This window comes from Epinephelus fuscoguttatus, linkage group LG12, assembly GCF_011397635.1.
Source record: "Epinephelus fuscoguttatus linkage group LG12, E.fuscoguttatus.final_Chr_v1".
NCBI classification, from domain to species: Eukaryota; Metazoa; Chordata; class Actinopteri; order Perciformes; family Serranidae; genus Epinephelus; species Epinephelus fuscoguttatus.
Window position 1 is genome coordinate 38,699,337 of NC_064763.1, and position 144,179 is coordinate 38,843,515.

Genomic DNA, 144,179 nt, shown 5'->3' on the forward strand with positions numbered 1-144,179 from the left:
AGTTGCAAATAGTTTAGTGTGTTTGAAGTAATCGATAAAAAGATGAACTCATATTAGTCCTACTTTACTTCCCCAGTTACTGAGCTCGACTTTTTGACTGTACCTACCTAACTACACATCGCAACTACTGAGGGGAAAGATGTTGTAGTCATCATCAATTTCATTTTACGACTGGATGGAAGAGAAGATCTTCTCACTGAGAGAGTGTGTAATACACTTCTTAAATAACTCCTAATTCATACTCTTGAGATCTGAATATTTTAAGTGTTTTGGCCTGGCTTACATTTCTAGGATTTCTAGAAGTGATTCTCACAGCCCTGACAAACACTGGCACAGATATGAGGTTTGAGAATACATTTAAGAAACAGCTACGCTTTGATTTGCATACTGACAATGAATAATGTCGTGGGGTTAGTGGCTCACTTGAACGGCACACACATCGACTGAATCAGGTTACAGTAATGATCTCTCACCGGGCCACTGAGTCCCTCTCCTCACTAAACATGCTGACAGTTTTTGGAGAAGCAACACTGATGTGAGAATCCATCTTAAATTCATGAGGACTACTGCTAATATTTAATATTTCAGAGTGTAAAAACAGAAGACAGCTTGTGCTGCGAGCTGTTTGTATATTTGTAAACACTTACAGTTTATGGAAAGAAAAGCCAGGATGTGACAGATTATTAAAAAGCTGTCAGACTGTCATGGAATACATCTACTAGCACCTATTTGGGCATCTATTTTTCATGCCAGAAAGCAGAGGTAGAGCAGGATGGGGGATGTGGATGGGAGGGTGGCATCTGGGGCTCCAGTCCTGAATCTTTTCTCAAAAGCCCCAAAACTTTTAAGTTGTAAGGACCTTAAACTTTGTGTCATGCAGATAAGCCTACACTGTTAATCCTACTATGCTGTTTCTTAAAGAATTCTAATAATTGAGTAAATGGTAGAAATCTCAGGAAAAGCAACTGAGGCAGGCTTCAGGCAGGACCACAACAGCAGTGTAACCAGGACCCACGATCCAGGCGTAGCTGCAATTTGAGGGAACCTGTGAGACAGTGGAGCATTAAAGGCTCCAGAGAAGAAGTCAGTGACATACATTACTAGGATATAAATGTTATCAAATTAAGTAGAACCAACTCAGGGGCTCAGTGTATCATGGAGCCTATGTCAGCCCAACTAGAGGCTGGTACAAGACAAGCCTGAGCCAGCCCTAACTATAAGCTTTATCAAAAAGGAAAGTCTTAAGTCTAGTCTTAAATGTGGAGACGGTATCTGCCTCCTGGACCGAAACAGGAAGATGATTCCACGGGAGAGGAGCCTGATAGCTGAAGGCTCTGGCTACTGATCTATTTTTGAGGACTTAAAGGGATAGTGCACCCAAAAATGAAAATTCAGCCATTATCTACTCACCCATATGCCGAGGGAGGCTCAGGTGAAGTTTTAGAGTCCTCACATCACTTGCGGAGATCCAAGGGGAGAGGAGGTAGCAACACAACTCCACCTAATGGAGGCTGACGGCGCCCCAGATTCAAACGTCCAAAAACATATAATTGAAACCAGGTGTTTTTGGACGTTTGAATCTGGGGCATTGGCCTTGGATCTCCGCAAGTGATGTGAGGACTCTAAAACTTCACCTGAGCTTTCCTCGACATATGGGTGAGTAGATAATGGCTGAATTTTCATTTTTAGGTGCACTATCCCTTTAAAGAATCATGAGTAACCCTGCGTTCTCAAAGCGCAGTGTTCTGGTGGGATAATGTGGCACTATGAGCTCTCTAAAGATATGAGGGAGCCTGACCATTTAGAGCTTTGTAAGTTAGGAGAAGGATTTTAAATTCAGTTCTGGATTTTACAGGAGCCAGTGTGTGCCGCTGCATTCTGGATCAGCTGGAGATTTTTTAAAGGATTGTTAGAACAACGTGATAATAAAGAAATGCAGTAATCCAGCCTAGAGGTAACAAATGCGTGGAGCAGTGTTTCTGCATCTCTCTGAGACAGGATATGCCTAATTTTTGCAGCATAACGTAGATGAAAGAACATAGTCTGTGAAGTTATTTTCAGGTATTTTATCATCTCAAATGGCTTGAAAATAGTTCATAAAGATTCCATAATTAGGTAAAAAGTCTCCCCCGGACCCCCCTAGGTTTGGGCTGACCCCTGAATGATTACAAAATCTGGCTCCGCCACTGCCATAGAGAATCACTAAACACTCTAAAATTCACTCTTTTGCCCACAACAGTGCATTAGATGCATCCCAATACAAGTCCATGTGTTGCAGTGGTTTCTCCTGGGAAATTTAACTTTCATCAGTCACAGTTTCTCTCCTTCCTGAAATAGATTTCCAGCCATTACTGGAGCAGCTGGAACAGGGGAAATTGCACCAAGTTTTTTGCAGAGAGTCATTTGGCGGAAATGTAGTTATTGACTTCATAGGACCCCAATGAGTATCTTCAAGTGGAGCAAACTCGTTGTCCTTCAGAGCGCTCCTTCAGCCAAATTGAACTGATGTCAATGTGTGGAGACAAATGGTCAAATTCCATTCCTAGCTCGAGTTATGTCGCGTTAATGAACAGAACCAATTTCCACCAAATTAAAATTCATTTGCATGAGGCTTAAGTGCATCTGGCGGATACATTTCCATAAGCCAGACAGGGCTTAGGGGCAGCACTTGAGGCGTTACTGTGCTTGTAATAACTGAATTAAAATTTTATTAGAAGCAGCTAATTTCAAGTGAAGAAAATTACTCTGACAAGTCGGAGGGTTTTTGGGACACTGAATGGAGGCGAGGCAGGCACATTAGAGAGGCTCTTCACTCTTCACGCTTCTTTATGTGACAGATTCATGCTGCCGAACATGGAGCAAGTTTCTGAAGGTTATTCTGTGTGTGTGTGTGTGTGTGTGTGTGTGTGTGTGTGTGCGTGTGCGTGTGCATGCAGTTTTTAGTGTTTGATTTAATGTCTGCAATGAAAATTGCTCCATGAAGGATTAATGAATTTTATGGGCTGGATGAAACTGAACCAAGTAGGTCATGTTTACAGTATGAAGTCTGAAGATTAACACACAGCCAACATTTCCAAGAGGGGCTCCGCCTGCATTGGTGATGAGAAAGAAACTGGCTCAGGGAAACTTAAACCTGCTTTTTTGATATTAATATTGAATCAAATGAATCTGTAATATGATGAAAAGCCACTGGGCTGAAATCATAGAGATAATTTTCACCCACTTCTCCCAGATTAATGAATTTTTCAGCCTCTTTTGACCCATAGTTTTAGTTTTACAACATTAACTGTTTGGTTCAGGCTCAGTGTTCTCATCAGCCTCATTTCCACCCATAGCAGGCAGTCGCGTTTAACAAACAAGCTCTCGTTAACTTGCTGTACGCTACGCTACCAGCCCAGCACCAAGTGGCGACAAAGTTAGCAACTAGTATGTAAAGAAAGTGGAACATAAACTATATAAAAGGCGAGATGTTGTTCTCAGGGATAGTGGTGAGCAAAACAGAGCGAAAAGGAGAGTAAATGTTTGAATTCATGAGGGGTCACAAACTAAATACCAAATTAATGCTAATGTTGTGTTGTGTTTGATGGCTGTCCAAAAGTGGAATTCTATACAAAGTGTTGGGATATATGTGAGAAGAAGTAGCTTGTACAACATGTTGCCCAATGCATGTGTATATCAGATCCAAAAGGCCCCATTTGACAGTGGGGCGAAAAGCTGTTCAGAGACCAAGACTTCACAGCATGAAGCTGTGCGGAATGAGAGTGTCCATTTCATAAAGTTGTAGGAATTTTTGAAATCTAATGTCAGTCAGATGTGGGGGGATGGAGTTTCTCAAGCCATCTGGCCATTCAAAAAGCACCTTTGAAAAAGCATACTGGTGCCTTAACACATTACTGATTACTCAGAATAACTTTATATGGCCAGGGCTGTGATAGTTCCACAACAACAACCACTCCCATGGCAAACAGAATAAAGACTTCCCCAAACACTGCAGCTGTCCAATGTTATGGTAGCTTCATTGGTAATGTATTGAATGTCTTGTGGGTGTAGTTAAGGCAGGTGGTAGGAGGCAGGGTCAGCACTTGGGGGTTGGTAGTAATGACACATTAGCTGCTATCAGCCGCACCTGGAGGGAGAGCTGGGGAGCCCTTTGAGCTGAGTGCCCGCACCATGAGGGAGACGCCAGAGGCAAGACATTCTGAAGACAAAAGAGACTGACAAAGTGTTTGACACGCCACCACGAATTATCCATGTAAATGCACACTCACTCTGAACAACCACGAAGAAGAGTGAGCTGGCCGGCCAACTGGTGTGATGGAACAGCACCCAAAGGGTGTCCAGCGGAGTCATCTGGTCCAAGCTAGCTGGTCTTGAGGAGCAAGAGTGGTGGCCTGGGGGTGAGTCAACCACTAGCCCCATGGATAGCTGAGGTCACACCCATCCAGGGAAGTCCAGGCACATTTCTCGTATTTGATGCAACACATAGGGAGCGGCACTAAGCTACACGCTTGCTAGCCTCAGTTGATGAGGTTTCACTAGCCAGGTTTAGCAAAGCAGCATAATACCAAGACCAAATCAAGCATGGGTGCAACACTTTAAACATTCTAATTTGAGAGAATTGTTCTTTTAAACATCAAGCCTATTTTACACATATTGAAAGAGTTCGTAGAGGTCCGGTGGAATTCTGTGAAGAAACGAATGACTTAATTGGTCACAGCTGCGGGTCTAGGATTTCTAGTAATTTACCCAGTTTTTGGGGCGTCGGTGGCTTAGTGGTAGAGCAGGCGCCCCATGTACAAGGCTGTTGCCGCAGCGGCCCGGGTTCGACTCCACCCTGTGGCCCTTTGCTGCATGTCTCTCCCTCTCTCTCTTTCTCCCCCCTTCACACTTCACTATCCTGTCAATTAAAGGCAAAAATGCCCTAAAAAATATATTTAAAATAAAAAAATTTACCTAGTGTTAAAAAGAGTACTCCAGTGGTTTAGCATTGTACTTCTACAACACATCTTTTTTTTTATTCCATACAAGGCTTTATACACCTTTTTCCACATCTTAAGTATTACCCCAAGACCTGTAAACTCTTTCTGTAAACTCTTGTAATTTTTTCCTTTAGAGACAAAGGTTGGACATCATTTGATCATCATCATTATTCCTAATTGTTTGATCTTGGTAAGACACATCCAGGTTAGGCATTCAGATTGAAGGATGTGTGTTTGAGGGTAGCTTACAGACACTGGTTCTCCCTTGGAGATTTCCCTGATTTTCCTTAAGGATAAAAAAAAAAACTACAGCAGAGCCATAATGGCAGATAAAACTCTCAGTTCATCCTTGCCAAAATTTGAAATTGCAGGGTTGGATTTGTTTTTCTCAATCCATCTTGATCTGCATTAACTGGTGCTATGAGGCATTCATCTACAATCCACTCTGCACAAGGATAATGTCATTGTGTGCACTTGACTGGTTTTTGCATCAGGTGTTGTTATTGGCTTTCAAAGTGTATCTGGATGTGTCTGGAGATTCAGATTCAGGTAAGTGTCAGCATAATTAAACTACTTTGTTTTTCCAGCTATTCTACTCCAATATGAAGATTTGCATTTAGAGTTACTGGGTAAGTGCTCTTCTTCTTTCGGAGCTGCCATGGTGGAAATCATCTGTTTCCACATCTTCCTGTTCTCTAGATCCTCCTCTGTCACGCTAACCATCTATATGTCCGACCTCACCGCATATACTGTAGATGCCTCCTATTTGGCCTCCCTCTTTTCCTCTTGCCTGGCAGCTCTATAGTCAGCATCCCCACCGTCAGCTTAATGTAAAATGCATTCCTCTGACTACTTAAGCATTTGGCTTCCAGTGCCCTGTCCAGTGTTCTGATTTAAATTAACTTATTCAGCAAATGTCCTTTATTGTTTCAACTTACTTACCATGTACCAAAGCATATAGTGAATGCAAATGAGGACAATATGCTTTTTATTCTGCTGTGTGGCCTGTAAGGGATTTCTCTGATCCTTCCTGCAATGGCCTTTTATGAAAGAATGAATTGCCATTTTTTTTCCTCCCTGTGTTTGATTCTTTTGTTGGGGGAATGAACACCTCTGTGAATGGATGAGAGGATGAGGATGTGGGCCAAACATGAGAGTCAGTGTTTGTAGAAAGGCAGAGAGGAGCTTAAGGTCGACAGTGGGTTAAGAAAATCAACGTGTGGATTGATCAGAGGCAGGTCAGGGTTGCCTGGGTTACAGGACATGAAAATGTCACCCAGTGGATTCAGGAGATCAATGAAATACATCAAATACATCATCTAAAAATGAATTCCAAAATAGACTGGGAGGAAATGTAGGGAGATTAAATCAGGAGATAAAGTTATTATTACTGAGTCCTTCCTTCTAGAGCTTCCATTTTGCACTGATGTTCAACAATCATTCTACATCTTTTGTAGAAAAAGTACATAGATTTAATGATAATAATTTTTACTTTCACAGTGGTGGAGAAATGATCTGAATTATCTCCTTCTCTCCTGACAATACTGATTTCTGTGCCCATGTTTGTTGCTGAAAGCATTGTCATGGAAATTTTATGGGATCTGTTGAAAAGCACTCTGGGAAATGTAGGAAACTGACAACTGAAGAAGGTGAGGCAAGGCTTGAGGATAAATGGATACAGAGATTAAATTACACCACTTGATCAAAAAAAAAAAAACCTCCTGGTGTGCAGTAAACTTCACAGAGCAGTGATATATACCGCGGTGAGAAGGTGGATTTTTCTTTAGTTGTCATCATCCTAGCTTAAAAAAACCCTTGAGCATTCAAATAAATGCACTGAATGTAGGTTTGAGCACGCCGCATGCCATGAGATGTGGCTTAAAACAAGATGAAATGGAATTAAAATGATAGGCCATCTCAGGGGTGCTGAACGAAAAGTGTTTCCTTTTCAGCTTTCTGGCTTTCAAGTGAGCACTTCTGTGTGATCTTAGAAACCCAGGCTTCACATCCATCTCAGCTCCGCCCTCCCTGTACAAATCTGTCAGTTAGGTGAAGAATGGTGCTGCATTTTTTTTTTTTCCTCGCTGTGGATTGGCCTGATTTTGCAGATGTCGTTCCACAATGTGCTTAGAGGATCCAGAGCCTGCAATCAAATACAAGGGTCTCAATCTTCCACTCATGTATACAATTTATCCTCTTCAAGGGTTTAATGTCTCCTGTGTGATATTTAAAGGAAGAACCCAAGATCATACGAACTGAAATACTAGACAGAAACTAGATTAAAAGTCTTAAACCGCAGTAGCAGTCCCAGGAGCTGCAGAAAAGGTTATTTGGGCATTCAAATAAAGAATGTTCACCCTCTATGCAAGCATGGATTTGCTCTGCAAAGATAATGACAAACTGCCTTGCTGGTAATGGTGTACTCATGTGCAGAGCGTGACATATGTGGTCCTAGAGGTAGGCCCCTGCTGTGCTGGGAATGTTATGGGTTCATCCTCTGGGGATCAGAAATATGCTTTGTAATTTCATGCTGCTGGTCCCTTCTTTAAACAACTTGTTAGACATTATCACGCCAAGCAAGACAGTGGCAATTCATGTCACCGAAATGCCCATCAGATTAGTATTGCCTTGGCAGGAGGTGTGGTGTGATAGGTGTGCTTCCAAGTAACATCCCTCTAACCTTTCTGGTGCAAACCCTCTAACCCCGTAGCCTGAGGAACAGTGACAGAACATAGCTGGTTTGGTCCAGCTCCCATGATAAAAAACATGCCATAGGGTCTGGGAAATGTAGGCCTTGCCAAGGTCTATATGTTAGCCTGAAGGATCAGACAGGCAGAATCATTTCAGCGAACATATGTTTCAAAATTCTTCAAGTAAATGATCACATTTTAACTTAAATAAATGTTGGACTTAAGAACAGTGGGGGATCATTTCAGTGTCACTGCATGTTTTACCCCATTTAACACAAATCCTGTACGACTGACATCAGTGCTGACAAACTGAAGCATAGTTGTTTTCCATCCTTCTATGCAGTCTGTGGTGTTTATGTTAATTTCTGTACACTAAGGAAATGAACTTGCAGAGACTTCGAACTTGCTTGAGATAGGTAATCCATCACAGTAGGCATCATGTCAGCTTTTATTTTTGTCAAATTACATGGCTATGCAGTGCAGTTGCTTTGCTATTTGCTGTCCTGATCATGTCAGGAAATAAACTGAAATGAGATAGCGAAGACTAAAAGCAAAGACTAATTTTCAGCATTACAAAACTGACAAATTTTTGTCCATTATAGCACTTTTTGGCATTATTAATGGTACATCCCACAAAAGGGAATATTACCATACAAATATGATCGTTATTGTTCATCTTGCAATGCTGGTGTGGACAGTTTTAAAGCCTGCATGACTGAGTAGTGACCTAAAGTATATGTAATCTCCCTGAAGAGTCTGCTTCTGTGCCCTGAGTCCTGGTTGTTGCTCTTGCAGACACGCAAGAGCATTAACCATTGCTGTTAATGATACTAAACTCAAGCAAGTTTCATGTCTTTGTGAGGTGATTTTCACAATGTCGCTAAATAAACAGAAAAGACTGGCTGCCTAGACTGTGGGGAAAAAACACTTAAAAACTAAACAACAGCAGTAAATAGTTGATTTGTTGTAAATGGACTGAAAAAACAGAAACACCAGTATAGACCTTGTTATGCAATGTGAACTCTAAACTCTAATTTCCAACTGACATTCTTTACGGCTTTCTCTCAGCTGAAGAGTCAGTGAAGAGCAGTTTGGCTCCTGTACGCGAGCTGCTTTTGGCTGTGTGCCTGGTGCAGCCAACCTGAACAGAATATATAGCATGCTGTATAAATCTGCTCAAAGACGGAGGTGACAGCAGCATGTGTGCGTCGCCAACAGCAGCGAGTAACTGACTGCAGTACAATGAGCTGCAGTTTCTGCTCGTGGCTGTCACAACGCTGTTGTTATTCTGCAGTTTCAGTCTGTGATTTACTCACGCAGGTTGGTTGGGTTTATGTAAATATAACAACAGGTATTTAACTACTCTCTGAGCCTCATACAGAATTTGGAGTGGAAAAATATGATTTGCTTAACAGCCAGGGGGATGATGAGAATATGCAGAGTAAGGGACAAGCTGTTGTGTTGAAGGGGAGGAAGGCTGCTGTGAAAACTTAAAACACTTTACAGTTTTGACAGTATCATGGCCAGTGTTGGGCTCCTTGCTCTAAAAATCTAATATATTACCCATTACTCATTACTCTTTTCAAAAGTAATAACAATACGTTACATATTACTCCCTGTCAACAGTAATTGGTTACGCTACTGGTTATATTACTTTTCCGTTACACCCCATAAAGTTTGTATTTGCGTATCTTCCCTAAATTCAGATGTGTGCCTCTGTGTGAATGTCAGGGTTATTGCTGTTAAGTGCAGCTAATGCTAGATAGCATCCATTTACCTGTGTCTTCAGTTGCCTGTAGCTCAAGCAACAGCCAAGAGCCTGTGAAATTCTGCCAGATGATGTAAATGACGTCATCCAGTGGAGTTTGGCCAGGGGGCGAGAAGTTACATCTTGGCACTGGTAAGACGGAGTAAAGTTTATCACTGATCATTTACACATACTACCCACATTGTTTTCATACAATACTGGTTGGAAATCAGCAAAGTACTGTTTTAGGCACCAATGAGTGGGTGGGCTGGTGCTGCTGCTCAGCTCTTAACCTCGTGTGGCCTGCTCCAATCAGACACAGAACTCTTAATGGGACCCTGCCTCAGATTCCTGGTTAGTGGACACAAAGTCTGTCAGCTAACTTAGCAACAAAGCAAACAAAGTAAGTTAGTTGCAAATTTGCAGGAAAGCCCAATCAGTCTTTTTTCAGCATTGGCAGTATAAAAACAAAATCAGGGAGTGCAGCAAAATGCCGCCTACCTACTTTTGTTTATATAGAATGCGCCTTTTTCGGGGCAATGGGGGGCGTGAGCAAGTAACAAAACATGTAGCTCAGCGTGTGACGTAAACAGTGACGTGGGAGGGAAGCCGCAGGTGGTCAGTCCTTGATGATTCTCTCATAAGTCGTCCCGTTCTTCACCGTCCCCGTCATCTGACGGTTAATGGCCTCTTCGTTTGCGAGGACAAGGAGGGCGCGAAAGTCTCCCCAGTTGCTCATCTTTACAGTGTCTGTCAGGTTTGTGTTTCCCTCTTGCTACTAGCTGCTCGCTAATTCCTGCTATCAGCTGTTTCCTGTTTATCCACCGCCAGTGGGTCGCACGTGCGGCGTCATCAACAGCCCCTCCCACAAGTCATCAACAGCCCCTCCTGTGGCGGAAGGCCGCCTCGTTCACTTTAAACCAAAAAGGTTCTTCCAATACGTCAACGCCATATGCATCGGAAAATTGGGCACCTCGGATCAACTCGCCAATCCAGCTCTGTGTGTCTAAACGCTCGCAGCTTGCCGGCAAAATGGCCCAACATTCGCTGAAAATCAGGCAGTGTAAAAGGGGCTATAGAGACAGGACTTGGGATGCATAACCACCCCCTTTAATAACCCAATACCTTTATCCCACACAGATCACACACATGCACTCGAATTTGGATTTTAAAGATAGTCTGACACACCAAGAGGAAACTCAAAGCTCCCGCTCCACGTGCTCTATTGTTCCTCTAACCAAAAACGTGTTTAGAAAAAGCAAAGACCTCTCTCAGTCACCATTCTTGATTTGGCCATCTTTGTGGTTTTCTTTTGTCCAGCATATGTTTTTAGGCCATGCAGCCTCCATTCTGAACACAGACAGTCAATTTGTCTTTGTCTGTTCATGGTCATACACAAACACACACACACACACACACACACACACACACACACACTCTTTTGGTGTCCATTCAGTGTATAACAGTGAATCTTGCCAACCGCTTCTATTTAAGGCTCCAAATCCTTTAACCATTACTACTGTAATGAAAATTTTGGTTAGATCATTATCTTACTATATAATAATGAAAACTCTGTGTGTGTCTGTTCCATGTTTTTCTCCTCACTGACTTGGTCAATCCATGTGAAATTTGGCACAGTGGTAGAGGGTCATGGGAGGATGTGAATGAAGCAATATTACATCAATTGGCCAAAGGGGGGCGCTATAGCAACCAATTGAATTCAAACTTTGAATGGGCATATCTCATGCCCCGTATGTCATAGAGACGTGAAACTTTGCACAGAGATGCCTCTCCTCATGAGGAACACATTTGCCTCAAGAACCCATAACTTCCGCTTATATAGATTTTCTGCCATTTTGAATTTTTTGAAAAACACTTCAAATGGATCTCTTCCTAGGAAGTTTGAGCGATCTGCATGAAACTGGGTGAACATAATCTAGGGACCAATATCTAAAGTTCCCTCTTGGCAAAAGTTGGAAAACTTACTAAAACTGAGCTTCTATAAGGCAATGAATATTGCGGAGGGCGTGGCTCATCACATAAAGGTGTATAACATCTCAAGGGTTTCACCCATCACCACGCAACTTTGTAGGCATATGACCACACATAATCTGAGGGGACCCCTCCATTATTGACCCCATCAAACAAAATGGGGGCGCTAGAGAGCTCATTTCTTATCTAGGCCTAACCGGCATATGGATTTTTACTAAACTTGGTAGATATGTAGAACAGGACGCCTCAAGGTGACTGGAGAAATTTAACTCTAATTGGCAACTGGGTGGCGCTATAACAACAGAAAAATGCTTACAAATGGTTAAAATGCGACCGATCGCTGTGGCTCCCCCTGTGGACCAATGTTGTTGTTTTCTAATTTTTGGTATGACTAAGTCATGGTATGGTATGCTGTACATAATCACAGAAACTGTCAGTGTGTCATTCTGTCAGTCAGTCATTCTGTCTGTCCCACATTTTTCTACTCACTGACGTGGTCAATCTATGTGAAACTGCACATAGGCATTGAGGACTGGCATAGGTAGAAGGTGACAAAGCTACCAATGGACTAGTTTTGATTATTAATCAGAGTTCCAAATTGATAGTTTAGTATATTTTATGAGACTTAGAAGCTAATTAATATCCCTTTATCGTAGGGTGGTGACCCTTTATGATTTAATGTTAATTAAATCATATTGTTTAACATAATTAATATTCATTTTTTATACTTATTAATTATTTCTGATAGCTAGTTTAGAGCTTGCAAGTCCCCACATTGTAAATTTGGAGTGTGGACAGAAAATCAATAGTATCCAGACTGGAATATGCACAAACAAGCAGCAACGTCATGAAAACGTCCTTGTAGAACAGCTCCAAACTGCCTTTTTAAACAGCGAGGCGTGTTAAAGGATATGACCCGAATACGTCCACCCATGTCCCTGGTGACTTGAGCCTGCCACTGCAACACTGCCACGGCCGTGATTTTCCATTAGTGTGTGACAGCGGGACCATTTATAGCAGTGAAGCCCTGTGGAGAAGCAGGTTAGCTGTAATTATTCAGCTGATAGGTTATGAGCAGCCTGTCACACCTCTCATGGCTCCCTGGACTGAAGGAATCAGAAGCCAGGAGCATTTGGTTATTAGTTAGACTAGCAGCACGCATCTCACCAGAAGGAGAAAATGCACTCTTGGGTAAATCCTGGACAGGTCATCAGGCAATCACAGGGCTGACACATTGTGACAGAGAACTATTCACACTCACATTCAAACCTGCAGGAAAATTAGAGTTCACCTAACCTCCATGTCTTTGGACTGCCCAAGCATCTGGAAAAACCCCAAGCAAACCTCAGAGAAGGGCTGCCAGCCAGCAGGTTCAAACCCTCAACCCTCTTGTTCTGAGGCGATATATGAGCGTATATATTGTATTTGTTTGTTTCAGTTTTTGTATTTGGCTTGCATCTATCTTTCTGTTTAATGCTAATATTCATATTGCACATCATCAGAAGGAGTGGATGCAGTTTGCAGGGTCATAATATGATGGAGGCAAATGTGGAACTGGAAATGGAATTCAAGTGACAGTGGGTCTCTCCCCCTTTGTGAAATTGACTCGACACAGCGCATTACACATAAAGCACCAGAGTCAGTAATTGTGAAGATTACTCGCCATTCACTTCTGATTGTCTCTGCATTTGTTTGGAGCTCAAGATGTCAAAGTTTCAATCGCACATCTCCTCAAACAGCACTCCCAGCGACAAGCAGAAAGTGAAAATATTCTGTTTAATCAGACGACGAGCCGGTCTGCCACTTCAAACTCATTCCACTTCAGAGCGGCACAGCCAATGAGCTTGTCTACCAACGTTTCTTTAAGCACGAATTGATTGTGTGAGAAGTGAGAAGTCATCTCAGTTTTTGATATTTATTTTACTTGTAGAGCTGCAAATTCTGAAAGCAGAAGAAGCTCTGATGGGATTCAGTTCCAAGGCAGGCAGAGGGCATGTTGATTAAAGCAGTTAAACTTGTACTGACTTGTGCTGAAGCAAAAAAAAAAAAAAAAGGGCTTTTTATCTTTGTTTCTTTAATTGGACGTTTTTAGTGTGGAATGCATCATCACTGACCTCTGTGGTGAGAAAACATGGATGCTTTCTGCACGGTGTAATTTCACATCACACACTTTTGTCTGTTCAGAGTGTTTTAATGTTAATGAATATTGCCCCATAATGCTATACACAAAGGAAATGGAAGAGCAAACCACAGCTGCAGCTCTTGGACAGTAAAATATTACATTTTTGGAAAAAATATGTATTTCTAGCATAATTGCCAAAACAGCATGCTATGAAATGAGAATACGTCCTACACAGAGTGAAGTGTTTTTGAAAGGTCTCACAGTAATGAATGTTTACTCTTGACCTCAGCAGCCATATCCATTCATGTTCAAGTTTACAGAAGTGGTGTGTGGGAAAACATACTTTTAATATTCAAGAGAGCTTTATTGTCATTGTTGCAGACGAGCAAACTGCAGTTGCATCTCTGATCAAGATATGAGAATCAATAGAAGTACAATATATGTACCAGTTATAAATTATTAAATGTAAAAAAAGGAAGAAAGTTATTGAAATACAGAGGGACACTGTTAAGATACAACTGTCAGTATGCAAATAGCAAAATATAAATACCAAAAATACTGTAGCAGATAGAGTTTTGAAAAACAAACGAACCAAAAAGTAAAAATGTGAAGAAAATGTAAACGTATTGCACCTTGTCTTTATGCGAAATAGACGTCTTACCTAACTCCACCCATGCTATATCAACGTTGCTCGACTCTCACCTATGACCGAAGTCTGTAGTCATTAATTGAGTCGGATACTCTAAACACACACACATCACAAACTTAAAATATAATTTTTCAAGGAAAAAAAGAGTCTTCATATTATCATTATTATCAAGTCAGCACTGGGTGAATAGCAGTGAGTGTATGTCTCACAAATTATGACTAACAAGTTGGAAAAAAAAGCTGCACAGAGAGAACTGTGTGACGGAGAAGCGTGGGTCATGTTACATTCCCTCCTGCATTAAACTCTGGTGGTTTCCTGTAGATGGTTTCTCTGCAATGAACGAAACAGCTCTGTTCTTCTTCCTCATTTCTTTCTCCCTCAGGTGTCTCTTAGGCCTTAAAATAACGTCTTACAGGTGTATGTTATAGCTTAAAGGACTCATATATGTCGTGACAGCCTCTTTTATCTGTACTGTATGTACCATATAGGGGCTATGAAGTGGATTTCCATTACACCTAATGCTGGGATGTCATTTTGTGCCACTATGACTAATGTAAGTTGTCCAGTGTGGGCTATGGAAAAGCTTTTCTGTTGGATTGTTAGCATTTGTACTATGTATTGAGTCTGAAGCTGCATACATGTGTATCCATAAATGGATGTATGAAAGCTCAAAGGTTGTTTTTTAACGTCCATGTTAAGGTAAGACATTTGGTGAAATAGATTTCTGACTGCCAAGGACTAATATTGAAAGCCTGGTCTTTAGAGAGCAATAGTGTGCAAAAAGATCATGTTTAGAGCATATTTTGCAGTTGATTCCACTTGTTTGACCACAGTGGCATTCGATAGGCATTAATATCAGATTCATGCTCACAGTATATTGGCATTGCCCCTCAGCTTGATGACTAAAGCCTAGCTCACGTTACATGATTTTCACTGCGATTTTGACATCGCAGAGGATCTTGAGAGCCACCTTGGGTCGGACGTGCGGCAGATAGTCTGCCACGACAAGTCCTCATGTGTAAACAAGCCTACGAGCAAGTCGCCCCCTCGTCTGTGACTGGGACTGGATATCTGGCATGCTAGAAAACTGGAGAAGTCTGACATGACTGACAAAGAGCATCAGCCAATGAGAGGCGGGATATGTCCCATGTCAGCACGCAGGAGGATGGAAGAAATGTGAGGAGGACAAGCCGCAGGGTTGCCAGGTCCGCTTATTAGCCACAACTTTGAGCTTGTTTTTTTGTAAAGTCGCTTGCAAATATTGGTAGTCGCGGGTTACGTTTTTTTTGGGCTTGTTTCTAAAGTGGAGTTGCTTATTTGGGCTTGCTCTCTAAACGTCGTCTTTCTCTATATCCTCCTGGGTCCTGACAATTCATTTTTGTCCTCTGTGGAGGACATTAGTCTAACTAGTGTAACTCAAGTATTCTTTATGCTATCCATTTGGGTCAAATTGTGTTCTGAAGAGGACATCCAGGGCTTTCTAATGATGTAGACATTATGTGGGTGGGGTTAACAGGGCAAACACACACCCTTTTCAAAATGGCTGCCATTACGTTTTTCTCATTTTTTGCTGCCAGAGTGGTAATTGATCATTTTCTGGCAAAAGTTATGATCATTTTGTTAATATTTAATTAGTTTCCTGAATATAAGGGTCTTAACTTTAATTCAGAGAGATTTCAGAAATCCAGAGTAATTTCAACCTTTTCAAAATACACCTTTTATTTAATGTCCTCTGTAGAGGACATCAGGACTTAGAACCCCCTGTCTTTTAACCAGTTTCCATGATTCAGCAGGCAGAAGGCCATTAAGGGGAATGACGGTTTTTTTCTCTGAAGTAATGTGTATGCAAGAATTTGGAGGTTTATTGGAAAAAAAGAACACCTTAGGTGAACGTACATTCCCATGCATCTATGGTAGGATACGACCTAAAAGGAGGATTTCGAGAAACTTCTTGCTCTATTTCCCTTAAACAATGACAGTTCTTGCTGAGAGTGTATTCACACATACAATAGTATCTATAAAGCTTCACTCCACTGTTCTTTACCCTTCCTAGGCCACCACACACAATAAAGTTTACCTGGTCTTTGGGGTCTGTCACATAGGGGTCATGGGTCAAACTATGGGGCTCCCCATCACTTCTTATTGCCTGGGTGAGTGTTAAATGACTACATAGCAAGCATTACACCTCATCACATCATAGATAGTGAGGGGTGACTGCAGCTGGACCACTAGGCCCTTAAACCCAGTGGATACCAATCCTGCACCCTGACTGCAACGTCATTGGTATAGCTATTAAGAATACACTCTACCTTGCTACAGCTATCCATCATAGTGTTAAGCATTGAAGACAGCCACATAATAATTCCAGGGGAGTAAAAGTCCTTTGTAGCTCATTTATTTAGAGATAAAGCATAAAATACCCCATAGTCCCATTGTAATTCAACTGAAACTCGTTGACTAACTCTGGAAATTTAAGACCCGACTAAGTCCTGATGTCCTCTACAGAGGACATGTGATAAAAAATAAATAAATAATATTTTTGAATTTTTTTTGATGCAAAATGTTTCTTTCAAGTCTAATACTTAAATTACATAAAACAAATCTTGATATCAAAACTTTTTTCTTCTGGGTCCCAAATATCCATCGCTTCTTTTGGGCCTGTTTCCATAGCTCTGGTTGCTTGTTTCTCTCCCAAGATCTGGCAACACTGACAAGCCAGCAAGCAACAACAACAACGGTGTCCACAGGATCACGGGGAGCGTGTTGTGTTTGGACCCAGGCCCTGGAGGCAGATCTGATTCAACACTGGAAAGAATATCCATGCCTTTACGATGTGTCCTCTCCAAGTTAAAAAACATAGTTTGGTGACATCACTGCGTTATCTGGGGCTCTGTTGGCGAGGGCTCGGTGGAGAAATCTTGTGGTGTGCACACACAGGTCTTAACGCAGTTGGCAGGACTCCCAATGACAGAAACACATGTAGCCAGGTGTGAACACTCAAAAGATTACGATAGTCTCCGCGATGCAAAATCAGGATGAAAATCATGTAATGTGAAATAGCCTTTAGTCTACCTGTAAGAAAGTGAAATTGGTAAATGATCTTTGAGCCTCTGCAGCTGCTGTCCCTTGTAGCGAAACGTTAGCTTGCTGTGCAGGTGTCCTCAACAAACTGAGCAGAGATGAGGAGCTTGTGTGACCTCGGTTTTACAGGTGCTGAGTCAAGGACCTGAGTGGTCAAATACATGGTGCTTGAGTTGGCTGTGGGTGTAGTGTGTATGGTAATTTAGAAAATAAAATCTTTTTTCGTCATTATCATGTAAATATTTCTGCTGGGGATGACATTTGCCTCCAGCTCTGATTGTTTCGCAAGCATTTATATAAATGACCCTGGACTTCTTTAGCATTGCAAGCAGAAGTAAAACAGCTGGAAAGAGGTGAAGCTTACTGCCTCATGTGCTGAAAAGGTGCCGCACCATTTGGTTTGAATGTCTCATTCTCTTGTACCGTAGATGGGATTGAAGAGGACCCATCTTACTCACTGCAGGTTATCTTATGTGTATCATCTTAGTTATAAAGCACATGTTTAGTATGCCTCATTCTGGGAAGTCATTGTTTAATATTTTGCATACTATGACTGAGTCATGTGGAAATAACAACATCAGCTACTGCATGGTGTTTACAGTGTAGGTTGCCTGCATCTCTTAGACGGTATTTGATAAGATATGGGATTAGGTTGGTGTATAAAATGAACTGTACTCATATGTGTTTTTTCTTTACTTGCAAAGGCTATGGGGAGTAGTGCCCCACACATTTTGCTAACCAAACAATCATTAGAAGGTCGGAGAATGTGTGTTTGCCATTACTGCTTGAAGGAGAAGGAGAAGTCAAGTTACCTGTAAATCATCAGACAGCAAAATATTGTACGTATTTTAATAAAAAAATCATCTCACAATAGAAACTGACATAAAATAACTGTGTTGCTTTATTGCTCAGTAGGAAAAAATTGCACTTTCAAGATGAGTCTTTATAGATATATATAGTCTTGCGATGCGTCTGCACACTGTGCAGGAGTGATTGTTTTATGTTTTGCTTTTTTTTCATATCTTGCAAAAAGTCCCACGTTTGCTTTTTGGTACCTTGGATGAAAACATCTGGAGCAAGTATTTCCCATTGTTGGAATTGTTAAGGCAACAACTGAAAAAGACAAGGTGACAAGACAATCCATTAAATACAGCAGAGTTCGTGTTTGTGTTTCCCACTCTTGGAAATTCTTGAGGTCTGTAAGAGCTCTGTTGTTTTATTGGATTTCCACAAGACAACCAGGTTTCGATGTGGTTCTCCCACCCTGTGGAAGGACAGAATGCAGACAGTGAATTAAACTTTTTTGTTTTAAATCAGTTTTTCATCACAAATGTGGTGGCGCTGGTGCTCAGGTAAGCATGTCTCTTGTTTACCTTCTTCCTCATCACAAGCTCATGATGTATGACTGTATTCTGGTTGTTGGGTGTGGTCCGACCAGCTCTTCTGCTCTCAGCCAGCACGCTGCCTTGCTGCTGTACCACTGGGAATGTTTCTGAAGCGGCACGTCATTCACTTGTAGCTTCCAGTCTTATCTGGGAACATTGACAGACAGCTTACAGCTCCTCAGACAATGTGTCGTTTAATTAGACAGGCTGATATTTAACAGTTCAAAGAATCAAACTGCTGCTTTTCTTATTAACAGTTCCCATGAAAAGTTGATTAAAGTCAACTGAAAGCATCATTTTGCTTCTGACAAAACAGTAAAATACAAGTTACTGTTGTATTACTCACCTGATCAAAGGTGATCATTGTTTCATGGCCTTTTTCTTTGGAAGACGTCTTATCTCATTGTCCAGTGGCCTCAATTAGCGCCCCGGTTGAAGTGCTCCAGGACGGTGGCGTTGGTTCTCTCAAACAGCCACTGCTGGCTAAGAGAGGAGGGGTCGCACGTGTTCATGAAGACTCGCCGTTCACTTGGGCTGCTGTCGATACAGCTGTTACTGACGGGGTGATACAGACTTTTATCCTGGAGGAGAGAGTAGTGAAAAGAACAAACAGGTAGAACATGGCATTTATTTCCTTCTTGATTAATTAATGAAGCAGTATCACATGGGAGGGAGTGCGGTTGTACTGTATATCAGCACAGCTGTGATTCGGTCATAGGTAACAGCATGACCTTGAGTTGTGATAATGCTTTTATACAACATTTCTACAAGCGCCATTTATTTATTCGTAACAATAAAAAGCAGCAACAGGTTATGATTTGTTTGTTTATTTCATGATTTATTTGGCCCAAATGGTTCCGCATCTTGACTCAGACTGGACTGCTGCCAAACAACACATAAACATTAGTGCACACTAGCTTGCTGCTCTGTGTAGTTCGACACTTAACACAGACCAGCTACTCTGCATCGTGTAGGCTCCATCTGTGTGTTTCCATTTATTTTGCAACCAGTGAAATAAGTCTGTAAACAGTCACTTTTGTGGCATATGTGTAATGCCAATCAGCACGTTGCGTTGTCTCCTGAAGTCATATGAGCATACCTGGAGGTTTGCACTTAAGTATCAGGCTTCTTTCCGTCTCGTCATCCTTTTCTGACGACTATTAATCATTTAACTCAAATGTTATCTCTGGAATATGTTTCTCTTTGTTGTATTAAGTTTGTTATGACGACCCTTAATGTAGGCTAAATAACGGTAAACGTGATTAATAGCTCAGAACACCTGTAAAGCAGAGTGAAACATGGAGATTCACAAGTCCCAGTGCTGTTATACTGTACATTAGCACTCATAGAGTACTTCCATTTTATACAAGAAACGGACTCCAAAGTCTCCACTTTCCTCTGCTGTACCTCTCTGTAGCGCCACAGCTGGTTCCCCTTCATGCCATGACAGTCGTACAGGGTGACGAGACTGTTGTGGGAGACGGCATCAAAGCAGACTTTCCTTGTGTGCATGGGGTCACCCACCCGGATATCCTCCCTCCAACCAAATGTTAACACCTGCAGAGAACACGTGACAAACATCAGACCATGTCTCTCCTCTGTTGATCTTCCTGAGGTTTGAATCGTTGTTTCCCTATAGGTTCGAAAATTGAAACCTCATGTGCCGTTTTATGAAAGGAAGTGTTAAGAATGACCCTCACCTGTCCATGACTCCAGGCCACCTCGCCCCGTCCTTTCACACAGCTCTCCAGGCGGATGGGACTCCCTGACACAAAGTGTTTGATCTCCATACACATCCCACTACCCACATTCCGGATCTAAAAAACACACACATGAACATGAGTCACAACAACAGGGAGTGCTCTTTAGTCATGGACAATCATGGAACAGGTCCCATCAGATGCTGTTTGTAATCCAGCCAAATCGGAATGAAGCCTTCATGAGTCCCTGTGTTTTTAATTGAAACTGTACCAACGTGAAACACTGATTTATTAAAGATCGTGTGTGTGTGTGTGTGTGTGTGTGTGTGTGTGTGTGTGTGTGTGTGTTAGCTTGAGGCCCTGCTTGGAGAACCTTCCCCACTGTATTTCACCAACATTTCTTCTCACTTCAGTATCTATAAAATGACATCTGGGTAAAAACTGGCTTTAGAGCTGCTTAAAATGATCCTATTTCAGTATATCCACTTTTACTTGTGCCCTTCTTTAACAATTACTTGATTTCACCTCTTTTTTGAAAATCCCAACTGAAAATGTACCTGCATTCTAGAGGACTCTGTGATGTGAGTTTGCCGTTTGTACCCACAGAAATTTAATGTTTTTGTTTTTTTTCCACATTCTTGGAAGGGCCCAAAGGCATGTTTGGCCCCTGGGTGTGCACCCAAAATTCTCTGATGATAGTTGCAACATGCAGGAGGAGAAGGCAGAAAAATGCTGTGTTATTGCAAACATGTTTCATCACTGTTTCTTGTCTGTTGTTTCCACTGAGAATTTTGCTATCGCTATCTCCAGCTTGATTCACACCCCTTTTGCAACGTGGAAAACTCCTTCTAGTCCTCCATTTTTGTTAAGTCAAAATCCTGTGTTGAATTGAACATGATATGTGCCTTGCAATGTTCACCTCTGTATGCAGCACACTTGCATCATGTAGTGTTTGTGCTACATACAGACTGCTTCGCAACCCGATCAAATCCTCACACCAATAAATGTAACTCTGCTACAGCATCACTAGTAGAGAAATTGTTTTCCTTCCCATGTCCAGCTTTAGATACATGTCTCCATCTACCTTAGTTGGATGAGATTTGCACAGTCCATTTCTTGTATGAACCACACAATACTTTTAACAACCTACAGTACATACATAAAGTCCATCTCTGAATTCACCGACAAAGGTAGACTGAAGGAAGCAGTTCATAGATTTGTCAATACTGTGCTACTCTGAATAATAATGATAAGCTCACCAAGTATGGTCATGGTGAATGCACTCATTTTAATCTGTTAGTGTGTTCTGAGTTCCAGAGATGGAAAAGAAGCCTTTAGGTATTCAAAAGTTCTCCAGATGATTTAAGGGGAGGTAGAAACCACTGACATTTTCAAAAATCACTGCTTTAACTTTGCTTTTAGCAAAAGGAGCACTTGATGCTCATTTCCTCCTACCTCTGTTATTGTTATTCTTACTTTTTTCCCTGCAGATTTTCTTAAAATTTCTGAAAATCATAGGGAGGTAGAGAAACTTCATCAGTTATGAACAGATTTGTTAATAATAATAATAGGTGGGAGTTCATGCCTTATTACCTGAGTCAGTCAGGTACAGTACAGGCCAAAAGTTTGGACACACCTTCTCATTCAATGCGTTTTCTTTATTTTCATGACTATTTACATTGTAGATTCTCACTGAAGGCATCAAAACTATGAATGAACACATGTGGAGTTATGTACTTAACAAAAAAAGGTGAAATAACTGAAAACATGTTTTATATTCTAGTTTCTTCAAAATAGCCACCCTTTGCTCTGATTACTGCTTTGCACACTCTTGGCATTCTCTCCATGAGCTTCAAGAGGTAGTCACCTGAAATGGTTTCCACTTCACAGGTGTGCCTTATCAGGGTTAATTAGTGGAATTTCTTGCTTTATCAATGGGGTTGGGACCATCAGTTGTGTTGTGCAGAAGTCAGGTTAATACACAGCCGACAGCCCTATTGGACAACTGTTAAAATTCATATTATGGCAAGAACCAATCAGCTAACTAAAGAAAAACGAGTGGCCATCATTACTTTAAGAAATGAAGGTCAGTCAGTCCGGAAAATTGCAAAAACTTTAAATGTGTCCCCAAGTGGAGTCGCAAAAACCATTAAGCGCTACCAACGAAACTGGCACACATGAGGACCGAGCCAGGAAAGGAAGACCAAGAGTCACCTCTGCTTCTGAGGATAAGTTCATCCGAGTCACCAGCCTCAGAAATCGCAAGTTAACAGCAGCTCAGATCAGAGACCAGATGAATGCCACACAGAGTTCTAGCAGCAGACCCATCTCTAGAACAACTGTTAAGAGGAGACTGCGCCAATCAGGCCTTCATGGTCAAATAGCTGCTAGGAAACCACTGCTAAGGAGAGGCAACAAGCAGAAGAGATTTGTTTGGGCCAAGAAACACAAGGAATGGACATTAGACCAGTGGAAATCTGTGCTTTGGTCTGATGAGTCCAAATTTGAGATCTTTGGTTCCAACCGCCGTGTCTTTGTGAGACGCAGAAAAGGTGAACGGATGGATTCCACATGCCTGGTTCCCACTGTGAAGCATGGAGGAGGAGGTGTGATGGTGTGGGGGTGTTTTGCTGGTGACACTGTTGGGAATTTATTCAAAATTGAAGGCACACTGAACCAGCATGGCTACCACAGCATCCTGCAGCGACATGCCATCCCATCCGGTTTGCGTTTAGTTGGACGATCATGTATTTTTCAACAGGACAATGACCCCAAACACACCTCCAGGCTGTGTAAGGGCTATTTGACCAAGAAGGAGAGTGATGGAGTGCTGCGGCAGATGACCTGGCCTCCACAGTCACCGGACCTGAACCCAGTCGAGATGGTTTGGGGTGAGCTGGACCGCAGAGTGAAGGCAAAGGGGCCAACAAGTGCTAAACACCTCTGGGAACTCCTTCAAGACTGTTGGAAAACCATTTCAGGTGACTACCTCTTGAAGCTCATGGAGAGAATGCCAAGAGTGTGCAAAGCAGTAATCAGAGCAAAGGGTGGCTATTTTGAAGAAACTAGAATATAAAACATGTTTTCAGTTATTTCACCTTTTTTTGTTAAGTACATAACTCCACATGTGTTCATTCATAGTTGTGATGCCTTCAGTGAGAATCTACAATGTAAATAGTCATGAAAATAAAGAAAACGCATTGAATGAGAAGGTGTGTCCAAACTTTTGGCCTGTACTGTATGTATTTGAGCATATACAGTACATCTCTGAATGAAATGTGCAAATAAATGGCTATAACGTTTGATGTAATGATGAGTTCAAGAACTAGAGATGTGCTACTTTCTAAGGTCTTATCCATCCCAGCAGCTTTTTATTGATACTTGTTAAGAATAATGCTGTGACTCAAATCACACACTTCAGTTAGTACACTTCCATGTAGCATACTGTGTGCACTATGTACTTATTGGCGTAGTGCGCGAATTTCGACAGGGTAGTGTTGTCTCAAACCAAACACAGCCGTTGTGCACTCACCGGAAATGACTACCGCAAATTAGCTTGTTAGCAAACTAGCATTAGCATTCGCATTATCGTTTGCGGTACCAAATCATTACAGACTGCTAAATTAACCCAATAAACATACTGCTGGCCTATACCCGACAACAGTATAGTGGTGCTTAGTGCAAAAAACACATGTATTTGTACAATGCAGCGACATTCACGGTCGCGCAGTCCTCGGCCGCCATTTCCAGTTTTAAAAGTGGTCCCTCCCCTTCCACTACGTAGCCAAGATGGCGACCATTGAGGGCGAGAAGTGTCCATAGTTCCACACTCAACTTCTTGACCGTTTTTAGTGCACCATCCAGGTACTCATAGTGCACTGCATTTTCCCATGCTTCTCAGTGTGAACGCACTTATGCACTCAAAATATTAAGTGCAAGTACAGAAGTACGCGATTTGAGACACAGTGTAAGTTAAGTTAATTAAGGTAAAACCCAGCTCTCACCAGATGTCAGTATCACTTCAGAAAGACACTGGACTCTTACGTCAGACACATTAAATTTTGGTTGAAAGGAAAATCAAGTTGAGAATTTTTAAAATGTCAACATTGGAATTTTTTGTTATGTGGACTTTAACATCATGATGATTTGCGGAAATTGGGTTTTGTTGTCCATACCCTACGATGAAATGTTGTTTGGAAGGTGTCAGATTAATTACCAACACAACAATAAAGCCAACAAACTCAACGTCATCTGTTGTGAGTATTCTACGTAAAACTGACGGTAGCGTCAGGCATTGTCCTGACATTAGATTTTGGTCACTTAACATCACAATCTATATTCAACCAAATTATAACACTGAATGGTGTTGGTGGCCAGCTGGGATTGATGAATCCAAATTTGTGTATATTCCTTAGTACATTTTCCTCTCACTGCAGTCATTGAATCTAACATCTCGCTTGGACATTGTTTCCCCACACTAGTTTCCTAAACTATTCCTTACTTCTCCCCATGCAGCAGCAGGAGGTTCCACCATTGGGTAGTGTTTGGGCAGATCCCAGGCCACCTCGCTCATGAACCACTTGAAGCTCTTGCAGTTGAGGCGGTTCCTCAGCTCCTTCTGGGCCGTCATGTCACCCGCTGACAGGTGTCTGTACTCGGGCCGACGCTGGTAGACGTATTCGGCATATTCATCCATCCATACCTCTGCCACACGCTTTAGGTTCTGAAATCAAAGAGCGAGTCAGCCGCATATATGCATTCACTAAACAGCCCACTTTTCTCAGCAGGGATCTGAAGTCTGACAGAATGTCTTTGAGCCTCCCACAAATAAACACAAAATCCCACCATCCTTGGCAGTGAGGTTGATCTTGTGGAACCACATTGGACTGTTTTGTGAACATAAATGTTTACATAGTCTGCTGTTAGTACTGTAGATTGGCCTCAGGGAGTCTGCTCCGACAATGGAATCCATTTATTGACTGTGCCTCAGAATAACCCAACTTAACAGCAACATTTTTCTACTTTGCTGCAGCTGTTAAAACTCTTTACCACTGAAATTCATGTTGAGCCAACTGAATTCAAGCTGACCTTATCTGTTTAGCTGGAGTACTGCAGCACTTCAATCAAATGGAAAAGTTTGAAGAATAAAGTAAAAAAAAAAAAAAAGCGCATCCCTGATAATGAAACGGCTATTTCACTTTTTGCAGAGAATTTATTTTTAGTACCTTTCTATAAATGTTCTCCTTCATCTGAGGCTGATTCAAGACCATCCCCATTCCACTGAGGTCCGGTTTAAAGACTGTTGGTCAGAATAGAAAGTCAAAACAAAGGCCAGTGCCTTTCCGTTGCATACTGAGCAATGCTCCAGGCTGCGGCAGAGGCATACATAATGAATGGTGCTCGGCTACACCCCAGATGATTTACCGCTTTTAGACAATTTCTCATTCTGTGTAAGTACTTTGAAGTGTACAAGGAACAAAGAAACTTAAGCTCATTCTTCACAGCAACACCTGCAAGGGCCATAAGTTGTAGATAGTGGATACACTGCATACCACTGTCTCTCGTCTGGTGGTCTTTTGTTAGTAGTTGCTGAGCCGACTGTAAAATTCTCTCGAGCATGGAGGAGAAAGAGGAGAGTACTTAGTAGAGGACGTACAAAGGAAAAACGCTGTCATTTGTTAAAGCGCACCACTTAAAGACTCGCTGGGATGATGCTTGTAACTGTATATAACTGTCTGTTTATTTGTGTGCTTAAGCTTGATTAGACAAAAGTTCACTCACTCGTTCTTGTTAAGTCATATATCCAGCGACATCTAATTTTGGTTCAGTTTCACTGTTTAAGGATACATAAGTTACTTTTTCAGTTTTTGTTTGTTTGTGTTTGCATAAAAAATGACTTCCCCAAATCTCTTTTACTCCAATACCAAAGTATTTCCTGAGATAAATTTGGTTTAACACCAAGTCATATTTCAGCACAAATCCAAATATGCTGTTTTTGCTGTTGCGTGAACTTAATTTAACTGTAATTTAAATGCTGAAGAGCCCCGTGTGTGATGCAGCAGAATACTAATAAAGTTCAAATCAGTTTTGCTGATAAGATGGCACTTTTAATATAGCACAAGCATAATTGGATTTTGCCTCATTTATTGTTTGTTTAATCAATAAACCTTACTGATAACAGCTTTTTAAAGAGACACATGAACAAATAAAGAGCCATGAAATAAAGAGGAACTGCGACTATAATGGGACTGTTATAAACATGTGAGATAATGTATTGTTGCTGTGAATGAGCTTTGCAGTCTGTGCCTTTCAAAGGCAAAGATTACCTAACAATGGAATTGTAACATTCAGAGCTGATGAATGGGCGGTATTAAAATGAACCAGTCCTCCATCTCAGGATAAAAAAATGGTATTATTACTACTTCAAACCACTCAGCCTGTAAAACGGCTGCGCAATGTCTTCAGTGGCTCTAAAAGGAGCATTATCAACTATGAAGAAAAATAACCCCTGATGATGTCTTCATGATGTCTTCAGGGTCAAGCTTGGGCTTAGAGACTATAATTTCTTAACAGACCTGCTCTACAAACCGGGGGCATTTAGACTGAACAATGTTAATTTTTGTAAGGCACGTACTGTCTAACAAAAAGACTGAATTGCTTTATTGGAGTGTAAGATCCAGGGTTTTGGGAGCTTGGCCAATACACGGCACTAAAAGTTTCTCAACCTCAACATTAATTTGGACCAATATTTTTATACTTTTAAGACCTTCACCTTTATGAAAGTGCAATATAAAATTGCAGGAATTGTCTGAAATTAGTAAAACTAAAGACATGGAATTTATGTATCACAATATAGCCTGCATTACAGCTGTTTTATATGGTTTCCTGTTACATTTTGTATTTGTCCTATACTCTCAGTGTAAGGACCTTTGATTAGTTAGGTTTGACCTATATTCATCCCCTGATGATCCACATAATTCAGTTCAAATATGGAGTTTTGTAGTGTGGGGCACCTCAGAAATCAGAGACACAAACATTACACATACTATAGGTTCCACTTCTCTTAATGGAGCTCAGTGGAGTGTCAGACATCAGATGTACCCTTTGTTTTATGCCACCAGTGCTAACATGATTATACAAACGTAGGATCTCAAATGTTTAACCTTTAAACCTCTTACAAGTCCTCTAAAATGTACCTAAATACAACGAAAATACCAATCAATGGCATACCTTAAGTAAATTGAAGGCTCTTCTTGTTCCATTTTTAGAATAGGCATGTGCATGGCCTCATCTGAAAGTTCACATTTGAACGTTTTCTCCCACTGTATGTGTTTCTGTTATTGAGTCAATTAAGTTTCAATAAAAGGTTTTAATTCAACTTAATTTTATTTATTGCCTATTTATTTTTGCCTGAAATAATAGGTTGAATAAACACAATATAAATATGAATATTTAAAAAACCTTTTCCCCTTAACAGAGTAGCCATTTATTTATCATTTTCAACAATCAGATGCAAGAAGTTCAAACCTCCTGCATAAGTTTATGGCTGTTGATTGGCTATGAGACCAGGAAGTGTGAGGGATGCGTTCTGCCTTCAACACAGATCCTCTTTGGCTATCTAGCCATAGCAACAGCACTGAAAGCTCCTATTGGCTTGAGTGAGGTGTCAATGAAAAGGTCAGGAGTTCACCTCCATGTTAACAGCAAGTAACAGGCACATTTCCATGTGAATGGAAGAAATTATGGATAATATATAGAGAAATATGAACATCTGAAATGATGCAATGGCAGTTCATGGATGTCTATGAATGTAATAATATTTTTGGACTTAATAGTTCACTGGATTTATATTGTTTGGACCTTTGGGAGTGTATGAGAACTGCACAAGGACCATTTCTGTTGGGATAATATTGGTCTATGGATTAACCTAACGCTTATAAATGAATTTATGACTGTTAATTTGTTGTTGTTGTTTATTTGTCTGACAGAAGCGATTATTAAACCATTTGTTGTGGTTGTAAATCATCAGTATCAATGGAACTGCAAGGAACTATAAGTTGAATGAGTAAACCACTTCAACACAGTAAATACAGCAGTTGCTTGCATATAATAATAATCATCAAATAAAACCTTCTGAGGACCCATAGACAAGCTTTTGGATTTCTAAGAGGAACAGCCAATACAGATCCATTGTGCTTCGATTTGCCCTGCTGTCTTACAGATTAATACGACTACAGAAAAAATTAAAAAAAAAACAAAAACACATCCATTGTTGTGAAATAGATGTAACAAAGGTGATGTGACAGCATTGTACTAACACTGCGCCCCCGTATCAGAATGTTATAGTACATGGAAAATCTGTGACTGATCTGCTGTATTGTATTTGTATGAACCACGGAGGCATACAGTACAGCGTGAAGAATTACCTTCGCCAAGCTGATCCCACCAGGGACCTTGTAGGGGACGTATTTTCTATAGATGTGTCCTACCCTGGAGCAAGGGATGTCCTCCATCCGACCACCACACATCCACACCTACAGAGACACACAGAGAGCGAGACAGCTCTTTCATCAGATTGATCTCTGTTGTATATAGAACCTTTGTCCAGCTCAGCATACAAAGACAGAAAGTTGTGGCAAGGTAAAGGAAGGTGAAGGAAGGAGACAATCTAGGAGATGAGCAGGAGACTGATGGCTATGAAGAAAGATGCATATAGTACAGTGGATTTAACAGGCTTATAAATCCTGGGAGAATAGGAGGAGAGAGGAGTGAATTTGGAAGAAGAGGCAATAAAGATGAAATGGCAGGATAGTGGAGGAAGAAGAGAAGACACCAAAAGCAAATTATGATATGATAGTGACCTGACTTCACCTGAGCAGCAGGGTCAGATAAGAGAAAGACTGGGGTATAAGTCTTTGGTACAGTATCTTATGACAGTGTTTAAATTTAGCTGACTATGAAGAAACAATAGAAACTGCAAACTGGCTCCTCGGGCAAATCAGTGCATGCTGCCGGTTTGAAATATTAAAATTATACAATTAGATTTAAGTTTTAAGAACTCTAATGTGCTTGTTGCAAGTAAAAACAAACCTTTATTTCCAGCAATTGTATCTTGTTTATTTTCATTTCCCTTGTCTACCGCACAGACCAGAGACATCCTCATTTTAATCCTTCAAATATAATGGAGACAACAGTGAGGATTCTTTTTCTTGGCTCGCGATGTTGAAAATAAACCTTGAGAAAGAAAGGGAGGCAATGAAGAGGATGACGATGAAAGAAGGACTTAGAGACAGCCGGCGAGATGGGAGAAGGGTTTTGTTTTAAAGACAATAGCAATATGAAAAGTGGGGAAATGAAAAGCTGGATTTAAACATGAAAACAAACAAGTTAAATTTGGGAAGACAGAGGGGTAACACTTCCAAATTGTTTCTGCACAGCGGTCTTTTAATATGCTATTCGAAGGTTAGAGGCAGGCTGAAGCTGCTGAGAACATGGGCAGGAATGATATAACGGCATCCTCTGGCCTAATAGGACAGCAGCCTTGGAACTTTACAGACATAACATCATTGGTGACATAAGGCAGACGTAACTGCAATGGCTGGGCCATGTGTTTCAAATGGGCCCAAAGGTTTTGACTCATCCAGGAATAAGAAAACTTAGAAGACCAAAAATGGCCAAAAATTTTGCATCTCTTTGTGGTCATTGTAAGTGCTGTTTCATAGATTCTGAGTTCATGATGCAGTGATAAGTGACGTCATAATTCCGTGCAATGAATACCCAAATAAATAAATAATTAATTTGATGTCAGGTTAAAATGGATGTGTTAAATCTGATGTGAAACAGGTAAAAGCTGATGTGAATTACTACAAATGTTGTAACAACATATGCATTAGTTCATTGTTTAAATTATATGGTAACGCAAGGTGTACGTTGACTCATCAGCCTTTGCTATTTCATTCATTCAAGTTATGTTCACGTCTGAAGCTCTAGCAGATGGTTATAGGGACTTTAAGAAACCTCCAAGAAACTTTCGAAGGACTTTTCAAGGACTTTAAACCTCTTGAGCATCATTTTGTGTTTACTTTCGTTTTCATGTCATGTGCCTCGTAATTTATTGAGATATTTGTACTGTGTTTATTCACGAATGTAGTTCTCACAACATAAGGCGTGATGGTGTGACAAAGGCGAGGATGCAGCAGAGAAACAAGACATGCCCAAGCAATAAACGCCCGTTTCAAAGAACCGACCTGTGTTGTGAAGAGAGCTACAGTCATTATGCATCTTTTTGTGATTTTGTGTCTCTTTGAGGTCATTTTGTGTCTTTGTTGGTTATTCTCTGTCTCTTTGCAGCCCCTTTGCATCTCTTTCTGGTCAATTCGAGTCTCTTACTGGTCTGTACGTATACAGTAATTTGAGTGAGATTTTACAGCAGATGAAGGCCAAGGAGGGCAATGGATACTTTGGGCCCTTGGGTCTGTGCCCGGTAGGCCCAGTCATTAATCCATTCATGATTAAAGCCGATAATATTAAAGACTTAAAAACAACAACTTGTTGCGTTTTTCCCCCCCTTTGTTTCTGGGCATATCACAATTGACCGGACAGTGGGTAAAACCATATGACGTTGGGCACTTTTCATTCAGGGCACTCCTGCAGAAATGAGAGGCATATAAAGCAGTAAAATGCAATGCCATCAGAAACACAAAAGCAGCCAGCTAACTCTCACTGATGACAGCTGCAAAAATGAATAAGTATTCATGGTGCCCAGAGAATTAACCTTGGGACCTTTCTACTGAAAAATGCACATTTGCTCTTCAGCTAAAACTAGAGCCGCTGTTTAAGGCTACTGTGGCCTTTTAATTCAGCCTATGTTCAAAATTCCTCGTTTCCCTTTTATTTGAAACATTCTCACTTACTCAGAGCCAGTCTGTACTGTTACAAAACAACTCGCTACATGGGAATAATTTCAAGCACCCATTAGCATTAAACATGTTACCAGAATCGCTGAAATATATACTGAACTATATGTGTTAATGTTTTATTGATTTAAAGACGCCAATACAGACAATTTGAATTTTAGTTGCACTTTTAGTCAGTGCTGGATTTTGTCTTACAGCATTATGTTTTATTCATACAGTCGGAGTGAAGTGTGTTGTTCTGTTTCTATCAGCTGAGCCTGTGTACACTCTTGTGATCTGAGTTGGTTCACTGGTGGTGGAACTTCATCTGCAACAAACCATACTGAGAGTGGCTGTGCTGCAGTGGCAATGATGTCAACAAAGGGCAGTGAAAACTTGTTGGTTATGTCTGGGTGGTTTGAAAGCTTCCACTACATGAATAATAATGACGCAACCAAGGCTGGCAGCAATAAATGTAAAATCAGGATATGGGCCATGAGGCACTGGACTACTTCACTTTACCCACTGCACAGAATATACCGCTCGCCCCGTTATCACTTCCAGCTCTGTCCAACACAGCAGTGCTGATTAGACCGAGCTAGTAATGAGCCTGACCCAAGGCTTTAATCTCAAATAATTTTAGGAAGCAGACAGCCATTAAGAAAACTAGAAATTCAGATTTAGATGTTTGCAAAGCATATTTATTATTATGACAATAAATGCGCCATGATGTCAAATCAATGCCATTTGCATCTTGTAAAAATGTCAAGCAATTATTATTATTATTAGTAGTAGTAGTAGTAGTAGTAGTATTTATTTATTTATTTATTTATTTATTTATTTATGTTCTAATAGGTTTCTAAATGGAATATGGTTCATATGAGTAATAGGACTGAAGTCATGTATTTTTTTTTTTTAATATATGCTTTTAGAAAGTTTTTCTGCCATCCTTATGCCACTTAATTTTTACTCTGAATAACTTCTTCTTTGTTTTGGCTCCATCCACAGAGGTTTAATTATTTCCTCCTCGAGAGCAGCTCTGTCTCTGAGAAATGTTTGCACAACTGAAACTACAATCTGCCGGGGCGATTAAAAAAAAAAAAAAATCCATCAGTTTTATGCCGCGCACTATCCTCTGGCTCAGCATGTGAGGTCATATTATCACTGTGCTCTGTGTGCCTCCATGTGCTGACATTATTTCACTGTGTGAGTTGAAAATGCTCAACGTTCCCACATAGCAGTGTGACCAGGATGGAGCTTTAGATTAGCTGTACCCGTGAATGAAGTGATTGTGTTTCACATGCGAGCAGGGCCAGGCTGTCTGTGGGAGCAGCAGTTTGGATGTAAGGATTAGTATGAGAGCCTGTTAATCTTTTCACCTCAGGAGACTGGCTGTCTGCTCCGTATCAGCTAATGGGGATCTTAATAAAAAGGATACCAAATTGAATATCTGAGGGCATAACGTAGACTTAAGACGCACAGCTAGGCATGTGCTGATAGCAAAGTTTAATAGTATGATAAGCTTGGCCAAACTAATAACCTTGGTATTGGATATTATCTCAGTAATTACTTAAACAAGATGAAACACTTCAAAACAGCACTAAAACAGAAGAGTTTTCGCGTCAGGCTCATCTCTGGGTCACGGCCTATGTTGGCGAAGGCCTACTGTTTTATAGTCACAGCTTTAAATGTACAAATTCCTCATTTTTTGTTCACGGTTTCAAAATAAAGAGATCAATTGCAGGGTTAGCTTTACATTTTTGGTTTAAGGTGGAATTATACTTCTGCATCACAGTGTAGAGGAACAGTTGTAAGTGCCTCAGGTTTCGGAATCGATTTTCTTTGATTATATACCCCCAGGAAATTGTGTTGGAAATGGGTTTGAGATTACTGAGCCCCCTTTAACTCTTGATATCTGTAGGATTAACACTGCCATTGGAACAGTTGTTAAAGTGCATCGACAAAATATGTTGTTGCCTTCCAAAACAACCCATATGAGCATTTTCTAATGCAACACTGCTTTCACAAGGATGTCACTGACTTCCAACAGCTGTTACAAATGACTGTTCAAAGAAACCTCACATGAATTTCCTCCACCACTGCACTGGCTAAGGTTTGGATATGTTTAGTCACAAAAACGACTTGGTTGAAATCAGGGAAAGATTGTAATCACGATTAAAAGAACCAGTAGGAAAGAGGAAACAAAACAGAAAGCAGCACCCTCTTGTAAAAACTATATATATTAGAATAAAATAATAATAATTCTAAAACAAGTAGAAAAGCAAGTCATTTTGATGGACGTCAGAGAATATTCTTCTCTGGTAAAACCCAAAACATGACGGTCAGACGTCAGCTACACAACAAGCTCCAAGGAGATGGTTTCAAGTTGTTGTGGGATGGGATGGGACCACTGCCAATTTCATAACTGTTTCTAAAGCTGGCTGAGTTTTTTTTTTTTCTTTAAATCCTCATTAGCAAAACCAAAAGGGGATATTCAGACTGTCTTCTTCTGTAAGCTCTGTCACTGATTTTGGCTGATGGAGAGAACATGATCACAAAAAGGTTTGCTTAATTAGAAGTGAGGAGAAAAGAACGGTCCCATGAACATTCTTCCTCCATTTTCTTAAACTTTCCCTGATGCTGAATCTGGTCTTTAAAGGGTACACCTGCTGATTTTGTAACCAACTTTGTATTAAAACATTTTGGGTAGTATATGTAAATCAACTGTTGTAAACGTCCTTCCATCTAACCAGTACCCAGATATCCCTCCTCGCCCCCGTCATCCGAGTTTTGCAAGCTCTAGGACTGTTGCTCAAACAAAAAGCTGTACTTCCACATTTTTTTATTACCTCACCCATGTCGCCATTACAGAAACAAACAGTATAGAAGCACTTTCTCTTTCTCAAACTCGGACCGAATCAAATTAAATGTTCAAACTAAGCAGTGCTGATTGAATATGTATCATGATTATGTTACTGTATTGCCTATTTCTCGCCTACAGTGTTTTTAGAAACATATTTTAGTGTCGTGTTAAGCAGGCACCATAGTGTTTCCTGCGCAGTGAAAATGGAGGCTGAAAAAACTGAGATCAAATGGTAAAACTAGACAGTGCTGATCAAATATAAACAAATATACAAATGTTTCCAGAAACATGTTTTAGCTTACTATTTAACTGTAATATGAGATCGTTTCTTGCCGATCTGCCGCCATTGTGTCAAACAGACGTGCTTGCATTTCGTCACCCACCAGCAGGAGCATTAATTGGTCTGGTGCGGCGCTGTGCATTCTGGTAGTTTTGGGTTTTCTCCCTCTTTTGCAAAACCACCTTTTTTTTGTGTTACGATTATGTAGCACCACTCTCAAAAGTGTTTGCGTCATTCCACTGCATAGACATCCTAGTTTTATTAAAAATGAAAATACTTTTTTAGACGTGAATAACCATTGCCTGGGTTTTTAATACTGCTGAGCTACTGAAAATGTGGATGAAGAGTAACCAGAGGGAAATTCTAATGGATTTGAAAGGGAACATTAAAAATAGAGCAGGACTCTTAAAAGCAAAATAAAGAGGGTGTCCTTGAAAGAGAAGAAAAGACAATGATAGGATTATTTGGGAACTAAATTAATATCTAAGAGGATATATATTATCATTATTATTATTATGTGATTGACCGTAATGCAATGACGCAGTCAGAAGGAGTCAGAATGGTTGGCTATAGAGTCTTGAGTAAAAAACAGTAAATTCAAAACATCCTATCTGCAGCATAAATTGAAATTTAAATAACAATAAAAGAGCATTAAATTCACCAGTGGTTAATGAACAAAGAGGAAAATTACTGTATTTTTTTGTCCACAAAATATAGAAAAGTGTGTGTCTACAATTTAACTGTTGTTGTGATCATTTGTACCTTGAAGGAGATCTCGTACTGTTCTCCTCCCCAGATCTCCAGACCCGTGTCATAGCCTCCCAACTCCCAGAACCACTTCCTGTCCACAGCAAACAGCCCACCTGCCATCACTGGTGACCTGCAGGACACACAAAATACAACACACACTCACTATTTGCAGTGCATTTTGTACAACAGAAGCCATTCCATTTGTGCAGAGCGGCAGAGCATCACTTTCCACTTCTCACCTACTAAAGAAAACATCTGAATAGATGCAAGATTTACTCACAAACATCTGCAAGTACTAACAAGATCCCTGAACTCATCACTTCAACAGAGTCAAATGAACAAAGATGGAGAGAGAGACAGCGAGGAGACAATCAGAAATCATCACTTCGAACATCTGAAATGTCAAAAAATGTCTACAGCAGGGACTTCTCAGGAGAGAAATAGAGGTAGACATAAGCAGATGACAGACACTGAATCATGAGGCACTTTGAAAACTTCATCCTTGTAACTTCTTATGGGTGGTGCAAGGTGTATCAGTGTTTCACAAGGTTATATGACATTCAAATGAGGTTTGAAGTAAACCAAAGCTGCTGTACAGAAAAGTCCCTTGTGTTGGAAATGTTGTGATTTTTTTAAATATAAAATGATGGAGATATAAATGTTCACCAGTAACCAAGAAATTTGGTTCGGAACTAATCGTATCTATCCAATTAAACGTACCAAACCAGGGTCTGTATGCCACATCCCTAATTCAACCTGAACGCATACAGCAAACAAAACCATTGAAGCAACATCAGCCATACAACTGTTTAGTTTGCTTGAAACAAACTAAACTTATGAATCGTAGGCTGAATAGTGGATTGTGCTGCAGGAGTGGTTTGAAAGTTTTTTATGTTCTTTGCTGTGCTTCTGGGTCTCGGTTGGAATCCACTGCAACTGCTCTAAATCCAAGCTGACTGCGGCTGCTGTCCACTGCTGCTGTGAGGGAGAATCAAACTTTTCTGAGCCACCTTTGTAAGCCTACGGGATTGGAAACTCATATAACAAAAACAAGAACAAAAAAGGTCTGAATAGGAGCAAGAAAACAACACAGAGATGCAGACAGTGAGCCAAAGTTCATGTATTTATGGTGGCACTATTTCTCACCAGATAATGAAGATGCACTTAGCAGTGCAGAACCAATTAACCCACTATAGAGCACTGTGGCTTCTGTCTGCTGTGACAAGCTCTGTGCTGCTGAGTGCAGTGCTTGTTAGCCGTTGTGTTGCTGCTGTACGTGATTGTAACTGCAGCACACCTGAGGCAGAAAAACTGGGGCAAGAGGTGCAGACACACAAACGTATACTTAATTTCTTGTGAGACTCTCCCTACACGTGTGTGTCTGTAACCCGATTACTGTGACACTGATCTTAACAATCACTCAAAACGCAATTGTATTTTTCTCTTGTTCTTCTCCTACAGTGCAGAAATATCACCATACACGCTTGTAGGTGCACCAGGTTGTCATAGTTACGAGCTTTTCATCAGGTAGACATTGGAGGCGAGCAGCCAGCAGGTAGTCTGCTCTCGCCAAAGTCGTCCCTGAGGAGGATCAATTAAAGGCAAACAGGGCAGCTACTGTACTGTCAGCAGTGAGAAACACTCCGGGGCTTCCCACGCCTCATGAGCAGTGAGCACAGATATGAGTCCCGTGGTGATAACAGCCAGGTTTCTGAAGTTTTCTTTCTCCAAGGGTGAAAAGGATGAAATGAATGTAGCTGTGATTACAGTACTGTACTGTACTACTCTCCGGCATTCTAACTTATATATTTATATATTTTAACGCATCTGACAAACAGTGTTGTCTTTAACACTCAAGCAGCTTGTTCACAGTACTTGTTCTTTTTCTGTAATGTAAGTACAACATTGTTTGCTGTACCTGCTGTGGTTGTGCTATCCTGATGGGTCTCTAAATTACTGCTACAGCTAAACGATGTGCATGTGTGAGTGGCTCTGTTTGGCTCTGTGCACAGGGGCTTTGTCATGTTGAGAAAAAGGTCTTGAAAGCACACTGATGACTGACCGCATGTCCACATACTTTTGGTCAGTATAGTGTATAACCACTATACCAACTTTTATTGTGCAACAAAGCAGCATTCCAGACAAGGCTTTTTTTGCATGGTTTTTGCCTTTCATGGTGCAGACAGCTGTATAAATAAAGAATTAGGTGGATGTGTCTGATCAGACAGGCACGTCTGGTTTGGATGGTGTTCTAAATTCCCATTTGCTGAAATGGTTTTACTGTAAAGCAGCTGCAATCAGATCACACACAAATGTTTGACTTTGCTTGGAATAATGACCCGCTGCTAAAAAAAAAAAAAAAAAAAAAAAAAAGGTCTAAATCTATATTAGTATAATTTTGAGCACAAAGCATTAGCTTGAAACATTACAAGGGAATGGACTTAATTACCACTGAGACAAAGTGAAGCAAAGGAGTAGATGGAGCTACCAGCTGTAGAAACTTCAGCCTTCGTGTGTTGTATTAATTAATCAAGAAAGCTAATATTGCATTAAAAAACAACACATTGAGCAGCCCTAATTATCCTCAGAGATGATATTGTGCATGGAGGAAATCAAATTTCACACTCAAACTAGTGAGACTTTGTTTTCCACACATACATAAACATGCACTCCTTCCTTCCTCCCTTCCCCCACTGCCACATGGGACAGGAGGCAAGGAGGAACAGGCGAAGGCCATTTGCGGCATTTAATTAGCTGTCTGCAACACAGAAAAGGTCTGCTGTAGCTGATAAAGTGACTCCAGTCCACAGTATATAGGTTATACATATTAATAAGGGGGAAAAGAATCACAAATAGGCATTTGGCACCTGTTCATAGGTGTCTCACATGTAGAGTGCTGTGGTACAACTGTGTGGCTGTAAGTCTGAGAACCACTGAGCACAATGTTTAATTCATGTGTTGACACAGTGTCTAGCTATAGTTAGAAGAGTGCACCAGTGAAGTGGCTTTTTGGCTTCCACTGTACTGACTGGTGTACAAGCACATGCGCTTCCTCCATGCTGGGCTCGCAGTTATAGTTCAGTAATGAAACACTGACTTTTAGCCTGTTCCCACCTCCTACACACTTTTTCTGTCTCTACAGCACATCCAGTGAGTGCTCAGGATGTCAACTGACATGTGGTAAATGATGCAATGCCATCACCTCCACTAAAAGTCACCCTGGCCAGATGGAGGGGTGTATTTTTCTCTTAGTGTGATTAAGGGAAACAGCAAGGAGATAGCAGACAGACACTTTTAACAAATCAACCCGTTAGAAGGAGAGATGATGAGTGAAACCTGTTGGAAGAGTATGAAACAAAGTTACCATCAATGATAAAATACAATTTAATCTAAGTAAAGTGTGTTGCCACTCACTCAAAGGGTTCGCTGGCGTCATCCCTCTGCAGCTCTGGAGGGATGGGTATCCGTTTGTAGTACATTTCCCAGTCGAACGCTCCTCGCATGGCGTCCCCCGCCTGCGTGTCATAGCCAAAGTTGTCATGGTCGATGACGTCAATCATTGGACACACGATGGTCTTCCTGTTCTGGGCGATTCGGTCTGAGAGACACAGAGGGAGGCAGATGCTAGATGTTTGGTTCAGTTTATGAAAAGCTTTTCAATGAAGAGCCACAGCAAACAAACAAGGCTTTAATGTTACAGGACTTGGAGTTGTGTTTGTTTGTGTAAAAATGTGTCTTTCATCTACAGTGGTGAAGGAAGAAGTAAGTGGGTGCCCAGGAAGAAAGACAGTTATTACGCATGTTTGCGTATGTCTGTTCACTGAGCTCTAAACCCATGTCGGACGCAGATCTACCGTCCTTTAAAAGGGTTGCCAGTGTATTAACTCAGTGACAAAAGGTCTGGAGAGGGATGAAGAACGGAAACAGCCCCTGCTGTCCTCTTTACTGCTCACAGCCAAAACCATTTCCACTGCTGAGGTTTTATAATTTGATTTTTAATAAATAATCTGATGTTTTGACCACATAGTGGTCCTTCACTTCAGCTCCTACAAAGTGGCTTTTCCAGATCAGACTGCATCCTGTGCCCCCTCACCGGATATTCATTTTGAAGAGTACAGCTTAATGTCTATTTGAATTCTTTTTTCTTTTTTTTGCAGCAAGTCTAGTCTGGTTTTCAAGCTCACCTTGAACACAAAGTATAAATATTTTCAAGCTAACTTATGAGTGAAGATGCAGACTTGCAGTCCCTTTGATTAGATGACATTCAGCACAGTTCTGTAGCTATGTGGTCCTTTTTAAAAGTGATATTTCTCCTTCCTCCTTTAAATCGGAAATATAAATATTTAGGGCTGCCCCTGTAGTAGTCGGCCAAACATTAGTCGACCAGAAAGGTCATTAGTCGGCAAGATTATATTGGTCACTTAGTTGCAGAAAAATGACTGGACCATGTGGGAATTTACTTTGAAAGGACAGACACAGGAAGTGGCCAGAGCTCGTTAAGTTGCTTAGCAACCTGAGGCGCAACCTGATACCGCGTACTTGAAAAATAGGCAAAAAAGGCACAAGAATAGCTCCCAGCGCCGGACCTCATGTTCTCCAGACATGGCATGTGTACGGCCTCTAATTTCCAGGGCTGGTACCTGCGGTTATTCCACAGGCTAGTTAATAACATGTCGGGCAGGAAATCCAAAGTGTGGGATCATTGTGAGAAGGTGAAGGACGAACCCAAGGTGATATGTAAACTCATCTTCATTGGTCGACTACAAACATGACGTATCATCTGAAACATGGAAGTAGCTACATGCCCATTAGCCCACAGCGTCATTAACAGGTGGCTCGCTCAGTGTGTGACGTGCACTTGGAGATAAAATATAGGCCTATATTAATGAAGGTTCATTAGTACGGTTTTGTATTTCTCTGTAATGTAGCACAGTGTTAACAATGTTACTGATACTATTCTTTCTCACACCTTCAACTCAAACCACCAAAATATATCATTTAATAATTACATTATTATCGTAAACATGCGGGCAACTAGGAAAATTCTTAGTCGGGGGCAGCCCTACAAATATTACATTTTATTACATGGTTGTTATTTGAATGCCACACATGATCTGAGCCTGCATGTAATATGAAGCTGTACTGATCATTTTGTCACAGCCTCCTTACCCTCTCTCCATTATCAAAATTTTGAGTGTCAAAACATGTAACAAACACAATGACCGCCTGTTTGTGTTACACAGTGGCAGACACACACTCCATTCCCAAGAATTGTGTGTACAGCTTGACATAGAGGCAACATGGGTCATAAAGTTTGTTGTTAAAAGGGTTCCACATGGGACGGCGCCGTGCTGGGAAACGGAGCTGAACACGGGTCCTTAATGGAAAAAGGGTAATTGAGAAAGTGAGACTGTTGGTGAGCAACTCCATCAGCCAGGAGAGGAAGCGCTTAGTCTCACAGCAGGGGTGGTGTATGAGTGTGTGTTTGTTTGTGTGTGTTCTCTTACTTCAATCTGTCAGTGGACCTTGACATTGAGGACATTTTTAAAGAGAGGACATAGTGGAAGATTTGAACTTTTCGGAAAGGCATGGATATTTTTGAAAATGAGATATTTTCAAGAAAGAGGACATTTTAATATGAAAATTTGCTGGAAAAGGGGGACATTTTAAGAAAGACCTAGCAGCAGAAAACATGGCGGATGGCAACCATGATCTGAATCTTATCTGTATTCAGGAAATTCTGCTGTGACAACAGGTGGAAGTGGTTCTTCCCCACTGTTTGCATTAGTCAATGTACGTGTAGGAGGCAGATTAAAAAGAAGACATTGCTGATGTTCATGAGTGCATCCTGTGTCTGCTTTCTTCACAGCTGAAAGTGGACTGATTTTCAAAGTTCAACTTTTGTTGACTGAAACTAGGTATACTTTTAGTTATAGGTTATATTTGAGCTGAGTTTAAGAAAGGCTAAAGCCTTAAGGCCCGAACATATTCGGGCGGAACATACGCAGAAGTCCACGCGGACTCAAAGCGGACGTCCGCAAGCCCTGTGCGCGCAAAGCTCAGATTTTACGACCACGCGGACTCCGCTCTGTGCACCAGTTACTGTTCGGCATGTATTTTTCACATCGCGGGGATTTTTCGCGGGGATTTTTACAGGAAACTACAACGTGGAAGTGCGCTCGACTATGAAAGCCCGAATAACTGCGGACATTCCTCGCAGAGTCCGCTCCGCTTATACTACGCCTGAGTATGTTCGGGCCTTTAGCATCAATTTGTTGGCTACAGCTAATGGATCTACCGCTAATGTAACTACAGCTAACTGTAAGGTTGTGGGTAAAGACTTCGAGTCATTCTTTTATCTGCTGGTTTGAAACTGAAAAAGCCTCGCTGAAGGGAGTCAGGCTGTTTAAGGAATAAAACATATCAAATAATTTTCAGTCCACTATGAATGAAGAGAACTTCTTATCACTGTTCAGCTGTGATGAGCTTTACATTGTATCTTGAAAGGACGTTTGATGTAACTGATCATTCACATCACTGTGCATGTGTTTGATCCTCACCCAGCAGTGGAGGCAGCCAGTTGACGTTGGCCTCACAGTGGGAGTCCAGGAAGGTGATGACTTCTCCTTTAGCTGCAGCGGCTCCAAGCAGGCGAGTCCTAATCAGCCCCTCCCTCTTCTTGGTCCTCAGGATGCGAACCTTTGGCATCCGCATCATGTACTCCTCCAGCGCTACCTTTAGGTGCTCTGCAGGATGGAAGAGATACAGAGGAGGGTGAGAACATTAGTCTCATTTTCATTGCTATCAAGTGCTATCAATTTTTTCCCCCTCTCAGTCCAACACACAGACACATCTGCCTCAGAAATTTCCTTGGTTCCCATGATTTATGAACAATGTATCTGGTGTGCATTTTTTGACTCTGTTCATGGAGAAATCTGTCTCTACATGATGGACTTCAGTTTGTATGATTGCTTAAGAGTACAAAGTGGTGGCTGTAGAAAGAAGAGTGTGATTCCAAAAACAGACAGTAAAACCAGCGGCAAATAACAAAACTAAATCTGGAATAATGGTTTGTCACCATGTTGTTTATGTGTTGGGTTTTTTGGTCTTTTTTTGGACATTTTTACATAAAAAGAAAAAACCCACAACTTTTTGTAGTTTTTAATTTGTGAGATGAGCAGCATGTGCAACCATTGTAACTCACAAGAGCCTTGACTGATGCCATTGAAAATACACTTGGAGTAAGAGCATACAAATACTTTCCTTTTTTTGAGATATTTTTTGGGTGTTTTAGCCTTTAATTGATAGGACAGCTTAAGTGTGAAGGGGGGAGAGAGAAAGGGAAGGACATGCAGCAAAGGGCCACAGGCTGGAGTCGAACCCGGGCCGCTGCGGCAACAGCCTTGTCCCACTAAGCCACCGACGCCCCATACAAATATTTTCCTGTCGGAGGACCAACAGCAAATTTTCAGTGCACCCGAAAACTGATTAAATACATTTTAAAATGATAAAACTTGTTTTGTGCTACACCAGTGTATTTTACATATAGCAGTGTGGACATACATAATCAGGAATGAAGGAAAGGACACAGTGTCTATCCAGAATCCAAGGGACACAACCAATATCTTCAAGAACTTCACTGTATTTACAGCATATAGATTGCAACGCTACAGTACCCTGTGATAGACTGGCAACCTGTCCAGGGCCTCTTGCCCAGTGCATGCTGGCAGTTGGGATTGGCTCCAGCCCTCTGCAACCCTGCACCAGATAAGAGGTTTAGAAAATGGATGGATGCTGACTGCAGAAGCAGTGAAGGACAGAATCAGGATGGGTAACTTTTCAAACTACAAAAGTTGTACAGGCCCCCCAATGCCTTTACATAACAAACGTTACTCATAACTTTTCTTCTGTTTTCTCACTGTGGGATTGTCACATTTTTAACACAGACATAACAGACAGAACGTTAAGCCACACAGGCAATGAATCAGACTGACAAGTTACACGGAAGTGTTGCTTTATTGATGCAGGACAAATGTCTTTAAATAAAAGAATGAATGATAGTTACATTGCATCAGTGAACAGTCTAAACAGCCCACAACTCTATGCTGCTGACCTAGACGTGTATTGATTAATGACTAAGAGCCAAAACTGTACAAAATTTGCTTTAAGGAGAAAAGAGACAGGAACAAATGGATATAGACAAACTTGAATCTCCTTTTTGAAGACTAAAATCCAGCTGATTATCCATTATGTTGCTACATCAATGAACTTTCTTCCTGAATTGTGTTTTCTTGTACTTGCAACAATAACTGCCCTTGCAGAAAGATGCCAAAGGCAATATCAGCAATCAGCAACGTTACTTTGAAAGACATTTAATGTTATAGGACAACCATGGGCCTTTGACTACCACTGTGATCAGATCACAGTGATCACTGAGATCAAGTCTCTTTGCAAAGTTTAGCCATTAGTCATAGAACCAGGTTAGTTTAATGGGTTCCCTGAAGAGAAAAGAGTCTCTTTGTTACATGAGTTAGATTAAATCCATTCATGTTTTATTGCTCTTTATTCGATGATTTAAAGGGTATAATTCCTAGTAAAATGTCCTTCATCTCCATCTTTTGATGGATGATCATTAAAAACTTGGGCCATGTTTTTGGAGGGTAGTTTTTGTGCCAGATTTAGGCAGACCTTGGTAGAAGAGACATATTTCTTTGTGTGCAAATGAAAAGCTTTATATAAGAAGTTATTATCTGACAAGAGTCGTCTTCTGATGACAGTATATTGGGTATGTTTGTCGTGACAGCTGTAGGGTTGAGCGTCTAACTTGATATTCTAATGAAAATGGCACAAAGTCACACTTTGACAATTAAAAAGGATTTTGCCGCCCATTCGGAGGACATGATTTTATTTATTTTTTTACACTAAAATTCAAATTTTTAGTATAACAGCGTGAGCCCTGAGCGCTCTCAGTGGTTTGAATAGAAATCATCCCTGAAACTGTCAAAACATGAAACATTACTTTGACAGATTCTTTACAAAAAGCCACAATACTGTCTGTTGACAAGAGTGCAGAGACAATGAGAAGTTGAAAAGTGGACCTTTTAAGTTCATCCACTGGAAATTTTATTTACTTTCATGCCAATTGCAGATCTAACTGAGCTGAAGTTGACAGAGTTAGAGAAACACAAAGCGCTCGGAAAGGCTACCCTACGAATATAAAGACAGACGATCTTCAGCGGGAGGAAAAAGAGCAGTTAATTGTTTTCTTTTATGATATTCTAAGGGAGGGAGAGGAGGAAAAAACTTACAGGGTGAAGTGCAATGAAAAGGGGGAGGCTTAAAAATTGATATTCTCCAAACTTCACATAGCCATGCCTTTCTGTTTCCATTCTTCCATCCACCCCAGTATCCTCACTCCCCCGTTTTTTTCTTTCTCTTTTCTTTTTGGTTTCTTCTTTTTATACTGATCCATTATGAATAAAACTATATTTTTGTCACAGAGAAACATGAAGCACCTTTAGGGACGAGGAAGGATCCTCTCTACAAGGGCAACAGGGAGGATGTGACAGGAATCATTCAGTCTGACCTAAATATTTCTCTCTGTTCTAACTACTGCTTCGAAGTGCTGGTATGCAAGGCTTTTTTCCTCATCTATGGACACTGTGCTTTTCTCTCAGTTGTTGATTTGTCTTCTTCTCCTCTCTGGATGAGCTGTGCCCCAGCGCCCTCTATTAGACTCTACTCTTTTGGGGGTACTTGGCCTGTGATGTGGCACTGGATATATGTACAACACCTATTTTCCTTTCCCACCAATCTTTGCATCCGTCCTCAGTATACCCACTTATTATGTGAAGGATGACTGGCGGTTAGAGCCTGTTATCACAGGGCTGAGACAGACTCCCATTCACACTCGTATCAACACCGAAAGACAATTTTGAGTCCTCAGTTAACCTAACCTCCATATTTTTGGATGTGGACGTAAAATGACACTGCTACAGTGGCCTCAGATGAGTCCAATTCCATTACTAGGTATCATCACGCATGTGAGTGGTGTTACATATGTATATGATGATGATGAAAAACATTTCATGCAATTTAAATTGTTTGGTTTCTCATCAAGCTTTGGGGGGTAAAAACGAGAAAGTGAATTACCTGTGAGCTACACCGGGGTCCTTTATTTTTTTTTTCAATCTATCCTCCTGAGACCCTGTGTCCTCATATGAGGACATCTTATTTTACTTGACCTTATACTTCATTCTACTTAACTTAGACATGTTGTTCTTGTTCCTGAACACTTTTTTGTCCCATCTAGTACCCCTGGTAGAGCGCCGAGAAGGCGATCAAACTTGACTATCTAGAGGAAGTAAAAGTTGTAACGAGGTTTCTGTCGGTGAACATGTAGAAGGATAATTTGCACAGTACACTAATCCATGAAAAAACAAGATGGCGGCCATCTCTGCCAAGTCAGTCTGCAGCTGATCCAAATACAAAAGGCGACAAGGTCCAAAACCTGATCAAATTAAATGGTTGTAACTTGTTTATTTATGATTAATAATGTTTGTAGTTTTATATGGAATACAAATGTAACTAATTTTGGTAACAGTAACAAGCTGAGACAAAGCTTATTAGGGCGTACACATTTAAGGACATTGGGACAATGTTTCTTTTTTATGCTTCTTGGGTTTTACTGATTTCAAATAGCCTGGAGAAATTAAAAATGCATGTAAAACAAAGGTTTGGGTCTCAGGAGGAATCGAAAGAATTGTGCACTCGTTGACAAGTTTTTGAAATTTGGCATAGTGTCAAGTAAAAACCAAGCTGGGAGATCCACAAATTTCAATATGGCCCTCACCGGAGATTTGGATCTGCTCCAAATTGTAATGGGTTCCATGTTGGACCATGTTATACCTCTCCACCAAGTTTAACACCATGCCCAATTTCAAAAACTTGTCACCAAGTGCACAATTTTTTCAATTTCCCTCTCAGCTAGCAATGAAACTCCATGTATATAATGTAAATACTATTGTTAAGGAAAGTATATTTTCATGTACTCGCAAAACCATACTTTTGTCAACCCTGTTACGCTAGAATGGTAACAGGGTTGACGGTAACATAGTTGATGGTAACAGGGTTGACGAAAAATGTTCTTGGCAGCCATGACTAGCCATGTGGTGAAGGTCATAAGACCACATGGTGTGCATTCATTAGAGGCTTAAATCATGTTATTTATGTACATAAAAATTTCTAACAAATATCTTTTTAATGTGTCGTCTTTTGGAAACAGGGCTGACACAATGAGCCTGTCCCCCTCTGTCAAACATTATATAACTCTAAGAAAAATCATGAAAAGAAGAGGACACTTATTTGTCTTTTCACCAGCATGTTCACAAAAGGAAGCTGATTTCACTCCCAGGAAATGATGCAACTTTCGGAGCAGTCCATTATCTCAGAAGGGGTGTTTTCATTAAAAGTAACAGGGTTGACGACTACCTGGGGACCCGACTACATTTTTTAAGCATTTTACATATATTAAGAATAAAACCCATTCATGAGTAATGAAAGGACACTTGAGGCTATATATAAAAGCTTATGTTTTTAATCCAATCATATTGAGGGACAGGCCATTTTTACAGCTTTTCAATGATGTTTCATACAAAAAGGTGTTTAAACTCTTTGAAAACAAAAGAAATAAACTTTTACTTTGTTTTAATGTTACAAGTGATATCATGGGAAATAAATTCTAAAATGATTATAGTGTATTTGTTTATTGACATTTACAGCACAGTTTTGTTCGAGGGACACAAAATGGCACATTTTCGTATAATGACCCTATTAATTGATTAAAAAGCAATATCTAGAGGAGTACATTATTAAGTGATATCTAAAGAGATGTGTGGATGTTTATCACCACTGACTTTAAAGATACGCCACAAGCTCTACAAAAAGTGAGTAGCACCCATTCCAGCATTATTTGTATGATTATCTGTGTGTTCTAGTTCGACTGAGTTATGACTCTAAGAAGGAGAGCATGGAGTGGACACCAAAATGACAAATAGATGTGAAGGAAGTGCAAAGACACAAAATAAGTACATAAAGGGGCAAATTAACCAAAGGAAAACACAAAACGACCAAAAAATACACACAGTTGCCTCAAAGTGACACAAAACAACTGGGAAGAGATACAAAACCACAAAAAGACCCATTACGACCACAAAGACACGGGCGCTAACATCTAATGCATGATTCTTTATATCTGCTGCATTTCTCTCTCAATCAGTCTGAATGCTTTAATGCAGTTTATAATCAAACTGTTCATCGTGCTGCATGAGGATGCAGGTTTAGTGTAGGACGCTGAAACACAGCCTCAATACAGCAATCAGTTCTGCAAATAACTAACTCCACCTTCAACCTTCAAGCTTAGTGTTTGTGATGCTATTTAAAGCCATCACTCACTTTTTTTAAATCTCATACGCCTTCCTCAATATCACCTCATCAAAAAACGAATCCCAAATCTAATCCCTCCATAGTTCCATCCCTGATTTTCAAACTCATGTGCCGTCTTTGTCTTTCCTTTCCAGATTCTCTCCTCTCTCCAGCGAAGGTCAGCCAACTTTATTTTCCATTGCTGTGTTTATTGTGTTGCACAGCAGCTGACCAACGTGCTGTAAAGTGTGACATTGCAACAAGGACGGAAGGGCTCCAAGAGGTCAGCGCCAAACTGTGTGGAAAAGGCGAGCTGTCCTCCCTGAATGCTCCTGCAATAAATCAACCCATTAAAAACTGACCATTACGAGCCTGACTTCAGCTCTTTATAAACGCTCACCCTACACAAAGTGACACTTACATCATCCTGCTAATGACAGGAAGCGAGGCAAAATTAATCAACGAACATTCGCCCTGTGTGTGAAGAGAGCTTGTATGGGGAGAGGTGAGGGAGAAAGATCAGAGCATTTAATTATGATTGGTTAATTTTCACTGAATAAATTGGAATACTGCTCATGCTGTTTACCGAAAGCAAGGAGGCAATTAATCACGCTAATGAGAGCGAGCTGATGTCGGCAAACACATTAGTCTTTATTAAAACGTGAAGCGGAGGAGATTGGAGGGCTGAGGCGTCGTGGATGTCGGGGTCAATTCACAGAATGCAGCAGAGGGATGAATCGCTCACCACACACCAGGTTGGTGATAAAAACCCAGACCATTTTTTCAGCACGTACTAGACTCCTCCTGAACTCCCAGTATGCCATCCATCCCTTTCTGTTTTTTTGTACCTCCCTGTAGTCAATCACTCACTCTTTTCTCTTGTGGATGGCGTTTGAGCTGCACGGCCTTCTTTCATCTGCTCACATGGGGCCGTACTCAAACACGAATTAGCAGTTAGCAGATGAAAAGCGTGGCAGTTGGCCTCGGGCTCTTGTCGAAGTGCCTATGTGCATTTAAAATGTCACTGATAAAATGTACGTGTGTTTTTAGCTTATGCTTTTCTCACTTTGATGCATGTCCTGTGAACTGACATCACACCCGCTGACTGGAGTGTTTAAAGGAGTGGTTAGTCAATTAAGGTCTTTCACTACATAACAAGCACCTTAATAGCTAAATTTATCTCTTAGCATGTTATACTTGTGTGGAAATAAGTCCTCATACCTAAATTACTCTAACAAGTATTTTCTGATCTGCTGCCTTAATATATACTTCAATAAAAATCCTTCCTGGATGGTTTTGCAGTGGTGGAATGTTGGAATGTCAAGGCACTTCTTTTCCTTTAGTAGCTAAGTCCCCTTGTCCTTCCTATACGGAAGAGGAAAAAATAGCTCCCCTTTTGTCTGCATGAGGAAACATAAACGCAGGTCATTGCATTATTTTTTTTTCTTTAGTCTCTTAAAAAAAATCTATTTAATGTGTTGCATATATAAAGTCAGTGTCAGCCCGTGGCATAGGAGATACAGGCGAATGCTAAGGGCGCTGTCATCCACAGGGGGCACTATATACAGGGGGAAAAATTTATCTTTTAATTTTTTAATTATTTTTTTCAACTAATACTATTTTATTATTACTATTACTCACATGACGTTATCCGAAGTCACATGAACTCTGAAATACGCTGTACCGCATGCTTTCTGGTGCCTACTCAACCATCACTACACCACTGAGAGGAGTGTGAAAAAAAAAGAATAAATAAATAAATAAAAATTTAAAAAAAAAAAAAAAAAATTGAGATGCGTTGAAGCTCTATTCAGTAAAAATTAGTATTGGGTGAGGGTAAATTATATATTGCCCAGGGTACCAAATGTGCCAGGACCGCCACTGCATAAATTGACATATCTTTGAAAACAAGGATGAACAGGTGATAACAAAAGTCACTTCCTAGCGTTGAAGCAGTCAAGAGATCTTAAACATTCATAAGTAGTGTATCTTTCAATTTAAATTACAGTGATCAACCACTTATATGGATCAAAAAGCTTGGGACCGTATCATTCAAATGCTGTTTAATAATTTGCTTAGTAATCAAGTAGCCTGCATACAGTTTAACATGTAGAAAAATTATTTGAAACTACAGTAATTCTATTTTCTTTAAAGTCTTTATTCCCATGATACTTTGCCTCGTGGTAACCGGCCTATTTCCAGCTGGCTACCTGAGGCTGGTGCTACGTGCACATTGACATCATGGCGGAAAACAGAAAGTCATTTTTCCTCAAAGACAAACATAGTCTCCTCGAAGCTTATGGCTGCTAGTAATGCCCTCTTGAGCGGGCCCTTGGTGAGGGAAAATGCAGAAGAATTGGCAGTGAGCCTGGGAGACAAAGTTTTTTTAAATCCAGAGTGAATTAAAAAGAGAGAGAACATGTGTCTTTGGGAAACTGCACAGGGAGGCTGCTGAGGCTGACATTGTATATAGCAAATGGTGGTGAAGTTGTCATTTCATTATTTTATATTTATAAAATAAATATACAAATGTCAGTAAGAGTATAATATGCATAGAAATAAAGAAACTGGAAAAAATAAGGGGCTATAAAAATCATTTGCTTAAAGTTATCGATACTAACAGGAGAGATGTGATCACTAAGTGATTTCCATTACATTTTGTTACATAACCTGTTCCAAGAGTTCACAAATGAACCACTGGTGTAAAACAGGCCTGTGTTTTTGTATTATAATGTATATATGTAAATATATTTAAAAACGATGGCCAAAAATGACAGATTAGGCATTTCAATATATGAAATGCTTCACACCTTATCAACAGTCGGAAGAGGTACGAGCTCTTTGGGATTACAAGTGGGCTTCCTGCATGACTCACAAACTCGTATACAATCATATAGGTGCCCACACACACATTTGCACCACAGATACCACCAGCAACATCCTCCCTAATGCTTTTTTTTTTCCTCTTAAATTTAATTAGCATTGAGACACAGTGGATCCAACATAGCACGCTGAGCTCTGTTTCCAGGGTGGTGGATTAATCCCAAGATGCTCTGGCACACCACCAAGCACTGGAGCTGCTCGTTTATTCCCTCCGCAAAATATTCCAATGCCCTTGTGAACTCCATCACACTCTGTCAATTTTCTCTCTGCAGCAGCTCAAATTTTCACTTGTATCGTTCAAAAAGGGGTTTTTGAAGGAGTGACTGAAGTTTATGTTTGTGTTTGATGCATTGTTTGGGACAGGACATACAAGGAAGTGAGGGAGGTACGTGACAAACCGTCAAGCTTCAGCATACTTGCATATAAATCTCAGTTTTGATACTGTTCATTCCTTTACCACAGCAATCCAGTGACATTGCAGTACAGCTGATGTTGCATTAATGAGCCTGTCAGTCTCACGCTCTGTTTTAACCACAAACAAGAACCCAAGATATGTAAGCTCCCTCAGTTGAGGCAGCAACTCATTCCCAATCTTAAGTGGACAATTAATTGTGTACTCTGGCAGTTCTATATTGCAATTATGGCATATATGAAGGGACTGCCTTTAGCTCCTTGTGTCAGATATAAATCCAGCTTTATATTTGGCTGCAATGTGCAAAAGTTTGTGCTGAAGGTAATGGGTTTATAAAGCCATATAACCACATCATCTGCAAAAGCAGAGATGCAACCCTGAGGCACCTGAATCTGACACCCTTCAATTCTTGCCTGCTACTGTACAACAGATTCTGTTCATGAAAATCACAAACTGACAATTGTGACAAGGGCCAGTGGTGTAGTCTGAATGATACAAAGGTATATGCCATATTACCCACTAAGAAAGCTCCATGGTCTCTGTATACCTACCTAAAATGTGCAAGGATAAGTTTTCTGAAATAATTTTCTCAATATTTATTTTCACAAATACAGAGTAAAGAGATGTAACAGCGAACTGAAGCTCTGTCCTTGCCCCTGCCCTGCTGAGCTCCGTGCATAGTGTGTTTGGTTGAGCAAAGGAGCATGAAAGATGCTGTTAGCGATCAAAGCAGAAAGATAGCAGCAAAGATGTCAAGTGGTTAATGTACAGTGTAGGTTTTACATCATCCATGAATAAACAATCACTTTATAAACTCCACTACACCACTGACAAGGACCAGCCTTGGCAGAGTCCAGTGTGTCAAACCAACATTTTTTTCTGATAAAATTTACAAGAAAAAGCAACCAGCTGAAATGACAGCTCAGAAATACGGTCTCTCTAAGCAACATCACTGTCACAAAATGATCAGGGCAGTAACAGATTTAATTTAAGAAAGAATCAGAATACCCAGACAGTACTTGGACATCTAAATTTAGTGAGCTTAAACTCATCTGACACTGTGAGATAATAAAAACCAGAATCACAACAGAATTTTAAAAGCAGGCTTACAAGCAGGTAAATTTAAGAATACTGTCCTTCAAGGCCTCAACAAATTATTTGCAGCTCTTTGTAAGACAAGGTCACAAAGGGAAAACAAAGGCGACAAAAGCTGTGTAAAAAAAAAAAAAGCACTGTACTGTACGATATTCTTTAGAAAATTTGAGACTTCCATATTTGGTACCTCACATAAAAACTTGGACCTATTCTTTGATATGATAATGGAGCCTACGATGGGACTGGAAAAGACTCCTTAAAGGTCTATAGGATTCAGTGGCGTCTAGCAGGGAGGTTGCAGAACGGAAACCTCTCTCGTTTGTCAAGCATATGGTGTCAATTTTAGGACGTCCTCAGGTGTCAGAGTGTGGTGTCAGACCCTTAGATGACAAAATTCGGGAACTCGGGAAACCTCTGTTAGACTTCAGATGAAACGACCTCAGACAAAATGGCCTCAGATAAAAAGGTCTCAGACGAAACAGCTTCAGAAAAAGCAGTCTTAGATGGAAAGTTCTCAAAAAACTCAGTCTCATAGAAAACGGAAATCTATTTATTGATTATTGATATTGATTTATTGATCAATCAGCAGGGAATACATGAAACATCATCAAGACACAACAGTACCAGAAGGGAAAATAATTACGTTATCAAGTTGCGACCTCAACAATCCTGGCAGGCACTGGGTGTGCAAGATTAACTGGTGGCTGAATCAACTGGTGATAGAGACAGATGTGTGGTAGGCGTGGCCTTTGAGAACCCATTGTCAACAAACCAGGAAGTAAAAATTTTGATCGCGTCGCACCTCGATTACATTCATTTAACACTGTCGTTTGAAACATGATGATAGGAACCGTTTGCTGGGCATTGATTTTATGAATGAATCAACATTTCCACTGATGCTGTCCAAAGTATGTTGAGCCACGGAGATATCAAGTCAAGAAGAGAATAAGGAGAGCACGATTACCTGTGACTTTCAGTAAATGCTTCACAATAATAAAATCTTAATGCATCAAAAATGTGAGTGAGTTGATACGTTGTAGTCTGACATTACAAAGGTTGAGGTTGTTTCATCTGAAGTCTGACAGAGGTTTTTCTGAGACCTGGGGTCCGTTTCACAAAGCAGGTTCAACAAACTCTGAGTCTAATCCTGAACTCTGAGTTGATCTACTCTGAGATAGGAAACTCTGAGTTTCCGGTTCCAGAACAGCTGATTTGAATCAGTTTAATCAACTCGGAGTAGTTTCACCTGGAGTTAAGCGCCTGCACCACAACTATAAAAAGCCAGCATCAATGGAGCCCCGATTCGACGAGTCACCATGGCAACGGGGAAGAGTAGGGCTGCGTTTTTCACCCCACTAGAATTAGAAATCTTAATGCGCTCATACCGCGAGTTTGCACACGTTTTCAAAAAGAAGTGCAACACCGCTGCAGCTGCAAAAGAGAAACGAACGAAGAAAAAAGAAAAGAACATCTGTATCATGTTCTGTTAAATAATTAAGCCTGTTTAAACTAACACAGACTTCTACTCAGCCAACAGAAAGAAGGCAGATGCCCGTAAAACGAGCACACTTTTCTGACCGCCCTGCATACATTTGCCTTACTCAAGTGCTAAGCATCTCCGACATTGTACAAAAAACTTCCATTTGCAAAGAAACGCAGCACAACACACAATATCTGCTGGGATGTGAGAGCATGACTACGATTGGTAATGTTGCAAATGTAAGGACGGATTAGGTTGTGTATGTAGATGATGGACTGTGACGTGAAACAGTACAGCTCAAAAAGATAATTGTCTGGAAATGCTAGAACATCTACGCGCAGTCTGATAACCATCTCCTGACGGATATTTAATTCTCTGTGCAGTAATGCTACACTTTCATCCACGGGATCGTTATCAAAAGGACATCATGATTTTTTTAAATGACAGACGGCAGAACCAGGCTACGCCAAATATCGCCTGCTGACTGAATGAATGAGGAAATCAAATGGAGTGTGTGGCTCTGAAAGAGGGCAGAGACAGAGAGAAACTCGAGGTTCATTGAGAAAAACCTGGTCCAAGACGGCTTTCTTCCAAATAAGCCAAATGTGTTGAAAGAACTGAAGGCTAGTCTTAGTGGGATGAAAAAGGGTCTCACTCAGGATGATTCTTATATTTTAAGGGAGAGAAACAGGGAGCCTAGAGGACAGGCAAGAAGGGAAATCAAAATAATAGGATGTCTTGATGCATGTCCAAATTAATGTGTGATGGTCTAAGCAGCTGGTGTTGATGGCGAAACAGAAAAAGTAGAATGGAACAATTTATCCTTTGAATGGGTGGTTTCTGAAGCATTCATTCGAGCTTTGTTTGAAAGAACCTCTGCAGCACACCCCTACATATTCCCCATTACACCAACTACTGTACAGAAGAAGGTTGTGGTCAGCCCTGCATGTTTTAAGCTCTGTAAAGCTCCAGGCCCTGATGCTCTGTAGTGGCAAGAAGTCAGATTGTGTTCTTAACCTAAAAAAGGTTCCTACTGAGCTCTTCTGATGTGCGCTGAACACATGGGGTGTGCCGCCTTCCTGGAAAAGGTCAAACATCTAAAAACCAAATAATGCTGCCCCACGGATATCTCCAAATGTAGCTCCATTACAGTGTTTTACTGATAGATTTTAGCTACGCTACGTTTGAGCACACATCGCACTCCAGAGTTCAGATGAGTAGAGATAATGAAATCCCCATTGTTTGCTGATTTTCTAAATATAAGCTCTTCCTAAAACTGCACATCAAATAAATATGCATGAGCAAAAATTTGAACAAAGAACAAAAACAAAACAATGAGCTGTAACAGAAGAAATACTTTTTTAAGTTGACTCACTACTGTCCAGGGGGGTGACTTTCACGCCTTTGTATGACTTTGTCCACTGTACATGTAGAAGTAATCAGAGTTCACTTAAAGGGAAAAATGGCTTCACTGTACCCATTAACGTACTGTACTGTGTATGCAGTTAAAATACATCAAGTCCAGATCACAGATGAAAAGAGGTGAACTTGCTCAGTAGCTTTTCAGTGAAGCCCAAGAACATATTCTAGGTTTTAGCTTAATGCAGAGGCCAATAAATACATCGGCAAAGCTACAGAAGACAACGTCCTTACACAGCTAACGTGACTCTTCAGAAAGACGTTTGAATCGATCAGCTCCCACTGATGGCTCAACATCTCTAAATGGGAACACTTAATTAGCTCCTTTTGTCCTCTGTCGTTTTTCTCCCTCTCATGCTCCCTCTTCATATCACTCTCTCCCTCTTCTCTCCGTCACACTTCACTGAGCACCATTACCTCATTATCTCCCTACACCCGCAGTCACATACGCAAACAGATACACACACACACACACACACACACACACACACACACTGACATGAATGAATAAACATGCTGAACTTTGTTCAGTCTTTCTGCATTGCTGCCTCTCTCTCCCGCCGCACTCGCCTCTGTCGCTGCCTGTCTCACAAATCGTCTCTCCTATCTCCCCATCACCGCTGCATCCTCTCCCCACCTCTCCATCATGCAGATGGTTAGGCTGCTGGTGTTGATAAGACTGTTCAAAGTAGCTCTACACTGCTGACAGCAGTTTTCTCAGGCAGCCAGTGCAACTTAATCATTAATAAAACTGTCCTGAAATGACATCAGTCCATTAAGCACCCATCAGAAACTGTGTTTACAGTGTGTATGTTTATTTATACACTAGCTCCGAGCTGATGCCACAGTGTTTGCCTGCTAATGGGCATGGCCAAGGGATATTGTTTAACAGGTCTCTCGGTCAGTTACATCTGCTGTGAATATTCATGGTCCACAGAGGATAACTTTCATCAACCACCACCTCCAGAGGCCTGCAGTACAAGGCAGGATTTGAAGTTAGCGAGTTAACTTAAGGGTTTACCCAGAGTTTTCAGTACTACAAAGCTGGTGACTGGCATGAATCACCGTGGTAACTTATGCTTAACCTGTTAACACCCCAACCACTGACCAATCAGATTACTGGAAAAAAGTATCCCCACATGGGCAAAAGTCCAGAGTGACAGGTATAAAGGAGCAGCTTATATATTGTTCCAGGGCTCTATTTCCACTCTAGTTTTAAAACAGAGCTTCTAACAAACAGAGGGATCTTTTAAAAAACTAAACACTTGATAATGATTTTAGCTGCATTTTAACATAAGCAAAGTTTATTGTATCCCTGGAGTGATAGCTGACAGTGTGGCTAAATTTATACTCTGATTCCAACACTGCAGCTCAAAATAACACCTGTGTAATGAGAACTGGAAATAGAAATAAGAGAATATTTTTAATGAGGAAAATATTCCACTCACTGTTAATTGGCTCCTGTTATTATAAATGCAACATTTCTCTGAGATAAACCTCATCAGTCATTAGGCTAATTACTTCTACACTCTTTACTTCAGTAGCATTAACAGTTTGGTGTTCGTGGTTTATGTGACATATTCAGAGTATTCATTTTCCGGCTAAATCGCAAAAAAATTCACTCCTACTTATTTTAATTAGCCTAAAATTATACCTACACTTATATAAACTCTTGGTGTACTTTTAATATTTGTGAATAATTTCAAGTGTTTTTACATTTGCCTGTTCTGTTGCAAGACAGAAGGCAATCGATTATATTACATTCCAATGAGTATGACTTATTGCTGTTCCACAAACAGAATATCCACACAAGATATCACTATCACCATTTCATCTCATATAATATGAAGTAAGCTACTTCACTCATGGTTCTGAGGATGTTGCTCGTAATTAACCACTCTGCCTTCTTCACATGAACATGCCCACGGCTGAATGTTTAAACCCAGAGCTGACTGAACAAGCTGATAATCAGCTTCATGATACTGGTTCTTCAGACAATCAATGTTGGGGTTAGTGAAGCCAGATAATGAAAAAAGATATCTTGAACCAGCTTCACAGTAAAGGCCTCAGGTTGATATTTTTCCTCCCTCAAAATAATAATTAAAATAAAAATAATTCTGTTTTTCCTTGAGGAAATATTATGAGAAATGTACATGGAACCTGTCATGGATATTCTCGGTCTCCAGAGGATGCATCCTAATGGTTTTGGTGCTTTCAGTAGCTTTCCTCCAGGGCCACCATTGAGCCAAATTTCAAATTATACGATTTTTCAAAATGTAATGGTCATCACCAAAGGATGACACATATTAGAATTTCCATGAGTTTATCTAATGTACTAAAAGTGATTCTACACATTAGATGAAACATTCCATCTATTGCCAGGCCAGCATAAGATCAAATCATGACTGAAAAAATATTAATCAAATATTGATCAAATTGGAAGGAACCCCAATGTGCAGAAATAATTTTGAAATGTGGAAATGTTTCTTTTTCCCTCACCAAAATTCTGCGTAACTTTTAAGCATTATTTGGCCCCTTTTTTGACAAGATAGCATAGCATTGTTACCAATGGATGCCTTAGGTCCTCTAGTTTAATATTATATCCGTATTTTCAGTGTAGCTTTAAAATTGAGCACACTCATTTTCTTGTTTTCTCTGTACCCTGGCTTTTCCTTTAGGAGCCCCTGATTATTGATGAGGCATTCGGACTTAGGTAATCACGCTGCTAACGTTAGCAGTGCCTCTTAGTTCTCTACATCGCATATCATCAGATGGATCGCATCATTCACGATACAAGTAGAGGGGGGTGGGAGCATCAGATGGCACATTGAAATATGTTTTAATGATAGAAAGACATTTATTAATCATGTCTATACATATAACTTGTATTTTCAGTGATGTAAGTCAGCAAGTAAGTTATTGTACTTGATCCAATTTAAAGGTCAACCATAGTCCTTTTCATGGGCCTTGGCCTTGGGCTGGGGTCATCTGTACTCTTTGACCCCCCCCCCCCCCCCCCGACGGTGGGCCTGTCTATTGCCACTCTCAGAAATATTAATTCAGCAGGTTTTAGAAAATGATCTGACAGTGTTGTTTGACTTGAAAGTTGTTACGTGTAGTGCTCAGTAGTTTGGAATCCAGATAAAGAAAAGAACAAAGTAGGGCCTTAACAAATGCAATAAATACAAAAACATGGAGAGAATCAATACCTAAAAGAACGCACTTATAAAGGAGGATTTTTTTTAAAACTAAACCCACCTGGTCTCAACACAAGGAACCACATTTTGAAGCCTCTAAAAACTAAGATAAATACAGGCACTCACAGGAAAATTGTCTGACAAACACATCCCAGCATTCAGACTCCATTAGTGCAATCTTGTTCTATGCTGTAGTCACACTGTGCTGTAAAAGTAACTGCATGGCAGTAAAAAGCAAAATTACTGTCATGGCCATTCTGACAGAGAAACAGTATCGCTCTTTGATTTTCATTTTCAGTATTTCATTTTGAAAATGGCTCCTGCTTTTTCACTACTTTATGCTCCACATAAGAAATGAATAAGAGCAGTCGCAAAAATGTCTCTGGATTTAATTCACAAGTAGCTGTGGTTGGCGACACTGTGCATTAGCACTGGCAGAGGTTACAGTTATTTTCCTTCTGAACACAATGAAAATCTGTTTGCCACCAAAATGTGAGACATATTTCTGCACAATTAGCAGTGGACCTTGTGGTCAGCTCTGTGGTGGCTCCAGGTTGGAGGCTGTGCTGGTGCCTGCTGGGAGCCATGCTGTCTGACCGCCAAACTGCCTCTATATCCGACTGGAAATACATCAAAAGTCACTCTGCATAAGAGTGGTGTATAGGCCACTCCTTATTTGAAATGAAGTATCGCAGCCATTTGCTCAAGTGATCCCATCAGGGAGCAGAAAATAGGAAAGTAATTGGGCGATCAATCTGCCAATGGCAGCTTTCCATCACAAAGTAGCTGATAGCACAGTGTGCCACCACGGTCCCACTGAGTAAATCCAGGCTTTGTTCCTGGCTGTGATTACATGACACAAGTCTTTTTCATTCTGAATAAAAAAAAATCGATGTTATTAACAAATGTAACAAAATAATAGAAGAAAGTGTCCTGTTTACATGGTTTGCAGTGGCCAAACATAAAGAGGAGTTTTCATCTAAATCCAACACTCCACCATGGTCAAAGAGGAACCTGGATTCAACATTTGGCACAGTCATTGATTTTTTTCTGCAGTGCTTTCCGCTGAAGCAACTGTTTGATCAATGTACATCACTGCTGCAGTCAAGGTTAACCAAAAAATGGATGCCATGTTATATGAGAAAGAGCAGTAGAGCACCATACAAAGTTTGTGTTCACGTGGCAGTGCTGGGCAATATGGAGACAATATTTTTGACTAACTACCTCAATATGAGGTTGATAAACAATCATCGGTAATATGGATATAATGACTAAGAGGGTAAAGGCAAATAAAAGAACAGCTGGAACAGTCTGATAAGTTCAGAACATTACATCACTTTACAACACATTCCCACCCCAAATTCATTGCATATTGAGGTTTTGGTCATGGACTTTCCTAGCCTGGAAATCCAGACCCAAATCTAGAAAGATTTAGGGTCTGGCCATGAGTAATGAAAATGGCCCAACTCAAGGGGCGGCACCAAGCATGTACTTGTAAATATCACTGTACGCAATTGGATAACACTACGACCAATCAGAACAATACACGGGGTGACGTATCCAGAGCTTAGCTACCAGCGGAGCTAACTGGTAGAATAGACTCTTGCCGTATCCAGTCGGCAAAACAGCAAAAACGTCCTTCTTGCAAAGTAAAGACTGGAGCGCCGTCTTCTGTTCCTCTTTTAGAGAAAAAGCCAAGTCTAACTCGTTCATTGTAGCGGCCAAAGCCGTTTCAAACACCTGGTGTTCATCCGTAGCCATCTTGCAATGTTTACTGACTGATTCCAGACTTTGTCGTCGCAGCGCTGTTGTCATCTGTTTAGCTCGCCTCTGGTCCGCCTATATCAGATACACCCATGTGATTGGTGCAGCTCGGTTTCTTGGGCATGGGTAATGAGCATCATTACTGATTGCCAGAGTGACTCGCTGAGCAAATTCAAATTGTGCTCTCGCGAGAACTCTAAATTTCTAGGGTAGGACTTTCCATGTCCACCTACAACATGCAAGGTACCCTGGGTGCGTTGGTTGTTGACGTTCTGGGACACCATGTCAAGTTCTCTTCTTTCAAGATACACTTCTGTTTTCACAGGATATTTAACATTTATATGCACTACATCGGTACAACACTGCAAATTGGCTTTTTTCTTACTTCAACAACAAACGCACATGGTTGACTTTAGGCAACAAAAACACGTGGTTAGGTTTAGGAAAAGAGAACAGGGTTTGGCTTTAGAATCTTATGGGATGCGAACACTGCTCTCCGTTAAACTATAACGGCAACCGGCCGGGTAGCATGCTGACGTTAAGGTCTTTTTTTTGTTGGCTTTTGATGCTGCAACTCACTGCCCAAGCGCCAGATTTCGAGAACTATGGAGTGAGACCATGCTCCACTTTACTGTAATGCAGCCTTTAAAACCAGGAAAACAACACTTACAATATAACCATATCCAAAATCTAAGAAATTATCTTGTCTCATGTCATGATATCAATATAATACTGATATATTGCCCAGCCTAGTTATGAAAGGGAAGAGCTGATAAATCACAAAACATTGGGAGAGAATTACAGTCAAGTATCTTCAAAGAGAAAGCCACTGTTTAAAACACTTGTGCATAAACAGCACTGGTGCACTACTCATCCAGGCCTGAGACTAATTATGTGGAAGTGTCTTGTTCGTATAATAACATTTTGAGCAGAAATGCACGCATTTGCGAAGCACTGAGCATACGACTGGATAAATGAGACTTGGATTACACTGCAGAAGTTGTGTGAGTTTGTAAACACCTATTCTGTATGATTTTGCTGTTGTTAAATGTTAAACATTACCGTTCAGTGGGTCTCAGCTTTGAATTGAGAAATGCAGTACGTTTTTCAAACTGTGAGTTATTGCCACATAGTTTTAAACGAATAGTCATGACTATATTAAACACAAAAACAAACCAACTTCTTGGCAACTCACTTCACCCCTTTGAAACCCCACTGTGACATGGCCAAGGGGAATGAATGAACAGCACCTCTCCCTGCATCATTAACTCCTGTCAGCCTGATGAACAAAGCTTTCAGCCCCAAACTGCTCTACTGGTGCTGTTTGTTTGCTGGTAGACTCAGGCAGTGGTGGTACTGGCCTATTCCCTGGTGTCAAGGTGTGAATATGTACAACATTCCCCCACAGCTATGGATGTAAACAATGTTTTGTTTTGTTTTAATCATCTTGATTTCATTAAAAAACTTCACAGTCCCAAAGTGAGTGTTCATGCGGTGAGAAAATCCAGGATGTGATAGTGAGGTAATGATGTGTCTTAGAAAGAAACAAATTAACAACATCTTAGATCCTTTGCAGACATGCTTAATATGAAGGCTTTGTTTAACCAACAAATAGTTAACATTTTGATGATCACAAAGCAAATTCTGGTAGCATTATGTTTCCTTTGCGGCGGACAGAAGCTGTAGTCACAACAGATACAATGGACTCCAACAGCAGCCCACTGTGAAAAACCTTTGACAGGAAGTTGTGAGATTACCTCTGCTGCAAAATTCACTTCCTTTTTATTCTATTTATTTATTTTTCATACTAAATATGTTTCAAATAACCACATTTTCACCTAAAAATGCCTATATACTGTGCACACCTTGTCACTTGCATGGAAAACTTAACACCTAACTGCATTAAAGTGAACAAATGGTAGCTGTAATTTGGCTGTATAACTAAATAAAATAAATGGCTATGGTTATGTGGCAGAGCTTCAGGCCTGTGCCAGAAGTGTAGAAGCAATAAGGGTATTTAGCAATTAATTGAGAGTGTGATGAGTAACTCACTGAGCTTACAAAAGGAGTGAGATATTACTATTACTGTTTTGGTACATTCTTCCCTTGAAAACAGGTCCCAGTTGGAATCCATTATAACCACTTGGAATCTAATTGGACGACAGCAGCTGTCCACCATGAAGGAGCAAGCTACAAACATTCCAGAGCCCCATGTCAAGGCTTTTGATACTTAGACATTGATTCTTGGTGGAGTATTCCCACTGGATGAGCTATTCTAAGTCAACAGCAGTCAGGATTGGGAGCAGAGGTGAGGTCTGAAAATATCAGTACTGCAGTAACTGAACTGATTCTGGTGGATCCACGAGTCAGATTTAGGGAGCTTTGATGATCTGATCCCGAGAAAAGCTGGAAAATGATGGAACATGTGAGGCTCCAGCACGCAGGCACACACTCACACACACTCTTACATACAGCGTTGCCTCTCCCCGCCTTCCGTGCGCTATTTTCTGTTCCCTGATGTTGAGAGCAGAGAGGCAGCTTTCTCGTCTTTTCTGTTTCTGTATTTGACAAGTTACAGCTATTTTCCCTTTCCTCGTCTGGCCATAAATCCGTGAAATGACTTGGGCTCCACCAGCAGAATTCATTGCTCATGCTCATCCACCAATGCTATGCTGCCAGGCACACACCCAAGCGTTTACCCAGTGTGACCGTATTTTCACAGCAGCAGGGAAGCTTTGGGTGTCAGTCTATTATTATAATCACATTAAGGCTGGGGTAGATGTTAACCATTTTACAGGGGTTAACAAACCCAGTTAACACTGCATATGATATTTAGTCTAAACTAGGAGTGGCTGATGATCATCAAGAAAAATAAGTGAAAGAAGGGCATTGGTCGCCTGATCAAATCTTGGAAAGGCATTCACAAAAGGTTCCTTTCATTTGTTAGAGTCTGTTAGATTAGCAGTGTAATAAGCTCCAAGTGTACTGTAAAGACGATTTCAATGAAAAGAGATTGGCGTAAAATACTGGCAAGTCCAATGTGATTTATTCTTTAATGCTGGATTTTTTTTTTGGAGGGAATTAGTGTGTGACAGATGGACAGATCCAGAGTAACAGCAGACAGATTGAACCCAGTGGTAAAGATTTTTCTCTGACTTTGAATAAAGCAATCTGCATGAGGTCAGGTCTTCTTCCCAGTTTGCAAAGTGGATGAAAAAGAGGAAGTTGCTATTTGTGGTTTGGCAGCACAATGACATTTAGACTATTTTGAAATAAACCAGTATCAGTGGCCATCACATCAAATCTGAGAACGTTTTATTCAAGAAAATATTTCACATATGGGGTTTAAATTTAGATATTTCACTATATTGTGGAGGGACGAAGAAACGGGGAGATATAAAAGAGCTGCTGTCAGCTCTGATAGCAACACTTGCTCACTGTCTGTAGCTCAGTGTCACGCTTGAGCTGCTGACTGTAAATCAGATCTGCCTGCAGGTCAGATGTGGGAACACAGTGAGGGTGAGAAAGGCAGAGCCAGGGATAAACAGAGAAGCAGAGACTGAATGATAGGGGTCACTCTACCCTGACATGATGAAAGGGCTTTCACTGAAACCTGTAATTAAAGGAAATATTATGTGGAAGGTGTAAAAACCTGAGAATAAGGAGAGTGTGAAGGAGTGAGTGGATTTTATAATTTACTCTCTAACAAGACTGAAGGGCCATTATATGTAGGAGGGAGAGGGCAGATGCTTTAGTGCCAAATCTGCAATCTGCAGCAGGGTTTAAATTAAGAGAATAAAAAGAAAATGAAAATCCGTCCTCAGTTTCCACTGTTATTTGACAGCAGGGGGGGGGATTGCATGGATATCTTCTTTTTAGAGGAAAATTATTACCTTTAGTAATTTGAAAAGGCAAGAAAAGCACTAGTCCAACTCTGATAGTACAAAATAAGCATGATGGGACAATCTCCGGTCCTCATCTAACTAGAAATAGAGTATTTTTCTTTTAAGAATCCAATCACAGCCAAGGACATGAAATTGTATTGATACAAGGATCAAGGATAGTAAAAAGATAATTAGGGAACTTGTTTTCCTGTGCATTCTGCTTGATTAGTAGAGTGAAAAAAAGAAGAAACGTGAGCAAACCAAACCTTGATTGAGAATCTTAATGTATTTCACTACATGTTCTGAATTAAATGGAGTTGGTATATGAGAGAAAGGCAAAAAGCCTGTAAAAGTCCATCGTTCTAAACTACAGTTAGATGCTTATATCTGATTTGCAGTTCAAGGGTGGCGATCAAAAGGGTTTATGGCAGATCTTAAACAGAGCCAACTGTTCTCATTCCCAAGGTTGTCAAATACTGACCCTTTGTCACACCCCTCGGTAGGGCATTAACAGAAAGGCCTATTTGTCGACATGTCAACGTCAGTGGCACAAGTCGACACCCCCCGGAAGGAGTCGACAAGTCGTGTGTTTTTCCCCCCCCTCTCTCTCTGTGTGCCTGTGTACGGAATGCAATCGCTGCCTTGACGGCGTACTATAAGCAGAGCAGACTCCGCGAGGAATGTCCACAGTCATTCGGGCTTTCATAGTTGAGCGCACTTCCGCGTTGTAGTTTCCTGTAAAAATGTCCGTGAAAAATCCCCGCGATATGAAAAATACATGCCGAGCAGTCACTGGTGCGCGGAGCGGAGTCCGCGCGGTCGTAAAATCTGAGCTTTGCACGCACATGGCTTGCGGACGTCCGCTTTGAGTCTGCGCGGACCTCCGCAGAGTCCGTTCCGCGTACGTTCCACCCGAGTATGTTTGGGCCTTGACAGACACACATCACATGTGTGGAGATACTTCACTTTCCTCTGCTGTGTCAATGTGATGACGTCATCAAATGACTTGTCGACTCGACTCGACTTTATTGACAGATAAGTTGACCTGAAAAAAATCAAAGTCATTAATGCCCTACCCCTTGGTGTCTGAAACGAACGCACAAGGCACCCTTTAGCATCTGTATGAGACACACTGGGCTTTCAGCTAACTCCAGTGTAAGCCCATGTGAAACCAAAAGTCAGTGTCATTTAAACCCAAACCATGATCCTTTCCTAAACCACACCAGGTAGTTTTGGTGCCCAAAAACAAACCCCAAACAGACACAGTCAAAGCTGACAGTAGAGGGGTACCTAGAGTGTTATGGTTTGAAGCATATGGCCACTGACCAAGTTGCTGTATTTGACAAGTTAGGAGTGAGAACGTGTTGGTAGGGCATAGGTTTCATTCCAAACTACTGTAAAATTGGGTTTCTTTTGAATGTGAAGTGGTCTGGATGAGAGTCAGCACCTCCAAGTTTGAGGCCATGGTTCTCTGCTGGCAAACTGAGGATTGCACCCTCCGGGTTGGGAGTGAGTTACTGCCCCAAGTGAGGGAGTTCAAGTATCTCTTGTCTTGTTCATGAGTGAGGGTAGAATGGAGCTTGAGATGGATCAAGGGTCATGGGTTGAAGCAGCATCTGCAATGATGTGGGCGCTGCACTGGATCATCGTGGTGAAGAGAGAGCTAGGCCAGAAGGTAAAGTTTTTAATTTACTGGTCCATCTACCTTCCAACCCTCACCTATGGTCATGAGCTATGAGTAATGACTGAAAGAATGAGGTCGCTCATACAAGCAGACGAAATGAGTTTCCTCATGGGTGTCTGGGCTCTGCCTAAGAGATAGGGTAATGAGCTCGGACATAAGGAGGGAGCTCGTAGTAGAGCCACTGCTCCTTCATGTTGAAAGGTGTAAGTTTAGGTGGTACAGGCATCTGATCATGATGCCTCCTAGGCACCTCCTGTTAAAGGTGTTCTGGATACTTCCCACTGGTAGGAGACTCCGGATTAGGCCCAGAACATACTGGAAGGATTATAGACCTTGTCTGGCCCGGGAACTCCTTAGGATCCCTCTGGAGGAGCTGGAAAGCGTTGCTGGAGAGAAAGGTGTCTGGAATACTTTGCTCAGCCCGCTGACCCTATGACCTGGCTTTGGATAAGCAGTTGAAAATGGATGAATGGATGGATGGATGGATGGTTTCTCTCACACTCCCTTTGGTAAACTGGTTTATTAATTTAGAAAAATAGAAGTGAATCCAGTTATAAAGTGCATAACTAAAATCGTACGCAATTAGCAAACATCTGAAGTGAAGAGCACCAATGCTAACATCACCTCACTGGTTTCAGAACATCTTGCCAAAAGACTGCATTGAAAATTAGCCTGCTGGCTAACATGGAAATGTTGATTAAAGTGTGTTATCCCTGTAAATAAGTAAATAAAACACCAGGCAAATAAATGCACTTGAAATATATGAGTTTTAAGGAAAATTAACAGTGTCACCACACAAGACTGAACTATTGCCTGGGGGAAACTGTGAAACTTGGAGAAACTGTATCCTTGGTGGCTAAACCCCCTAAAAAAAAAGCCACACGTGTGAAGAGACAGATTGTGGTTTGATGAATGAAAGCACAAGAGGTTACTCTCACAGGCAGTTTTCCCACCATATCTCTGGGGCTCTCGTTGCTATGATATCTCTCTAAAATCACTGCTACCTGACAAAAAACATTTGTCAACAGGCGGCATCTAAACATGGAGTTTTTACATGTCTCCTAAGAGCCGCTTGGACGTTTGGTTTTAGTCTTTAGAAATCTGTAGGAGAATGTTGGCAGACTGCTGAGTGACTACACCAACACTGTTTTAGTACACCATACTCTTTTCATGTTTTGAGCCAGCAATGTAAATATGTGCATTAAAGAATTCACCTGCTGTTGGTGAGCTTTCCTAAAAAATGTGGTCTTGTTGCCGCACTGTTCAAGCAGTTGGGGCAAAAAATTGACAAATTTGTTGAGATGCAGTGAGAGAGTCAGTGTGGGGAGGATGCAGTTTTGCAGAAATGATCCACATATCTCCATGATCTGATAAAGGTTTGTGATCCTTAGTAGATAATAAAAACTCTCTGGTGGAACTTACTGAGCCATGGGAGGAGGGTGGCCAAGCTTGAAAACTTTGGCCTCTGGTGCAAGACTGCAAAGATAAAAGATGAAAAGCTTTCCCAACAGCAGCATCAGTATGGCTATGCAATATTGCTGACACCTTTCAGCATTAACAAGAAGATGAAAACTGAATAATGTCAGAAAAGCCACCATTGACTCTGAATGCTGTGTAAATAGATGTGTAACAGCCCACAGGGATGAATGGTCGACTGGCTACCAGTACCTGCAGATGATTTGCTCCTTCCTTATGCTAATCAACTATGGGTGTTTGCAATTCCAATCTGATTCTCTATACCAAAATGAGACTGTTATTTGAAGAAACAGACTGTTAATGAATGGCTATAAATCACACATTTACTCTGCGCGGTGCTCTGCCACTCAGAGTGTGGTGTTCTGAATAACCAAACCGGACATTCCAATGGCGCTCCAAATTCACAAGCAGTCCAGTTTGTGCCGGACTGTGCTCCTAATGCACCCACTATAAAGAGCCAATATGGTGGCAGATGTGCTCCAGAAGTTTGTAGGGGTGGACTGCTGTTTATATTGATCTTGTTTGCTCTTGTCTATCTTAGTTAGTGAGGTAAATCATTGGAAATTAGTTTGTTTATTTTATTAGGTTATGTTGCTTATACCTTCCCAGTATGATTTTTGCCCACTCTGAAGTCACATGTCAGCTACATAAATTTTGAAACACACTGTAAATAAAGGCATGATGTTAAACTCTCAGTGATCTGTCTTGTGGCTGCTTGGCAGATGGATAGATGAGCCTTCTTCATGTTGTGTCACCCAGGACAGGGCATAGCACTTGATCATTCTCGGAACCCATCGGCTGTATTTGGCGTCTGGCTTCCGGCAGACGGCGATACAGCCTCTGGGGGCAGATCCCCGATTTTTTTGGCATTCCAGTTTGATTTGGGCGGAGGAGGTCAATTTCCGTTTCTGACTTCCGTTTATATATAAGTAAATATGCTGAACCATCGCGATGGATTCAGAGTTTGCAGTGACGCCAATTATGTTCCGCCTCGTTAGTTCACCGCACGGACTGTTTAACCTGGCAACTACTGCAGCCGGCTCAAACGTGATTGGTCAATATCACGCGGACTACAACCGGAAACCAGGGCTCTTCCGCTCTTCTTCCGGAGGCAAGATCTCTGGGGTTTGCCTACAGACTCTACATTCACTGAATAGAGACTAGCACTTGATTAACTGGATGCCATCACAACATATCTCCAAAGTTTAGATTTAAATCTTCAAAGATGTGAATGAAGGATGAGTGACATAATCGAGTTTGAAGAGAACAGCTGTTTCATTTTAGCTTGTTTAAACAGCATCAAAGCTCCACAGCAGGTTGATAAGGGACAGAGAGGGGTTGATATGGAAAACCGTGCTCACTCTCAGCAACACTGGAGGGATTCTTTAACAACCACATTAATAAAACTCGAGGTCACTTCTATAATTACAACATGTGTAAGATTACTCACCTTACAGGCAAACTTCACAATGTTAAAAAAAAAAAAAACTGCCTCATCATGAGTTAATTTGCTCCAGGATAACTGCTACAAGCAGTTCTGGTGCATAATGAAGTTATAAATATAACAGGGCATTATTATGACTGTGGGCTCTGTGGATGCTGTTAAGCAGAGCGAGGTAACTCAGCGCCAGCAGAACTGATTGGGAAGGTTTCTTCCCATCTGTGAGTGTGTATTATGAAAAGAGAAGTACCTTTGTCAGGGTGGGCCGGGACGTTAATGACTCGCATAGATTGATTCCGTTTTGTGAATGAGAATTAGATCACGAGCTGCTAAAGAACAATCATCTTTTATTTCAACTCTCAGTAAAGAGACCAAGCTACATACAAGCTACAAACAACATTAGCTGTGCTGTTAGCTAGTTTACTAGGTAGTGAAATACTAGATCATGACCAAGATCTGGAGATCCTTTCATTTCTGACACTTTTTGTTTGTTTGTTTTAATTTTGTCTGATTACTCAAACAAGGGGCACATCAGAAACCAAAAAACATACCTGAATTCTTTTATGCTGTTGGTGTATAGTGTATAGACTAGTGAACACTATGTAAATATGAGAGTTGAGGAATCACATACTGATATCCTTTGGTTACCTAATTTACAGTTAATGTTACTAATTATCTGATATGAATAGGCTATACTGGTATACAGCTTCAATTTCACAGAGTACATTGATTGTAAGGAACAAAACATTTAGTGGGAACAAGCCCTCTCAAGGACAGACTCGTGGGTACCCATAGAACTCATTTTCATTCAGATATCTTGAGGTGAGAGTTCAAGGAATCCCTTTTAAAAATTGCCATGCCATTTGTTCCCTCACCAAAATGTAGCCTAAGTTTGGAGCGTTATTCAACCACCTTCACACCAAGCTATGCCAATATAATTGGTGCAGATGGATATTTTAGGTCAGGGGTCGGCAAGGCTCTCATCAAGTGTTTGAGTGTGTAGCCTTTGTGTGTCCTTCCCTTTGTATCATTCTGTGTCACCTCTCTAAATTTGGAGGTTTTTGCAGGTCCATAAACACATTGTGAAACTCGTCATACAGTATCTTTCATCCCCCGCTCGATAGGTTGCCAAAGCATGAATGTTCAGTTGGTAATTTAAGGATCGATGCTGACCTGTGGTTCAGTCATGTGAAGAGAAAAAACTAATTTCAATAGACAGACTGGCTCCTCCTTTTAGAACGTGTCCACCCTGCCTGTTTTTTTCAGCAAAGGACTGATTAGACAGTTTGCCAGATAGAATGTCAGGATCCTTGTGGTGACTTCATGAGGATTTAAAACATTTAGCTTGCAAGTGTGGGTCAGAAAAGGCCTGAGAGCCTATAAACAACAACACACAATAACAGAAATACAACAGTTTTTTTTTTTTTTTTTTATAAATTCACAAACATTGCTGTAAAAAGGTATTGAGATAAGAAAAGACCACCAAATATCTACACTGTCATAGTTGATTAATTTAGTTTAAAAGAAATAGAATTCCAGAGAATAAGAAAGTCCACCATGGATGACTTGCCTTTATTTTGTAAGAGCTACTGTGTCTGTATAAATTAGAGCTGGAACAAAATAAAACATCTGTAAGGTTTTATTGACATTAAACTTGGCTATGTGTTGTGGATCTAATTCTCTCTCCCTGTGGGTATGCTGTTGTGTTTAAATGATTGTTTTAGTGGTTCCTGCTGTGCTGCCTTAAATGCACTGCACAACCCCACGGGTGTTTTTTATTAATTTATTTTTTATGCTGCTCTGATTAAAAGTGGGTGAAACTATTCTGGGATGTATGTGAGGTCACAAGATTCCTTGAATTAATTCTGAATGACAAAGATGTAATTTGTATTGGAAGTGGTGCCAAAAAGCTGACAAGAAAGTCAGGAAGATGTCAGTCAAACAGTCTGAATGCACCCGAACACCTGAGGTGAGGGCTAATCAGCCAGGATAAGTTAAATCACCTGTGTAGGTGCACCATAGTTGTGCAGGGCTTTTCAGTTTGTGCATGCACTCCTCTTTCCAGGTCACACAAGTCAACATGCTGTTGCATGTAGTTACTGTAAAAAGTCCGGCTTACAAACAGATTGCTTATTTCAGGGATTTTTTTTTTTTTTGCTGTTGTTAAGAAATGAAGTGTATTGACTAAGATCCATTTTGATTATTATTTTAATTTAATTTAATTTAATTTAATATTGTTTTATTTTATTTTATTTTATTTTTTGCTGAAGCCTACACTCATTTAACTTTGCCAAAAAACAAACAAAAAACAAGCTTTAGGGGCTGAATCCTAAGTACACAGTGAAACACACAAGACACACATTTTCTCTTCTTTCCCACAATCTTACAGAAAGTTATTCCTCAGCTTGGTAAATTAATGTGTGAACCAGAAATTAAGCACCACACTGGAAGTATAAACCACATTTTATAATCAATCACGTTTTCCTCTCCCCCCATGGAATGCACATGCTCCCTAATTTATTATGCAAGGGTTCAATGCTGAGCATTGATTTGTGGGATTCTGCACAGAAACTCTCCAGGATTATTCTCTCCGACATTGTAACACCAGCCGCTCAACCAGAGACCAGAACTGATTGAAGTTCACTTTGTCCTCGTGTCTCCAAAGCCTTAATTACAGCCCGACTCATTTCTTATCAAAGGACAGTGGCAGTGAGAGGGAGTGTTAGAGCAGACGGCCTGCAGAGGTTAAATCCCTTCCCCGCAGCTGTGTAATGTTTTCCCATCCATCCTGAAGACAGAGGGCCCAGACCCATCCATGGTTCCAGGCTATTTTCACACAACTGAGCTGTTCTTTGCCTCCCACCCACAGGGACGTGTGAGGGGAGAGGGAAAGGGATGTTGTAGGAAAAGGTTTGCAATTTTCTCTGTCTGAATTTTTATATAAAGCTTAAATCATTTTGATTAAAAGTGCTGAACAATTTCTTGTAAGGTAAAATTGATGTGTTCATGATGTGACCTATTGATTTCCTTCCTGTGGGTATTTGCCTTAGAAGGACCTGGAAAAAGGGAGCTGTGATCCCATTCCCTCAAAATAAATAAATAACTAAATAAATACTATATTGCTATAGCACTACTTTCACCATTTTTTGTTATACTCCACTGCAGCAGTAGTGGGAGGGTTCGGTCTCTGAGCTCTGATGGGTGTTAACCTCTAAATGAGTCTGAGGCAGCAGAACATCTCATTACCGTGGAGACGAGAGGTAAACACATCCTTCAACGAGGGACCGTGACAGAGAGCACTAATTAACAAGGAATTAAACACTTTCTTAAGAGGGCTAGTGAAGGGAGAGTGAAAGAGAAAATAACACTCACACACACACACACACACACACACACACACACACACATACATAACGCTATGCAACAATGGAGAGGAGATGATTACTGCAAAGAGGAGCCAGAGATACACAAACAAAAGCAAACCCACACATGCTGAAGAGAGTGGACCAGGGCAGTACACACTGCAGTAGTGAAGTATTTTTCCTTTGTAAGATGTGGTTAAATTTTCATAATTCCAGTAGAAATTATGCAGCTGTCATTAAATGACCAATTACTGCAGTCCTCAGCTACCAAGAGACATTCTGCCGAACATGTGCTACAGATGTCTTCACTCCCTCCAAGTAAACACAGACTTTTTTCCCTGAGCATTTTTTCACCAGAAAATATCTGACTGCACACTTGATGTACATCTCACATCCATCCAGCTTGTTATTTTCTGCAGCTTGTGAGCATCCAGGTCGACTCTTCATTCATTAAGATGTACACATTGCTGCCACAGATGCACTGCCACTTAAAAAGCTCAGAGAAATAAGCATTTTACATTCATTTTCCCAACCCAGGTTGTAACAGAAAGGTTTGAATCTGAATTTGAGACTTTCCGAGCTTGTGTCTTCACACCGTGTAGCAAAAACACACCCGCCTCAATGGTAACAAATTTCAGGTGTTTCTTACACACTGTTTGTACGTATGACTATGAAAAGTAGTACATCACAATTCATATATTGTGGTATAATTCTGCTGCAAGGGTCCAAAGGACAGAGGGATGTGTGATATTGGGCTTATAAATAAAATTAATTGATTGAATTGATTATATATAACTCATGTAATCATGAGCCAGTAATATGTGTATAATTCATGTAATCAGGAAGGCTGTGATCATGTCAAGGAAGTAGTATAAAGACCACGTGAGGAGGCAGCTTGGCGGTGGCGGATGGGTCATACAACATAGGACTTTCCACCAGGAGACTGGTGTTCGCAACCGTGTGAAACCAATGGTAGGTCTCAAATCACATACTTTCGTTAGTTCACTTCTATCTAGAATACTATGTGCACTATGTACTCACTGGCGTAGTGCGCAAATTTCGACAGGGTAGTGTTGTCTCAAACCTAGTCTCTATACAGACTTGACATTCAGTGAATGCAGAGTCTGTAGGCAAACCCCGGAGATCTTGCCTCCGGAAGAAGAGCAGAAGAGCCCTGGTTTCCGGTTGTAGGCTGTTTGTAGTCCGTGTGATACTGACCAATTACATTTAAGCCGGCTGCAGTTGTTGCCAGGTTAAACGGTCCGTGCGGTGAACTAACGAGGCGGAACATAATTGGCGTCACTGTAAATTCTGAATCCATCGCAATGGTTCAGCATATTTACTGATATATAAACGGAAGCTGGAAACGGAAATTCGCCTCCTCAAACCGGAATGCCAAAAAAATGGGGGCTGCCCCCAGAGGCTGTATCGTCGTCTGCCGGAAGTCAGACGCCGGGTTCCGAGAATGTCTCAAACCATAGTGGTACTCATAGTGCACTGCATTTTTCCATACTTCTCAGTGTGAACGCACTTATGCACTCACAATATTAACTGCAAGTACAGAAGTACACGATTTGAGACACAGCACAAGTGAACTCTGAGTAATTTTAAGGTACATCGTCAGCATATTTCTTTTCCTTAACCAAATCAAAGTAACTTTACAAAAAGTACCTGACCTCATTCATGGGGCGCAAATTCCTTAGATATTATACAAACCTATGTATGGGGATACTTTGCAAATTTGTGCATTACTAAATGACTTTATATGCTTATATATATATATATATATATATATATATATATACAGTACAGGCCAAAAGTTTGGACACACCTTCTCATTCAATGCGTTTTCTTTATTTTCATGACTATTTACATTGTAGATTCTCACTGAAGGCATCAAAACTATGAATGAACACATGTGGAGTTATGTACTTAACAAAAAAAGGTGAAATAACTGAAAACATGTTTTATATTCTAGTTTCTTCAAAATAGCCACCATTTGCTCTGATTACTGCTTTGCACACTCTTGGCATTCTCTCCATGAGCTTCAAGAGGTAGTCACCTGAAATGGTTTCCACTTCACAGGTGTGTCTTATCAGGGTTAATTAGTGGAATTTCTTGCTTTATCAATGGGGTTGGGACCATCAGTTGTGTTGTGCAGAAGTCAGGTTTAATACACAGCCGACAGCCCTATTGGACAACTGTTAAAATTCATATTATGGCAAGAACCAATCAGCTAACTAAAGAAAAACGAGTGGCCATCATTACTTTAAGAAATGAAGGTCAGTCAGTCCGGAAAATTGCAAAAACTTTAAATGTGTCCCCAAGTGGAGTCGCAAAAACCATCAAGCGCTACAACGAAACTGGCACACATGAGGACCGAGCCAGGAAAGGAAGACCAAGAGTCACCTCTGCTTCTGAGGATAAGTTCATCCGAGTCACCAGCCTCAGAAATCGCAAGTTAACAGCAGCTCAGATCAGAGACCAGATGAATGCCACACAGAGTTCTAGCAGCAGACCCATCTCTAGAACAACTGTTAAGAGGAGACTGCGCCAATCAGGCCTTCATGGTCAAATAGCTGCTAGGAAACCACTGCTAAGGAGAGGCAACAAGCAGAAGAGATTTGTTTGGGCCAAGAAACACAAGGAATGGACATTAGACCAGTGGAAATCTGTGCTTTGGTCTGATGAGTCCAAATTTGAGATCTTTGGTTCCAACCGCCGTGTCTTTGTGAGACGCAGAAAAGGTGAACGGATGGATTCCACGTGCCTGGTTCCCACTGTGAAGCATGGAGGAGGAGGTGTGATGGTGTGGGGGTGTTTTGCTGGTGACACTGTTGGGGATTTATTCAAAATTGAAGGCACACTGAACCAGCATGGCTACCACAGCATCCTGCAGCGACATGCCATCCCATCCGGTTTGCGTTTAGTTGAGCGATCATTTATTTTCAACAGGACAATGACCCCAAACACACCTCCAGGCTGTGTAAGGGCTATTTGACCAAGAAGGAGAGTGATGGAGTGCTGCGGCAGATGACCTGGCCTCCACAGTCACCGGACCTGAACCCAATCGAGATGGTTTGGGGTGAGCTGGACCGCAGAGTGAAGGCAAAGGGCCAACAAGTGCTAAACACCTCTGGGAACTCCTTCAAGACTGTTGGAAAACCATTTCAGGTGACTACCTCTTGAAGCTCATGGAGAGAATGCCAAGAGTGTGCAAAGCAGTAATCAGAGCAAAGGGTGGCTATTTTGAAGAAACTAGAATATAAAACATGTTTTCAGTTATTTCACCTTTTTTTGTTAAGTACATAACTCCACATGTGTTCATTCATAGTTTTGATGCCTTCAGTGAGAATCTACAATGTAAATAGTCATGAAAATAAGGAAAACGCATTGAATGAAAAGGTGTGTCCAAACTTTTGGCCTGTACTGTATGTATATATATATGTGTATATATATATATATATATAAGCATATAAAGTTTATTTATATATATATATATATATATATATATATAAGCATATAAAGTTTATTTATATATATATATATATATTTTTTTTTTTTTTTTTTTTTTATCATATCTTTATTATATCCATATACTTTCTTACAGCAATACATGCCAGCACGAAAAGTTTGTTGGGGTAGTTGGAACTGAGCAGGTACGAAACACACGCACATGCACTTGTAGTTGTAGTTGAGTAAATGGCAAATAAACAGCTCTTGAATCTTAATCAAATCCAAATATTGAGATAAAGTTCGTTTCTTTTGAAGACTCATTCAATGAACATGATTCATGAGGAGTATTTCACACCAAACGGTTTGCTAATTAGTGGCTATTGGTAAGACAGATGGTGGTTCGACAACTGCGCAGATAGCTGGCATTCATCTGAACCTATCAAGCCAGTACACAATGTAGCATAAAGCAGATACAATGTGTGTATATATATATATATATATATATATATATATAATATATAAAATCAGAGTAGGCCAAGCCACAGAGTGTCTTCTCTTTGCTTGGGTGAGAGAAGGATGGGCATCTTAAAGGTACTTCAGGTCAGACATCATTTAGCACGAACTCTGGGCTTTCATAGGAATGCTCACCCAACTTTTGGCACATTTCTCTGCTGCTTAGAGTCGATGGAAAATGCTGGAATGATTCTACTAGTTCTGTTTTCTGGTTTGAGCTTTAGAGCTGAAATGTCTCACATAAAGTGCCATTCTCAGATGAAAGTGTGAGGTCTCTCCACAAAACCAGTCCACATGGTGCTTGTAGTCTTGCAAGGCTCACTATGCATTTCATTAAGACAGGCTTCATCAACAGCTGACAGTATGTTTTATCACTGTGACTGACCCTTTCCTAAACCTGATCTCTGGTGGCAGAAAGAGAGATCCAGCATGTCGAGTTATCATCTAAGAAATTCCCAATAGTCCGCTGATTAGTCTGGTTTCCAGCGGCCCGGTTTAGTCTCTTCTTTGTGAATGTTCCCATGCTAATATCTCAGAACCAGAGCTTACATAATTTAGGTGGATTTGTGAGGCTGAGTGTGAGGAGGTCAGAGACAGACTGAGAATTTTTTAAAACCCTCTTGGACAAGGAGTTTTTCTTTCAGAAGTGTCTGAGGCTTCAAAGGAGGTTGGGAACCCTGAATTCTTTGCCCCCTGGCTGGGTAGTTATTGTGTCTTTGGTCTGATCAGTAACTTTACTTTTCTGCTATTTGGCTGGAAAACTCTTCCTCGCAATCCCTTGAAATTTTAACTCCCAGTCCCCTGATGGATGGAGAACATGCTCACCTGTCAGCACCATCAGGAATACAAATGAGTTCCTCCCTTCCCAGAAAACACTGACTAGACACTAAACAAACAAGCCACTGCTACACATGGAAGCTTCTGTGACTCAGGTCCATTCAGTAAGATACTATTATTCTTCAGTCAGTATGTTTACCTGCCTCTTGATGCTACAACGTTTTATAATTGCATGGTGAATTTTATTTATCTGATTGAATATAATGAGAAAGTGCACTGTGTGGTGAACAGAAGTCACTGATGGAAACGTCACAAATCAGACACTGTTTTTCTGGCACAGTGCGTGAGTGTGTGTCCTCTGTACCTTTGTCGCTGAAGTCGTCGACCAGGATGACCTCTGCGATGAGCTGTGGAGGAGAGCGGTTGAGCACGCTGTGGACCGTCCTCAGCAGCGACGACCAGCCCTCGTTATGGAACGGGATGATGATGCTGGTGTTGGGCAGCTTCTCTGCATACAGCTTCTGTTTACAGCTGCAAACAGGCAAAAATAAATATTACTCGTCATTTTTCAGCTGTCCATGTTTTTCTCCATCTACCTGCAGGTGTGGGAAGGTGGATGCTGGGTGTGCTGCAGCACCCCCTATTGACAAGGGGCTGAACAACACAGTCTGTAAATAGTTGGCAATTTTACTGTAACTATCGGGCTGAACATGTATTTTAAATTTTGAACTGCATATGATAAGTGTCTCTAAGAAAATATATGAAACTATACAAATATGCAAATTCAATTAACCCCTGCGATCTGACGTGACAACAACATCACATTAGGTCACAGTGCAAGTGTCGGGGTCAGGTCACGGGTCGGCTAAACTGGGAAAGAGATTTTTGATAGTTGGAGTTAATCAACAGTCAGAAACAATTAAAAAATATATAGTTTTGAAGCTACTTTTTAGATCCATAAAATTCCTCAGATGTGAGGGACTTACAGTGTGAGGGCATATAGCCACTGGGATGGAGTTTTATGGTCGCTTACATTATTGATGGAGCAGATGACAAGTGGACATATGATTTGCCCCATGGAAGTGAGTGGCAACGGGACAACAAGATGTCTGGCTCCATTCAAAATGCAATATTAGAAATATTGACACATGCAGTCCATAGAGAAATAGTGAGTGAAGTGAAGGGATGCACATGCTTCTGACTAACAGCTGATGGAACCACTAATGTAAGTACATCTGTAGCCACTGTGTAAGCTCTTGTACATACATAGTAATTCAGTAATGTATTTATACAGTGCAGCATCCCTTCAGCAAAAGTATGTTCCCGCACGCCTGCATCCACCTTATTGAGGGAAGGAACAAAGCATCTCATTCACATCCCTCATCCAGCAACCTTTGTTCTGGTTACACACTCGCCTCTTCAACAGATCTCAGGTCACTGAGGTGACATATGGATTTAGTGCTCACATGTATGTGCCTGAGCAGGCTGAAGACAGCATTTCTACTCAGCTCACTGAAATCCACGTGCAATCTTCTCTGAAACCACTGTTCAATCCATTTTCTATCATTTGCTACATTGTGAAAATGGTATTTGCTCACCACTCAGAGAGAAAGAGAAGAAAACAAGGAGAAAACATTTTCAAAGAGCCCATTATATTTCATATATACAGTATGTACATGTCAATTTTTGGTTTTGACACCAGATTGTCTCCTGGTGTGTTGCAGAAAAATAATATAGAATGCTAAAAAACCCCATGCCCTTTCATTCCGATTAAAAGTGGAATTAAACTGTGCATGTAAACGTACTGGGGCGGCACGGTGGTGTGGTGGTTAGCACTCTCGCCTCACAGCAAGAGGGTTGCCGGTTCGATCCCGGGCGTGGGAGCCCTTCTGTGCAGAGTTTGCATGTTCTCCCCGTATCAGCGTGGGTTCTCTCCGGGCACTCCGGCTTCCTCCCACAGTCCAAAGACATGCAGATTGGGAACTAGATTAATTGATAACTCTAAATTGTCCGTAGGTGTGAATGTGAGCGTGAATGGTTGTCTGTCTCTATGTGTCAGCCCTGCGATAGTCTGGCGACCTGTCCAGGGTGTACCCTGCCTCTCGCCCGATGTCAGCTGGGATAGGCTCCAGCCCCCCCGCGACCCTCAAGAGGATGAAGCGGTTAGAAGATGAATGAATGTAAACGTACTGACTGACAAAAATAAAATAAAATAAAATAAAATTGATAAAATGGATATAACCTCATAAGCTCCCTGTTGGACTGTGATTATGATTCAAGTCTTCCATACCAAATGTCAAAATGCATTGTTTGGCACTGCCTTTAAAAACAACCCATATGCGTGTTTTCTGATCAAGACAGCATTGTTAAACTAACATTGTTGGAGCCTTTCAACACCATAACATATCACTAATTCATAGAAGTGTTTTCAGATCTGACATGACTATGGATAAGGTTTGGTTAGCTTGCCTTATGACAGAAGAGCATGTTAAAGTTTAGTACTTTTGTCCTTCCTACATGGACGTTAAGGTACCATAGCATCATCACACTACTTTTATCTTCACTCCTGACAGACAAGACCCATAAAAACAAAATTAATCATGACAAAACAAGAATTCCACAGGTTTTATTTGGACCCTGAATGGAGCTCAGTGCAGCACAATCTGCAGTGAAGCCACACACGTGTCCTACCTGCATCAGAGACAGCTTCAGTATTATTATTTACAGCACATACAGCTCATATCAGTTGCAGTAGCTGTGAACAAGTGCTCTGATGACAGGTAACAGCGATCACCTAGTACATGATCAACACAGCAGGCGGTGGGAACCCTTGCTCAGGAGCTAATCATGGGAAGAGAGTTACGGCCCCCCGCTGATGGAGAGAGACAAAGTGTGTAGCGAACTGTGTCAGTCGATCAATGTCCGTGTTGAACATCAGCCCGCGTGTTATTCATTCCAATATTAATGCTAGGAGACATGCAGGAGGAGTGATAGGCAGGCGGTCGGCTGGTGACTCTTAACAAACCCTGTCCAATTACACAGGGGATGGAGGTGTGCATTTGTGTGTGTGCATGTGTGCATGTGCGTGCCTGTGTGTGTGTGTGTGTGTGTGTGTGTGTGTGTGTGCTTCAATTAAAATCTTGTCAGCGTGCAGAAATCGAATGTGTCAGTCGCAGGTCTGGAACTGTCTGCCTCTGAGGCACCGACAACATGCCAATCACCAAGAGGCAGGCGCTGCCTACAGGGCACACTGGGTGAAGGAAGTTTAAGAGTCGGGGGGCAGGTGTGTTCATTTGATTGGTCACAGGAGGGTGACAAGTGTCTGGCAGCCACTGGGGGCTACATCAACACCATTTACATGCTAATAATTCAATTACAACCACTTTAAAGCAAGAGCAGATTATAGCAGTTGTCAAGTAAACACTTGATGAAGGTACAGATAATGGGTGATGACTTGATTTAGTTGAGACTCGTCTACCTGAAGGCTTGATAGAGAAATATATTCAAGTTTTAACTTTGGCCTGGAACATTTCTCCAGACAGATCTTGTATTGCTGCACACATGGATGGATTACTGAATGAGCCTACCAGCCAGAGGTCCAGGGGCCTTAAGTGTCAGGGGCCCCTTTAGCTTTCATCTGCAACAACATTTCACTCAAATTAACACATACTGACCAAGAAAAGTCTCAAAATAAACCCAAATAAACATTAAATGATGACAAAGACACACAAACAACTACAAAGAGATGCAGAACAGCTGCAGAAGGAAAGAATAGACTCACGATGACTGAAAATGGGCAAAAGAACCACAAAGAGGCACAAAATGACAACACAGAGACTAACAATGACTACAAAGAGATGCAGAGCAACTACGAAAATGGGCAAAACAACCCACAAAAACACTGCAAACAGACATAAACCCACAGAGAGATGTGCAGCAACTACAAAAATACATAAAATGACAATAAAAAGAGGCTAAACAACTATAAAATCTGTGTTCTGTATCAGCTGAGGAGAGGTGGTGGGGCCGTCTGCATGTCTGCTCTCAGGGGCCCATTGTCTCATAATCTATCCAAGGCTACACACCTTTAATATTTACTTATTGTACAGAACTGATGTGGTCTCAGTTAGGTAAAAATAACATTAATAGCAGCTTTAATCAGGAAATATCAAAATGCTGTGTCATTGTTTTGATCAGCATTTATAGACCTGAAAGACTTGGATCTTGATCCTCTTATGAAGATTTGTCTTGGACATGCCTAAAAAGACATGACTGTGCCAAAAGACATCAGACATGCTCTGACATCTGCATGCATGAGTGTTGAAAATGGGCATGAGTGGATTTAATAAGAAGCTTAAGCTGCCTACCACGTCCGTCAAAAACCCAGGATTCACATTTTGCTCATGCACCTACATCAGTCAGCATTAGAACTAAAGCGCAGGCTTGTACAGAAACTAGCTATGCAAGGTTGATTTTAGGTGTTGCACTTTTTCTAAAGTACCTGTCAGCACAGATGAATCACTGCAAGAGACGTCTAAGGTCAGAGGAGGTCTGCTATTATAAACACTGATAAAAAAACAAGAATCAGTCCTCCTAGGGAAACTGACAGACAGGAAGCGTTCAAAGCTGTTTTCCACATGAAAGAAACACAAGGGTCAAGAGTCAGATGTTAGTCCTCGTCAGGCAAAAGAAAAAATGTGATTAAAGGCCTTCCACAATGCCATTCTGGGATTGAAAGGGAGCGCACAGTTCACAGGAGTCTGCAGAGGTCATGGCTTCTAAATTCTAAAACTTTTTAAAAAAAAAAAAAAGAAAAAGAAAAAATAAATAAATAAATATATGTATATATATATATATATATATATATATATATTTCCTGATGCAGCAGAGCTCCAGCAGTAATCCTTGACAAATACTGCACTATACATGCTCTCCACGACCTGCTATTCCCGTGAGGATGAATACACAGGTGGATGTCAGGGACTTTCACAATACTGCCACTTTTTTTTTTTTTTTTTTGACGCACTATATCAAGCAATCTTACACAACACATCTATATCACACCAAATCAGGTTTAATCATACCCACGATTGTGGTTATGATGGCATTAATTGCCGGGCTGTTTTTGGATTTGGCATTTATTTATATTCATTAAATATTCCTCATCTGTGCATTTCACCAACAAGCCAATGCATTTAACGTGCATGCATTTTTGATTGTGCATAGCAAGTTTCTGACTTTGTTTTAGCAGCATGTTCATTAATTTACCTGGAGGCACAAATGCATATATACACACACACACACACACACACACACACACACACACACACACCAACACAAACATACAGAACTCACTTTGCATGGCGGATGTCAGGCAGGGAGCGGTTGAGGGAGATCCGGTCACTTATGTAAATGTTGAAGCCGTTCTCTCTGTAGGCCTGGTCGACCCGGTCGGATTCTGTCAGAGGGAACGGCTTCCCCTGTTCACCATTACCTGTATCAAACACACACACAGGTTGGTGAAAAAAACATACTCTAGTACCCATCTGTATGCATCCCACACACATACATTTCAAGTCAAACACAGCTTTGTATGAATGCTAATATTGCTCTGTGTCTGCTGTGATGTTTCAATATGCAATTGTCTGCTAACACTCCATTTCAACTTTTTAAGTTGACTATAATATCAGGCTCTAATTGTGGCCTAAAAATCTATTAATACTGGTTGAAGATTTCTGTTTGGCAGAAACTAGATGAGCAGGATACTATATTATTATATATTACATAGGATATTCTATAACAATATTTATGATACTTCACCTGTGACATATAAAGACAACAGAGAGAAATATGAGCAAAGGTCGGATTCAGAGGTATAAATACAAAAACAAAAAACAAAAAAACAAGGTGATAGGTGACAATTTAAAACATAAAAACAGGCTATAATGGAATTTAATGCAGTAGGGCTCTCCGGTATTCTGTATTGCTTTTAATTATTTACTCATATAAGTCAAGTGCTTATTTAATGTCATCCCTGTTAAATCAGTAAACATGTTGGCATAGTTTACTTTCACATCCTCCTTTGTGTCTCTTGTTTGGGTAAGTAACCACTTAAAAGTACATATCGTATCTATTCACATCAGTGAGAAACAAAGTTTTATTCATTTATAAACCCCCTGGACTTTAATAGTTCTGACGTCACAACTTTCTGCACATTCACAACACATCCCACATGCCTGTGTTCTATGAGAAGTCGAGGGAAAAGTTATCGTATCGTATCATATCGTATCGTATCATATCAATATAATAAATCCTAATTTAATAATGAGAATAAAGTTGAAATATTTCAAGAAAAAAAAAATCTGCCTGCCCTATGGGCCACTGTGCATTACATAATTGCCCTGCTGACAGGTCCCTTCATATCATCTGACAGACACAGAATCCGGTTTGGGACAATCTGGATGAGACAAAGTTTAAGCCTCTGTGCGCTGCTCTATATCAGAGGTGGAATACCAAACCTAATTGGAATAACTGCTCATCAGGTATAATACAGGATCTTCCTGTAGCCTATTGAGAAATTATAATGCACTGTCCCTTACTGAATCAATACAAGACACCACTTGTCCCGTATTTTCATGCACAGAGCTGTTAAGATGAGTATTATGTGAACATGTTCGCTCAAATACTGGTGGAGACATTTCTGTCCTCCCAAAATACTGGCAGGGAAACTTGCCTACAGTCCATATGCAAACCTCCGCCCTTACAACCTTAGGCAATTATTCTCAAGATTGATTAACCTGCTGATTTTTTTGCTGATTAAGCGTTGCTCAGTCAGATCAACAAGTTGCTTGTTTTTTCCAGTCCAAAACCCAAAGATATTCAGTTTAGTATCATTAAAGAATACTAAAATCAACACATATTCAGATTCAAGACTTAAACAAAGTATATACCAATAAGTTTACAGTCTGTTCAGTAATTCATTAATCAACTAATCAATTCAGCTCTGAGACAATCAATATATATCTAAAGTACATACATTCTAGACACACTATTCGGTATATCACTTAGCTTATATTTAAGACACGTACACCAAAGCATTGCACCTAATCGCTCTCCAAGAACCCTCCCCACACAAACATTATGAAATCTGAGCTCATTTCAGAAGTGCATCAAATTACACTGTGCTGCATGTTTCATTAGCCACTCATCAATGCACTCCACACAAACACACAAAGACGCATGCATGGAGGCTGATCTATAGTCAGAGGAGAGCATCAAATTAAAGTGAGCTGCCTTGTTCCATTAGGCAGAAATGATCTGTCTACATTCCTGAAGGTAATAACTGTGGAAAATAACTCCTCACTTTAATGGCTCATTTCAGAGATAAACTCCTCTACTTAACATTGTGCTTCCCCCTGCATAATAAACTTGTTACATAGATCACCTAAATAATGCTTTCTAGTCCACTCAGGCAAATCTGAACCCGAGAAAACTTTTAAAAACTACCTTATAATATTCTTCTTTGAGATGCAGTTTATTAGTGATTTTCTTCAGAAAATTGATATTCAGGTGTCTCACTTGTGCTTTTACCAAGCAATGCACATTACACATTTGTGTGCTTAGCTGGTGGCATGTGAAATGCTCCAGACAGGTTTGAACATTGAGACATACACACTTGGTCTCGCTTTCAGTGCCTCCTTCTCTCTCTCGGCAGCTAAGCCGTTTAAACTCTCTCAACCTGACTCCCTCCTTGATGCTGGAACATTCAAACACAAGCTGTATGCTAAAGTCATACTGCATATTTACTCGGCAGGTTTTGAGGATGACATGCGTGTTTACACTAGAAAAGTGACTAAAAACAGTCAGTATACATGCTAATAAATGGTTGTTTTTGAACGCCCTGTACACGGGCACTTGTCCTTCAATGATAATACACAACAGAAAAGGTAGAAGGTGTGATAAATTGTAGGTAGTATTGAGATGGCTCCAGAAAGACCTTGGAAAATAATTCTAAGTATTAAAGGATAACTTCGGTATTTTTCCACCTGGGCCCTATTTCCCCATGTGTATGTGTGCGTATGATTCATAGGTACAACTCACCAGTGCTATCTCTGTAAATAGCATACTAAGTGTTTCCCTGACCCTTCACTTGCTCTGGGCTGTGACGTCATCTCGCGAGAGCTTTGCTTGTTGCCGGAAGAAAACAGAGGAGCCATGCAGAGCGCCGCTCAGAGTGGCGCTGGTTGTCCCGGAGTACAGCTGAGAGTTTTACTGCATCAAAACAATGGTTCGTGTTTGTGCTTATCCAAATTGCAAGAACAGGATGTCGCGCAACACCCCGTACAGCTTTCACAGGCTGCCTTTGTCGGACGGCGAGATGCTGAAGTTGTAGCTAGTTGTGCTACAAATGGATGCTAACACTCCCCTCCAGACACTGCGCCTTGCAGGCCATCGGGTCTGCAGTGCTCACTTCTCCCAAGATGATTACTGCCAGCCGAAGAAGAGAAGACATCCAATCCCGAAACACCTCTTCCTCAAGAAAACGGCTGCCCCGCGAGTAGAGAGAGCTACAGACACAGTGGAGCAAAGCTCTCGCGAGATGACGTCACACAGCCCAGAGGTAAGGGAAACGCTTAGTATGCTATTTACAGAGATAACACTGACGATCTGAACCGGTCAGTGGCGAAAAAAGCACCCTTTAATGTAACTTATACAGGACGCATTTGCCCCCGTTACCGTTTTAGCTTGTTTTGCGGCTGCTGGCTGCATCCGCCTCCCTCAATACTGAACCAATTTTAAAACGAGTTGTACCTATGAATCATACTCACACATACACATGGGGAAATAGGGCCCAGGTTGAAAAATACCAAAGTTATCCTGTAAATCTTTAGAAAGACATGTTGGTGTCTCTTTGAGAAGTTTCGCTGGCAGTCGCATTTCAAAGTCCCAGTTTGATTGACATCCAACGGCGCAGGCATTGTGGTTCTGAAGCATTTTTCCCCAACTCTGTATTCCCGTTTCAAATGTTTCACTTAATGATAGCCTCAATGTTTTTCAACACAGAAACACAGGAGTTTCCTGGATAATTCAACAGTACTGTCGTTTCACGTTATGGTCGGTGTTGTTGCAGCTTTGTTCCTGAGACATCGTGTTTCCCTCAATTTTGGCGTGGCGAATGCCTCTAAATACAACCCCCATTAGCCTCAGCATTGATATAAAGAAAGATCAGCAAATCAAAACTGTAGCATTCAAACACATCCCTGCTAGAATTATGAACAACACTTGATATCATAGCTGCTGAACTGAACCAGAAATGAGGGTAAATTCATTTAAGCTGCACACTGTGTTATTAGTGCTCTGATAACATGTTAATGTGTAACAGAATTTATCTCAACGTGCTCCTCTTCATGGCACTTAAAGTAAATAAACCCCAAACTATTGTGTTTTTCCTCAAAGTCTATCTCTTAGAGTCTCAATCCACCTGGTAGTCTCTCACAAATCCAGCTCATTTGTTACTTAAGTACCACCTAATACTAGAAGGCCAGTTAAATCTGTTACATTTGTAATAAAAAGGCAAAGGTATGTTTCCCACTCGAGGCCCGAGGGTGAATCAATGCTTATTGTAGAAGATTAACTGTGTTTAATTATGAACTCCGAACTGTACTCGCAGCATTGATTCACTTTGCTGCTGAGAGAGAAAAATCCACTTGGAAAGAATTGAGAGAAGCAAAAAAAAAAAAAAGAGTTGAACTAGAGTGCTACAGTGTGTGTGTGTGTGTGTGTGTGTGTGTGTGTGTGTGTGTGTGTGTGTGGCCTTGTGCTGAAACAGAGCAGATGTTCTCAGAAAATATGCCCAAAACAAAACAGCAGCATCAGCACAGAGTCTGGACCTACCTGAGCGAGCAGCATCTCTCCTCATCGCTTCGTAGTCGTGCCAGTCTACCCGCCACACGCCATCCAGTCCCACCTGAGCGACCTTTCTCATCTGGTTCAAACCCTGCAAGAGCACACAGAAAAAGTACAAACCATTAAGACTTCCGTCATGTCTTGTGCCGGATCACTCAGGAGCTCTTCATCTCATTATATGAGAAATAAAAGCTTCCTCCAAAAGAGCAACGAGATCCATTCATGGAAACTTGATTAACTCAATCACTGTTGTCATGACAATAAAGGATATTTTGCTTTCATAAGAGTTCTGACCCTTTTCTTGAGATATGTCCTTGAAAACAGAAGTGTTTCTGTGAAATACAATCAGATTTCAAGCAGTGGTAAAAGAGGAAAAGGAAAACTCATGTCTGTCTTCAATATAAAAAGCAGAAAAATATAAATGACATTTTTTTCATCTCAAATTTAGTGTGTTGGTGTGGCACATCAACATGCTGATTAAACACAACTATACCTTGAGCTAATTACAATAAATGGCTACTCTAAAATGTGCTGGTTTATCTTGAGAAAAGAAATGTTTTAGGCACTCTGAACTATGATTTCACATTGTCACTAAGGCAACAGATTCACATCTTTTTGTTCACATGGGATTCATTTGTGAAGGTGAGCATTTGTCCGTTCAAGACGGGTATGACAACAGACTGAAGACAGGTCAAGACCCTGCTGAGGATGAGGAGCATGCAGATGAGCTTCCCTGAGATAGTTTCTGATAATCTGTGCAGGAGTTCTTTTTGTTGTGTCAACCACGTGGTTTGTGGTTGGCACTAAAGAGAGGCTGGTTGGATGTACTGTCAAATTCACAGAAACAGCACTGGAGACATTGGACATTCCTGTGGTCAGCATGACAATGGCACACTCCCTCAAAACTTGTGGCTTTGTATTGCGTGATAAAACTGCACGTTTCAGAGTCACCTTTCATTGTGACCATCCCAAGGTACACCTGTGTATTAATGATGTCATTTAATCAGCATCTTGATACTGTATGCCACACCTGTCAGGTGGATGGATTATCTTGACACCCAGATTGGTATATAATTTCAATTCAGTTTTATTGCCATTACACACACACACACACACACACACACACACACACACACACACACACACACCCTAATCACCACAAGCTATTATTCTCTACAGCATTAAAATGCAAAAGCAGCCATTTATGAAATTCTCTCCGCTTCAGAAATGACTTTCAGTGACTCAAGATATTACGGGATCACAGCACAATGATAAATCAATTAGCTCCACGGGAGGATGCAATTAGTGAAATGTTTTTTATACAAAGACACGTCTGACTGCATGGAACACTATTAGCCAGGCTGTTAGCTGATACCACGGTACGGTCGAACAAATCACTGCGGGTGCAATGGGAGTGTGTGCTCATGTGAGTGTGCCCACAGCAGCTGCCTCCAGTCTGCTTGACGTGTCAGAGTCAGCAAAGGTGGTAGATACTGTGTAAAACATGGATAAAACCTTGCATCAATATTCCATACTGTATTTCAATTGTATACAGCACATACTAATCCTAATAGTATACTGTTGTTTGTAGTTAATATACAATAAATCAACACTTGTGCTGTCAGATTTCAGTCAAATTGTAACTTTAGAACATCATAGATAATCAAACTTTTTACAGAGGGCAAAAAGATTTTCAAATATGAATTATTTAGATTTATTCTGGACTTTGTTTGTGCATTGCATTGTTGGGGTGAAACTTAGAACTTAGAAACACTTTGACAACACATTTTTTCGCACTGTACTCAAAACACATTTACGGCCTAGACACATGCTGCTTCTTTTACCGCCTGGAAAATGAAGGTTGGGTTGTGCCTACTCTGTGCCAGCCTAATGTTGCTAAGCGACCATGACCAGCACTGTTTCATAGTTTATCTACGATAAATCCCAAGTCTGAGGCCAATCTTCTCCCGGGCATTGTTTTTTAAGATTTTATTAGTCCTAAAATGCCCTGCACTAAAATGGTCAACTTCTCCTTTATGTTTTTCATAGACTGATAGGAAAAGATCATGGTGTGGGTTAGAATGAAAAAGAAAGTGGCAAACACATAAGCCATGAGCCTGCTTCGCCTCAAGCCTTTCCCAGCTGACCCAGAGCCGGTCGCAGCGCACCATCAAGGCAGAAATACGCCCGCCGGGAGCCGTTCAGCACCGCAGAGAGCTCCCCACACAACCTGGACCCCAGAGTTAATAACTGGAGGTTATGATGTTTCACTCTCTCCTCTCTATGACACTTGTATCTCGACCAGATACTACTTTTGTTGTGTTGCTGATCCTCTATGGTACACAAATACAGTATAGCCTAGTATAATCACATATCAGAACAACATCGGACTAATGAGAGGTCGGAACAATGCTACGGCACCCCTTGAGCGTGCCCATCTACATTGACAACAATACATATGAGGACAAAAAAAAGGGGAATGTGTACGGGCCCTGGTATGAATTTAAGGAGCAGCTAATGTCTAAATTTTGGCACGTGTCCTCTAGAGCAGTGGTTCCCAACTGGTGGGTCGTGGTCCAAAAGTGGGTCGTGGGTTCAAACAGAAGTGACTTGCAAATATGTCAAGTTTATAAAAAACACCCTTTACTTTTAAGTACAGTGGATTTCCGGCACAGAGCTTTTATTTTGAAGTGCCATTTCCTGCTGTAGATTGAGTGACTAATGGACAGCTACTTGACAGACAGCAAACTACCTCAACAATGTGGCCAAAAACAAGTATGATGTTTTATCTATTAAACTGTGTGGACCTTGAACCAATGACTAAGGAGAAATCTGGACCCCGGGGCTGGACCAGGTGAAGTCCTCACATCACTTGCAGAGATCCAAGGGGAGAGGAGGTAGCAACACAACTCCACCTAATGGAGGCTGACGGCGCCCCAGATTCAAACGTCCAAAAACACATAACTGAAACCACAAAATATCTCCATACTGCTCGTCCGTAGCTGTAGCCTGTAGCCTGTAGCTTGCGCGCAAGACCGTGAGACATGGGCACCGCGTTCATGTGTGTTCACGTGCTTTTGCTGGTCTCGCAGACAAGCGCACACATGAGCACGGTGCACAGAGAGGCAGTTAGAGCTACAGGCTTCAATGAGGCTAAAAACAGAGTTCAAATGACGTTTTTCCAAACAACTTTTTATGTCGGGGCTTCAGGACACTTGGATCACTACGGACGAGCAGTATGGAGATATTTTGTGGTTTCAGTTATGTGTTTTTGGACGTTTGAATCTGGGGCACCATCAGCCTCCATTAGGTGGAGTTGTGTTGCTACCCTCTCTCCCCTTGGATCTCCACAAGTGTTGTGAGGATTCTAAAACTTCACCTGAGCCTCCCTCGGCATATAAGGGACTAGATAATGGCTTAATTTTAATTTTTGGGTGCATTAAAATATCCCTTTAATGTTTATGTATATTAGCCAAATTTTAAAATATATACATTTTAACATACTGTATATTGGTTAGCTTGCGTGGTGTAACTGTGGCTAAAATGAATCGCCCTTCCCCTGATATCAGTGTCTCTTTGAAACTTTAATAAAACTGGACTCAGCAATGAGAAAACAAACTACAGTATACAATGAGCACATGTCATTCATATGTGTACGTGTGATGAAAGTTTGAGAGGCAGTGAGTGGTTTGACAGACAGATTGGCTGGGTTTAGGGCACCAGAACAGGCATTTGAAACACAAAGCTTTAATAATGCCACAGCTATTTAATTATAATTAGTTGTGGGAAATCAGCATCTTGATTGTTCAGTAGCTCTTTTAAGAATAATTAGCGTTTAATTATTCTGATTAATGGTGTTAGAGCTGTGGTCGATTCTGAATGATTTGTATGAGGAGGTTAATGAACAGAAGTAGGCACCAATACCACTATGAAACAAAGAATGGAGAGAATCACAGTGATTTCTTTAGGATCAATGTGGATCTGCAAGATAAAACACCAGAGTAGATTGAGGCAACAGAAGTGTCATCATTTTCTGTTTCTGTTAAATCTGGTTACTTTTTCCTTAAGTGAAATGCTGGTATAATTGTCTTACAGTTTCGTCCCTCTCTTCTCTTTTTGCTTCATATTTCCTCTCAGTGTGTCACACCAAGACCTGACATGATGCGAGGGTCCATCTGTGTGTGTTCTACTGAAAGGATGCAACTGTGCCAGCAGATGTAGGGGACTTTGCAGAGAACAAACAACAAGGGGACTGTGACTCCCAGAAAAGCTGTCTTAATCACTCAACACTAATATGCAGGAAATGAAACTGGACACCACATTAACCCAGCATTCTAGTGGAACATCCATTTTCTTCCCCTCCATTCGTTTTCATTCAATTTGTTTAAGTTCAGTTTGAATTTACTGTCATTCTGCAACATACTGGTGCGCAGCTAAAGGAAATACCACTTCTCTTCAGGCTACGGTGGAAACAAAACTAATGCTGATGAAGTACAAGTACAGTGCAATAAATCCATGCAAAAAAGTGCAATATAAGCACTGGTGTATCACAGTTTTAACAGTCTAAAGCACAGCTGCAGTGGTATTTCATATTCTTTTAAATAAGTTTTGGTGTCAGTCCACCAGAACTTGCAGATCTACAAGGTCTTTCCAGAGCCGCCTTTTTGTACTGAAGTTCAAAAATCATGCAGGGAAAAATCCACTGCAGAAGAGCCAAAGATTCATGTCTATACCCACAGTGAGGCCAACAGACAGGAATGTAATGCAGCCATAAGAAAAGACAAGCAAACTATACTTCTTTTTTTTTTGCTCAGCTGTCACTCATCAGTTCTCCTTTATTGGTTTACTATAGAGGAAGATGCTTGTGCAGCAAGGCAACTTGGTGGATAAGTATAAAAAACTGCAGGGGATAAGAGCGTAAAATGAACCCAATGACTAGCCTGCGTCTCTCACAGAACTGTTGCTCTACAGAGCTGTTAAAGCTGTTTCACACCAAGCATGGATTCTTGACGTAAAATGTGCACGGAAATTGGGGGGGGGGGGGTATTCAGACAGACTTCAGTCTCACCGGCGGAAATACATTTTTTGACCAGTGTTTGGTTTCTGGTTTGTTTCTGCTTCAGCTGAGGTATGTTAAAGATAGTGTAGCTGATATGCACTTGCAAATGTAACATGTTGGTTACAGATCAGGGCTAGCTACAACGGCTAACATCAGCATTAGAATCAACTTTGGGGTCTGGTTTGTTGGTAGTGTATTGGTTAACATTAGCTTCTGAGACCTTCTTCTGGTTGTGTGTAGTGGACACAAGAAATATTTAAAGGAAAACTTTATCTTTTTTTGACAAAAATGGAACAGGGAACATGTGGATAATTTGTAGTGAACACATTGTGCATAGTTGCACAATGTGGAAAATTTTAATGTGGATTTTGTGCATTTCTGCCCTGCACTTCACAACACCTATGACACTTAAGGTAATTCCCCAGCATCAGTTGTGGATGCATACAGTGTCTTTTCAAAATAAAGTTAGAACATCAGTGGAAAAAAAAGGAAGAAAAAAAAGGGTTTTTTTAAGTTTGCTTCAATAAGTTTGGGCAACAGAAGCAATTGATATAATTAAAAAAAAATAGAAAAAAAATCATGGTTTGGCTGAAAATGTAATGTCACATGAGAAATGTCACATATGTCACAACACATACTAGCACACTATGAAAATAAAATAACTCAACTGAGTTTTGGTTTCACACACACACAGCGATCTCCAAGTGAAGTCTGGCACAAGTTTAACCAATCCACCTCCCCTTTCACACACCCTATGCAGGCATTCTTGCTCCTTACACTACAGCACTTGCGTGTCTTGTTGTGTCTCATGCTGCTGCTAAATGGTGCCTCCATGTGTCTGTATCTGACACGCAGGGCCACTGACCAAGCATTAGTATCTGACGAATTGACCTATTGCTAAGCCACGCCCCCCTCCACTCACTCGGACAAACTATCAACATTCAGTGACTGGCGCTATGGCAGGTGTCACAGTACACATGACAATCAGATGTCATTGAGAAGTAACCAGAAGGGCCTAAACTACGCATTGGAGGGATATATTCATCATTTTATTGTTGAGAAGGTCGATGAAAAGCTTAAATTACAAGCCACAATTTACAGGTCACAGTGTACGGTTGTGAACCGCATCTCGTTGCTGTTGTCATCAAAGACAACAAGTTAAAGTGCCACTGAAGTTAAGGTTTTTGGCTCAGAATATGAGAAAAGGATAACGGCCTTTTTACCATCTTTACCAAGAGTGTCTCTCCGTTAGTTTGGTGCTACAGTATTTTCACTGAATCATTCAGCATAACGTTTGCCAACCTTTGTTATCTCTGCCATTACAGATAAGTTAATGAAGCTAAGCTCCAGAAGTTAACGTTAGCTTAACTAGAGCCCTTTGGACAACAGCTAACAATGATGTACCATCACCAAAGTACAAAACTAGAACAAAATAGGCTAATGAACTCCCAGCAAACAAGGTGACATGATGAACAACGCAGCTAGGAGCTAACGTTAGGCTAACTTTAGCTAACGTTAGCTAGAGATGTTAAAGATAACTTTATATTTCTTTCCAGCAAAGTGACAATATGTTGCCTCAAACACAATGTTGACTTACCTTAGAACAGATGTAGACATCATTGTTAATCTTATTCACGTTGAGTTGATGTTGTGGTCTAACGTTACCACACAACTTTATCCAAAGGATAAAAAACTGACTTTCTGTAATGCATTTCAATGGACGTCCAGGCAGAGAATGTCCGAGTGTATGGGAATGGCTATACGCACTGTGACTGGGTCATCACATTTGAGGGTAGGACTTAGCCATAGGTCAGTTGGGAGTGAGCATGGGGTTGTCTCATCAACATAATTTCCAGCAGCAGCCATTGTCAGCTGTATGCTTTCTGCCCAGCACCAGCTGTTAACCATTACCTGATGAAGCACCTTCTTTTTCAAAGCAGAGCTACAAGGAAGATGAATTTGAGACTCATCACACATCAGTACTGTTGCTGTATGCCAATGTTGTATTCATTTTAACATGTAATATGGTTTTCACTTTGTACAGGCCAGCTTGTGCTAATGTTTTTCTGCCTTATTACATTAACAGAAACACCTTTTCACCATATCTGGGCAGCATTCGTCTCAGACTGGGAGGAAGGTTGCAGAGCAAGGTCAGGTCAGTGAACACTGTCACTACTTTGGTCTCAATGAGATACTGATTACACCATAACCATCATAACCAAGAATTTCATTCTGGACAAAAATAAATGAGGCAGTCAATACATTTTTCAAAAGATACACACAAACCTTTCAGCCGACCTAACCATCATTTCTCCTCCGTCTCACAGTGCCTCACCCGCTGCTACCTCACTAAACAAACCCCCAGGGTTGCCTGACCCTTTCTCATCCACCCCAACACTTGAAAAAGATCCAATTCAACTGGCGAGGCAGGTGGCGTAGGATTTTCAAAGAAAGGAGTGAATTTACACTGGGTCCGTATTGTGTAGTATCAGCCACATCACCAACACCCACCTCATAAAAGCTGGTGTAAGTGCTGTTCCCATTGTGTAATAACAGGAAAGAAACACAAAAGTAAAGACAGTAATCTTTATTCTAGGCTTTGTGCTGCTTCCTGTGCCTCCCTGCTGCGCACTCTGCTGCTACTTTCCTAATGGCCATCATCACAGGGACGAGGCTTCACGCTGCCACAAACAAATTTCTGCTCTGGGCACTTTTCTACTTCATCAATATTCAAGGTGCAGCATAAACTGGCTAATAGGGCATGACAGGAGCTACACCAGAAACCATGCAGCCCATGTTTTATCTCCATCAAATATTGAATCATTAATTACAAAGCGCTGTGTCAGATGGGTGACAGGCTGGAATGGAAATTCATACTTTATCGAGCAAAACATTCAGCTTACAGCACAAAGAGGGGGAAGAGAGTGAGAGTGTGGCCAATTTCACCTGCATGAGTGATCACTAATTAACTTTCATGTAGCCTTTTAATGGTCTATTCATCTATTCACCTAATGTTTGCTGCTTACAAAGTATCTGTCCCTAGGTGGAGATAAACATTATGAGTTCCACTTTGAAGTGTTTTATGGATTTGTGTTTGTGTGTGTGTGTGTGTGTGTGTTAAAGAAAAAGTGACATATATTGCCCAAACACAAACAAAGAAACTGAGTTTGACTTCTTCAGCACCAAAAAACAGAGTCGGAGTTAAAGGGCCCTCTTTTCACAAAGCAATTGACTATTGGCTAAAACCATCCCCTAACAACTGTCCAATCAAAGCTTAGCAACTGTAACTAGGCTCAAGGGACCTGTCAAGCTTTGGATTTCACCCCATGCTTGAACCATGCGCTCAGTGATACTTGGTTTCTAACGATTTTTTTTTTTTTTTTTTTGTTAGTTTTTTTGTCACACAGCTATGCAGCCAGCTAAACACACTTCCAAAAATACTGACGACAGCATTTGGCCTTTGAAGCTTATACTGGTAGCAACTGTGGAACTGTTGTAAGGCCAAAGTTATTGTTAAAAAATGAGTTGGTAAGGTCAGAAGAAAACTGGATTCACAAAAGCACAGATTAGCTGTCGAAATAGTCCACCAACACTTATTTAACCTCCCGAGACCCGAGAGAAATGGTATGCATTTTTAATTTCTACTAGCTATTTGGGATCAGTAGGACCTGATAAGTATAAAAAATGTAACACTGTCAATGATAATTAAGCCCCATTGTCCTCAAACGAGACATCACGGAAGTCCCAATAGTATGTTCCCATCCAAAAGTGATTTGGATCATTGGGAAATGTGCATTAAAAGAAATACGAATCCTGTGAGTTTCCATTAAATGTACGGACTTTGGTGAAAACTATGAACTCGCGCCAGTTTTCCGCAGAACCAGAAACAAAACAAGTCTCGCATCCTTCTTCTTCTACGTTTTCTGGCGGTTGGCAACCAGCTTGTAAATGCATTACCGCCTTCCCGACCCGGAGTGTGGATATCACCATGGAGAGAGGTGCGCTACGTCAGACTTAATTCAAACATAACTGTTTCCATCCCCCGTTTTGCGAATCAACATTTTTTCGAATCAACCAAAACCCAGCTAAAGCGAGCGTATTTTAGTTTGTGCGAATCAGGGGATTTTAAATCGAATTTTGGCGTTTCCATCATAATTTTCCGATGCGATACTTCTAGATGCGCATCTAAACAGGCTGATGGAAACATGGCTAATATATTCAAACGAGTACTTCTTAATTAACAGTGTCCTAGCTTGTTACTGTTGCTATAATTGGTCAATTTTGTTGCCATATCAAAGTACAAACATTACTAATCATAAATAAACAGGTTTCAACCATAAAATGTGATCAGGTTGTGTCCACTTTTGTGTTGGGATTGGCTGCAAACTGACTTGGCACAGATGTCTGCCATCTTGTATTTACATTGGTTAGTGTATTGTGCTCTTACTACCACTAGATGGCACAAGAAAGTGTCCACGAATGAGGACAACAGGTCTAAGTTAAGTAGAATGAAATATAAGGTCAAGTAAACCTCAGGAGGTTAAAATGTTGAAATGGCACCGCTTTAGCTTCAGACAGCTCGTGCAGTGACTGCAATAACGGTTACTAGGTGGAAATGAGAGGCTTGCTTTAGTTTGCCTTGGTGTACAATCAAAGACCCACTGTGTTAAAACTTATTAAGGATTTTGAGTGATAAATCTGCCACCATTTCCATATGAATATGCCATTCCAGACTGAAAGCTTGATAGGCGTCACAAGCATTAGTAACTAAGGTGGGTAGGGCTAAATAAACATTCAGTTGCACCTCAGGAACACGAAGATCTACCCTGTTCTCTACTCTGTGCAGCACTGCACTGTTTGATTCTATTTTAACCTTTATAGTTCTCCGTTACTCCTTATTCTTGACATATCTCCTAACTATTTTGTGCCATCTCCCACTGGTTTCTGAAAATGTCTTACACGTCGCACCTGACCAGACTTGAAAAGGTCTTCAACACCTCAAAAGACCAATGACAGCTGCGCCACAATGAATGGAAATGCCATGCTAACCTCTGAGGCATCACCTTTTCTGCAAAGAGTTACCTCATCATGCTTTGTGGCAGTGGCTTTTATTCTTCAGTGGATGTGTTATGGCACAAAGGGGGACCTTTTCTCCTGAGAAATAAGTGACAGCAAAATCAGAACAAAATGCCAGTGACCTCTAAGGTCTCACTTGTACCTTCTAAACTTTATTTTGAAGCACACTGGAAAACTTTGCAGAGGAAAAAACTAAGAGGTTAGAATGCCTAGCACGTACGGTGGTTGATGTCCAGCATTCAAATGTTTTTAGGACTATTCTGAATAAATCCCACAGGGGTTTGGTTTGTTTTGCTCTCTGTATATTATTTATCATACCACTATGTATTTCAGATTGCTGTGCTGTATTACTGCATTGGGAAGCATTCCCAAAGGTATAACCAAACTTCCAAGTAAGAGCTTTATGAATATTTAAACTCATGCAGAGAATGTTTCATGGCAGAAATTAGCATTACATCACAACACTGTACAAATTTGTATTTACATTTGTGAAAGAGCAGATTCTCAGTAGATGTTGGTGTTTACAGTACGAGCTGCTGGCTCTATCTCCAGAGAGTTGTCTAAAAAAATGTGAGCATTGGCCTCCTCGAAACTGCTTAACTTGGCACAAAACTGTCTTGTATAAATAATGCCTGTGATGGGTTCAATTCCAAGTAGGACAAAATGCAAAATGTATGTAGTGTATGTATTTTCCATCCATACTATTGGGATGGCAAAGTTGGTCAGAGTGTAAAATAGAAACAGTTTCAGATAGATCTATATTAAATTTGGTAACGACATCCATTATCCCAAGATTACAATCTGAAATGACTTTGGTGATCTTGTGATTTTTAATGTAGCGTCACCAACAGGTCAAAACATCCACTTGATCAACGCAGCAAATTTTAGCACATTTCACCAAGCGTCGTCTTACTCTGAAGTCGACGAAATTCAGCGCTTGGACAGTGACTTGCAGGGTCAGAAACCAACAGAAAAAGGCGTCCTTTAACATTGGCGTGATACGTTTTATAGTTTAATGGCGCCTGGCAGTGTCAGGGGAAACGTGACAGGACAAGGACGAAAGTTAGGGTGGTGAGAGTCAGATTGGGGCAGACGGGGGGTGTGGTGGATGTCACCAGCAAACACGACTTTCACCTGAGAGACCAGTGTTTGTGTCCCATAAGACTCTAAAGCCAAACCCTGTTCTTTTCCCCCAAACCTAACCACGTGTTTTTGTTGCCTAAACCCAACCATGTGTGTTTGTTGTTGAAGGAAATAAAAAATGTCGATTTGCAGTGTTGTACCAACACAGTGCATTTATTTTGAGAGAGACTGTATGTAAATTTTAAATTTCCTGTGAAAACGGAAGTGTATCTTGACCAAAATGTCAATATGTGATGAGGTCGGAGTGAGAGTGTGAGCTTCACTACAAATCTGATCATCATCTTCATTTGCTAAAAGACTAGGATGGGACAGAAATATCGTCCTGATGCACTGAAGACAGCCAATTAATTGTTGCATTACCAACAATTATTAGGCAAAAAAAAAAGTAATTTTTGACTTCTTTATTTATTACTTTATTATCTAACCTTTATGGTAGCAGCTGATGTCTCATATCTAGTACCCACTTTTGAACAGACAATGCTTGTTTTCAGCTGCTTTCAGGTCTGTTGTGCTGAACAAAGACAAGCAGTGAACAAGGAGAGATAGAGGACTACTATTGGACTGCCTTTGTTTGGCGTAGGGGGGAAAGCTGATATTACCAGCAGAGCAGTAAGTCTGATAAGAGCCAAGCTGCCCATTCATTCTCTCAGGACGAATCAGACCACCTTGGGTCAATACTTCCCTTTTCTGTTTCCTTTCCCCCTACTGAGAGTCGACAGTAGCTCGTAGTGAGAAGAGGAAGCTTTTTCTGTTCTTTTTTTTTCTTCTCCTTCCTGTTCTGTCAGATCACAGACGGATCTGTCTTGACCCCCAGAGACACAATTACCTGTCTTTCCTATTTCACCTCACCCTCTGCTCCTCCTCCTCCACCTTCAACCACTTCACAGGCAAGTCAATCTGTGCCGGAGGCTCACAAATCCCCCCGTTACCTCTTCTGAGAACATGAAACTTCTGCATGCACTAACTGACCCACTCCTGCTTTAGTTCAGTGAGAGGCCAGACCAGAGAGAGATGAGTAAGTCCTTTGACTGTTCATTCACAAGTCGTAACACTGGCTAAAAATGCTGCAGCGGACACAGAGCAACAATATCATCCCACTTGAATCGTGAGAGACACCATTATAAAATTCGATACGGTGTTTCAAAACATTCAGCTCTATTTTGATGCACGTGCAAATGCCTATAGGCGTCCGCTCTCTCTACTGTGTGACTCAGACATGAGCCCGAGGCAACGGACCTCCAGGCAGCAGCCCCTGCAGTGAGGCACTCCAAACCCCCTCAAAGAAAAGCTCAGCAAGGCCACTGCACAGTCCATTATCTCCCAAAAGGAGTCATTATCCAGAGCCCCGCTGAGAGGGAGAGAGCAGGAAGAGGACCAGAGAGAGGCCAGGACTCATGGAGTCCTCCGCCTCCTGCAGTCTCAGACTTTCTGCTCAGATATTGATGGATTGTGATGTGAACGCTGGTCTTACAAAATGTTGACCACCTGCTGTTTCCCACGGCCACAAGAGATAGATCCAGATGAAGACTCTCTCTCCTTTTTGATTTTAGCTATTAATATATCAAAGTAAAGATCAAGTATTCGATAAAGACAGGTACACAAGAACATTGTGGGATTCTGCCAGCGGGCGTGTTTTAACACTGTGTTTTTGTTGTTGCTGGAAAAAAAAAGGGAATGGGAACAAATCTTGCAGCCAGTTTTCAACACCTTATGGAAAGCCTGAAAACACAAGAATGGAGGCTACCATAGCAGCAGATTGCTGCCCATATGGGTGTAATGTTGTGTCCACATATTTTTGACCACATAACAGACTTTTGCTCTCACTCTGCCGCACATATCTGAGTGTACACACACACATAGTAAACAAACAGCGGCAAAAAGGGAAACAGAGATCACCCTAGGACGTACACACTGAGGTCTCTGACACACCAAGCTGACGGTCGGCCATTGGTCAATGTCAGGCTGTCGGTGGGTGTCTGGAGTCCTAGCTTGTGCTGTGTGTCCCACACCAATTGGCATTAGTCAGCCCTGGTTTGCTTTTTAGCATGTTGATTCGACATCAGAGACGATGGAGTCTGTTGGTGAATAAATTTACTGATTGGCAGTTCAGCTGAGTGCACAAGCAGAGAAACAGAAGTGAGAAGGGCAAACAAACAACTAAAGTTTAGAGGCCGTGAGATCAAAACAAACTTGTTATATAAGGGAAGATTATTTTTTGAGCCATTCAGCTCTTTGCAGACATGGTACATAGTAGTTTGTGTTATTGTTGGCTAGCATGCGATAAATACTGTTTTTTCTTTAAGCAATGTGCTGCCAGAGACTTTAATCTGTCTTATTGTTCTTCCAGTTTCCCTTTTTGAATGACGAATACAGACCACCTCCATCTGCTGCCATGGAGATGTATTACCTCTCATGCAGGTAGTCGGTGTTCTAGTGCAACTATTTGGCCGAGACACAGGCGACGCAAGGCAACACAACAGTTGGCGTTTGTCGCCAGTAGTTCTTTGATGCTGGTGTTGGTGTCTGGGCCTTAAGAGAACAGATAAACAGCCAGTTGTATTTGATGACAAACAAAAGAAAGGACCTCACTAACACACTGAAGAGGCTAAACTGTGCAACTGTACACAAACACCTCCAGCTAAAAGCAATCCTGCTATCACCTACCAACAGCTGACTGCAGAGAGTCTCCCAAACAGCTTAAAGGATATTAATAAAAACGGTTGGCGGATACAGCTGGCAAACATGCATATATCTGAATTTAAACTACATTTAAACTCTAAGTGCACACAATAAGGCTGACCTGACTTATCAAACTCAATGCTGCAGGAGTTTTTTAAACAGTTTCTGTGAAAAGTTTTCATTGGAACTACTTTCTACCAAAGGAGCATTCCCTATGGAAACTGCTGAGAGCGATGTCTGTGGATTATGTATTACTGTAAAGGGTTTTTAAAATGTCATTTTCCAATACTTTTAGGAGGACACACGAAATTCCATTCCCCTCCATTGTACTTGGGTGACTGTCGCTGTTTCATAGATACATATCTCAAAACCTTGGCACATTAAACTGAAAATATCTGTGTGGCCAGACACCGCTCAGGGTAAGTTAGAAAATGTGGGGGGTTTTTATAATGTGGGTGAACGGACCCTTAGGCAGGGAGAAAAAAAAGCCTTTTAAGCACCCTTGCACAGGATTTTGACTTGCCAACAAAGGAGCACACAAAAACACATCATGAGCTCTAAGCATGGTGTGATGGACCCGCTGGGGGGTTCAGTGGTAATTTACAGCTGTGTTGGTTCTGCTGGGATCACCGCCTCTACTGGCGACAGTCCAAACCCATCTGAGCTGTTCAAATAAGCTCCTTATTATCATGTCTGAGGGAGAGGAAGGCTGGGGAAACAGCACAGAAATACCAGCTTCTCCCAGCTTGTCCCGTCCCAGCTTGAAGCGAAGGCGAGGTAACAGTTTAGGGAAAGGTAAGGGAACACTGAAATGAGGTCACTATACTAGTGATTTCTTTTTCACATGGTTGTGGAATTAAATTACAATAGTAGCATGACATTTTACTGTCTGAAGAAAGAGGTTGAGTCACAAAGCATGCAACTTTACAAGTAAAATGGAGGTTCAGGATCTGGACACCGCACTCAATGCCGCCCTACAGACTGTCTGCGGATGTCTATGAGCCACCCCAACAAACCAGCAGCCACATTGGCCCTAGCTTAAAACACAAACTAGTGAATCCCACCTTCTCCACAAGGTCGCTACGGAGAACACATAATAACCAGCTGCCCCAAACACTGGCCACTGATTGGCGATCATGGTCTAATTGACCTGGATGCTGAAACACTGGACTGGTTTGTCTCAACAGAGCTGAAGGTCTAAGGACATACGCTAGAAGAAGAAGAAGTCATATGGGTTCTTTTATAGACCACATATATAACAAACGATATATATATATTTTAAACAAATTACAGTTGATTCAGAATGCTGCAGCCAGACTCATTACCAGGTCCAACAGGAGAGAACACATCACACCGATTTTAAAATCCCTTCACTGGCTCCCAGTCCGTTTTAGAGTGGATTTAAAAATTTTAATTATTACTTTCAAGGCTCGTATGGGGCTAGCCCCTATAATAATAAATAATAATACATTTTATTTATATAGCGCTTTTACAGCTCTCAAAGACGCTTTACATTTAAACAAAGAAAAGAAGTACATACATATAGCCCCTGAATATATGGCTGACCTCCTGACTCCATACGAGCCCGAACGCAACCTGAGATCCTCTGGTAGGTCATTCCTGGCCATCCCTTGGTCCAGCTTGAAGACCAAGGGTGACCAGGCCATTTCTGTTCGAGCCCCTCGTCTATAGAGTGACCTGCAGGAGGAGATCAGGAACACGTTGTCTTCTTTTAAGTCCCTTTTAAAAACTCACTACTTCAGACTTGCTTTTAACAAATTTGAATTATCTGTTTGCTTTTATTGTCTCTCATTTTGTGTTTTATTTTATTATTTTTATTTATTTTATTTCACTAACTGCCTACTTATTGTCTTTTAATATGTAAAGCATAAAGCAAGATATTACATATGGATGGACAACACATCTCTTCTTCCTCCCAATGTACAAAAATGAAGCCAAAACATCCCAGAAATGGATGCTGCCACCTTGCACTGGTGACATCATTTGGAGCCAGAGTCTGTGCAGAAGTGATCTCCGCAGTATTGAGTTCCTCCCCATACATCCCTCCGACAAATCGCGAGCAGCGCCATTGATTGCAAGCACACCAGCTGGATACACAACAGAATACGCAGTGGTGATTGTCATTAGAGCCAGTGCCTTGTTTTAGGGATAAAAGCTACCACAAACTGTATCTATTCATCAGTGTCATGTTTGAAGAGCTACAAACAAAAGTCTAAGACACGAGACAGGCAGTAGCAGCGGCAGCCCTGCAGTCCTCTCTCCCCCTCTGTGTGAATGTCTCTCTGTCAGCAGAACTCAAGACCACAGATGAGTGACTTGTCTCTGCTTGTTGCTTTTGAGCTTTGCTCCGTTCAGCGTGAGGCTACTAAACGGACAGATGTGACTAATACTAACTCACCTAACCCTCCCCCCAGCGTCACTCCACATTCCCCCACCTAAAGCACTCTGCTCAGCTGGGCAAGTGTTGTGCTGAGGTGAGGAGGCAGAGACATGTCGTTCCTTCGCTCTACCACACTGATCAATGCTTAGTATGGTTAAGAGGCACAAACACATCGGCTCAACACAAAGAGCTGCCAGTGTGCTGCTGAAAGCATTTAGCCACACTGCTGGTGTGTACACTGTAGGGCAAGTCACCTCAAAGCCAGTTTATTTTCAAATAGAGGTGAGCAAAGCCAGCTTTTTGCTTCTTTACTTTGTGTGTCGTTTAGCAGCAAAATCCGGAAAAATCAAACATTTAAAATCTTTTGATAAAGTGGAAACTTGGCTCACATACTGAATACATACAGTGCTGCTGCTGCTCAGCTTTGTTTAGGCTAAAACATTTAAAGATTTCACGCTTCTGGCCACAACTTAATCACAGATCGTTTGTGTTCAACATGCTCTACAACGAGTGCTTTTCTTTCAGCTAATTATTCTTCCTCTCGTCCTCAATTCTTTGTCCTCCAGCCCGACTCACAAATCAACTGAGGTCCGATACAACAACTCCTTGAATGCTTCTTGCAGGGGATGAGGAACAAGGAGAGAGGACACTTCAGGGGAGCCATTACATTTTTTGATTGTTTGTTTGTTCTTTTACTAGATGCCAACGCCCCTTCAAAGTGAATCTGTTTAGTGATTGGTCTGATTTAATGGGACAGCAAAAGAAATACAGCCAACTGTTCCAAAAGATTGAATAGATCTATAATCAGTACTGGAACAGCAGTGAGTACTTAATTCTTTCTACACATTATAAGATCATAGAGATGGTACGCCTCAAGATTATTTGCAGTCTCCTCAAAATGATGCTGGACTGAACAAGTGTAGTGATGTTTAACAAAACAAAATGTCTAAACAAGCCACTAAGGGGCGAACAGGTGATCCTGGTCTGGACACATGTTCTGGGCTGAGAGTAAACTAATGTCCAGTGCACGTTATCTCTTTGTTTTTGGCGATCCATTTATTCTCAATACAATGTACCGATGCTCAACATAGAAGGCAACAGCATTGTCAATATTCAATCATTATTCCATTCAGCAAATTCAGTTATCCACACCAGTACTCACGTGTGCCTGATTCCCAAGCCTGGTCTCACTCCGAAAATCCAGCGCTCAGGCAGTGACTTTCAGCGTCAGAAATCAACGAAAAAGTCAGAAATAGAAATAGTTTAACGGTGCCCAGCAGCATCAGGGTTAAACGCGGCGGGCCAAAAATGAAAGTTAAAGTGGCGAAAGTCTGACTGGGGCGGGCGACTGTTCGCGTCCCGTAAGATTCTAAAGCCAAACCCTGTTCTTTTTCCCTTAACCTAACAACTTGTTTTTGTTGCCTAAATCCAACCGTGTGTTTGTTGTTGAAGGGAAAAATAAAAACGTCAATTCGCGGTCAAATTTCCTGTGAAAACGGAAGTATATCTTGAAAGAAGACAAACGCCTTGCACATCGTATGTGGACGTGGAATCCAAACGTCCATATGTGATGAGGTCGGAGTGAGAATGTGTTGGATTCCCATTACCTGGCGCTTGCCTATGCGCACTTCACACATGAATGCTCCACCCTGTGTTCAGTGTCATAACTACATGTGTATATTTATATTTACCTTGTTTAGATAAGGATAAAATAAACAAGAAATACATTATGGCTCCAACGTGAGGACGCGTCGTTTCATTTTCTGCACTCTACATTCCTGTCTGAGTTAAGATCTGAGAAAGAGACGTGACTGAGGGAGGAAGGAGCAAAGTTAGGAGAACACCGATTTTCAACATATAGAGAGAAAATATAGCAGTAGTTCACCTCCCTATGTCAGCCAGTGTGGTGGTGCTCTTGAATGGGTGGGAGGGTAAAAAAAACATGTGGTCCCCAAATGAAATGTAGGTTCTATTTTTCCTCAAAGTATTGAAATGGCATTGTAAAACTTCATCAGCAACCTCCAGAAAGTGTGTTACTCTTGATGATCCACAGAACACATTTCTATAGCCAGTACTTCCAATGAAATCTGTTGCAATTGCACTTTCAATCTCCACAGAGCAGCTTCATGTCAGGCGGTCATGCTCTGTCCAACCTCTGCTGCTGCTGCTACGATGCCTACACCAAAAATATATCTCTTCAGTATAAGACCCAGTGTAGACTTAAAAAAGGAGAGCTGCAGGCAAACAATTGTTGCTTCCTTTAATACATTTCCCAATACTTTACTTTTGGTTGCGTTTTAGCACTATTGGGAAATTATGTTTGTAACAATGATGGAGAAACTGACTTTCTGAACATAATGAGCATATTGACAATAGTGGAGAAGTGGACGAAGCTGCACGAGTGATCTGAGAGGATTCAATGGATGCCTGGATAATTTTTGACACTTGTTTGGCATGGCTGGGTGTCACTGTTGGAATCCACTCTCCAGGCTGTGAATCCAAGCTGACCACTGCTCTGTAGTCCTCCTTGAAGGAGCTAAAAACATTGTGAAAGTAAACTGCAAATTCCTTGAGTGAAACAGCAAAAAAACTAGTTGTGCAAAAAGTCTCCTCCTCCTCCCTGTGTCAACACATCTTAAAAAAACAATATGTGAATGCTGTTCATTTATATTCTATTTTATCTAAGACATCAATGAGACGGAGACTGCGTATGAATGAGACTGCAGCTCATTCTGTTTCTGTTTAATCGGCTGTGATCTTATTCTGATGGTTTAAGCGCTGTGTCGTCTACAAGTGAAGCAGACAGAAACCAACAAGGGGGGGAAGGAAATATCCGCTACAAATGTCTCTAACAAGACTTATGTGGGAAAAGGCTGGATGGGATAAGGGTATTGATTTTTATGTACTTCAGTGAAGCCATAACAGCCCACAGGGAGCACTCAAACACACCACACAAACACACATATTGTTCCTTCCTTCTTCCTCATTTATCCTTGGTTTCATTTGTCTTTTGCTATTAAAAGTTTGCAAGAAAAAAAAGACAGAGGAGGAATGCTTGCAGCCAGTCTCTGGCAGTTTTATTAGAGCCTAGAATAAGACAAATGTTAGCGCTGCCTGATGTGAGTCTGGCAGACTGGCCCGTGTGTTCCCCTGCTTTGTGCCAAACGCATGCTGGAAGAGCCCTCAGTGACCACATGACACTAAAATAACGGCACATAAATGGCACGTGGGAGTTAAAGCAGTTGCCTACCTCACAGCAACAGCCACTCCAATATATACGACTTTATAACTTAAAAGCAAACATATCTGGATGCCTCACATGAGCCAAACCCAGTGTGACTGTGTTATACTCACCAGCCCTCTGTAACAAGTCCTGTGTAAACCAATTACTGAACAACCCTCTGCACTAAATGACATTGTTTTCATTTGTTATTTGTAATTTCCCTTCAGTGTGGTATAGATTTTTTAGATCTAATGCCTTCAGTGGCAGGGTGGCACTTAACAATGTGCCTCGTATTCATCCATTCACACACACGCACACACCGGTGACAGTGAGCCACCATGCAAGGTGCTGGCTCGACCATCGGGAGCAATTTGCGTATCATCATCTGGCCCCAAGGACACTTTAAACATGTGGAGAAGAGGAGCCGGAGATCGAACAGCCAACCATGCAATTAGAGGACGACTCGCTCTACCTCCCCCCGAATGACTTCTTTGTTTGGCTTCCTTTATCTGCAGACCTTGCTGCGGTAGCACAACTTCAAACACCTGCCCTGACACACAACATGTTTGATAACCTACCAGGAAGATCGTATGTCATCCATTACATGTCTAAAACCCACTGACAGAAGCAAATCAGGTTCACTTTCTTTTTACAACTTTATAAACCCGGTCTAGAGGCACCATTTAAACAGAATAAATATAAATATGCTCTGACTCTATCAGGGTATGTAGCATGAGACACTGTTCCAATACCACCCAGAAATGAAGATATATAATTAGCCTTTATGATGTTGAGTTCATGAGGGAAATTAGAGGCAATCTCTGCTAAATGTCCTCTACGGATGATATCAAATGAAATTTGTTCCACATCGCAGAGCGTCTGAGAGTTTACACCAGCAATACAATAAATTTTGACTGTATATATAACACTGTACCACAGCGGCATTCTTAGGGATAAATGACTGAGAACTATCATACTGGAAAATTGAATTAAAACCAATTGAAATTGCTGATTTTCACAGTGATGTTTCCACGAAATCTTTCGCTGAAGAAAAAAGACAGAGCAACAAACTTGTTTCATGAAAGATTGAGGTATGAATCAGGATTCTGTGGCTGTTTCTCTAATCCTTGATATTTCATAAATGATCAGTTAATCCTCACTTTCAACAATAGCGCAAATAACCTCTGGGAAGCGTGGTTGTTCCCCATGGCAACGGCTACAGACTACATGTTGAAGGGCAGAGACATCAATTAAAACGTGATCACTGAATGAAATCATCTGCAGCTGCTTCTAAACGAAGATCAGACATGTTATTGCTAAATGCAGGACATCTAACACAATGATCTGGAGCTGAGATTAACAGCAACGAACAGCAAAACTAATGACTTTACAAGAGATGGAAACCGAACCGAACAGCTGTTTTGGGGGGCTGTTGGAAACCTCACAATCACTGCTTTAGTTGAGTCCAGAAACACACTATGAGCTAAATAAACCAACGAAGTCTGTGTCCATAGTTTGGACATCCTCGCGCTTGAACCACAGAGCGCGTCTCTTCTGATGCCTCAAGTCTCTGCGCTCTCCATGGTGCTGAACCGGAGCAGCGCTGGAAGTGAAGCGCTCTCCATGGTGCTGAACCGGAGCAGCGCTGGAAGTGAAGCGCTCTCCATGGTCCTGACTCTGCACCCTGACACTTCATTTGACTCTCTCCATGCTCCTGATTTCGGTTATGATTACTGACACTTCAGAAGTCACCTACGTGCTGTGTGTTCTTGATGTCAGATTGTCGAGTCCTAAGCAGAGCAGACTTCCTTAAATTGAGTAGAAACCGAGGAGACACGAAAAAATCCATTTATTTTAAGACTCCCTGAACATGCCAGGACTACAGTTTAGGAAGCAATACACGAGGAGTGTTATAACCGACATTCTCTGACCTGTATCCGGAGGATGCCGCCTGGTCCGTCCACTGTGCCGGGTGAGTTGTCGAAGACTCGGTCCCTGTACAAAGACCACAGCCCGACGTTGGGGAGGAAAAGAAGAGCCGCTATGAGCAGCCCGGCGAACTGCAGCAGCCTCTTCTCCTTCCGCCTCATCTCTCCGGGAGAAAGCGTGTGAAGCAGCGGCGGTGGAAACTAGCGAGTCCTGGCTGCCTGCTCTTCCAGCTGGAGACAACTTTCACTCTGGCTGACTGAGGGGACGGAGCTGCTTTCAAGCTACTTGAAATACCCCCGACGGACGCCACGTCCCGTCGTGACTTTCACAATAAAACACCTCAGCCTAATATGTTGCCTTGACGATCCTCAGTGATAAATAAATAAATAAATAAATAAATAAAAGGATTAAATAGACTAAAATAAAATAAAATAAGATAGAAAAAGAATTAGAATAAAATAAAATAAATACTTTTATTCTCCCTCTATAAACAGCGTCTGTTGTAGTTAAACCAATGCTATATTTAGTCAAGATATCTTTATAATGCCAGGAAAAAACATGGCATGCCCATAAAATGACTTACATATATATGCAAAAATATTCCCCCAAACATTAATTTATTTATTTTCCTTGCAATTACAATGTCATATAAAAGTTTCACATTCTGAAATTAAATGAATCTCAGTAATTGAGTTTGGTATTGCCTGCATGCACAGCAAATAGTCCCGGTGTTTTCACAGTTCACCAGTGTGTATCAGCGGAACAAGAAGCAGGCAAGACAAGTCCAATAAAACATAAAAGAAGAGATTAAAAAGAAAGAAAACAACTTAATTGGCTCTAAATATCAGATCAAAAGAGGCAGGAAAATGCATCCTCCCTGCAGTATATGTACACTCAGTGTACACAGCTATGCTTTCCCAGCTGGCACACGACCAAACTTCAGCGTTGAAATTATGTGTTGTTGTTTCAACATTAGAACAACATCATTACAACATTTTAATTCTGAAGGTTGTAAAAAAAAACTGACCAAAATTCTCCTAAAGCAACACTGAAATCTCAGAAATATGTTTCACTGTTGAAAAAAATATTGAAACAATGTTTAAAGTTTATGAAACAACACTGCAGAATCAAAGTTGATTCAGCTTTCAAAATCCAAAACGTAATTAGAATGCCGGGTTATAAATAGACTTAGTCATATGTATGTTAAAAGTTACATTATCTACTCACACCATCCCCAATCACTAATGTAAATTTAATATAAAAGTTTAAACAAATCATATCATGTGGTCCAGAGATAGACAGATATCATACAGTATGGTAATGAAATAACGCACATCAGTTTGTGATCATGTCTAAGACAAAAACTGTCTATTTATATCCAAAGCTGAGGCAAAGTGCTGCAAAATTGGAGCTTAGCTGGTGCCAGAACAATCTACCAAATTATACAGTGTGAACACACCCCTGTGCACTGTGTGTAATTAGTCTGTGGGAAGTCTTTCTACCGTGCAATTTGAAAGCACCCATACAGTTCAGGTTCTGCACAGCTCCCAGTTTTCAGCAACTTTGGCTCAGAGACTGATTTTCTTATGAATATATTTTACTGTTTATTTAGTCATCACATATCTTTATAGGTTTTATATTTCTTTACTAAACCACTTGTGTCACTGTAACATCTTCAAGTACTCTGATTTTGTCCTGCACACCCACTTTCTGTCCCCACTCTCTTGCAAATGACTGAATTGATGCTTTTGTTTTGAAGGGTAACTTACCCTGACTTCCTGTGGTTTTCTGAGTCTCTCCGTGAAGCTTGACGCAGTTTATCATTCTGAAAGAAGACTTGGAGGGATAATCAGTGGATCACACGTTTGATACATTTAGTTCTCTACATGCAGTGCTTTCTCAGACTGAAAATAAAAACTCTCTTTTGTCCTGCGGTGGCAGCAAAACTACAAACATGCTGAGATACCTGTTAGGTGGAGACGGAAAAAAATGGAAATAGGAAGGACATTGTGGGTCTGATGACAAGCTGTACTTTCTGCTTGGACGGTTGTGTATCTGATCATCTCAACAAAACTCCTTCAGTGTGGCCCAATAATACCTTTGGGATTATCACTGATGACTATTATCCAGACATCTCAAATCAATCAACAATTACAACTGCATTCAAAGCCAGAATGTAATGTACTGTAAGTTTTACTCGTGTAGATTTGGAGCTCTTCGTGACAGTTAACTAAATGTAAATTATGATGTTAAATGAGTCTTTAAAAAGAAACTAAAACAAACCAGTGGTGGCAGCTCTAATGTGTCACTGTGTTGCTGCTGCTTTCCAGTATGTGTCACTGTCCTCATCCTACAGACTCATTGCAAAGCCAAAGTGCATCTCAACACTTTCTCAGATAACACTAGATGCATCCATGTGGTTAAATTTCTCTCAACCCTCCTCCACCGCCTCCCAATTTTTCTCTCTTATGCAATTTTTCTTAAGGCTACACTTGCAGACAGAGACAGTAAATACAATTACCACATTATAAAGTGCATTGTCACTGCACTCCTCACTTCTTAATTAACACCAGCCATGCTTGACTTTAGACTCTGAATCAGAGTTTCCACCTGATATTATTCCAGCTGGAAACTGTGCAGGCAGAGCAGGTGACAGCTCAACAGAGAGAATATTCTTCCACCAAATTCCTACATGCATCCTGCGGTGGCCCTGAGTAGGAAAATTGATTCCTGATCACGAAGGAGATATCATATCATACTCACAGTGGGCCCCTGCCCCTCTCAGTACATCCATGACACCTGGGCGAGATGACTGCCAAGTAGCAGACAGCAGCACACACTGTTTGTGATCAACAAATGACAAAAGGAGATGATTTCGACATCCTGTTGGGACATTCCCAGCAGTGTTTGTGGTGACAAAATCAGGTAGTTTGTAACAACACATTGGGACATCTCCAGCCATGTTTGTGGCAACAAATGCAGGTATTTTTTTAAAGACACACATAGACATTTGCAGTTGTGTTTGTGGCGACAAAGGCGGGTAATTTTCAATATTATGTCAGGACATTTCCAGCCATATTTGTGGCAACAAAACTGGGTATTTTTAATGACATGTCAGGACATTTCCAGATTTTGTTTGTAGTGACAAAACCAGGTATTTTTTAACATGTTGGGACATTTCCAGCCATGTTTGTAGTGACAAAAACAGGTATTTTTAAAAGTTGTCGAGACACTTCCGGCTATGATTGTGGCAACAAAACAGAGGATGTTTTTCATTGACACACTAGCACATTTCCAGTCTATCTGTGGCAACAAAACTGGATATTTTCAAAGACTTGTCAGGACATTTCCAGCCATGTTTGTGGCAAAAAAAAATCAATTTTTAATGACACGTTGGGACATCTCTAGCCAATCTGTGGCAACAAAACAGTTTTTTTAAATGACATGTCAGGATATTTCCAGCTTCTTTGTGGTGACAAAAGTCGGTTTGTTGCAAAAAAAAGGTATTGTTTATGATATGTTGGGACATCTCCATCCAATTTGTGGCAACAAAAGCGGATATTTTTAACAACATGACAAGACATTTCCAGCTTTTGTTTGTGGTGACAAAACCAGGTATTTTTTAACATGTTGGGACATTTCCAGCCATGTTTGTAGTGACAAAAACAGGTATTTTTAATAGTTGTTGAGACACTTTCAGCTTCGTTTGTGGCAACAAAACAGAGGATGTTTTTCACTGACACATTGGGACATTTCCAGCCTATCTGTGATGATAAAACTGGGTATTTTTCTGATGACATGTTGGGAAAACTCCAGCCATGTTTGTGGCATCAGAACTGGGTATTTTTAATGACATGTCAGAACATTTTTAGTTAGTGTTGGTGGTGACAAAATCAGGTAGTTTGTAACTACACGCTGGGACATCTCCAGCCAAAAACTGGGTATTTTCTAACAACATGTTGGGACATTTACAGCAATGTTTGTGGCAACAAAGACGAGTATTTTTTAGCATTATGTCAGGACATTTCAAGCCATATTTGTGGCAACAAAACCAGGAATTTTTTAATGACATGTCAGGATATTTCCAGCTTATTTGTGGCGACAAAAGCAGGTATTTTTTAACATGTTGGGACATTTCCAGCCAAGTTTGTAGGGACAAAAACAGGTATTTTTTAATAGTTTTTGAGACACTTCCAGCTATGTTTGTGGCACATTTGCAACCATGTTTGTGACATCAAACCTCGGTATATTTTAATGATATGTCAGGACATTTCTAGCTTGTATTTGTGGCAATAAGTCCAGATATTTTTTAACGACATGTTGGGACATTTCCAGTCGTGTTTGTGTTGAATAGAACATTTTTTAATGATACATCAGGACCCTACCTTTTTTTTTTTTTTAATAACACAGTGGGTCATTTTAAGCCTATTGTGTGTTTGTGGTGACAAAAGTGGGTATTATGTAAACACACATTGGGACATTTTCAGTCATGTTCGTGGCATCAGAACTAGGTATCTTTTAAAGAACTGTCAGGTCATTTCCAGCCTATTTGTGGCACAAAATCTGGTAATTTTAAACGACATGTCAGGACGTCTCCAGCTGTGTTTGTGGCAACAAAACTGGGTATTTTTAATGACAGACTGTTAACCTAACCACACGTTTAACCACAGCTTTGTCACATTGTAAAATTGAAAATTAAATAGTGAAGAAATGTAGTTTCAACATATTCCCTGCATATGAAACATACAAATGTAGCATATCTGTGGTTTGAAATGTACAGTGTCAAAATGTATTGACCAGTAACACAAGTGCATTACCATCACCTACTGGACTACAGTACGTAACAGTCGTTTGCTTTGTTCCTTCTCAAAGACATCACCAAATGAGCTTTGTAATATATTGAATTGTTTCACAATGTATTGCTTTATATAGTTCAAATGTATGTATATGATAACCTACTGTGTAAAGTGGTATTTGCATTAAGTGCACCATTTTAGTGTTCCATTAAGAAGAGCAGTACATTTACTCACAATCAAACTCTCTTACACACATAGTGTACATTACAATGTAGCTCAGAAAATGAGTTCTCATGTCTGTATTTCTGACGTTCTCTGGAGGAAATCTTTCTGTTTATTTGACCTGTAGGAGACGATTTTACAGCTCAGTTCATTGCCACAGAATGCTTCAGTAACGGCACGGCCCTTTCTGAATGAGCTCTGCTAATGGCTTTCAACACAGAGGAGTCAATCAGTGATCTGCCATCAGAGGACATTAATACTGGCATTTCCTCTGCTTTGATGCCCAGCGAATTACCTGGACCCCCCCCCCCCCCCAACCTCTTTCAAATCCACACTGAGCCTGTGACACGAGCAGGAGGAGTTATAAAGCATAAATCCCCACCACATTCAGAGGTTGTGGGGTTCATCCATAATTCATGCGGGAAGACGCTGAACAGATTGAATTGTCACAACTGGTACAGATGGAGGGAACGAGAGAGGAATGAGCTGCTCTCTCTCTCTCTCTCTCTCTCTGAGTGTCCAGAGCAGGAATAGAAACAGCAGGATTAGCAGGGGGAGAGACTCCAACACATCCTAGGTTCAAGTCCACTCTGTTAAACAATTTGGCTAATCTTCAGTTAACCCGCACTCATTCTTTCTACTCTGGATATGCATGCTTGTCAAATACAAGGGTTAGAAGAGATTAGGGACTGGTTGCTTGACTGGTTTAGAAATGGGGATTTGTTCATCGTGTGTGTCAGAGGTTACAAGGAAAGAGGCAAAGCGGCTGCCACTTGAAACAATAATGAATCACAGGGCAGTATGAGGTCAAGAGGAGGAGGTCAACATTTCCTCTGTGCTATCAGTGACAGTCAGACTATGAGGCAAAGTGAGTGAAAATTACTTTCAAAGTTTCACTTGTGTCAACTGAAAAAGCTATGATGAACTGAGCAAGCAAAACTGAGTAATGCTTTGGTCATGATGACTACACAGTTAAGTGTCCGGCACTCACCTGGCTGAGAGGCTGAAGGACCATCACATATGAATACAAACTACACACGCAGGGCAAACAGAGTGTAAAAGAACACTTGAGGTGTACATGTTGACATTAGAGTGATTATCCTCAGTGCGAAGATCTGTGCATCCTTGACAGAGGCTTGCAGGCACGCTTCTGATGAGGATGTAATTCAAGTACTTTGTTCCCACTGGGCAGTTATTTCTTACGCTGCTGTTATACTGGAACAAATTAGATCAATAACGGCGCGAGGTGTTTTCACACTTTTTCTTTTTTATCGTTCATTTTACATAGCTGCTTATCCTGTCAGGGATCATGGGTGTGCTGGAGCCTATCCCAGCTGACACTGGGCGAGAGGCAGGGTTCACCCTGGACAGGTCACCAGACTATCACAGGGCTGACACATAGAGACAGACAACCATTCATTCACATTCACACCTACTGACAATTAAGAGTCATTAATTAACCCAAACCTGCATGTCTGTGGACTGTGGGAGGAAGCCGGAGTATGCAATTCGATGACTTTTGAGTCTTAGGGCTGTAGTTTCCTGGCGCGGCGCAGGGTGGCGGACCACACGCAGAGTTAGTTTCGAGCAGTGCAACCTGAGGCGCACTCGGTTTGGTAGTTTGGCAGACCAAGGTGCGCTGTGATGGGTGTGGCCAGTGGCGTGCACAGACTTTTTGAAGGGCAGGGGCGAAAAGAAAAAAAATGGCACTTTAGCGAGTGTTTTGGCTCCCAAGAGGGCACTTTAGCGAGCGTTTTTCAACAATTGGGCCACGAGGGGGGGCGACCACCCCCCTTGCCCCTCCCCTGTGCACACCAGCGCAGCAGGGGGAGGTGTCGATAGATCCAGGTTGGCGCAGTGACAGTTTCGTACCAAAAGGCTTCGCCGAAGGTGCGCTAAAAGCTCGCCAGCTGAAACCAGGTCTACTGTCAGCGCAGGTGGAGCGCAGCTGGTGTAGGGGAAGTTTGGCTGACCGGCGGACAGTGCGCACACGTCACCAAAACCTCACAGGCAGGTTTCCAGAATCAGAGTCTGGATTTGTGATTTGGGGTGTTGTGGTCTAAAGGGATTTATCACAAATGAAACTCATTCAGGAAGACATACTTTTCGTGCTCAGGCTTTAAGTTTCTTTCTCACCCTGCCATTCACTCCTTGCATGCATGCTCACTCACTGTCTCTAGGTGTCAGTAGTGGGGTTTCCATCCAAATGTATCGAAATTTTTGAGCGAATTTTGTGAAAATGCGCAAAAGAAAATGCAAATTTATGCCCGTTTCCATTCGTTATTGTTTTGCGATTATTGGGAGTCAACAGGAAGAGCAGTAGGTGGTGCTTCTTGTGAAAAATGAACAAAATAAAAACACACCCGTAGAAGAAGAGTGCGCCATGAGATGACGACATAAGAGAGCGTCTTATGCCCACTGTAAACAACAACACACTCAACTGACACTCAACAACTGACCATGGACAGATTCCTGATAAACCTGTCGGCTCTTGGGAGAACTGTGGTTAGCATTTTGTCAGCGTTCACAGCGTACCTAACCATCTTGAAGAAGAGACGACAAAGAAGAAGTTTAATGTTAAGAGTACTGTCGGAAATAGCTGGACGGAGACCACCGTGTCGTTCTCCGTGACTTTCGGGACGTAGTTGTCCAGCAGCATTTCACTCCCGCGCTCTGGCTGAAACATTTCCGTATGTCAGGGGCCACATTTGAGGATCTGTGTGCCGGTACGTCATCGTTTATTCGCAAAACCTGTTTCCATAGCAAAAAGTCGTACTTTTCTTTTATCAATATGCTGACAAATCCACCCCCTCCAAGCGTAAAAACTTTTTTGCGAATTTTCGGCCTTTTTTCGAATTTCTGGCGTTTCCATCCAAGGTTTTTTTCCGCAATTTTTGAAAATGCCAATAAAAATAGGTGGATGGAAACCCCACTATTGTCTGGGTAGGTCAATTGAGTCATCAGCTGATTCACAATCAACCAGCACAGTGACACACCTTCTCTGTCAGCCTATCATCTTACTGCTCCTCGTGTTGGTTCTTTCTCTGCTGTCGTCAAATGTGCCCTCCACCTTCCCCTCACCACCTAGTCTTTATGGATTCATCAGCCTCATATCCTAACTTCAGTCTTCTGTCAGTACTAAATGAAATATAAAATATTACAAAAAAGTAAGTATTGCAACTGTCTCTAAATTTAAAAATGTGTGTCTGGCATCTTTGTTGTGCTCATTGTAGACATTATTTTAAAGTTTTTGTGGTCCATACATCCCATGACATTTCAATACCTTTATAATCTTATAAGATTACATTGGTTTTGGCACTCGTGTATGGTCTTGTCTCAGGAATACAAAGGTGTTTTGCACTGGGGCTAATTACTGGAATGTCTATATATACACCTTCGTGTTCTTTCATTCTGATTGCCCTGCATGATTGAAGGTCTGAGACTGAAAGCTGGCATGTAATTAGAGAGTGAAGAAGCTCCTTTTTGTTTTAGCGTGACTACAAACACTGAGAGGTGTTTACTGGCAGAGTCGCAGCGAAAATATAAAACACAAAAATAATTTTAGATACTGTTTACATCATCAGAACAAGCACGTAAAGACATTTTTTCTGTAGTAGCTGCGTGTGTGAGATCATTGTAACACCTTATTAACAGAATATTGCCCTTAACCTGTGCCGCGTACATACTATTTCTGCTCCCGCTTAACGTGACAATGTGTTTTTAATTGAGCTGAACTGTGATTAGCTGAGCATTACTGCTGGCACTGTTTTCCTGGAGACAAAACAGATAAATGTGGGCAATTATTTCCGCCCCAGCAGCTTCAGCCAGACTATCTCACCTTCATGTAAGTGAAAAACTGAAATTCTCCCTGTGGAGAATTAAGGGAGATTCTTTCCGCCTCTTAGCATAAAATGAATAATGTAATATAAAGTATCTGTGGGGATTTGACGAGGGTGTTGATCAATACCAGGACTTAAAAACTGATTCTGCGGGTGATGAGTCATCTGCTCCTCTACCTCACTGTTCAGCCTGCGAAGCCTGTCCCATTTCACGCTGTCCAGAATAAATCTATGAGGTAGGGCTGCATCTAATGAAATGAGGACCGCAAAGACTTGGAAAGAGGATGGACCACACATACACAGAAGGCAAAACACCAATCACAGAGGGGAGGGAGACAGGAGGATGTAGATCCACATCCAGGATGGAAAATGAATTTGTAACTAGTATGAAAATCAAAAAATTAAGTCTTTTTTTTTTTCAAGAAAAAGTGACAAACATTTCCCAGATTTGTGAAGACATGATTGTAAACTGATTGAAATTGTGACTGACATTTTTTTTTTTTTTTTACTATTTTAGCAGTTAATTAAAAACATCTGTCAAACAATCAGTGGAAATAACTACTGCAGCCCTTAAAGCAGCAATAGTATCCATTAGGCATTCTTGCTGGATGTCCTCAGCTACAGTAATCAACACAGGAAGTAAAGTGTAACTCTCTGACGCCAGCAATTGCTGGCCACCCCACTGACCAACCCTGGCAAAAATAATGAGTCGCCAACAAAACTATCTTTTAGAGGCTGCTGTGGCACGCTCATCTTTTAGCTAGAGCGAAGATAGTTGTATCTAAGGAAAGTACACACCCGAAGACATCATTGGTACCATATTTTCTTATCTTCAGACATAAAAGTGTAGATGTTTCTTTTACCTGCTTGGCAGTTTCGACTGTGAACTCCAGTCTTCCTCAGAAGCGTCATCCGACGTGTTGCTGACGTGTCATTTATCAGCTCGCCGGCCCGACAGACCTATCAGAATCTGTCAGGCCAGCCACGCCCTCCGCCGTTGGCAGAATCATGCAAGAAAACATACACCGGAGAAACAGGAAGGTCTTTCAATTCAAGGAAAAAAGAACATCAAAAAGAATGCGAGAAAGAGACAGCGGCGCGATTCACAAGGACACAAGACAAAGCAGAACAGGAAAACTTAAAATCAGCCATCACAGATCACTGCAGGAGAAATAACCACATTACGGACCGGGACAAGGGCAAAATAATCACATCAGAGACCAATAAATCCAAACGTTGGATAAAAGAGGCACCATCAGCCAGGACGAGGGGGCATACACCCTCTATCACACCTGGGTTTCCCTCCTCCAGCGGGGGGTGTGGCCGGCCCGACAGATTCTGATAGGTCTGTTTGGTTTGCCAGCTGATAAATGACACGTCAGCAACATGTCAGAGTCACAGTTGAAACTGTCAAGCAGGTAAAAAGAAACATCACCTACACTTTTTTGTCTGAAGATAAGAAAATATTGAACAATTCTAAAAAGAAGACAAAACAAATCTAATCAATCCATTGGTACCAGTCGTGTGCTTGGAACAGGGCTAAATGATGCAGCAAAGTTAAGCTAAATTTTGTCTTTGAACAGAAAATCCCACACGCTGCTCTTGCTGTGCTTCACAATTTATCAGTAACAATAATGTTTTGGTCCATTGGACCTTCGTCGAGAGTGCTCAAGTGAAAAACTGACATGGCGATTTTTAAATGATCCCTTGAACTCTCACCTAAAGATACCTGAATAAAAATTGGTTCTATAGTGATTAAGAGTTTCCCTGACATCCTCTTTTAAATTAAAGCTGTATATTTGTCTTTGTAAGGGAAAGGACAACCTGCCTATTTAAAAAACAATGAATCGCCTCACCTGGATAGATATGTAACAAACAGGACCGCTGTGAAACTCAAAATCTGTGCTGTACAGTATTTGTCAGTGCAAATCAGATAATTAGTCAGATTAACAGTAAAATAAGAAACTAAAGTATATCAGTATGCATTTCCTGAGCGCCCATGTTGACGTAGTTTTCAAGTAACCAATACTTTACTATAACGACATAATAGAATTGTGGTTTCGGTGTGCCATCCCAAGATTTTCAGTTGCTCCATCAGTCCACACCCATGAAAATGTAAGAGGGCTAAACTTTGTATAATAAGTGATTTAAGTAAAACTCTGTAACACAACATTTGAGATTTCTGGCCAATTAATTAAACCTTATTTTCAAATCCTATGTAAGATGGCAAAGTTAGAAAATGTATAAGAGTGAAGCCAAGAACAGTACATTAATAATGTATACATACCACGCACCTGAAAAATTATATAGAAAGGAATTAATATGCAACAACACCTGCTGAGTCAGCAGGATGTGCTACAGGTTAATGTTTGCTTGAAGCCTGGGATTTGTGTACGTCTTCTAGCACACACTGTTATGTTTTAATGAATGCTGTATTACTGTTGGTGGTAAGCACATTCAAGGCAGGAAAAAAAGTGCTTTCATCACTAATATAGGCTATATGGCTGGAGAAAAACAGCCCATAATCAAACTCCTGTGCTGCCGTTGCTTTCTTTCTGTCGGTGATAAAGAGGCTGGAGGAACAGTACATGCACAATTTATGTGCAAAAGTGGCCTTTCTTAATGCCATGAAAGGTCAAGAAGTGGTAATTCAGCAGAGAAATTACAGTCGCACATGCAAAAACTGAATGAAATAATATCAGGCGTGATTGGTATGCTGGAGAGTTGAACTGAAGCAGAATTGTTTTATGGTTCCACTTTACCATTCTCATCTGATGCTTTCTGTATAATTGCTCAGCTTTTCTGGCTAAATCTGTAACGGAGCAATCTGTCATGTGGCACAGGAGAGTTTTGGAAGGAGATGCATCCCAAAGAGGAAGCTATAAAGCCTTTACATGCTATAAACAGAGCACTTAGTGTGAAACTGGCTTCATACCTATTTCAGTTGTTCGTTGAAAGTCAGCCAAAAATGACGCTTTTCAAGAGCAGCCCCGGGTATTATGTGCCATATATATCTGGAATCAACTAGACAAGGGAACAAACTAATCTACAGGCTTTTAATATGGATGATATGGTTTAGGTAGATCGACATTTACTGTCATTGCACTACAACAAAACTGGGTGACGATTCTTACCGCTACAAAAGAGCAAAGAAATTAATAAATTCTGCATTTACAGTGCATAAATTAAAGGTCCAGCATGTAGGACTTAGTGGCATAACAAAGAGGTTGCAGCAGAGGTGGGAGTAAAGCCCTGTTTGGACGGGATTAGTTTTACATAGGTTCGTGGGGTAAAGTAATAATTACCAGAGATTTTAGTCCCGTCCAAATGTGCCATGTCAGTAATCATTACCGCACAATGTCAGTAAAGATTACCACGACTTTTACCTTCTGTAAAAGGGTCCCGGACAATTACCTCAGGTAATACTAAAGTCATCTGACTCAGGTCAAAGTCAAGTCTCATGTCATGAATACCAAGTCAAAGTCAAGGCAAGTCTTTCTTTAGTGTTAGTCAAGCAAGTCCTCAAATTTGCGTCTTGAGTCGAACTCAAGTCAAGTCAAGACCTCTGGGTTGCAGATTGCAACCAACTCAAACTCCCCCATCTGCCAAGCATGTAGGAGAACTATGATGGTCGACACAAATACGAAATTGGACCTATCTGGAACCAGTGTTTGGTTTGTCCATTCTGGGTTATGGTAGAACAACACGGCGGACTCCGTGGAAGGGGACCCACTCCCTGTGTAGATATAAACCTCTCATCCTGAGGTAACAAAAACAATTTTTATTTTCAGGTGAATATAAACTGAAAAAAAAAACATAGCTATGAATATTACATACCATTTCTCCTGATAGATGCCTCTAAATCCTACACTGGACCTTTAATATCTTAAATTATAGGACATTATAACATCATATATGACGCAAGTGGTACCAGAACACAAAGATCACTCATTTTCTTTGAGGGTTGTCAGTTAGCATTGTGGGAAGTGTAGGAAATCACTAGACAAGGCAGGCTGAGGGAAGACACATCGATGCCAATGACAACAGTGTATCACGTAATGACTCCTGGATTGCACCAAATGTCAGAGATTAAAATCACATTTGTCACTTGAATTCATTTATGTATCCATGTTCCCAACTAAAAGTCTTCCAGCTTTACTTTATTATAAAAACGTCATCACTCCATTTTGTGCTGTGTGCCCGCCAAATCAAACATTTTCCATGCAAGGGTCCTTCTGTGTTGACAATAATGCAGTCTGCTCTCTTTGTGTATAAATTAATTATGGGACATCAGTATTCCCTTAGACTCGTGGTGTATCTGGCAGAGAAAGAATGATTAGGCTGTTACATTCCCAGAGCTGTTCCTGGACCAGTGCCCTCTGTAAATCTGTCTCTCGCTGGTCCCTCAGTACTTTCTACATCCCTTACATTGCATTAAGTCTGTATTTGTTTATTTACTCTGACAGCTTTGGTCGTAGTTTTGCTACCTTCTTAGAAATATCACAGCCACTGCCATGCGGTTACATCTTCCCCAAAGTAATTTCTGTCATTGCCTAGAAGCCTGTCTCAGACAGAATCCCAGTTGTGGGACACTTTACTGTCTGCTGTCTGCCTCTTGTTGGTTTTTGTTGCTCTCTGATGTATCAGTTCTGGCCCCCAAGAAGGTTGTAATGTGCCTCTTTTTCTTGCAGGGATGTGAAATTGTCGACCTCAGGTTTTTTGGAAGGTTTGTTGTTTGCTTGCTTGAATGTGCATTTCAGAAGTAAACTTTTGCTTTATTTTGTTCTTTCCTCTGTGCACAGAAGGCTCAGCCAGTCTCACAGATGCATATTCTAATGCACAAGATGCACAAGATGCTCAAGATGCTGATGAACAGCATGATTACTCCACAGGTGTGTCTTGGGCTGGTCACAATAAAAGGTCACCCTAAAATGTCCAGATGGTAAATGGACTGCACTTATGTAGCGCTCTTCTAGTCTTCCAACCACGCAAAGCGCTTTTACACCACATGTCACATGCACCCATTCACACACACAGTCACCCACTGGTGGCCCGAGGCTAGCATACATGGTGCCACCTGCTACTCAGTAACCAGTGACATGCTCTCACACACCGATTGGAGCAGCCATCAGGAGCAATTTGGGGTTCAGTATCTCACCCAAGGGTGCAACGACGTGCAGACTGAATGAGCTAGGGATCGAAACGCTGACCTTCCAGTTAGTGGACGACCCGCTCTACCTCTGAGCCACAGCGGCCCTGCTGTCCATTAACTATTTAAAATGTCCAGAGCTGTTGCTCATGGGTTAAACGTTCATTTCACTACCATATGCCATCTGAGAATTTGGCAGTACATCCAACCAGCCTCACAATCACAGACCATTTGTGACAACACCAGCAGCCCAGACACTCCGGCAGCTAATACAACAATCAGTTTGCACAACTTAAGAATTTTTATTCAAGCCATCAGAAACCGTCTCAGAGAAGCTCATCTGCAGGCTTGTCGTCTTTAGCAGTGTCTTCACCTGACTCCAGTTTGTCACTGGAACCAACTTGAGTGGAAAAATGCTCACCTTCAGTGGCATCTGGGACTTTGGAGAAGTGTTCTTCTCACACATAAATCCTGTGTGACACAAAAGGCTTATCTGTAGGCGTCATAGTTCAGAGTGCCTAATGAATGTCTTTTGTTTCCAAGATAAAACTGCACAGTTTAGAGAAAAAACAGTCATCGCACCACAGAACGAACTCATGAACCACTGGACCGTGACCAGAATCACTCCCCTGCAGGCTCACAGCGGCTAAATCATCTGCAAACTTTTCAAAATGTATAGTCATCCATGTACAGAAGAGGATTGGACACAGCCCTGTGGTGGAAGATTTCTGCAAATCAGACACGACGCCGTTCACCCCGACACTCTGGGATCTATTTACCAGAAAATTCAAAAGCTACCCAATAATGCCTGGGCTCATGCTAAAATTTGACAGTAATTTCTCAACTAAAATGTGAGGCTGGATTGTGCTAAAGGCAGAGAACGGTGAAAACACCAGACGAGCTTGTGCACTCCGAGGCCTGCGAGGTGTGTAAGAATGAGGTTAGTTAGGGTGAGAGCAACATCATCCACCCCTCTTTTGTTCCTGCATGCAAATTGCAGATGATCTAATACATTCATCAGCTCTTTTAATGAGCATTTTTATGGTGCTGTATTTATTTATTCATTTATTTTCTTATTTCATATGTATCTTATTATCTCAAGATATCCAGCCATTTTCTCTTTATCTCAGGACAATGACTGTTGGTCATACAGTAGCTGTTATTGATATTATGTGTAAGTTTGCTCACTACGTTTGTTCATTTTTTGGGATGACGGGCTTAAAATCTTTAAATATAGGGCTGTACCTGACTCAGAATTGTGTCAGTCGAATCAGATTTGACTCGGGAATACAAATATTCAGTTATTCTTGTTTCATTTCATTTCGTTTCCTTTCATTTCTTTACGTCTACTTAGGTAGAGTTATGAAGTTTGAACAGGGTTTAGCGGGTCGTTCAGTATGACTGTGACATTCACGTCAGTGGTGGCTGCTGGTCTTTCAAACAGAGGAAGCTCACTTTAAGGTTACATCATAAGATCTGTCATATTGTAGCGAGGCAGTAACTTATAAAAGGAACATTTAAGTGAAGCCGTTTTTCAACCACATTCATGCCACAGAGTCACAGCAAAACACACCTCAGAGATTTTCAGATGGGTTTAAACACCTGAACTGTACTGTACAAAGTATTGTACTGGAAATAAGGAGCTCTGGACAGCACTCTGTCAGAAGACTCCGCTCGCAAATATTTGCATGGGACTGAGCTCGAAATGCGAAGTGCTGTCAGTCACAAAGGGGTTCAGCCTTTTAGACAATTCCTCCAATCATCACGCAGACACCGAGCGTCCTCTCCTGCCTGCCGCTCCATTAGGTCCCAGGGAAGCTGAGCCTCCCTGGAAGTGATGATTTTGTCTCATTTATCCAATGAGCGTCTCGCTTTGCTGCATGAAAAAATCCTGCTCAGCGCTGTCTCATAGGAATGCTTGGAGGCTCCGCGTCCACTGTGCTGACACGGGAATGTATGACAGGGAGGTCGCGTTTGAAAACTGGTGATAAACAGCTGACGTTTGAACATCATAGTCATGCTGTTAAACGCATGCTAGCGCACGCTTAATGCAATGTAAATTACTTTTGTAATGTAGATTCAACAGTGCATATTTGACCATTTCTTCTATGAAATTTTAGGGGAAGTTCAGCCTCCCTTGTTGTCTCAGAGCAATCGGCCTTGATTCACATAATATAGTAAACAAGGTAATTACGCTTATGACATTTTTTTTGCCGACACTAGATATCAAGCAAAAGCCAAAGACTGCATTACGTGAAGTTGCTGTGAGCGCTAATTCCACACTTCTAAGATTACATTATCTCATAGCTTTACGGTGCTCTGCCTCTAGCCTTGACTCCTAGAGGCGGCTGCATCTCCTCGGCAGCTGCCTGTACTGAAGTGCAGTGTAACACTGAAAAGTGCTCACTTTATTCCCTATGACATCACAAAGATGAGTTTTAGCACTTCAGTTTTTGGATTTGAGAGAGTTTTTCATGTTTACTTATATTTTTGGACTGTCTTGGACCATGAAAATAACACATATAAATTTTGAAAATGAGCACAGCTAATTAAATACAATAGTCATTAATTGAATTCCCAGCTGATTCTCATTCCCAGAGTCCCCTTAAGCGTCTTCATAAGACCAGACTTTAAATTAACGCCAGTGTAAACCCATGCATGGCAATACTACACTGAGAGCAGCTGATGTAGTATAAAAGATAGTCGCCATAGTAGTAGTGGGAGGAGGGGGAAGTGACTGGGTCAGAAAACAACCGAGCTCCCACCCAGGTGAATTTACCTCCAGCCATCCATCTCCATTATCAAAGTTAAAACCAGGAAAAAATAAAAATAAAAATACAGCATTTCCTACCCTGCAACCAAATTGTCTGTTTGTCGGTCTCTCTCTCTCTCTCTCTGCCACTGTTTGTCCATCCCTGTCTCCTCTGTTTGTCTCCTCCTCATGCTTCATCAACCACTCTGAGCAGTGATCATTCACAGGCAGCCAAATATATTCATTCCCCTGCAATCCAAACACCATCAACATAGCCATCCCATCCACTTTTCCTCTCATTTCCGAACTTATTTTCTTTCCACTGCTGCCTTGATACCTTCATCAGCCTCTTACAAACAGTGGCCTTAATGAGTTAGGCAGATGGCGCTGCCATTGTATCTGCTCGAGGACAGCAAATTTCCCGAGATGGAGAGATGAAAATAGGAATAATAGTTCTTAGCAAGGTGACTTTCAAATATGATGAAAGCCTAATATATGGGACCAAATAAGTGGCTTGCGCATTTTATCCAAATCACTAGAGACCGTGCCAGCCAATTTATATTGCCAACAATTTTCCAGAGCATACATTTGTATATAAATTGTCCATGTGCTCCCCTTAGTAACTGTTGCTATGCCTGTCGAGCTTGAATTTCTGCATGGCACAATAGTGCAGTATATTCATGCAGTCCAGGGGTCGCGTTAACTGGATATTCTCGGTCACTGACTGTTTTTTTACAACAATGACCAGATAATCTGAAGGCCGGCCTGGACACACCAGATGCAGTAGTGCCGCAGAAGTCCTGCGAGTATACTCACAGGCGCTTGACTGTCCACACAGGCAGCACATTTCTCCTGCGCTCTCTGCGCCGGTTAAACATGGACTCCACTCGTCTGTTCCCGTCAGTACTCATTTTTCACATCAACAGGTCATTTTAAACATGGGTAAGTCCATATTTTAATCGTTTTTTTTATAACGTAATAAGTTAATGACAATTTGTCATTGCATGTCCATGTATTGAGTGTGTTGGATAAACACTGAATGAATAGGGCATATTGTTCTGACCATTTAATTCATGTAGTTATGTCTGTAGGCTCGGTGACACAAAATTAAAGTTGTAATGAAGTGATTATGGTATTGAAAAATGTGTTCGGTTATGCACTGTTGTGTTATTTTAAATTATAAACACAGTATTTTCTCCGCACGTTCCTCAGTGCGTGCTGTTGTTATTTTATTTTGAAAATTGGCTGGATTCTCTCGTCTTTTCTGAGTCCGACTTCCTCTTTGGTACGATCCGCTCTATCCAGCTTGACAGAAGCGCTCGTGGCTTGTGTGAAAAATAGACCAGACGCCGAACTGGAACGCTGCGGTGTGTGGATGTCTGTTCATCTTCTCGTTCATGTCCTAATTAATGCACACTTTATAACTTGCTTGTTGGATTTATTAAAAACGAACGAATGAAAACTAAATGTCTTTGAATATCTTTATTATCATTTAAAAACGAAAATTAAAATGACCGGTAAAAGTAGATTATGACCGGATTTTTATGACCCTGTCGGTCAAAATGACCGGCAACGAAAAAGTCTAGCGCAACATCTGATGCAGTGCCAAAGGTGGGCGCTATAGCAACCGATTGAAATGTCAAACTTTGAATGGGCATATCTCATGCCCCGTATGACGTAGAGACATGAAACTTTGCACAGAGATGCCTCTCCTCATGAGGAACACATTTGCCTCAAGAACCCATAACTTCCGCTTATACAGATTTTCCGCCATTTTGAATTTTTTGAAAAACACTTCAAATGGATCTCTTCCTAGGAAGTTTGAGCGATCTGCATGAAACTGGGTGAACATAATCTAGGGACCAATATCTAAAGTTCCCTCTTGGCAAAAGTTGGAAAACTTCCTAAAACTGAGCTTCTATAAGGCAATGAATATTGCGGAGGGCGTGGCTCATCACATAAAGGTGTAGAACATCTCAAGGGTTTCACCCATCACCACGCAACTTTGTAGGCATATGACCACACATAATCTGAGGGGACCCCTCCATTATTGACCCCATCAAACAAAATGGGGGCGCTAGAGAGCTCATTTCTTATCTAGGCCTAACCGCCATATGGATTTTTACTAAACTTGGTAGATATGTAGAACAGGACGCCTCAAGGTGACTGGAGAAATTGAACTCTAATTGGCAACTGGGTGGCGCTATAACAACAGAAAAATGCTTAAAAATGGCTAAAATGCGACCGATCGCTGTGGCTCCCCCTGTGGACCAATGTTGTTGTTTTCTAATGTTTGGTATGACTAAGTCATGGTATGGTATGCTGTACATAATCATGGAAACTGTCAGTGTGTCATTCTGTCAGTCAGTCATTCTGTCTGTCCCACGTTTTTCTACTCAGTGATGTGGTCAATCTATGTGAAACTGCACATAGGCATTGAGGATTGGCATAGGTAGAAGGTGACAAAGCTACCAATGGGTATGGACTAGTATACATTATTGTTAATATTTTCAAACAGTAGTGTACATTTTCCTCTCAAACAGACCTTTAGAAGGAGGACTACCTGATGTATTTTTATCCCTAGTCAAGAGGCGAAGCCAGGAAACAAGAGTGTGCCCAGTTCTAAAGTTTGAATGCAAGAGACGGAGCAGACTGAGAGAATAAAAAGATGAAGAATAAGATCATACAGCTACGCTTCAGTGCCTTCATGCTCCAGCCTTCCAACAAGTGCCTTGTCTTTGTAATTGAAAAGACATACTAGATATTTTAAGTCAAAGAGAATGGGGTGTTATCAGCTTGAGCTTCCATCTATTATTCATTAAAGTCAAATAATGCAGGACCTCATCAAACACTCAGGATGCCCATGGGGTGGAATACTGGGACAGCAGCTACATTTTCATCCAGATATCAAGCAAATTCTTAGCCATCTTTAGAAAAGTTGTAAAACAGGAACTGAATGTGAATGTTAATTAAATGTGTTTCTGTGAGCTTATCTGAATGGTGTCACTGCTTTACTTTCAGGCATTAATCAAGATAACACAAATGAATGCATCCATATGATACGCACAGGCTGTCTCACTCATTACAGAGATGTGGTTATATTTGAAAACTTGGCAGCTTCTTACAGAAAAAACATTTCAGAATGCCAAAAGTTGCTTTTACAATGCTGTGCAGTAAATTGAAGCCAGTTGTCAATCTGATCAGACTGAGATTGAGTCTTTTTGTTTGTGTGTGTATGTTTGTGTTTATCTTTGCTTTGGATGCTGATCACACATTTTGGTTTAGAATCAATAGTTTGATGTCTCTGAGATTAATCTCAATGTCAGTGTATTTGAGTGTGCTTTGTCTTCATACTTCTTCTTTTATACCAAGGCTTTTCTTCTATCGGCCATTTGAGGCCGATCCCTCCTCCACAGCACCATCCTCCCACCCAAATATGGTCACTTCTGGCTCCAAAAAACCAAGATGCTGATGTTTAAAATGCTAGAACTGAGGCTTGAGAATGGGTATCCAAAAACTACAGGGTGACGTCACGGTAGCTTTGTCCATTATTTTTACAGTCTATGGTCATATGCAGTGCTTTTCCCTCAACCCTATGTGACAACTGGTGAACCAAGTCAGAGTGGACCCAAACGCACAACTCTAGAGGCAGTTTGGGTAAAATAACAGTCTTTACTGGTCAAAAGTTAGGTTTGGTACACAGAAGGACTATCAGTGCAGGCAAACAAATCCCATAGGGATGAAGCAGAGTCATGACACTAGACGCTAGACGCTCAAGGAGCTAAGATGAACTGGCACTGAGAGAAAACACGACACACACTAAACACACAGGTGAGGGGAAGGATAACGAGACACAGGTGAGGCTAATCAGGGCGGGACAGACAATCACACGCAGGTGAAGTCATCAAAAGGGAGGGAAAACACACAGGGGCAGGAAGTGACCTGAAACAAGATGAGTTTCAAAGTAAAACAGGAAGCATGAATGAATGAAATAAAAAACATAACCTAAGAAACCTTAGCTGTGACACCCTATTTCCTGATCATTATATTTCTATACTGCTAAATTGCCACAGCATATACTTTTAGTAAAAAATGTAATTTAATACAGGTAATGGCTTTCTAATGAAGAAATGTAACTAAATTAAGAATCTGCCAAGTCACAAATGCTGTGTCTCAAATCGTGTACTTCATCAGTGCGTTCACACTGAGAAGTATGGAAAAATGCAGTGCACTATGAGTACCTGGATGGTGCACACAAAACGGTCAAGACGTTGAGTGTGGAACTATGGACACTTCTCACCCTCAATGGTCGCCATCTTGGCTACGTAGCGGAAGGGGAGGAACCTCTTTTCAAACTGGAAATGGCGGCCGAGAACTGTGCGACCGTGAATGTCGCTGCATTATACAAATATACATGTGTTTTTTGCACTAAGCACCACTATACTGTTGTCAGGTATAAGCCAGCAGTATGTTTATTGGGTTAATTTAGCAGTCTGTAATGATTTGGTACTGCGAACAATAATGCAAATGCTAATGCTAGTTTGCTAACTAGCTAACAGCTGCGGTCGTCATTTATGGTAAGTGCACAATGGCCGTGTTTGGTTTGAGACAACACTACCATGTCGAAATTCGCACACTACGCCAATAAGTACATTGTGCACATTGTGTACTACATAGAAGTGTACTAACGTAAGTAAGCCATTTGAGACACAGCAAAAGTGTTGATACCAATTTAAAGGTTACCATTGCATTTCCATGAACTCTTGCAAGAGACACTGGTCAAACAGAGGTCTACTTTTGGTCCCTATGGGTCAGGCTCATGTTCTCACTCCTAACTCACTAGGTACAACTGCTTGGTTAGTGGCCCTTCTCTAAGTTTTGGATGTGTCAGTTTCCTACTTGTCAAAAGCATACAGTGTCTTTTCAAAATAAACTTCCTTAGGCTTAGACACCCACTTGGTTTGGTTTAGAAAAAAGATAATGCTTTGGATTGAAAAGAAGCTGACCTTTTGGTTACACATTGGATATACGAGCAGCAGTCCTCTGGGTGAAAGTCCTGTGTTTGTTTGACGCATCCATTCACCCCAACCTCCACTATATATGGATTTTTTTTGCTCTTAATGCCATGTCAGTTGCTCTGAGCCTCTAATATTGCTGCAGATGGGTTCACATACAGATACAGATGCTACCTTGTGCGTCAGTATCAGATGCAGAGGAGTGGTGCCCTGGGAACTGGTTGGAAACTGTCATGAGTAAATTGATTTATGGAGTGTAAAATAGACTGAGTGCCCCGTTTTTTTCATATAGGCCTTATGGGCGGCAGTAGCTTAGCTCATAGGGACTTGGGTTGGGAACCAGAGGGTCGCTGGCTTAAGTCCCAATCCATACTAAATGTTGAGTGTGGACTGGTAGCTCTGACATTTCTTCCATTAATGCATGTATATTTCTTGTTTGTTGTCATGTACACACAGGCCTGAAATACAAACACATGCACAAAGTGAAAAGAATTCAGTTTCGCCTTGGGGATATTAACAAAGTATAACTCCTTCTTCTTCTTCTTCTTCTTCAGTTTCAATATGAATTGGTTAATAAAACTCAAAATTATCTTTACACTTATGAATGGCACCTTCTTAGTCAGCTTATAGGCCTGTGCTTTGCTTCAGTGACAGATCATGAAGGTTCAGAGCTGCTGCTGAATGGAAGAACATCATTAAACCTTTAATCATTCCCACCTGTGGCTGCTGGGAGGAGGGAGAGCAGGGGAACCCACTGTTAATAAAAAAAAGGTCAAATCGACTCTTTCTCCAGCAGTGAGTCTGCTATGTAATGTAATAAAGATAATACAAGGGTGCCTGTACTTCTACTGCTGCTCATAAAGTTTGACTTAATGTCACACTTTAAACAAGATCTCCAAGTTCCCAACTTCATTTTAAACCCCAAAGTGATTTTGATTTACATTGGAGGTGTTTGTTGTGAGGCTGTGTTTGCTCTCCGCTGTCAACAGTTTTGACAAAACGACTGGGACATCGGGCATCGAGAGCATTTAAATGACAGGCAGTTGCGCACATGATGCGAGCCCTCGGTGGGCGGATGAAACAGACAGTGAGCTCACAGTCTCAGAGAGAAGGAGATTAGATGACATTTTTAGACAGTCAAATAAATATGAGCTTCAGCTGTGATTCCTGCAGCTACGCTCGAGCTGTTTGAATCCGTGCTGCTATTTCTTAGATATTAAAACATTTAGATCAAACAAACTCACAAATTGGTTTTCTCAGTAACATTGGTGTAATGCATTACAACTAATAACAGGACTACAGTATGCCAGTTTTAATTGGTTGGCCATTCAATTCCTCACATTTATTTATTCACTTTGGTCAAATTTGATACCATTTCCAGTTTTGAGATTTCCCTCTCTCTCCTCCTGATTGAGGCTGTGAATGACTCTCACGGCATCTGCCGTTGTGCAGCGTCGTTTGCATTTAACAGCCTCAGATCCTCGTCTGCATGAAACCACATTAAGCAGAGATATGAGCCACTCAGGCACAGGGAGATACGGTCAAAATGAATTCATAAATGAGAGATTTTCACCCATTCCGTCTTTTTCTTTATGCCTTCTCCCTTGCGATTTCTCCTTCATGCAAGCTGAGCAAAGCGATCGTTTCCATATTGATTGGCAGAGAAAGATATACAGTTTGCTCTTTTAACTTCTTATTCCAGTGACTTTCATGTGCGAGTGGAGAATAGGCTGAAATGATGGTTTATGCATCTCATTCTGCAAACACAAGAATCCTTTCAGCTTTCAGAGATATCAGTGAACACATCCGTCTGTATTTGTAATGTTCTGTATTTCCCTCTGATATAAATGGATATATTTGTGTAATGGTGAAGTGTGTATGCATCCTTGTGTGTACATCTGTGTTTGCACATTAAAGTGAACATCAATGCTGCCAAGTGTGCAGTGACATGTGCAGGAAAGCAGCAAGTTTGTGTCGCTGTTTAAAAAAGAGAAAATTTTAATATTTTTCTTGTCTCAGTATTTGTGTTGATTAATAAAACACAGTGATAATGAATACCATTAATAAAAAAGACACACAAATGGTCCAGTCAATGAAAATGTCATCTTTTTACCACATTAAAGCTTCCATCCAACAGTTTGTTATTTGAATACGTCACATGACTGACGTAAGTGCGTGACGATCATAATTATGTAAATTGCGAAACCCTACAGTAAAACAATATTGACTATTACTGTAGTTTCAAACTCGAAATGAACTGCGCTTCACTGGATGAAAGTCTGGTCTTGTCCGATTCACCCACCTCCCCTCCTTCCCATTCGACATGGACTTTCTTGCTCTTTACACTGTATCAGTTGCTCTCAGCATCAAGTAATGCCATGGATGGGTTTACATTGGAGTTACTTGAAAGCCCAACAACTTTATATTGAATGCTGTGTTTACAACTTGTTCCGCTGCCCCCAAGTCGGCAAAAAAGAAAATCAATTAATGCATCTTTAAACAAGCTTACACCACTGTTTTCCCCCCAAGATTTTTTTTCTTCCAAACATATACCTCTGCAGCTGGACATGCTCTCATTATCACCTTTAAGCATAAATCCAGAAGAGTGTAACAGATGAGGCTCGTATGGACTCCTCATGTTACAGCGCACTTCCCTCAGACACACACACTCCCAGCATTCATTACACATTAGATAAGAAACCCACTGCTGTATCAATAGATTTGGCTCAGGCCAGTCAGCAGTCAACTTATTGATAATACAGTAGATTATTGGACCTGATTAATGAGCTACCCTTACACAGTGTGTCTTTGGTCCTAACTCACCACATACATTACATAGATTAGTGATGCCAGTTTGGCCTCTAGCTGAGCTCTATTGACGGTCTACAATGGACCGTCCACTGTCAGCCCACACTGTATCAATGCGTCTGACCGAGAGCGGGCAGAAATCAAGTAATTGATAATACATTAGACTGCTGGATGATTCAGCTTCTGCCCCATCCATTACACAAAAGCAGTCGTTGTGACAAGACCGGACCGGGCGAGGTTCATGAGTAGATTGATTATAAATACAAGCTAACACCTTCGAGGAAATATTCACGTCAGCCTCCTGGTATTAACAAGGAGGGTGTGGCAGTAACAGCTCTGCTTTGATGCCTTTTACCTGCTGTCATGAAGTGTCAGGTTCACAATCATACAAAAAGTTAATTATAATAAAAGTAACAAAAAAAAAACTGCTCAAGAGCAGGTGGGATTTTCTATTCAATTCTATATACTTTTTTCTCAGTTTCCTGGAGCCTCCGCTGGTTGCCTGGCAACTGCTCCCAGCCAAGAAATAGTCCTGCACACAACTCCCAATAAAACAGCAAGTTTTCATTTCTTTCCAATTCAGTCATTGTAAAGATTAAAGAATCAAGATATGTCATGTTAATTAGTGTGGACTGGGGTTATATAAGGCAGGTTTTGTAATTAGGTAATTCTGAGCTTCATGAACAACAGTCTTATGGTGAAGACAGCCTCAAAATGATATGGCCAAATAGGGTTTCCAGCAAACTGTGCAGCGCTGACAAAGAATTCAACGCCTATCCGAGACAAAAAGAGCACTGCATCACTTTAGAAGAACATTGTGGAGCTTTACAAAATGACAGAGGCACTTGGTTTTCAAAAGCTATACACTTCAACAAAATGCAAACCTTTGTGGAAGGGGAGAGCGATGGAGTGAGATTCTGCACTGACTGTGCATGAAATTAGGATTCTGTGGTCAAAATGTACAACTCCCTCCCTTGTGCTCTCTCATATACAGGCTTACATCTTGATTACAGTTGGATTTATTTGTGCTCTCTTCACACATTTTTTCTTTAATAATGAATTTAGCAAAATTTGTCACCAAACTGTGTTGATACCACAGTCTGCTATGTTGTTTTCTTATTTGTTTTGTGCACTTGTCTCATACCGCAGCTGTTTGGGCCAGTTTTCTGAAAATATGTGTGTGCACTAATGCTCGTGTTTGTTCTGTACACACTTGTGTTTTTGTTCCACTGCATGTTAGTCTTCATGTACACTTTATATTGCATGTGTGTGTTTGTCACACAATGTGTAATCTGGCTGGGCTCTGCAGGAGTCCAGGTGCTGATGCAGTCTGCACCGTCTCTGTGTGCATGTGTGTGTTTTCCTGGTGTGTGTTATGTGTAACCTGGCTGGGTTCTGTGCTGTGATAAAGGGCCAGCTGCCACCGCAGCTCTCTGCCATATGGAGCCAGACCAAGGCTGCTCCTGGACAGAGAGATTAGAGAATAAATGACTGATAACCGGGAGCCAGAGAGGCTCTGAGAGCAGAGAGACGAATCACAACCTACAGCCACTAAAGAGAGGAATAAGTAAAAGTGGAGAGGTAATTGACAGACAGCGATTGGGTCTGTGTTGCATCAGCAAAACTGCATTGTGAGTATATAATTATGCATTGATATGGAGGCTGTAAATAACAAGCTTCTCTCTGGAGTCCTGGATTTATGCAAATGTTTATTTGATACATTAAAAACTGTAACATGTCAAAGCAACGTTGTCTAATTAATTTTGATACCATAATACACTGGCTGTAAAAAAAACCCCCAAAAAAAACAAAAAAAACAGAAAAACACACAGAGGAAATGGATTCATTTTGAGTGTTCATGGATCCCCACATGTAGACTGTGCAGGTAAACAGTGAATTTGAAGCTGTTTAAAATGGCTGAGGTAAAGGATTTATTGAGACAAATGCAGCCAGTGACTGTAACCATCTACAGTTAAGCAAAAGGAACCTTTGATGTTACAGTGTGACTGATGCAGAAGCTAATGTTAAAGCTTTGCAAACATGTTCATGTGCTGACAAACTGCATGGCCTTTCATGACCTGCACAGCTACCAACTTTGCTGGTAGGTCATCAAGGCTGTTCAAGCTGCTGACACCGTTAAGGTCAATAAAGGCATGTTTTACACAAGTCGAGGACATGTGCAAATGATTGTGCATGAAGAATGAATGTGGGAATTCTTCTTCTCATCCCGCAGCTACAGTGGAAATGCTAGCAAATGCTACTGATGAAGCATTAACCAATTCAGCATCTTTATATTATCCATAAACTGCACGATTTAAGCCCAGTTTCCACCTAACACATCCAGTATGGAACCTTTGGAACCAAAGTACCCTTTCGACATGGTACCTAGACCCTAGCCTTTCTACTGCAAACAGTACCCTTAAATGTGGGCAGGGTTACTCTGTCCAGCACTCACTGTATTTCCTCATTACCGGTGACACAGATGGAAGTCTGCACCTCGTTTAGCGTCTGCAGGATGGGGTTACATGCCGACATTTTCTAAACAAAATAAAACAGGCTGCAGTGAGAGTCTCTCTCGATGAGACATTTAAAATAAGCAGGTTTGTGCATATTTAGTCCTTCTAAGGTAAGCTCAGGGGCTTAGTGTTGCTGGAGCCCACAGGAATGATGCTCCACGACCCTTTCCTTTGTTTTTTTTGTCTCCGAGTGAGGATTGGGATTTAGGCAGTTCACATCTTCCGGTCGAAATTGATATATATATATATATAAATGCTTGAAGATCCACTCATTACTAAAAGTGTCTGTCATATAAAAACTAAAGTAATGGTAAAGTTGTTAGTGAATTTAAGGTGTGCTGATGGATTCACGTTGTCAACATAATGAGTAACATTACAAGTTAACGTTCCACCTTAAAAGTTGCCGGCAGTCGGCCCAGTGAATGAAGTTATTTGTTCTCAGACTCCAGCTGCTGTGAGAGGCAGCAAAACATCCTTTCATTTTATGGTTACAGTTTACTGATAGAACTCATCACAATATGAACAGTGGTTACATGAGCCTCAAAACCAGACACAACTCAGCCCTGAGCAGAGTGACCGTCCTCTACTGACCAATCAGACTGCAGTGTTCACAGCTTCACCTTTTAGTACCAGATCTGTGTGCTAGGTACCCCAACAGAGGGGGGACCAAATGTGAATGGTACGGAACGGTTCCATTGGTACCATCGGGGAAAACTGTCTCCGAGTCCGCCCCAGGTCGCTTCCAGGACGAAACGATTTATGGCACTCAGACGGCACACGTCATCTCACCTAGCTGCTTACATTTATAGTGACTCTTATAAATAGTTGCTATTCCTCCTCCTCGACCTGACGTCCACGGGGAGTTAAAATAGCAGCAATGATCAGGTAAAAGTTCTGTGAAAGCACTGGACTCACCAACAGTCAGCCACGTCTCAGTCACGCAGAGAAAACCCAATCCTCGGGAAGTCAGGAAATCCTTCAGGATAAACGTTTTGTTCGCTAGCGATCTAACATTTACCAGCCCAATCCTGGCAGGAGCCGGCGGGTCCACGGCGTTAGCTGTCCGGGGAGCCACACACAGAGGCCACAGGTTGCGCAGATTCACCCCGCGCCAGTGGGGACGAAGAGAGCAGGGGCCGCGGGGCTGGAACACCTCATCCAGGCCGACAACAGGTGCCAGCCAGGCGTCGACAGGGTCCAGCGAGTGCCGAGAAATAAAGAGGCGAGGCACTGCTCCATACTCAGTCCAAGAAGCTGTGGAAGTGCTCGCCAAACAGGCCTTCAGCCTTACCAACCAACGGCTGCGTTTACCCCGGCGGCGGTGGCGCTTACGCCGGAGAGGTGGAGCTGGGGCGCGGCAGAGGTGAGCTGGGATCCTCAATAGGAGCGGAGGCAAAGTTTTCCCATCTTGTTGTTTCATTCATCCCCAAAACAAACACATGTGTGTGTGTCTTTACGACAATACGCGCTAGAGCTCATGGGAAATGTAGGCTTCATTCCGGCAAAACACTACCACTTTTGTCCACAGGGTCGCCAAAATCAACTCAAAATGAAAGTTCCTTGTAGGGGCTTTAAGTAGAAGATGTCTTGTGGGACAATTTCAACATTTTTTTCAAGCGACTGAAGTTGACATGGAAATAGATGCTGTGAAAATCAATTTCTGCTCTATGAAATGTATGTCTATGGATGTACTCACACCCATACTATGGGTCTCTGGGACAACAAAGATTAAGTATATCAATTTTTTTTTTTTTTTTTACAAGTTTCAGCTTTAAATCTTAATTCTTATTTAGCTCCTGTTTTCCAAACTGTGTTCTGTTGCACTGGCGAATCTAGCAGCCTAACTCTTCCATGCTTCCACCCTGCAACATATATAAAGCTATACAGGAGTCATTAGTGTCCTATTAATGGGAGCATGGTGACACTTGTTGCTATGGATACTGTTCACTTCTATAACACATATCATTAGCCCCATGCGGCTCTCTGTGGTCCAGTATATCTTGACATTAGTTGTACTGTACAAGTTATGTGGAGCAGCTATGGTCATATTTGTGTACAGGCTATATTTGCATAGCAAAAAAAACATTAGTCACAGAGGTCCCTGTGTGTTTATTTCTACTTATGCTGTGATTATTATGGGAGGAGAAAGCTGATCTGCAGTTTCTGTTCTACCCATTTTATTTAAATGGTCACTCCTTCACTGAAAATTTCAGCCTGTTTATATGATTTTGAACATCCTAAATGGTTTTTGCAGTCTGCAATTACAAAAAACAAGGTCCTGGGAATAATGATCCACTGAAAGACTCAATGGTGTTGAAATAAATAGAGCAGAGTTCTTTAACATGTGTTTGGCTGTGTCATTATTTCCAACATTTCCAAAAGCCTGTCATTATTTTGGTAGTTCCTCTTTTATTCATATGAGGACACTTGTGGATAAAAGTAAACACTTTATGACAACACTTATGTATCTTAAGTGTTTGCTAATATTGGACACAGCTGAAAGGGAATAAACATGGACCCAAGCTGAGTCTTAGCAACAGTGTTTCAAGTCATTTTTATGAAGTCCATACAGTATGATTAAACAAGTACACTGTAAGAGAAAAACTAATCTTTCCCAGCTCGGTAGTGACCAAATCAACTTTATGGCATCTTAAAGAAGGCCAGTCTTTTCCAATCGCCTCTGAGGGTTCAGCTGCAGCTCTGCAGACTTGCAGTAAAAATGCAGGCCTGTGGCAGGGCAAAGGCTAGATCTGTCCAACGATTTATTATTCACTACATTTTTGGAGCCAGGGTACTGGCCTGTAAATGTTACAAGCTGGTGGGTTCTATTTTTCAAGTTTTATGTTTACATTGGCTTTCAAGCTACAGATTCACATGGCAGTCAACAAGTGCTTGGCTGAGGCTTGGTGGTTTAGAGCCAAGCAAGAGATTTGTTTGTCTGAGACCAAAAAAAAAAAAAAAGAAACATTATTCTTGTTTTATTGTTTCATTTTGCAATATAGTGGGGGCAGCACATTACGCCAGAAAGCATTACTTTAATTGGACCATCATAGAGAGATGTATGAGTGGGCGTGTATGTCTCTTGGTCATTGCTATAATGGAATGAACACATCTTTTCAGAGTCAACAGATTGCAGGATTTAAGTGGCTGCTATATTCTGGCTCATATTAGCTACAATGTAAAAAGGTTTGTTTAACTGATTGACACAAAAGCGATGTACTGCTGAGCATTCAGTGTCCTCAGATTTCCTCCTGAGCTTTGCCTATGATTGGTGGATCCACAGTAACATGCCAGTATAATGTGATACTTATTGGTTTGTGGACATCTTTTTTGAAGTCTCAAGTTCGGCATTTTGACTGTTGCCAACGCAGTTTTTTGGAGCCAGAAGTGACCATATATGGGCAAGAAGCTGGCACTGTGGAGGAGTTAGGGGTGGATCTGACTGAAAAGCCGAGGACATGCAGACGGCCTGTCACTCACTTTTTTAAATAGAAATACTGAGTGTTTTAGACGGAGAGTGGTTGCAGGTATATTCAGGGAGACAGTGATGTTTTTTGAACATTAAAGCATGTATAAATGTTCTAGTAGAAACACAAAATACCAGTATGAGCCTAAATAACAGGGAACCATTAATGGCTCTTCAGACTTATTTTGTAGAAAACACTGAGTGTGACTTGTGTGTCAAATTTTAAGTCAATCTGACTTGGGGTTTGAGAGGAGTGGCTTTTCCAAAACTGAATTTTTGGACCTTGATTATAGCGCCCCCATGCGTTCAATTGGTATCACGTGTCTATGATGTACAATCTCACAGGAATTTGCAAAAAGTTAAAGTTAAAGGCGCTGTATGTAAGAATGTGGCCAAAACGGTTACTGCACTCAAATTCAAAATATTGCCGCGAGTCGTGTCCGCCCTCCGTTCGAGCAAGTCCGGCTTCTCTGCTGCTAACGCTGCTGCTGGGATACAGCGGAGGAGGAGCCGGCTGCTAATGCTATGTACCGGGACACTGCTAATGCTGCTCGCCGTGCTGCTAACGTTTGTTTCTCAAAAAAAATCAGTCGGGTCGATGACCCACCTGCACATGGGCTACAATGCATGATCGAAAATGAGTAACAGTTGAAAGTATTCAAAATGTCCATCCCCGTCTAGCTATGATGCTAGTTAGCCAACTTCATCTAAAGCTTACCTGTCGAGGAGAAGAGTAGCCACTTCGACATCCGATTTCAAATTCTTCTCCGCTTTCAACTGTCTCCACCGTTCAAAAGCATCTCCTATATAGACCCTCGCTTTGCCTCGAGTTTTGTCTTGGCGTTTTTGGGAATCATAATGAGGTCGTTTGAGTTTAGTTGCACCGTCAGCCATTGTAGCTCAGTCGTAACTGTAACTGATGCTGAGACTCTACTGACTGTGTGACTGGTAGACGGCGGTGGGTGGCGCAACAGGCCAAAACACAAATTCAAAACATAAACATGATTTGCAGACCGTAAATTTTTTTTTAAAATGCGAATATTCTGGCTGTACTGTTGTTGTCGGTGAGATCAGTATGTGAAATGAACATTATTCCTTAGTCTCTGTGACATATTAGGAGGATTTTACGACTATTTGCTTTAGATTTCTTACATATAGCTCCTTTAAATGGCATGCACCCCACCCAACAGGCCACTGCGTCACTCTACGATAACAACAAATAACCTTAATCGAAAAACATCTTCCATCTTCCATTTTATTTGTATGGTTTAAAGAGCTGGACAATAACACTGTTGTGTTTTCATTTATTAAAGCCCCTGTGTGTAGAAAGTTAACCTTTATGACAATTTTCAGATTATTCTCAAATCGCAAATTTGTTTTGTTTATAAAGAAAGAAAATTCCCAGCACATATTGGAGCAGACTAATAACCCAATTCAGACTTACACATTAGCTCATTTTACACTGCCTGTTCAAGATGGTAATATCACGACATTATGCCACCTCGCCATTCTGTATAAAAGGCACTTGCTACAGTGTGGGGACAAAGTTGTCTTGCATTTAAGTCATCAGCCTGTAGCATGGAACCATGGTTGGGGTGGGTGTGATGTTTTGACGACGTGGGTAACAACGTGACACCCACTATGGCAGACTGAAGCAGCAGCTAGCAGCAGTTGGTGGCAATGAAGAAAAACAGTGGCCGAAAATGTTTTTAAATTGGGAAAAAACAATAAGGTCCGAGAGCTCCTTACCATCTAACAGCAGCTGCCATGTAACAGAGACAGTAAACCAAACGCATGTTATGCCCTGTTGATGCATATGTTATATGTCACATTAGAGGCCAACGCTGTTGTGTTAAACATCATATCCGTCACACCTCTATTGCATCCAGGGTGTCAGGGTAGTGTCTAAATCACACATGGGAGCAGTGTGATGCCACAGTTCTTTGGGTCTGTGGGGCGCCAGGGGAAGCCTGTGAAGGGCGCCGAATGTGTTAGGTCTGGCACTGCTCCTATATTACCTTTTTATTTGTAGCATATTGGATGCTTTGACCTTTTCAGGCCTCAGATCTCAGAAAAACAATCTCAGATAGGACCACACTCTTTGGCTGAACTGCTCTCAATTTATAGATCTGCAACCTGTGACAAGGTGTCATGAGAAGACATTGTTTCTCATTAAGGGTCACAAGCCAAAAAGTTTGGGAACCAAGGACCCTTTGCATTAAATTTGCAACATGCAAGCAGCAGTGTGGAGCAGGATATTATTTTCATTTAAAATATTTTTCATATCAAAACTACTGCCATGCTTGCACCCCGTGCACGAGCAGTGAAGTCATAAGACAAGCAAATGTATCAAATGTGTTATTTGCAAAATGTAACACTATCATTGGCTCTCTGGGTATAAAAAGTGTTTGCAATTTGCATTTGTAAAGTGGGCTCCAGTGCCTTTAGTGCTTCACATCATACATTTTTTACAGTCGTGAGACCATTTTATCTGAGCTGTGATGCAAAAATACAGCTAAAAACTGTTTTCTTCCTGTCAGCAATAGTTGTCATTAGCAGAGAAAAATATACAGTGGACTGATTTAGATATTTCCTGTTAAAAATAAACAATGGATTCAATTCAGCCACCAAGCAGATTTAGGTCCTGGGGAAAAGCACTCAATTCATTTTAACATTACAGCACATTATTATGGACCCACGGGGTGACCTTAATTCCGCAGTCATTCCCATTTGCAATTCAGAGATAAAGCTCCATGCCTTTTCACAGAGAAGATACACAATGACCTTCATTACTCAGCAAAACCTAGTTAGAAACTACAAAATAACCTTCCCTCTACAGTAAAACCCATCAGAGCTCGGCTGATAGAGCTCAGTTCTTTTAAAATGACACAAGGCTCACTTCTGGACCGACGGTGCAACCTTCACTTCACATTCAAACTCTGCAGCCCTGCAGAGAGAAATCTGCTACTTTAAAAAAAAGAACGACGAACCAGTCCAAACGAAACAGAATGAAAGTCATTCCCTTGTGGGGTGTAACCTCTCTCCAAAATGTCGTGCATGCATCTTTCATGCCGTGTTACACTCAACAGTATGTGGCAGAGATTAGGTCCGCTGCTTCTATACAAAGACTGCAGGTGGTGAATATGTATGAGTATATGCCAGAGTGAGCATGTGTGTGCGTCAATTTGTGTCCGTCACAACCAGGAATTAATTTATTAAAAGGGCATTTTGCCCCCTTGTTCTGACTTTAAGGAGCATTTATTGAATAATTTAATGGAACTTTTTATTGAGCATTTGAAAATAAGTGCAAAGATTTTATTTAGATTTAAAAAAAAATATCACGCACTGTTTTTCCTGATGCAGTGGTTACTCTGACGATGGTGTTTTCCTGCTGGTTTTATACAGCAACATTTTCTACTGTTTGAGAATTTCTGATGGGCCATTTTCAAAGTATGCCTACTGGTACACCATAAAGTCACCCAACAATGTTAAACATTTCCCACTTAGTAAAACTCATGTAATTATGGGATTTTAATAAAAGAAAGGAGATTTACTTTTTTCCAAAGAGATATTCTCGTCTCAATTCCGATGGGAAGGTGAAGAAGGGGCCATTTTAGTAGGCCAGGTCTATTTTGGGTTATGGGAAATGGTGAGAACAATGTTTCTCCAATTTTTCATCTGACTAACAGATGGAGAGGGGGGACATGGGGGCAGAGAGAGGGAAAGAGAAAGAGGAGGATTGGGGGTGGAAAGAATAGAAATAGAGGGCACTGGAGCTCATCCAGCATGTATCATACTCAACAGCAAAGGGTCGGTTACAGAGTGGGAGGGAAGGGGGCCTTGGGTTCACTGACGTGAGTGTGTCAACGCAGTGTGGATGTGCATCCACTGATGGGAAAACACAATGAACAGAGCCGACAGGGGAAAGAGTTATAGAACATCCTCAGTGTGTTCCCTCCTCTTCCCCAATGTGTATATATGACTCTTTTAAAGGTAGAATAAGGTTTGGATGAGAGGCAAGAGAAGCTACTGTGGAAGTACAGTGTGACCTTCACTGTCACCTTCAAGTCTGCATACAAATAATTGAGTTGCATTCAGGGAGGGAAGGCGTCAGGATGACAGAGAGTCCCAGTGAGAAAAGATTTCTTAGAAGTCCCCATCATCATGTGTGGAGACAGTCTGCAACAGAGTTTTGTGGAGAAACTGAGAAACAACTCAGTTGCCTTTTTTCAAGTCAGACATTTGGGAGAAGTCAGGAGGCGTTGACTGTTTTTTTAGAATGTAGATGTCTCAGGGTGTAGCCGTTCGTAATGAGCACGAAACACCAGAATATTTTTCAGTGATAAACAGAAAGGGAATTATCCTAATTTCTGCAACTCTACATTTCTATGCATCCACACCGGCCATAGCTGTGGCCAGAGGTGTTATGTGTTCGGGTTGTCCGTCCATCCATATGTCAAGAACACCTTGAAGGAATCCCTTCAAATGTAGTCACGCTCACCAGACCTTTCTCAAGAAAAGAAAGGTCTGGCTGGGCCGACTCTCACTTTGAGATTGGAGAAAAAAACGTCCCGGCTGCTTGTACTTCTTTCAACCAATCACAATCGTTCTTGGCGGTGCCACAGCAACGTTGCGCTTGCAAAAATATTGCCGGGGGGAAACAGGTTTTGGTGTAACACGCCCACAAAAATATTGCCTACAGGACGCGAACCATGACAGAAAAATGGCTACATCCCCGCAAGATCAAACACCGCAGAAGTTAGTAAAGGACGTGTTGAAAACTGCTACACAACCGGAGGTGGTAGGGCGGGACTTCAGCGGGTGGCTCGATCCACCCACTGAGAGGCTGATCTATGCAGCGAACTTCCACCCACTCAGACTACTTCAAATGTGGCACAAATGTCAAAGGTCAAGGTCACTGTGACCTTGCATCTGTCTTACTCTCATGAACGTCTCAATCTCATGAAGACCTGGAGGAAATTTCCTCAATTTTGGCACAGAAAAAAATATATGTTTTTGGCTATAACTCAAGAATTGATAAACTAATCACGACAAAATCCCACACAAATGTCTGATAGGATACAGTGATGAATTGATGTCGCCTAATATCCAGGAGGTCAAAGGTCAGCCTCACTGTGTCAGCCTCAGTGTTCTGCAGAAACACTTTTCCGGCCATTATTCAACGGGTTCATGTCATTGGTTCGACAGCCCATTGGTTCGACATCCCATTAGTCCGACTGTCCGCGGTGCTGAATGGCTCGCGGCGGGCGTATGGTGCGCTGCAACCGGCTTGAGGTGGAGCAGACTCACGGCTTATGTGTTTGTCACTTTCTTTTTCATTTTAACCCACACCATGATCTTTTCCTGACCCTAACCAAGTGGTTTTTGAGCCTAAACCTAACTAGACCTTAACCACAGGGCATCATGATGATTTCGGAACGGACTTCGGAACAATGAGTTTAATATGGTCGGAACAATGGGCTGTCGAACCAATGGGCTGTCGAACCAATGGACTGTCAAACCAATGGGCAGTTCCCTATTCAACACTGTAACGCAGACAGGGAGGCATTTGGTTCATTATTGTACTGGTGGCATTAATCTTGGCTGCCTGTCTTGATACTGTGTTGACTGTATAGATCTTCTGTGCTGCCAAGTTGAGGATGTGTGTGAAGCATCCACATTTTAGCATAGCTTCTTTGCAGCACGTTCATATTTAAAGCATTGTCATCTGACAGCTATATATGAGTCTGGACAAACATCGATGTGAACTGTAACTGCAACTTGACTGGTTTGCTGAGGCA

The 144,179-nt window shown here is 41.2% G+C and overlaps 1 protein-coding gene across 2 annotated transcripts; it reads right to left on the reverse strand.

Moving 5' to 3' along the window:
* Window positions 1-18,226: 18,226 nt before the first annotated feature.
* Window positions 18,227-108,038, reverse strand: LOC125898522 (polypeptide N-acetylgalactosaminyltransferase 10-like). Of its 2 annotated transcripts, XM_049592351.1 has the most exons (14): window positions 107,818-108,038; window positions 86,294-86,396; window positions 81,755-81,893; window positions 76,764-76,930; window positions 41,694-41,879; window positions 38,548-38,731; window positions 35,146-35,263; window positions 28,772-28,879; window positions 24,847-25,068; window positions 20,346-20,462; window positions 20,053-20,202; window positions 18,992-19,226; window positions 18,634-18,792; window positions 18,227-18,524 (listed from the first exon to the last, which is right to left on the reverse strand). In XM_049592351.1, the coding sequence occupies exons 1-12, from the start codon at window positions 107,974-107,976 to the stop codon at window positions 19,062-19,064; spliced, it is 1,818 nt and encodes a 605-aa protein (XP_049448308.1). In that variant the 5' UTR covers window positions 107,977-108,038; the 3' UTR covers window positions 18,227-18,524; window positions 18,634-18,792; window positions 18,992-19,061. The 2 variants fall into 2 exon arrangements, with proteins under 2 accessions (XP_049448308.1, XP_049448307.1); XM_049592350.1 differs by having other exon boundaries at window positions 18,227-18,792.
* Between the last annotated feature and the right edge of the window lie 36,141 nt (window positions 108,039-144,179).

Coding starts and splice junctions, on each gene's coding strand:
- LOC125898522 (XM_049592351.1), bottom strand. CDS start 107,976: ATGAGGCGGAAGGAGAAGAGGCTGCTGCAGTTCGCCGGGCTGCTCATA. Junction 41,880..76,763: donor CGACGACTTCAGCGACAAAG/GTACAGAGGACA, acceptor TCCATCCTGCAG/AGCACCTAAAGGTAGCGCTG. Junction 25,069..28,771: donor GTGGGATCAGCTTGGCGAAG/GTAATTCTTCAC, acceptor CTTTGATTTCAG/AACCTAAAGCGTGTGGCAGA.